This window comes from Scyliorhinus torazame, chromosome 1 (assembly GCF_047496885.1).
Source record: "Scyliorhinus torazame isolate Kashiwa2021f chromosome 1, sScyTor2.1, whole genome shotgun sequence".
Classification (NCBI taxonomy): domain Eukaryota; kingdom Metazoa; phylum Chordata; class Chondrichthyes; order Carcharhiniformes; family Scyliorhinidae; genus Scyliorhinus; species Scyliorhinus torazame.
The window spans coordinates 350815705-350959883 of record NC_092707.1 but is presented as its reverse complement, the minus strand read 5'-3'; positions in this window follow the sequence as shown (position 1 = coordinate 350959883).

Genomic DNA, 144179 nt, shown 5'->3' with positions numbered 1-144179 from the left:
GGTAAGGTCCTGTATAAATAGAAATACTATTAACTCCTGAATGGGTAATGTGATGTTGGTTCCTGTGAATGCTCAAGCACATGTTGACGCGGCAAATTGAATGCTAGCAATACTGAAAATTACACAATCTTTCCAGAATGGTCCATCTGCCCCTAGGCATCTGGAAGACTGGAGCAAGGCATCCGGCATACGGCTATGATATTGTCCAGCTATGCCAAGGAAAGAACCATCATGCACAGCAAATTGCCCATCACTGCTCCTGTCGGAAACCATTGTTACTACTGCGCATGTGGGCAATATATTCAATGTACCACATCGTAAACCCAAACATTGAGCCAGATCTTTGCTGAGTTGGGCTAAATCAGGAGGCCTTTACAAATGGCGGACAGCATCCGGATGCTGATGGCATTTCTCATTTCTGCTAGAAATGGATGGGCAGGAATCACACAGGAAGAAAATCAGAATTCAGCAGGACTATTTGAAATTAGAGTTGAGGCCAAACAGATCCCATTTTCACTGTTCCAAAGGCATTAACCCACATTGTGGGAGCCACAAATTTATGGAGGAGACTTTAATGGGCAGCACGGTAGCACAGTGGTTAACACTGTGGCTTCACAGCTCCAGGGTCCCAGGTTCAATTCCCGGCTGGGTCACTGTTTGTGCGGAGTCTGCACGTTCCCCCTGTGTCTGCGTGGGTTTCCTCCGGGTTCTCCGGTTTCCTCCCACAAGTCCTGAAAGACGTGCTGTTAGGTAATTTGGACATTCTGAATTCCTGCTCTGTGTACCCAAACAGGCGCCGGAGTGTGGCGACTAGGGGCTTTTCACAGTAACTTCATTGCAATGTAAGCCTACTTGGGACAATAAAGATTATTCTTATTATTAAATGCTCTTGAAAGGTGATAAGGTGCAATAAGTGTCGTGATCTGAAGCTATTTAAATGAACCGCTCTTTAAACATGAAAAAAAAGAAGCTGCGCCTTTCAGTTAAAGTGAAAACATACAAAGTTGGACTGCATATTATGGTGTAGCTCAGAAAAAATAATTGCCAAGTGTTCCTGCAGTTTTAGTGGAGATCATTATTGACATTTTCCAGGAGCTTTTATTACAACTGAGCACATTATGAAAGTTTGGTGAAGTTTAAAATGTTCAAAAAACTCCAAGGAATGCTGAGTTTATATTTTCATTGACGGTTTTAAGAGGCTATTACTAGATTGGATGTTTTTAATGTTGTCATTGACGAGAAGTATGCTGAGTTTGCTTAGTTTGTTAGTTTGAAGAGAAGTATGCTTAGTTTGACAACAGATTGGCCAATTGATGGGATTTAAATCTCTGAATTTCTTTCTTTAAATATAAATCTAGAGTACCCAATTTTGATTTTCAATTAAGGACAATTTTTAACGTGGCCAATCCACCTATGCTGCACACATTTGGGTTGTGAAGGTGAGACTCACACAGACACAGGGAGAATGTGCAAACTCCACATGGACAGTGACCCAGGTCCGGGTTCGAACCCGGATCCTCGGCACCGTGAGTCAGCAGTGCTAACCGCTACGCCACCGTGCTGCCCCTCTGATTTTCTTTATTCTTTCATGGCTAGGTCAGCATTTATTCCCCAACACTAATTACACTTGAGAAGATGGTGGTGAGACACCTTCTTGAACTGCTGCAGCCGCTCTCATGTAGGTACAGCCACAGTGCTGTGAGGAAGGAGTTTCAGGTTTTTGACCAAGTGAGAGTGATAAAATGATGATACAGTTCCAAGTCAGGATGGCGGGTGGCTTGGAGAGGAATTTCCAGGTGGGGGTATTCCCATGCACCCTCTGCTTTGTCCTTCTAGGTGGTAGGTGTCACAGATTTGGAAGGAGCGGCCGAAGGAGCCTTGGTGAGTGCTGCAGTGCATCTTGTAGATGGTGCTCTTTGCTGCCACTGTGCCTCAGTGGTGGAGGAAATGAATGTTTATGATGGTGGATGGGGTGCCAATCAAGTGGGCTGCTTTATTTTTGATGGTGTCAAGCTTCTTGTGTGTTTGGAGCTACACTCATCCAGGCAAGTGGAGAGTGTTCCATTACACTCTTGACTTGTGCCTTATAGATGGTGTCCAGACTTTGGGGTGTCAGGAGGTGAGCTACTCGCTGCAGAATTCCCATCCTCTGACTTGCTCCTGTAGCCACAGTATTAATATGGCTAGTCCAGTTTAGTTTCTGATCAATGGTAACCCCCAGGATGTTGTTAGTGGGGGATTCAATGATGGTAATTCTCTCATATTGGAGATTATCATTGCCTGGCTCTTGTGCAGTGCAAATGTCACTTGCCACTTATCAGCCCAAGCTTGTATATTACCTATGATACAGATCTTACTGCCTATAGACAGGGACTGTTTCATTATCTGGGGAGTCACAAATTGTGCTGAACTTTAGCAGTCATCAGCGAACATCCCCACTTCTGACCTTATGATGGAAGGAAGGTCATTGATGAAGCAGCTAAGATGGTTGGGCCTAGGACACTATGTTGAGGAACTGCTGCACTGATGTCCTGGGACTGAGATAATTGACCTGCAACAACCACAATTATCTTCCTTTGTGCTAAGTATGACTCCAAACAGTGGAAGGTATTCCCCTTATTCGCATTGACTCCAGTTTTGCTAGGGCGACTTGATGCCACACTTGGTCAAAAGCTGTCAAAGGCAGTCACTCTCACAATTAGAATTCAGCTCTTTTGTCCACAGTTGGACCAAGGTTGTAACGAGATCAGGAGCTGAGTGACCAGACAGAACCCAAACTGAGAAGCGAGTAGACCACTGCTAAATAAGTGTCACTTGATAGCACTGTCAATGACACTTACCATCACTTTGCTGATGGTCAAAAGTAGACTGACGGGGTGGTAATTAGCCACAGGAAACAAATGTGTACGAGTGAATGAGAATGTTTTTCTGTATCAATGTGTATGAATGAGAGCCATCGTAGATAGTCAGAAGATTCTCTTTCATCGTCATATGGCTCCTGAGCTTTGCCCATGATAAATTCTGCGTTAGTGGATTTCGAGGTACCATGGGGGATAGGAAGTAACATTGTAGACATGGGGGTATGAGGTGGCATGGGAATTATGAGCGACCATGGAGGTGGAATGGGGGTATGAGGTGGCACAGAGGTAGCTCGAGGATGTGAGGGGGCAATGGGGATCGGTAAGGGGTGAGGTTGGAGGCCTTAATAGTGTCATGGAATGGCACCTGGGAGGTTCTCCCAGGCCATTAGAGACGACGGGGTGGTTGGGGACAGGGCAGGGCGGTGCTCTGGCTCTCCCTCTGGCACCAGAGGACCTTGGTACTTTCAGACTGGCAGAGGCACTGCCAGGGTGCCAGGCTGGCAGTGCCAGGGTTCCCAGGTGCCAGGTTGACAATGCCAGGAATCGGGCCCAGGGGCCTCAGTTAAGGCCCCATCAATTTCCTCCCTGGCTTCCCTCAGTATTCTGGGGTAAATCCCAAATAGCCCAGGAGACTTACCTAGTTCAAAAGACCCAAAACCTCCTCCTTTTCGATGTCAACATGACCCAGACTGTCCACACACCCTACCCAAGGATCATCTTCCACAAAGTCCTTTTCTTTGGTGAACACTGATGTAAAGTACTCATTTAGTACCTCGCCCATTTCCTCTGGCTCAACAATAGATTCCCCCCACTGTCCTTAAGTGGTCCAATCCTTTCCCTGGCCACCCTCCTGCTTGCTACATACAAATAAAAAGCTTTGGGATTCACCTTAATCCTACTTGCCAAGGACTTTTCATGACCCCTCCTAGCCCTCCTAATTTCCCGCTTAAGTACCTTCCTACTTTCTTTATACTCCTCAAGGGTTTCTACCCTTCTAGACCGTACAAAAGCCTCCTTTTTCTTTTTGAGGAGGTTCACAATATCCCTCGTTATCCAAGGCTCCCTAAACTTAAGAACATAAGAACTAGGAACAGGAGTAGGCCATCTGGCCCCTCGAGCCTGCTCCGCCATTTAATGAGATCATGGCTGATCTTTGTGGACTCAGCTCCACTCTCCGGCCTGTACACCATATCCACGAATCCCTTTATTCTTTAGAAAGGTATCTATCTTTTTCTTAAAAACGTTTAAAGAAGGAGCCTCAACTGCTTCACTGGGCAAGGAATTCCAGAGATTCACAACCCTTTGGGTGAAGAAGTTCCTCCTACACTCCATCCTAAATCTACTTCCCCTTATTTTGAGGCTATGCCCCCTAGTTCTGCTTTCCCCGACCAGTGGAAACAACCTGCCCGCATCTATCCTATCTATTCCCTTCATAATTTTATATGTTTCAATAAGATCCCCCCGCATCCTTCTAAACTCCAATGAGTACAGTCCCAGTCTACTCAACCTCTCATCATAATCTAATCCCCTCAACTCTGGGATCAACCTAGTGAATCTCCTCTGCACTCCCTCCAGTGCCAATATGTCCTTTCTCAGGTAAGGAGACCAAAACTAAACACAATACTCCAGGTACAGCCTCACCAACACCCTATACAATTGCAGCATAAGCTCCCTAGTCTTGAACTCCATCCCTCTAGCAATGAAAGACAAAACTCGATTAGCCTTCTTAATCACCTGTTGCACCTGCACACCAACTTTTTGCGACTCATGCACCAGCACACCCAGGTCCCTCTGCACAGCAGCGTGTTTTAACATCTTACCGTTTAAATAATAATCCATTCTGCTGTTATTCCTCCCAAAATGGATAGCCACACACTTGGCAACATTGAATTCCATCTGCCAGACCCTAGCCCATTCACCTAACCTATCCAAATCCTTCTGCAGACTTCCGGTATCCTCTGCACTTTTTGCTTTACCACTCATCTTAGTGTCGTCTGCAAACTTTGACACATTGCACTTGGTCCCCAACTCCAAATCGTCTATGTAAATTGTGAACAACTGCGGGCCCAACACTGATCCTTGAGGGACCCCACTAGTTACAGGTTGCCAACCAGAGAAACACCCATTTATCCCCACTCTCTGCTTTCTGTTAGTTAACCAATCCTCTACCCATGCTACCACTTTACCCTCAATGCCATGCATCTTTAGTTTATGCAGCAACCTTTTGTGTGGCACCTTGTCAAAAGCTTTCTGGAAATCCAGATATACCACATCCATTGGCTCCCCATTATCTATTGCACTGGTAACGTCCTCAAAGAATTCTACCAAATTAGTCAGACACGACCTACCCTTTGTGAACCCATGCTGCGTCTGCCCAATGGGACAATTTCCCTCCAGGTGCCCCGCTATTTCCTCCTTAATGATAGATTCCAGCATTTTCCCTACAACCGAAGTTAAGCCTACCGGCCTATGATTACCCGCTTTCTGACGACCTCCTTTTTTAAACAGTGGTGTCACGTTTGCTACTTTCCAATCCTCTGGGACCACCCAAGAGTCTAGTGAATTTTGATAAATTATCACTAGTGCGTTTACAATTTCCCTAGCCATCTCTTTTAACACTCTGGGATGCATCCCATCAGGGCCAGGAGACTTGTCTACGTTTAGCCCCATTAGCTTGCCCAATACTGCCTCCTTAGTGATTACAATCATCTCAAGGTCCTCACCTATCATATCTTTATTTCCATCAGTCACTGGCATGTTATTTGTGTCCTCCACTGTGAAGACTGACCCAAAAAACTTGTTCAGCTCCTCAGCCATTTCCCCGTCTCCTATTATTAAATCTCCCTTCTCATCTTCCAAAGGACCAATATTTACCGTAGCCATTCTTTTTTGTCTCATATATTTGTAGAAGCTTTTACTATCTGCTTTTATGTTCTGAGCCAGTTTACTTTCATAGTCTACCTTACTCTTCTTTATAGCTTTTTTAGTAGCTTTTTGTTGTCCCCTAAAGACTTCCCAGTCCTCTAGTCTCCCACTAATTTTTGCCACTTTGTATGTTTTTTCCTTCAATTTGATACTCTCCCTCACCTCCTTAGATATCCACGGTCGATTTACCCCCTTTCTACCGTCTTTCTTTTTTGTCGGTATGAACCTTTTCTGAACACTGTGAAAGATCGCTCGGAAGGTTCTCCACTGTTCCTCAACTGCTTCACCATGAAGTCTTTGCCCCCAGTCTACCTTAGCTAGTTCTTCTCTCATCCCATTGTAATCGCCTTTGTTTAAGCTCAAAACACTAGTGTTTGATTTTACCTTGTCATCCTCCAACTGTATTTTAAATTCCACCATATTGTGGTCGCTCCTTCCAAGAGGATCCCGAACTATGAGATCATTAATCAATCCTGCCTCATTACACAGGACCAGATCTAGGACCGCTTGTTCCCTTGTAGGTTCCATTACATACTGTTCCAGGAAATTATCCCAGGCACATTCTAAAAACTCCTCCTCAAGGCTGCCTTTACTAACCTGGTTCAACCAATCGATATGCAGATTAAAATCTCCCATGATAACCGCTGTACCATTTCAACATGCATTTGTTATTTCTTTGCTTATTGCCTGCCCTACCATCCTGTAACTATTTGGTGGCCTATAGACTACTCCTATCAGTGACCTTTTCACCTTACTATTCTTGATTTCCACCCAAATTGATTCAACCTTGTCCTCCATAGCACCAATATCATCCCTTACTATTGCCCGGATGCCATCCTTAAACAACAAAGCTACACCACCGCCCTTACCGTCCATTCTATCCTTTCGTATAGTCTGATACCCTTGGATATTTAACTCCCAGTCGTGACCATCTTTTAACCATGTTTCAGTAATGGCCACTAAATCATAGTCATTCACGATGATCTGCGCCATCAACTCATTTACCTTATTTCGTATACTACGAGCATTCAGGTAAAGTACACTTATGCTGTTTTTTATGTCTTTGTTATGAATCCTAACACCTTGATCAGTAACTTTTCGCAAATTATTTTTCCTCTTACCCTTTCTCCTAATTTTCCTTGTCTTTGAACCCATATCTCTACATAATAACCTATCACGTAACCTGCTGCCTTTATCTCCATTAACCATTATACTGTCCATAGCTTTACACTTCTCTTCCCCCCAACTTGCTAGTTTAAAGTCCTTGTGACCAACCTATTTATCCTATTCGCTAGAACACTGGTCCCAGAATGGTTCAGGTGAAGACCATCCCAACGGTACAGGTCCCTCCTGCCCCAGTACTGATGCCAATGCCCCATGAAATGGAATCCCTCTTTCCCGCACCACTCCTTTAGCCACATGTTAATTTCCCTAATTTTCTCAACCCTATGCCAATTGGCACGTGGCTCGGGTAGTAATCCAGAGATTATAACCCTGGAGAACCTGTTCTTTAATTTAGTCCCTAGTGTTTGATAATCCCCAAACAGGTCCTCTTTCCTAGTCTTACCTATGTTGTTAGTCCCAACATGGACCACAACAACTGGATCCTCCCCCTCCCTCTCCAAAATCCTTTCAAGCCGATCAGAGATGTCCCTCACCCTAGCACCGGGCAGGCAACATACCATGCGGGACTCTCGATCTGGCTTACAAAGGATGCCATCAATCCCCCTAATTATAGAATCCCCTACAACTACCACTTGTCTTTTTGCTCCCCCCTCTTGAATGGCTTCCTGTACCACGGTGCAGTGGTCAGTCAACGCATCCTCCCTACAGCCCTCTTCCTCATCCACACAGGGAGCAAGTACCTCATACCTGTTGGACAAGGTCAAGGGCGGAGGCTCCTCAACTCCTAAACTCAGGATCCCCCTACCTGCCTCCCTTGCAGTCACACCACTCTGTTCCTGACCACTGTCCGAATTAACAGTACTTATTCTACCGGGTGTGACTGCCTCCTGAAACAAAGGGTAATTTTCCCCCTCCCTGATGTGCCGCAGTGTGTGTAGCTCGGTCTCCAGCTCATCAATTCTGAGCCGAAGTTCCTCGAGCAGCCAACACTTGCTGCAGATGTGGTCACTGGCGGTCTCAAAGGGATCCACCAGTTCCATCATCATACAGCAACAGCACATCATCTGTCCAGCCATATTCAATTAGTTAATTAATTTAAATAATAATTTTTATTTTTAATTTTTTTATATAACCTCAAGGATAAACCCGAACACCAACAAAAACACAGCCCTCTCTCGCCACTCACCCGAACTCAGTCACTAACCTAAACTCAGATGCACTCTGTTCCAATCAGCACAGTCACTCACCTAAACTCAGATGCACTCTGTTCCAATCAGCACAGTCACTCACCTAAACTCAGATGCACTCTGTTCCAATCAGCACTCCGTGTCTAAAGGCACTCCTGCCACACCTTTTGTGCACTCACCTCTCCCAGCACTGTCCCGGCTCTCTCCTCCCGCGCTTTTTAAATCTCCCGTCTCTCTCCTCCCGCGCTGTTTTCGCCGTCCCGGCTCTCTCCCCTCTTGCGCTGTTTTTCGCTGTCCCGGCTCTCTCTCCTCCCGTGCTTTTTAAACCTCCCGGCTCTCTCCTCCCGCGCTGTTTTCGCTGTCCCGGCTCTCTCTCCTCTCGCGCTGTTTTCGCTGTCCCGGCTCTCTCTCCTCCCGCGCTTTTAAAATCTCCCGACTCTCTCCTCCCGCGCTGTTTTCGCTGTCCCGGCTTTCTCTCCTCTCGCTCTGTTTTCGCAGCACGAATCCCACACTTATCCTTTGTTCTCTCAGGAACATAACTTTCCTGAATCCTAATCAACTGTCGCTTGAAAGACTCCACATGTCCGATGTTGATTTACCCTCCAACAGCCGCACCCAATCAAAATTCTTCAATTCCTGTCTAATGTTATCGTAGTTTGCCTTTCCCCAGTTTAGCACCTTCATGTAATCAGAGCCCTGAACCAATGTTAATGGTGTCCCTGTCAGGAGTATTTCTAACCAAGGCTCCACTGTGTTGGCTCCAGCATAAACTGGCCAGAGATGATTCGCAAATGCCTCCATGGACTCATCCAGCTACTGTTTGAAATCATCACCTGTTCATAAGGTTGCCAGTCCCGTCTCCAACAACCTTGAGGATTTGATCTTTTGTGCCTGCCAGAGTACTCTCATCCTTCCTGCTGCCCTGGGTGGATCATTATAAACCTTAGGTTCCCAATCCAACAGGCCAAGGGATGGAGAAGGGTGTCCAAGGGGGTACTATCTGGCAGGTCGAGTCCGCGCATGGCCGGCGCCATGTTGTACAGCGCAACCGCTGCAGGTTGTCGCCGTGCGCATGCGCAGCGACAGACCCGGCAATTCTCTGGCTGTGTTTGTCGTGGAGGCCGGGCGTTTTACGTGGTGCGGCTGCTAGCCCCTCACTAGTTGGAGGATTGGTGCTGGGGCGTCGCTGATTTTTTTGACGCCACGGATCCTCCGGACATAGCCTGGAAATTGGAGAATCCAGCCCCTTATTACGGTGTTGAAGAGCCAAACCATAAAAAGTTGATTTCAACATAGAACATAGAAAAATACGGCACAGAACAGGCCCGTCGGCCCACGGTGTTGTGCCAAACCTTTGTCCTAGATTAATCATAGATTATCATAGAATTTACAGAGCAGAAACAGGCCATTCGGCCCATCAAGTCTGCACCGGCTCTTGGAAAGAGCATCCTACCCAAGGTCAACACCTCCACCCTATTCCCATAACCCAGTAACCCCACCAAACACTAAGGGCAATTTTGGACACGAAGGGCAATTTATCATGGCCAATCCACCTAACCTGCACATCTTTGGACTGTGGGAGGAAACCGGAGAACCCGGAGGAAACCCACGCACACGCGGGGAGGATGTGCAGACTCCGCACAAACAGTGACCCAAGCCGGAATCGAACCTGGGACCCTGGAGTTGTGAAGCAATTATGCTATCCACAATGCTACCGTGCTGCCCATTGTTTTCCTGCAATAGGTACAAACATACAAAAACATAATTTATGGAAGTCCATCCTATTTCTTATATGTATACGTTTGCTACAATTAAAAATTCTCTCATTAAAAAATGCACTTGGGTCCTACCTTTTTGTCATTTTTAATGGGAGGAATGTTGTTGTTCCTTTGGTTCAAATACAAAAGGTGCTGCTGGAATTCTGGACTCACACACACACCCACACTCATCTCCCTCATACACTCAACCCTCACACTCACACATTTGCCCCCTCACATTCATCCCTCACACTCACCTCTGTTCGAGATCCAACCCCCGTTCCTTTGTTCCTTTCCAAGGCCCGAACCCACACTCTCCCCTCACAGGCCCCAAACCCCTCACAGACCCTGGTCTCACCTCCTTGCAGGCCCCGCTCTTCCCTCCTCACAGGCCCTGCTCTCTCCCCTCCTCGCAGGCCCCGCTCTGCCCTCTCCGCAGGACCCGCTCTCCCCCCTCACAGGCCCTGCTCTCCCCTCCTTACAGGCCCAGCTCTCCCTTCTTCACAGGCCGCACCCTCCCCTCCTCACAGGTGATGCACAATCAATAACCTCAGAAACGAGATTGGAGACAATTGAAGGCTTTAATACGCTAGATGTTTCCCCCAGCAGCGCAGGTACAGAAGAAAGCTGCTGGGGCAGCACGGGCTCTTATACCCCGCCTTGCAAGGCGGAGCTAACATGCAAGCTTATCCAATGGGAACAAGTACATTCTCCACCAATAGTATTCCGGCATTACTAGGTAACATAATTCTCCTAACACAGACTACCACATTCACCCACTGTTAAAAAAAGAGTCTGGCGGGGGTGGTGGCTTCGTATTACAACGTGGTAAAAGTGGTAGAAGTTATAGTTGTGAAGGTACTGTAATGCCTCCGTACAGCGTTTTGCCTCATTACAACTTTTAACTATTTACAACAGTAGTGTACATTTCAAAAGGAAGCAATTAGTCGATCAGGGGCCCTGGTCGTCCTCTGCGATCGTCGTAGCTTTGGTGGTGATGTCGGTGGAGGTTCGGGAATCTGTGAGCTTGGTTTCGGCTTCCGTGGCGGCTTCATCACCCCTAGACATGGCTGGTGGAATGGCCGACTGGCCTGGGAAGGGGGCAGCTGTGGGGTGCGCCGGTGGGCAGGGCCTAGACCGGGCCGGTGGAAGAATCGATCCACCTGGGAAGGGGGCGGCTGTGGGGTGCGCCGGTGGGAGGGAGGGTGGGGCTGGTGGCGGGGATGTGTGGGGATCCAGGGGGCACCAGGTCCCGTAGGGAGGCCGTATCCTGTCAGCCGTCAGGGTATGCCACGTAGGCGTACTGAGGGTTAGGGTGGAGGAGATGGACCTTCTCGACCAATGGGTCCGATTTGTGCGCCCGCACGTGTTTGCGGAGCAGGACGGTTCCGGGAGCTGCCAGCCAGGTCGGGAGCGAGGCCCCAGAGGAGGACTTCCTGGGGAGGACAAGGAGACGTTCGTGAGGTGTCTGGTTGGTCGTGGTACACAGCAGTGACCGGATGGAGTGGAGGGCATCCAGGAGGACTTCCTGCCAGCGGGAGACTGGGAGATTCCAGGACCGCAGGGCCAGTAGGACAGTCTTCCAGACCATTCCGTTCTCCCTCTCTACCTGTCCATTTCCCCAGGGGTTGTAACTGGACGTCCTGTTCGAGGCAATGCCCTTGCTGAGCAGGAATTGACGCAGTTCGTCAGGAGGACCCTTTATCACTGTGTATGTAGGCGGGTAAACCAAACAGCGTAAAGATACCATGGAGGGCTTTTATGACGGTGGTTGCAGTCATGTCGGGGCAGGGGATGGCGAAAGGGAACCGGGAGTACTCGTCAATCACGTTCCGGAAGTACGTGTTGCAGTCGGAGGAGGGGAGGGGGCCTTTGAAATCCATACCGAGGTGTTCAAAGGGACGGGAAGCCTTTATCAGGTGCGCTTTCTCTGGCCTGTAGTAGCGCGGCTTGCACTCCGCGCAGATTTGGCAATTCCTGGTGGCTGTCCTGACCTTCTCGATGGAGTAGGGCAGGTTGCGGGTCTTGATGAAGTGGAAAAATCGAGTGACCCCCGGGTGGCAGAGGTCCTCGTGGAGGGCTCGGAGGCAGTCCACTTGTGCGTTGGCACATGTGCGCAGGATAGGGCATCAGGAGGCTCGTTTAGCTTCCCGGGATGATACAAGATCTCATAGTTGTAGGTGGAGTGTTCGATCCTGCACCTTAAGATCTTGTCGTTTTATTTCTTGCCCCGCTGTGCATTATCGAACATGAAAGCATCCGACCGTTGGTCAGTGAGGAGAGTGAATCTCCTGCCGGCCAGGTAATGCCTCCAATGTCGCACAGCTTCTACTATGGCTTGGGCCTCCTTTTCGACTGAGGAATGGCGGATTTCGGAGGCATGGAGGGTGCGTGAGAAGAAGGCCACGGGCCTACCCGTTTGGTTGAGGATGGCCACCAGAGCTACGTCGGACGCGTCGCTCTCGATCTGGAAGAGGAGGGACTCGTCGATGGCGTGCATCGTGGCCTTTGCAATGTCTGCTTTGATGCAGCTGAATGCCTGGCGGGCCTCAATCGACAGGGGAAAAGCTGTGGATTGGATCAGCGGGCGGGCCTTGTCCGCATAGTTGGGGACCCACTTGGCATAGTAAGAGAAAAAGCCTAGGCAGCGCTTCAGGGCCTTGGAGCAGTGAGGGAGGGGGGACTCCATAAGGAGGTACATGCATTCAGGGTCGGGGCCTATAACTCCATTACGCACTACGTAGCCAAGAATGGCTAGACGATCGGTGCTAAACACGCATTTATCCTTGTTATACGTTAGGTTAAGGATTTTTGCGGTTTGGGGGAATTTTCGGAGGTTGGTGTCGTGGTCCTGCAGGTCGTGGTCGCAGATGGTGACGTTATTGAGGTACAGGAATGTGGCCCAGAAACCGTACCGGTCAACCATTCAGTCCATCTCTTGCTGGAAGACCGAGACCCCGTTAGTGACACAAAAGGGAACCCTTAAGAAGTGGTAGAGCCGCCCATCTGCCTCGAAGGCAGTGTATTTGCGGTCACTAGTGCGGATGGGGAGCTGGTGGTAGGCGGACTTAAGATCCACCGTGGAGAAGACCTTGTAATGCGCGATCCTGTTGACCAGGTCGGATATGCTGGGGAGAGGGTACGCGTCGAGCTACGTAAACCTGTTGATGGTCTGACTGTAGTCGATGACCATCCTATGCTTCTCCCCGGTCTTTACCACCACCACTTGAGCTTTCCAGGGGCTGTTGCTAGCCTCAATGACACCTTCCTTCAGTAACCGTTGGACCTCTGACCGAATAAAGATCTGGTCCTGGGCACTGTACCGTCTGCTCCTGGTGGCGACGGGTTTGCAATCCGGGGTGAGGTTCGCAAACAGGGAAGGCGGATCGACCTTGAGGGTCGCAAGGCTGCAGACAGTGAGGGGGGTATAGGGCCACCGAATTTGAACGTTAGACTTTGGAGGTTACACTGAAAATCCAATCCTAGGAGTGTGGCCGCGCAGAGGTGGGGAAGGATGCAGAGTCGGTAGTTTTTGAACTCCCTTCCTTGAACTGTGAAGTTTGCCATACAAAACTCCTTGATCTCTACTGAGTGAGATCCAGAGGCCAGGGATATTTTTTGATTAACGGGGTGGACGGGGAGAGAACAGCGTCTTACCGTGTCGGGGTGTATGACGCTCTCCGTGCTCCCAGAGTCGATTAGGCAGGACGTTTCATGCCCGTTGATAAGCACCGTCGTTGTAGCAGTAGATAGTGTTCGGGGTCGGGACTGATCCAGAGTCACCGAGGCTAATCGCAGCAGTTGAATGTTCTCTTCGGGCAGTGTGTGGTCAGCCGAGCTGGGGTCGTGGGAGTCCATCCAAGATGGCGGCGCCCATTGGTCGCACATGGCTGGGGTACACAAAATGGCGGCGCCCATCCATCGCACGAGGCGTCCGCGGGACAAGATGGCGGCGCCCGGAGACCGCACGTGGCCCTGGAGGAGGAAGATGGCAGTGCCCACTGGCTGCACGGGGACCATGGAGAGGACTGTGGTGGCGGCCCGCATTCATCACCAGAGACCGCAGCAACCGCCAGGGCCTGGCATACCACCACAAAGTGGCCCTTTTTACCGCATCCCTTGCAGGTGGATGCACGGGCCAGACAGCGCTGTCGGGGGTGCTTAGCCTGCCCGCAAAAATAGCAGCGGGGTGCCCCGGGGTTGCCAGGCCGTCTTGCAGCACAGCCTTGTGGGGGGATGGGAGATGTCTCGGGGTGGCCGCGGGGGGGGTTCCATGCTGCCCAGGGGGCTGTCGCGTGGTCGGGGAAGTAAGCGCGGGCATTTCGGGAGGCCACATTCAGGGAGCCGGCGAGTGCCCGTGCCTCCTTGAGGCCTAGGGTGTCTTTCTCCAGCAATCGCTGGTGGATTTGGGAGGACAGCATACCTGCAACGAAAGCGTCCCGGATCAAAAGTTCTGTGTGGTCGCTCGCCGAAACTTGCGGCCAGTTGCAGTTTCTCCCCAATACCAGGAGCGCACGGTAGAATTCTTCCAGCAATTCCCCAGGGATTTGTAGCCTCGTCGCTAGCAGATGCCGGGTGTAGACCTGGTTTACCGGGTGAATATAATGTCCTTTCAGCAGCTCCATTGCTGTATCGAAGTCGTCCGCGTCCTCGATGAGGGTGTAAATTTCTGGGCTCACCCTCGAGTGCAGGACTTGCAGTTTCTGTTCTCCTGTGGGTGTGTTTTCGGCCGTTCCGAGATATCCGTTGAAACATGCCAGCCAGTGTTGGTTGCCGCTGAGTTTGCTGCGTGGGAGCTGAGTTGCAGACACTCCGGCTTGATTCGGAGCTCCATTCTTTTAAATCTAGCTTATTAAATTGATGCACAATCAATAACTTTAATATGCTAGATGTTTCCCCCAGCAGCGCAGGTACAGATGAAAGCTGCTGGGGCAGCACGGGCTCTTATACCCTGCCTTGCAAGGCGGAGCTAACATCCAAGCTTATCCAATGGGAACAGGTACATTCTCCACCAATGGTATTCCGGCATTACTAGGTACCATAATCCTCCTAACACAGACCACAACAGGCCCAGCTCTCCCTTCCTCACAGGCCCAGCTCTCCCTTCCTCACAGGTCGCCCCCTCCCCTCCTCACAGGCCCTGCTCTCCCCTTTTCGCAGGCCCCACTCTCCCCACTTCACAAGCCCCACTCTCCCCTCTTCACAGGCCCCACTCTCCCCTCTTTGCAGGCCCCGCTCTCTCCCCCCCCCCCCCCCACAGGCCAATCAGAGGTTTGATTCTCCAGAATCCAACCACTGATTAGACAAGCTGGAAACAGCATGAAACTCAAATTGTATCAATCTGCCTGGATCAGTGAGGAGCCCCTGGAAGGCTCCCATGGAACCCAGTTTGGGAATACTTGGGAGGCACCCGTGGAACTCTCACTTACTTTACTGTATGATTCATTTCACAACATCCTAAAGGCAACTTTTAGATCTTTCATTCTGCTCCGTCCGCCCTCTCTATTTAAGCTTATTCTCCGCCTCTCATTCATTACATTTACACTTACATTCTGCCAACTATTATTGATACAATTCCACCCAGTCCCATTTATCCTTTCCTCATTCTGACTTGTCACGTTCTTCTGTGAGATTACTCATCAACTTGTTCACTACTGTTTCTCTGTCACCAACATTCCTCTGGACTCTCGCTGTCTATAATTTCAGTGATCTGATTTTCCGCTCTTGTCTCTAACTTGCCTTATAGCCCCCAGAGCCACATGGTTTTCATTATTTATGGCTTGCTGAGAGTCCATTCCCCAGCATTTTCCACTGGATTGTCACCTCCAGTTATCTCCTTAATGCAAGGTTCTAACACTTTAATTTTGGTGGGGGGTGGGGGCTGTATATCTAGTCACTAACGCTTCAATATTCTTTTAGATTTAGCCATTGTGTCAGTGACTCAGTCTCCTCCGCAACTCACCGAAACTGTCGGTGATTTTACCTCTTTCTTAGATTTGGAGACAGAGAATTTTGATTGGCACAATCACGCACTAAATCCAACATCTATATTGAGAATTTTAAACAGAACAGTTTCGATCAAATCATACAGTGATCCTTCAGGTAGTCAATCTGAGAGGTCTCGAGGTCACTAAGGATTGATCTTTCACCAAGATCTTCATGCTTCATTTTCCCAAACTCTTTCCATTGATGTATATCTTCCGTGTTCTATCTTGAGCGCTGCTGAGTGGAACTATTCAAGGGTTTAAATACAGAATACAGTTTTTGAAAGAGCTCATGCACAATTATCTTCTGGATGCGGATTGGTTAATTGGGACATGGTTGGCTCTTGGTTGGTTGGCATATTCCCAAGTTGTCATCCATTGTTTTAGCCATATAAGGGCATCTTCCCACCCTGCTGTGATTAAATCTGTTGATTTCAACCAGTTTGCTGTGATTCACAATTTTATTCAATTCAAAGTCGCCTATCAATTCAATCACATCACTGCAATTAATAACTATCGATGTAATTAGCGAGTGCCACACTCATCAAGTTTTGACATAACAAGTACTGCTCTGAAACAAAGACAGAAAATGCTGGACAATCTCAGCAAGTCTGACATCATCGGTGGAGAGAGAACGAGCTAACATTTCGACTCTAGATGACTCTGTCAAAGCTGTCTCGGAGGAGTTCCCCTATCCAGGGGGTCTCTGTGGGAGGGCCCCTAGCCAAGTAGTCTGGGGGGGGGGGGGGCATTGTGGCACAGTGGTTGGCACTGCTGCCTCACGGCGCCAAGGACCCGGTTTTGATCCCAGTCCTGGGTCACTGTCCGTATGGAGTTTGCACATTCTCCCCATCTCTGCGTGGGTCTCACCCCCACAACCCAAACATGTGCAGAGTAGGTAGATTGGCCATGCTAAATTGCCCCTTAATTGGAAAAAAAAAGAATTGGGCGCTCTCAATTTATTTTTTAAAATGGTAGTCTTGGGATGTCATTTTATCCAGGGGTTCTCTGGGGGTAGGCCGCCGGACCTTGCTATCAGGCCACCCACTCAAAATGGCAGCCCGATAGAGGAATTCCCTCGCAATTTTCGGCATGCATAAATTTTTATGGCTGAGGATTAGGAACCGCTTCCTGATTTGAGACCACAAATCAGTTCCAATTCACCTCCAGCGGGAGAACATAAACGGAGAATCCCGGTCAAAGTCACACATGGGTCGGATGTACATTTCGGAAGGCACAAGCGTGCGCAAGTTAGGTTTTCCCAGCACCATCCGAAAATCTGGACCAAGGTTTAAAAATCTACTCTGACACCTACACATGTCAATTTACCCAGGTTAAACAATAAAAGAAATCATTACTTTTAGTCACACTTAACCACTTTTTCCATTCCTTTCAGGAATTTGGGCAAACATTACCTGTGCAAAAATCCTATCTTTCAAAGGGTTTTTGCCAAGTTGCGAAACTCAAGCGAAGGACAAGATTCACAGGACAGGAGACGACCAAGAGTAGAAGGAAAGGTGAGGTAAATCAGGGTGCCACTTGATCCCTGGTAGTATCACATTACTTCGAGATCTGCAGGATTTCCAGGAGGCAAGAATGTATTTGTACTCAAAATGTTTACGGGCAAAGCTGACTTAGAGTCAGAGAGGTTCACAGATGAAAACAGGCCCTTCGGCCCAACTTGTCCATGCCACCCAGTTTTTCCCCACTAAGCTAGTCCCAATTACCCAGATTTGGCCCGTATCCCTTTATACCCATCTTTCCCACATAACTGGCTAAAAGTTTTTAAAAGACAAAATTGTACCCGCCTCTCCTACTGCCTTTGGCAGCTCGTTCCAGACACTCACCACCCTCCGTGTGAAAAGATTGCCCCTCTGGACCGTTTTGTATCTCTCCTCCCTCACCGTAAACCTATGCCCTCCAGTTTTATACTCTCCTACCTTTGGGAAAAGATCTTGATTATCTACCTTACCTACGCCGGTCATTATTTTATAGACCTCCAGAAGATCACCCCTAAGCCTCCTACGCTCCAAGGAAAAAATTCCCAGTCCATCCAACCTCTCCTTATAACTCAAAATATCAAGTTCTGGTAGCATCATGGTAAATCATTACTGCACTCTTTCCAGTTTAATAACATTCTTTCTATAATAGGGTGACCAGAACTGTACACAGTATTCCAGGTGTGGCCTTACTAACGTCTTGTAAAACTTCAGCAAGGCGTCCCAACTCCTGTATTCAAGAAACCAAACTTGTGATCTGATAATATGTTTGAGATTATTTGCAACTATGGAGCCAGGGACAGATGCTCAAACCTAGAAGAGAGTAAGTGCACAGACAGTTTAACTGTACCCGTTTTATGTGGAAAGCAGGGAATGCTTCACATGGATTGTGCAAGAGGCAGTGTTGCCAGTACTTATAGAATCATAGAATCATAGAATTTACAATGCAGAAGGAGGCCATTCGGCCCATCGAGCCTGCACCGGCCCTTAGAAAGAGCACCCTTCTTAAGCCCACAACTCTGCCCCATATTCGTAACCCAGTAACCCCACCCAACCCCTTTTGGACACTAAGGGCAATTTAGCATAGCCAATCCACCTAACCTGCACATCTTTGGACTGTGGGAGGAAACCGGAGCTCCCGGAGAAAACCCAAGCAGACACGAGGAGAACGTGCAGACTCCGCACAGACAGTGACCCAAGCCAGGAATCGAACCTGGGACTCTGGAACTGTGAAGCGACAATGCTAACCACTGTGCTACCGTGCCGCCCAATTAAAGACGAATTGGATGGATACTTGAAGAAGTAGATAATTGAGGGGTATATGTCTTTGGGCTCCGGCGTATGGGGGTGCCGAGTTTTTAGGGTCCTGATGGTGCATCATTCAGCCATACCACTCAGATTAGAATTCAATGTAGGTTGGAGATATCTCGGTCAGATCAGTCTCACTGACTGGGAAACAAGATTGAGAAAAACCCAACAACATTGCTGCTGCATGCTTCTGTATTGATATCTGCTGAAAAGGCAAGTGTGTGGACCTTGGGTGAAGACAGGGCCAGGTTCATCTGTGATGCAGCGCATGGTGGAATAAGAACAATAACTTACAATCAGCACCTTCAACATAATAAAACGTTTCAAGGCACATCAGAGAAGCAGTTGTTAAATGTTTCCAAATAAGGGGCAATGTAGTGTGGCCAAGCCACCTACCCTACACATCTTTGGGTTGTGGGGTGAGGCCCACACAGACACGGAGAGAATGTGCAAACTCAACATGAATAGTGACCCGGGGCCAGGATCAAACACGTGTCCTCGGCATCGTGAGGCAGCAGAGCTAACCACTGCACCACCCTGCCACCCCCAGTGAAGCATTATAATAGAAAATATGACACTGAGCCACATCATGAGACATTAGGTCAGATGACTACAAGCTTGAACAACGAGGTGGCTGTAAAGAATGTCTTAAAGGAAGAAAATGAGGTAGAGAGGTGGGAGGCTTGGCACGGCAATTCTAGAGCTTGAGGCCTAGGCAAATGAGGAGGTGGCTCCAATGGTGGAGCAATTCAAATCAGGGATGCTTAAGGGAGTGGTTTAATAAACAAGATGTATACATGAAGAATGTACATGTGTGCAAACTGCCAGATGGTTTCTGCTCGTACATAATGGAACTGGAACCAGAGCCAATACATTTGGGAATGGAGAGCGAGAAAACCAGAAAAAGACAAAAAATAATGTGGAATAAATTACTAAAATAAAGCAAAACAAAAGGCAAATAATAAAACTAATTGAGGGATTTTAAGTAAGTTAAAAAAGGTTAAAATAATTAGCCAGATCTAATACATTTACAATGACTAGAGCTTTTTATGAGTCACATATTCTTTGCATCCTTTCTGACTTGACTCTGTCGCTCGCTGTCCATCAAAACGTAACCGCAAAGTGTTCTTAATCACCATCTGCTCCGCAACTATTGAAGCAAGGAACCATGGCATTGCATACTCAAGAGTAATTAGCCCCATAAAGTTCCCTCGGAAAGAGGAATAATCCCACGGGCAGGCATTAAACTGCTGGAGAATAAAACCAGTCATAAACTCCCAGACGTATATCCAGAGGGTATAGATCAAGCACCTTATTAGAATGTTATACTTTGTCCGAAGGTGAAGGTACATTTTTTCCACAATGAGGATTGAAGTGCCGTAGATAAAGAGGGACCACACACTGGTAAATCCGGGAAATTTCCAGTTTGCACTTTCCACGAATTCCCATCCGGCGGTGAACATTACCTCACAAAAGTAACCGTGTATAGCATATAGGTACCATCTGGAAAATGTTGTGAGAGCTTCCATCATGCTCAGCAGCCTCTGATTGCAAGTTCCACTGTTCCTGGCACTATGGTATCTTTCAAACTGTAAAAGAACATTGACAATGTTAATGGCACATGGGGTGGAGAATGGTCACTCTGCAAGGACCAATAAAGCAAAATTACAGAAATACTGTTAAACACTGAATGGCAACATCTTAGCAGAAGACAAAGTGCCTTGGAAGTGAAATGTACAAGCACAACCGGAAACTTTATGAGCCCCACACCAATCAGTCTACAGTTGCAAGTGATTTAATTTACCCCATTAAACTTCAAATGTTATCTCCTGCACAAATAATAATCAGCCCAAGGACTGGATTTCAGCATAGAGTGGTGCAGGCAAAAAACCTGGAGGGAGTTAAGAAACATTGCATTATTTGGAGGTGAAGAGAGGTGGTAGTCAGGAATGATAAGATAAGAGGAGTTGAATAGCCTCCCTCACCTGCACCCATCTCATTATAGTGACGGCGCAGGCCATGAGAGTAATGTCAATTGTTTTCTGAAAACCCACGTTGAATAACGTCCTTAATCTTATGGCTTTGAAATAACATCTTCACTTACCTTGCCTCCTCATTTGTCTGACAACCATAAGGTATCTTAGTTTCTTTCCTGTTCAAATCAGAGTTATGATTTATGAAATCTGTTCATGTTTAATATATTTGAAATAACAACTAACCTGTTAGAAGTGCAGTCCAATGAAACAAGTTGCTATTTTTTATGAAATAGTTTATTTCAATCCTGTAGAATGTAAGCCCACTTTTATTGTAATATATTTACAATCCACGTATTTGCTTTATACAGTGATAGTCTTTATTTGTGATCTATAAATTATATATATTTTTTTCCCCATGAGAATTCAAGCTCAGATATTTTCTACAGGATGTTCCTGATCAATCACAAGCCTACAATTATAGCAGATTTGTGACAATTCCCTTGATTTGATTTATTATTGTCACATGTATTAGTATACAGTGAAAAGTGTTGTTTCTTGCATGCTATATAGACAACGCATACCGTACATCGGGAAGGAAGGAGAGACTACAGAATGTAATGTCACAATCATAACTGGGATGTAGATAAAAGATCAACTTAATACGAGGTAGAGTTTAAAACTGTTAGAATGAAGTTTCAGAAGCCTAGAACGAGAGTAAAAGATAGAATTAGAGGGTTTGCTGGACACAGTTTGCAAGAAGTCGCCTCGCTCTGGCGCCATCTTGGAAAATCAGTTCCAAACAGTTCCCTGTGTTTTTGTGATAAGCAAGTCAGGTCCTGGGCTGGATTATTTGGTCTGCCAGCCACGTGTTTCTCGACCGCGCGCCTTTCGCCAGCGGCGGGATTCTATCGTCCTGCCAATTGTCAATGGGAATTCCCGTTGTAACTACCTGTGCCACTTTGAAACCCACTGGCAGGGCTGCACTGCCGATGCAAAAATTGAGCCGCAATGACTGGAGAATTCTGGCCCCTATGAATGTCACAATCACCGAATCTTACAGCGCAGAAGGAAGCTATTCACATCTGTCCATTTGCGATGGTTCACTGAAAGACGTTTCCAGTAGCTGTATTTTCTGTCTATATATTTCTTGGACTCTGCTTCCACCAATTGTTCCTGCTAAAGTTTCCACGTCCCTACAAAACCTTGTGATTAAATTAAAAGTTATTTTGGTGAACTTGAATTTATATCCTGATCAGTGAAAATAACATTTTCTTCCCAACTTTCTCAAAACTCACTGCTGCCTCACGGCGCTGTGGACCCGGGTTCAATCCCAGCCCTGGGTCACTCTCCGTATGGAGTTTGCACATTCTCCCCGTGTCTGCATGGACCTCATCCCCACAACCCAAGACGATGTGCAGGGTCAGTGAATTGCCCCTTAATTGAAAAGATAAGAATTGGGCACTCTAATTTATATTTAAAAAATTTAAAAGTGAGCCCAAATTATAAGCACACTTTTAATGTCACCTTTGTCTAAAATCACTGCTCATAGCAAGACATGTTTTAGGATTGAATGATAATTGTCTCATCTGTGTTCGATACAAATAAATAATTTTAACCATTCTAACTAATATGTTTTAATAAAATATATTACCGGTCAAAAAGAAAAAAATATCCTGAAAGGTCAGTTTATTCTCTTGTAAAATAAATATAAAGTTGCCATTATCCCAGATGACCATAGGCTGCTTTCCCCTTTGAGGGAGAGAGCTGACTGGTGGTGGTTTAACCTGAGGATCACCACACCTCAGGCAAGGGTTGAGAAGGCGGGCCTTCATGAATAACCTCAGCCGGCACAGGGATTGAACCATTGGCCTTGCTCTGCATCCCGAACTGGCTGTCCAGCCAGCAGAGCTAAACAGGCTAAACTGAACTAAACTTGACCAGTAATAAAATATATTACTGGGCAAAAAGAAAAAAAAATATCCTGAAAGGCCAGTTTCTTTTCTTATCATTGGAATGTATCGCATGCATTTAATTAGGTTTGCACACTTACAACACTGCTGCTCATTCAGAAGCCACACCAGTGATTGTAGGTGTCAGTGGACATCCCCACTTGTGCCTGCAGTGATTCTTAAGTTAATCCTTTTCTCATGTGATGGGCTGCACGGGACGGACTAAGGTTGTCTTTTCCTGTCCGCCATTTTCATATGTTCAATAAACATTCAATCTGACACTACCCAAGCCTTTGATTCCCTTGTGAGCCATCTATGAGCTAACCCAATGGTTCCATCCCTACCACGTACCCTTCACATTTCCACTTTGCAGCTCTGCCTTCAGACCTCAGCCACAGACCGCATAGTTCAACACCTTTCTTTGATGCAGCTTCTCGAATTTGGTTCCCCGTATAATTATCAGCTCCACCATCCACATGCTCTTCTCAGCACACCTTGTTCACCACTTTAACTGTAATATAGTAGTAACCTTTTCCTTTTGTAAAGACCAGTGTCTCTGTAAATTATTAACATGGAGTTTATTAGCACTGCCTCTCTTCAGTAAATACCAGGTCCCATCACAAGATTACACCAGACTTCGTGTACAGGAATATCAAACAAGTCAGATGGTAGTTGCTTGTTGGATTTTCACTTGTTAAAATTTTTTATTGATTGTACAAAATAAAATTAAAATGCTATCGACACTGAGGAGCTGCAAATAGGAATGAAATGAAATTTGTGTGTCCCTCCATTTTTCTTCTCTCCTCTCTTGACTGTTGATAGATTCTGGGATATGGTTCTATGGGTGCCAGCTCCAATATTGGCTTCAGTTTTCTACAGGTGGGAGCCCACCCAGACAGTGCGTGGCATCGAGCCATTCAACTATAGAAGGCATCACAGTCAAGTCCAGTCTTTTCCTAAAACAAAGCATCCATATATATGCTTTCCAGAAGAAAGTGATCAGGGCACAGAGGCCATTCGTCATGCCCTGGTTACCACCACTACTGAAAGGGGCTAACTCAACACAGGTCAACAACAAAACCTGAAGATTTACTGCCCTGAATGGTTCAGTAACTAATGTACTAACTGAGTTACGTAGGAATCTGGAACAAAACTCACACTCAACAAACTCTCACACTGGGAGAATTTCATCCAATACTAAAGAAAAACAGAACTGTTCCATCATCAGGTAATAAATCCCCAAATTAAAATAACTTTTTAACAATGAGTAGTAAATATTAAGAATTACAGAGGCATTTCTGTTCACATTTCTGCATGTAAAATGATTCTTTTAACTTGGTACATTTTATTTTTAAATGTTGTTTTAGTTTTTGTTGCCTTGGACCAGTGGTCTGCTTGACCATTCAGGCAGTAAATTCCAGCCCATGGGCAGAAGGCATTAATTTCACAAGGAAATGGAGGGAATAGGACAACACCCAGTGCCAATCATCAAAATAACCCAGCTGGCAATAACAACAACTTATATTTATATAGTACCTTCAATGTGGTAAAATGCCCCCTGGGGCACTTCACAGGAATGTTAACAAACAACATTTAACACCAAGCCAGAGCTTCGGGCCTTCACAACCGAAAACATGGCCACCAATGGTGGGGCAATTAAAATCAGAGACGCTCTAGAGGCAGGAATTGGAGGAGCGCAATCTTGGATGGTTACATGGTTGCAGAGCGAGGGCCAAGCGAGGCCACAAAGAGTTTTGAGGAAAAGGGAAAGAATTTTGAAATTGAGGCTCAACTATGAACCCATACAGGTCAGCGAACACAGGGGTGATGGATGAAAGTTACTATTAAGCTATTTTGCAGGTAGGGTCAGCTGGTTTTCAAACAATTATGCCAGTTTGGCTTCAGCAGTCACATGATGTGGAATTTTACGCTTGTTGAAGAGACATGTTAGAACCCGAGCAGTAGATTTCTGGATGACTGGAGGTTAGAAATTGGGAGGTCAGCCAAAAATGTGTTGGAATAGCCAAGTCTGGAGGTAGCAAAAGCATGGCTGAGGGTTTCAGCAGCAGGTGAGCTGAGGCAGGGAGAAGGATTTATTGATCCCGTGAATAAGTGGATCGGAAACTCATCTTGAGGGTCAAATATGACACCAAAGTTATGAACAGCCTGGTTGAGCCTCAGAAAGTTGCCAGCTTGAGAAGTGGACAGAGTCAGTGGCTAGGGAATGGAATTTGTTCCTCATCTCATCTGAGGATTAATTACACAAAAAGTGAAGAATCTGGGGCGAAATTCTCCCGAAACGGCGCAATGTCCGCCGACTGGCGCCCAAAACGGCGCCAATCAGACGGGCATCGCGACGCCCCAAAGGTGCGGAATGCTCCGCATCTTTGGGGGCCGAGCCCCAACATTGAGGGGCTAGGCCGACGCCGGAGGAATTTCCGCCCCGCCAGCTGGCGGAAACGGCCTTTGTTGCCCCGCCAGCTGGCGCGGAAATGACATCCCCGGGCGGCGCATGCGCGGGAGCGTCAGCGGCCGCTGGCAGTTTCCCACGCATGCGCAGTGGAGGGAGTCTCTTCCGCCTCTGCCATGGTGGAGACCGTGGCGGAGGCGGAAGGGAAAGAGTGCCCCCACGGCACAGGCCCGCCCGCGGATCGGTGGGCCCCGATCGCGGGCCAGGCCACTGTGGGGACACCCCCCGGGGCCAGATCGCCCCGCGCCCCCCCCCAGGAACCCGGATCCCGCCCACGCCGTCTTGTCCCGCCGTTCAAAAGGTGGTTTAATCCACGCCGGCGGAACAGGCAATTTATCGGCGGGACTTCGCCCATCCGGGCCGGAGAACCGAGCGGGGGGGCCCGCCAACCAGCAGGGTTGGTGAATTGGCCCAACTAAATTGCCCCTTAACTGGAAAAAATTAATTGGGTACTCTAAATTTATAAAGAAAGAAAAAGGATTGAAAAACGGGCACTTGAGCAAGATATCGGACTGCGACTGGCATCCATAAAACCAAAGCATAGCGTCAGGATCTTCAAGAAAGGGCAACAGAAAAGTACCACGTAATAGGTGGTTAAAATTTTGGAAGTAGCCTAATTTTTTGCTGATACCAGCCCACTCCAGAAGCATTATTGTGCACTTTGGTGTCAAAGCTGTGTATCTTTAATTAAAACTGCTTTGCAGCTCATCAGTGCTGATAATTTTAGGTAATTTCTCTCGCAATAAAACAATGCACACAATTCTAGCCCTCATTAAAAATAGGTATAAAATCTCTGAGGTATATGGGCGGGGAAGGAACCAAGGTTAAAGAGGGCCCTGCTATAGAGGCAGAGGCAGAAAGGGGGGTTGGCGCTAGCGAATCTGCTGCACTATTATCGGGCGGCGAATGTGGAGAAAGTGAGGCGATGGTGGGAAGGAGAGAGGTTAGAATGGGTGAGGATGGAGGAGGAGTCCTATAGGGGGTCCAGCCTGCAGGCCCTGGTGACACCAGCGCTACCGCAGCACCGATGAGGTATACTGAGAGCCCGGTCTTACAGTCCATGATTAGGGTGTGGAACCAGCTGAAGAGACATTTTAGGATGATGGGGATGTTAACACCGTTGTGTGAGAACCGTGGGTTTAAACCGTGGGAGACGATGGCATATATAGGAGGTGGGACTGGTGAGGGCGAGGGATCTATATCCGGAGGAGAGGTTTGCAAGTCTGGAAGAGCTGCGGGAGAGGGTGGGACTGCCGAAGGGAAGTGAGTTTAGGTACATGTAAGTGAGGGACTTTGCACGGAGGTATGGGGAGGGTTTCCCAAGCTGCCGAAATATGCCCTCTTGGAACAGTTGCTTCTTCTGGACGTGGAAGGGGAGGGTAGGATCGAGGACCTATACAGGTGGCAGGGGGAGCACAAGTGGTGAGTATCAAGGAGAAATGGGAGGAGGAGTTGGGGGGTGTAGATAGGTTGGGGAGTGTGGACTGAGGCGCTGCGCAGGCTGAATTCGACCATCCCGTGTGCAAGGGTGCGTTTGATACAGTTTAAGGTAATAATAATAATAGCTTATTGTCACAATGAAGTTACTGTGAAAAGCCCCTGGCCGCCACATTCTGGCGCCTGTTCGGGGAGGCGGTAAGGGAAATGAACCCGCGCTGCTGGCATTGTTCTGCATTACAAGCCAGCTGTTTAGCCAACTGTGCTAAACCAGCCCCTGGTTGGCTAAACAGGTGATACACAGGGTGCACATGACTTGGGCGAAGATGAATGAGTTCTTCCAGGGGGTGGCAGATGTGTGTGAGAAGTGTGGGCGAGGGCCAGCGCACCACGTACATATGTTCTGGGGTTGTGAGAAGTTGGCGAGATACTGGGATGGAGTGTTCAGGACGCTACCAAAGACTGTGGGGGTAGCGGCTGGGCTGGATCTATGGTGGAGAATTTGGGGGTATCAGAAATTATGGAGCTGATGGAGGGGAGGAAGGCTGATGTTGTGGCCTTCGCCTCTCTGGTTGTCTGGCGAAGGATCTTGCTGGAATGGCAGTCGACAATGCCACCGGGGGTGGCGGCCTGGCTGGGGGACTTGTACCACTTTTTTCCCATTGGAGAACATTAAGTTTGAATGGAGGGGATCAGCGGAGGGCTTTGAGACATGGTGGGGACTGTTCGCGACCATGTTTGAGGAGTTGTTCGTCGCAGGAATGGAGGGGGGGCGGGTGGGGAGTGGGGGTGGGGGTGAAAAGGGGAAAAACCTGTACAAACTGTAAATCGTGAGATGTGGAGAATGTTCTCCGGTTTATTTATGTTTTTGTACTTTTGAATGTGTTTGGAATAAAATACATTTTTCAAATAAAAGGTATAAAATCCACTTTGTTTATTCTTTCTCATCCTATTCCATGTTTCTGGTCAGTAAAAATGGCTGCTAATCAAATCCCATCATTACCAGAAGAAATCAGTGTTTTGCTTCCATGTTTCATTATAAATAAAGATTAAACTGCTAATCTTAGACTATAATGTAACTAATATATTCCTAATCACTAACAGGCAATGCATGTCTCATTACCTTCCTGCACTATTAAGTCTTGTTGGCTTTGTATCCTGGGAACAATGAGATAGATCGATTCTTTCTACATTTTCCACCAAAACTAGGATACATATGAACAATGTGAGGAATGTAGTACCTCAGTGAGAGTAAATATTATGCTAGGGAACAACATTATTGGAAGTGCAGCAGCATATCGTGTCCCATGGTACTACGAAGCAAGCACATTGACCATGCTTCCTGGAGGTATAAAGGGAGGCATTTGTCATAAATAGCAAGGGAATATCAGTAGATTAGAAAATTCTGAGCCATTACAGCCCATCTTCTAGTGCAGTGTTTTTCAAGCTTTTTTTCCCAGGACCCACTTTTACCAACCGGCCGACCTTCATGACCCACACCGGCCAACCTTCACGGCACACCATTTGCGCTTAAATTTAATGTGACAAGTGAGCTTGCTTGGGCCTCACAATCTCATTTGCTTTGTCATTCAATGTTACATTTCTGCTAAGGACTTCAGCTGATGATTTAAGTTCTCGTTGCATTTTTCGGAAAAAATCAAGAGGTTTGTCCGCAAACTCGCTATGCTTAGTCTTCAACTGCCTTTGAAGGTTTGAGGGTTTAAAACTTTTATTTGCCAGTACTTCCCTGCACATAAAGTACTTGGGCTTTGCCTCATGATTTATATTGGCACAATTAACAAAGCCATACCTCAAGAAATCATCTTTAGACTGCTTTGTTCCGGATTTCAGCTTTTCTTTGTTTCAAACAATCCATCTTTATTCTTCCTGTTGCCTTCCTTGCTCACAGCGAGAAAATGGAAGAATCTCTCCTCTTGATTTCACGCCAAAAGCACGGAGTTACAGGGCTCGTGATGCCAGTGTACATGCCGGACATGTGACCTGCTCTCTGCCACTGCTTCTAGCCGGGAGACTGCATCATTCCATTTAAAAGCCAGTCGCGGGCGGCATTGCCAATTTAAAAGCGATCGGGAATGCCGTGACCAATCGCTCTGCGACCCTCCCAATCCGCAGTTTGAAAAACCCGGTTCTAGTGCACAGTTACAGGACAACATTAGCAATACCTCTGATGAGGTTGGTTTTTCACCCTCCATGCTAGGTATTTATCAACCCCTCCTCAGTCAATTAAATTTTTTTGGTAAATTTTCCTCCTCCCACCTTCACCTCCACTTTCCATCTTTTTTTAAGTTGTAGAGATGCCGGCGTTGGACTGGGGTGGGCACGGTAAGAAGTCTTACAACACCGTCTTTTTTTATGACTGGTTGGTCTGCACAAAAGTTTTCAAATGATCTCATCTTACTAGTTTGAACTGGTTCCTGACAGTTGTATTTGTATTACTTTATTAACTCAATTATACTGCTCCTTCTGTAAATAACTTTCAATGATTAAATATGTCCAATAATTATGTCTTTGAAAGTAACTTACGACATAATGAAACTCCTATGATTCAGTGAGTACGAAAGGGTTATTTGTCCAATGCATGCTATCACAGATTACCCTGGGTTAGAATTGAACTTCTTACAAGGTGATGTCAACATGATGATAATACAATTAAAATGGCTGCACAATTCCTGTTCTCAACCTCATTACAGCTGCTACCATTTTGAGAGGGGCCTTCACCTTTGGTTTTCAAAAGTGCCTGCCTGTTTCCGAAGATAGACCCATTTAAAATGAATAATTGGGATTGTACAAGACACATAGAACCCTGATTACCATTCCAGGGGGGGAATTATTGGAGTATACACACTGCACTCACTGTGTGAAAGACAGGGCGTGAAATTTTCCAGCCCTGCCTGCCAGTGGGATCTTCCAGTCACGTTGAAGTCAACTGACTTTTTGGCGGGCTTGCCGCATCCGCCGCAGCAGGAACCATCAGAGCCAGACAATCCCAGCCAGTGTAAGTGGAACCATCAACCAAGGGTGAGAGGGATAAAGGGCACAGAAGTGGAGGCCTGACAGAGCGAAAGTGAGACCAGAGACAGAGAGCTGTGAGGAACAAAGGGACTGGGGCAGAGGTGTAAGAGCATAGTGAGAGTGGGACCAGAGGACAAGGGAAGTTGGGATTAAAGAGACAAGAGCAGAGAGAAGGAGAGTAAAGAATAATCAGGGAATGGATTCACTGCTCAGCAGGCAGCAACCTTCTGTTGTACATAAAGCTGGGCAGTGGTTTTAACTAAGAACTGGAACTATTACTTTATTCAATCAAAAACTGATTAATAAGTGAAACTAAAGATGACAAGGATATAAAAACCTTTGGAAATTGAATATATAAAACACTTTATGATGATAAAGGTGGTGGTGTGACATAACTACAGCAGTTGATGAAGACCAGTAAGATTCCAAGCAACCATGAGCTCTGGGTCGTTGTATCCCAAAGGTGGGGAACCTCGGGAACCCAGCACACTTTCTCACTAGGCCCGAATGGGAAGTTCGGATGAGGAAGATGTGGCTGAGTTTCAGGATAAGTAACTCAGAGTGGAGTATCAATCCGGCTGCGAACGTCACTCCATGGAATTTACGGCAAATCTTCAGTAACTATCTGCAGTTTGAGGAACTGTGGCTCAAAATTGGTGAGCATGAAGTCATCGTGGGGCATCATGGAGGGGGAAGAGTTAACTTGGCACTTTGATCCAGGAGGCAGTCAGGCCCTTAGGTCAGGTAGTGGTGCAGGCCTGGTCAAGGACTTGAAGGTGTGACTGTGTCTCAGACAGGTAAGGGGATCCCCAGGTGCAGTGCTGGAGGAACCTTCACCTTCACCCTTATCCAACAGGGGGAGTTCATACTGTTTGACTGGATAACAACAACATTTGTGTGGGGAAATTAAAAGAGATGTGATAGGGAATATTTTAATCAGTGGGTTGTGGGCTGAAGAAGATTACAGGGATAAGGAGGGGTATTGCCATGAGGGAATTGATCAGAATCTTAAAATTAAGACATTGCGTGACCAGGACTCAAGACAATCTATTACCCCAAAGGAGTTTAGAAGAGTGAGGCGGAATCTCATGGAAACCTATAGGGCGGGATGGCCCGATGCCGGCTCCAAGAGCAGCGCGGACCACTCCGGCGTCGGGCCGCCCGGAAGTAGCGGAATCCTCCGCACTTCCGGGGGCTAGGCCGGCGCTGGAGAGGTTGGCGCAGCGCCAACTGGCGCCGGAGGGATGCCGCGGGCCAGCGCCAGTTGGCCCATGTGCAGGACTGCCGGCGTGTTCTGGCACATGCGCAGAACTGGCGGTGTGTTTCCTGCGCATGCGCATGGGGTTTCTTCTCCGCGCCGGCCATAGCGGAGCCTCACAGAGGCCGACGCAGAGGGAAAGAGTGCCCCCATGGCAAAGGCCCACCCGCAGATTGGTGGGGGCCCCCCTTGGGGCCGGATCCCCCCGCGACCACCCCAAGGACCCCGCTAGCCGCCCTCCAAGCCAGGTCCCGCCGAGATGGATCATGTCTATTTCACGCCAGCAGAACTGGCCGAAAACGGGTGGCCGCTCGGCCCATCGGGGCCCGGAGAATTGCCGGGGGGGCCGCTGCCAACGGCCCCCAACCGACGCGGCGCGATCCCTGCCCCCATCTGAAAACCGGCGCTGAAGAATTCGGCAGCCGGCGTCGGAGCGGCAGGGCGGGATTCACGCCGCCCCCCCCGCCGATTCTCCGACCCGTCGGGGGATCGGAGAATCCAGCCCATAATATTCTAACAGGATTAGACAGGGTAGATTCAGAAAGAATGTTGCCAATAGTGGGGGCGTCCAGAACTAGAGGTCATAGTTTTAGGAAAAGGGATAAACCATTTAGGACTGAGCTGAGGAGAAATTTCTTCACTCAGAGAGTGATGAATCTGTGGAATTCGCTACCACAGAAAATAGTTGAGGTGAAAACGTTGTGTAATTTCAAGAAGGAATTAGATAAAGCTCTTGGGACTAAAAGGATCAAGAGATATGGAGGAAAGGCAGGATCAAGGTATTGAACTCGCAGATCAGCCATGATCATAATGAATGGTGGAACAGGCTCGATGGGCTGAATGGCCTCCTCCTGCTTCTATTTTCTATGCATGTTTCTATGAAATGGGACTTGCTGCAAGTTAGGGTGTGAACAGCAGAATTTTGAATGCCCTCACATTTAAGTCGCATTGGGGTCTGGCATAGAAAGGGTTAATATGGATTAGGTAGAGTACCACCAACAGTGATGTAAAGGAACACATGACCCGAATCGAAAGAGGCAGTCTTGGACTGGACAGAGGTGTGTGCAGAGGCAAGCATAGAGACGGCTCCTAGTTTAGACCTTATACTGTATAAATGTATATAGCTATCGGCAGTCAGTAAACACTGTTAATCTAGACAGGACTAAGGACCTCTGCATGAGACCTATTAAACTACACACAACATCTTACAACATGGTGGCAGCTATCTGAATAATCCAAAACCTCAAAGATGCTGGAGCAAAAATTTAAAGGCTGGAGGATGAAAAGAACAGGATTCCGATCTAACGAAAAACACCAGAAGCAAAGGGGCAGAAGGAGATAGCAAGAGAAAAACTCCAAAGCAGGATTGAAAGCGGAGGGTAGAAAGAAAACCCCATACTGCAGCTGAAAACTCCATTGAATCCTGTGGAAGTCCATCATCAACAAATAAAGAGTGCAGATTCAGGAGACCTAGCAGGAATTAGTTTAAAAAAAACAAAATTCTTAGCCAGAGCTAGTTTAACAAATAAGGTTTTAAGTCAACAGCAGTCAGAATTGCCATTTTAAAACACACTGTGAACAGCTCGAGTCCCAAGACGGTGCCTGAATGAAAAAATAAAATCCATTAAAAATAATCACCATTTTAAGCACCAGCAAAAGCTGGGAACTGACAGTTTCAAGATGTGAAAACCCTCAAATAGTGCAGGTAAGACCCAGAATTGTCAATCTAGGGAACTGCTGCTAAAAATTTTAAACAAAGAAATTGTGAACAGCATTACTGCAGGAGCCTGTCAAAACTGACAAGTGTGGGAAATTTTATTTTGAGGGAAGAAGCATACTGCAGCAACATCTTGGATTTCCTTACAGCATTTAAAGCTGCATGGACATTTAAAATTAAATGCCCATGGACCAATAATCTACCTTACCAGACTACTTTGGGCTCATGCAACAGTCAAATCCAATGCAGAATTGAGTGTCCCTGAGAAGAAAATGTTAAAATTACTGGAGTACATCAGGACTAAGTAAAAAATCAGAAGAAGTCCAGATTAATAAGTTTTTATAATCATTTGGTGAGCTTGCTGATGGAGTATCCCTAATGCAGCGCATTGATGAATCCTTAACCAGCTTACATTAACCATCAAGTGGTGGAGACAACAGAGCTTAAAAAGAGGGTTAGAAAATCCCTAGTGAAGCTGCAAAAGAGAAATGGCTATTCCTCAGCAAACCATACAATTGCGCCAGAGAAGCAGCGAACATTCTGGAAGTCAGAAAAAATATATATCTTTGAAAACACCGACACATTACTGGAACTGCAACACGAGGAGTTCTATTTCTGCCTTCTGCTTTCAATCCTATTTTGGAGCTTTTCTCTCACTATCTCTTTCCTGCCCCTTTGCTTCTGGTGCTTTTCATCAGGTTAGAATGATGCTCTTCCCACCTTTAAATCTTTGCTCCAGCTTCTGTGAGGTTTGGGGTTTTTCCGATAGCTGCAACAATGCTATGAGATGCTGTGTGTAGTTCGGGAGGTCTCATGCAGAGATCCTGAGTCTTGTATAGATTAATAGTAAGTGTTTATTGACTACTGCTGTGCCACTGCTGAGTTACCTGATGATGACTGAAGGCAAAGTAATAGTGGTTCAAATTTCTCCGGGTGCTCCGGTTTCCTCCCACAAGTCCCGAAAGAAGTGCTTGTTAGGTGAATTGGACATTCTGAATTCTCCCGAACTGGCGGCGCCCGAGTGTGGCTACTAGGGTATTTGCACTGTAACTTCATTGCAGTGTTAATGCAAGCCTACATGTAACACTAATAAAGATTATTATTATAACGGAGAGAAGGAAGCGATTGTAAAATGTAGATTTGGTGTTAAAAACCACGGAACCAGGAAGAAAAACACCCGATCCCCCAAACGTACTGAAAGACATCAAGTTGTTGAAAAATAAAATGGCTGAAATGAAAATCACGAACCTAGAATGATAAGAGGAAGTAGAAGTTCTCACAAAAGAGCATGAAGAGTCTCAGGAACAATTGACAGAAGTGCAATTACAGAATGTGAGCTTGAAGGAGTGTGCAAAGGAAAAAAAAAAATGAAGATAGCACTGGAATGTCACGCACAGGCAGTATAACACTTGAAAGAGGCATTGAAACACCTTGCGCGGGATTCTCCGACCCCCCGCCGGGTCGGAGAATCGCTGGGGGGGTGGTGTGAATCCCGCTCCCGCCGAATTCTCCGGCGCTGGAGATTTGGCGGGGGCGGGAATCGCGCCACGCCGGTCGGCGGGCTCCCCCCGCCGATTCTCCGGCCCATGATGGGCCGAAGTCCCGCCCGTTCTGTGCAGGTCCCGCCGGCGTAAATTGGAGTTGGTCCCTTACCGGCGGGACCTGGCGGCGCGGGCGGGCGCAGGGCGATCTGACCCCGGGGGTTGCCCCCACGGTGGCCTGGCCCGCGATCAGGGCCCACCAATCCGCGGGTGGGCCTGTGCCGTGGGGGCACTCTATTCCTACGCGCCAGCCATGTAAGCCTCCGTGATGGCCGGCACGAAGGTGAACCCACCCTGCGCATGCGCGGAGATGACGTCAGCAGCCGCTGACGGTCCCGCGCATGCGCGGACTCGCGCCGGCTGGCGGAGTCCCTTCGGCCCCGGCTGGCGTGGCGCCAAAGGCCTTCCACGCCAGCCGGCGGGGCACAAACCACTCCGGCGCCGGCCTAGCCCCTGAAGGTGCGGAAGATTCCGCGCCTTTGGGGCAGCCTGACGCCGGAGTGGTTCCCGCCACTCCACTGCACCGTTTCTGCCCGCCCCGCCAATTCCCAGAGAATCCCGCCCCTGATAACCTTGTTGAAACAGATTCAACAAAGATGGATCTCCAATTACAACTTGATCAATTTCAAACATTATCGTCTGGATTCTCCGTTTCTGAGACTAAGTGTTAACGCCGGGGCAGGATTTGTGGACTTTCATGACAGCAAAACTGCCGCTGAATCTGGATCGATTCAATGACTGTGGAGGGGTTAGCACCGGTGCCACGTGGAACAGAATCAATTCCAATGAAAAACGGTGCAGGATTCGCCAGGTCTGCGATTGAAACTCGGGAGGCTGACAAGCTGCAGCCACATATACATATTAGACTCCCCACACACACTCATCCCAGCCAGCAAGATGGCACTGGTTGCACTGGAGCATGTCTATCCCATTCATGGGTCAGCTGGGGCCAGAGGGCACCTAGGGGAGAGTCCTGGGAGGTGGGGGGGGACACCCATGCAACCCGTGGCGGTAAATTCACGATGGGCAGTCTGCGGCATGCACAACTGCATGGTTGCCTTGCCGGCTGCAGCAGTGGTGCTCCATGCCCATCCAGCCCGACCCCACAGCCCACCTCCTGGCCACTCCGGCTACTCCCCCCACGGCCCTGGTAGAAGCCCCCGGGCCAGCGGCACAACTGTCAGAACACTATGACGATGTTGGACACTTTCCATACTCCCTCTCTCTCCCTCAGCAGCCAGGTTGCCGGTTTCAAGACTTTTAAAAGCAGAAGTGAAACACGCCTTTGGGACTTCGGCCCATCAGAGGTTGAGAATCGCACAGGCCCGGAGAATACCGGGTCAGGCCCGGAGTATACCGGGTCAGGCCCGGGGAATACCGGGTCAGGCCCGGGGAATACCGGGTCAGGCCCGGAGAATACCGGGTCAGGCCCGGGGAATACCGGGTCAGGCCCGGGGAATACCGGGTCAGGCCCGGAGAATACCGGGTCAGGCCCGGAGAATACCGGGTCAGGACCACTAATGATATGCTAACGACGTTTACTGTACGTGATTTCCAAAATGCATTGGCATCGCTGTCAAGGCGATGGGGAATTGCGATTTGCCGTGAAAACAGCAGTCGCCGCGATTTCGGCATCGGAACTGATTCTCAGCCCAATTGAGTTTCCCGATTTCCACGTCAACCGATGGAGAATCTCGCCCCTTAAGTCTCTGGTAAGCATCGTGGAAAATGCTCTGGGCAGGAGAAAGAATTGCTGATGCATCTGAACAGTTGCTTAAATGTAGATTTAAGACCCAAATCACTAATTACTAGTTTATTATTACCACATCTAAACAGGTTACAGAATAAGCATGTTGTTTCTTGGAATTATCCCAACTTCGAGAGAGAGAGAGAGCGGGAGAGAGAGAGGCGGACAGACAGACAGATAGACAGGGTCTAACACACGACTGACCAATGTCAGTGGTACATCATCATGTATATCAGGGTTTCCACGGGCAGTACGGTGGCGCAGTGGGTTAGCCCTGCAGCCTCACAGCGCCGAGGTCCCAGGTTCGATCCCAACTCTGGGTCACTGTCCATGTGGAGTTTGCACATTCTCCCCGTGTTTACGTGGGTTTCACCCCCACAACCCAAAGATGTGCAGGCTAGGTGGATTGGCCACACGAAATTGCCCCTTAATTGGAAAAAAATGAATTGGGTACTCTAAATGTAAAAAAAAACGTATATCAGGGTTTCCCAAATGGTTTTGAACCGTGGAACCCCCATTGACTACCCATGAGCATCGAGGAATCCCAAGCATTCTCATAATTTCGGTGCCCATTTTTGCCGTGGATTAGGTGCAAACACAGAAATCTCATGTAAACAAGTCTTTTCTAGCTATATCTATGTAGCACAGGGCTAAATCGGTGGCTTTTAAAACAGACCAAGACAGGCCAGCAGCACGGTTCAATTCCCGTACCAGCCTCCCCGAACAGGTACTGGAATGTGGCTTTTCACAGTAACTTCATTTGAAGCCTACTTGTGACAATAAGCGATTTTCATTTCATTTCATATATTAGGACTGAGGGAGAGGTACACAGTCACAAATACATTCACCAGCTACATGGACCCCTCACAAGACCAAGCTACCCACCCATGTGGTCTCTGAACATTAATCCCTGGAAGAAGTACCCAGTTTCAGAGTAGATAATCTAAAAGGTTATCTTATGAAAAAAATATTTAAGTCTTACTTTTGTCATTTTTAATGGAAGGAGTGATGCTTGACACCTGATACTCAAAATGGACACACACGCCTCCCTCTCCCTCATACACACACCTCTCCCTCACACGCCTCCCCCTTTCTCTCACACACATATGTTTCCCGCTTAGTCACACACTCACACATCTCCCTCTCCCGCACTCACTCATGCCCCCCTCTCCCTGACAGACACGCACCTCCCTCTCCCTCACACACACATGCCTCCCTCTCCCTCACACACAGATGTCTCCCTCTCCCTCACACGTCTCCCTCACACTTGTCGTGTTAATCACCCTGGGGAAACACAGACTGCAACTGGATGCAGTTGTACTTGAAAGTAGACTCCAAACTTTGGTGTTGGCTCAATATGCTTTATTGAACTTGTTAAGCAGTGCACACAGTTCGCTGTGGGTTTGACATTCTACTAATCTAAGCGTGCTTATTATAACTAACTAGACCAGACTAGCTATGAGCCACGTGTGGAAGGTGCTAACTGATATATACACCCTGACTGTCACTCCAGTTGTCACCAGTGGAAAGAGGCAGAGTGTTGATGCCTCGTGTGTTTTATAGTGGGAGACCACCTTCTAGTGTTCTGCCTGGTGATTGGTTGTGTTCTGTCCTGTGTGTTGATTGGCTGTACTGGGTGTCTCTCACTGCCTGTCTGTCTCTCATTATGTGCATGAGTGCATATTATGACAACACTCACATGCCTCCCTCGCACTCACGCACACATGTCTCCCTCTCCCTCACACACACATGTCTCCCTCTCCCTCACACTCACATACCTCCATCTCCCTCACACATATGTCTCCCTCTCCCTCACATACACATGTCTCCCTCTCCCTCACACACACGTCTCCCTCTCCCTCACACACAAGTCTACCCCACACTCACATGTCTCCCTCTCCCTCACACACACGTTTCCCTCTCACTCACCCACACGTCTCCTTCAGACTCACACACACATCTCCCTCAGTCACACACACGTCTCCCTCAGACTCACACACACATGTCTCCCTCTCACTCACCCACACGTCTCCCTCAGACTCACACACACATCTCCTTCAGACTCACACACACATCTCCCTCAGTCACACACACGTCTCCCTCAGACTCACACACACATGTCTACCGTTCACTCACACACACACACATTTCCCTCTCCCTCACACACACATTTCCCTCTCCCTCACACACACACATATCCCTCTCCCTCACACACACACATTTCCCTCTCCCTCACACACACACATATCCCTCTCCCTCACACACACACACATTTCCCTCTCCCTCACACACACACATATCCCTCTCGCTCACACACACGTCTCCCTCAGACTCACACACACGTCTACCGTTCACACACACTCACGCATCTCCCTCTCCCTCACACACACATATCCCTCTCCCTCACACACACATTTCCCTCTCCCTCACACACACACACATTTCCCTCTCCCTCACACACACACATATCCCTCTCCCTCACACACACACACATTTCCCTCTCCCTCACACACACACATATCCCTCTCGCTCACACACACGTCTCCCTCAGACTCACACACACGTCTACCGTTCACACACACTCACGCATCTCCCTCTCCCTCACACACACATATCCCTCTCACTCACACACACGTCGCCCTCTAATTCATACACACACGTCTCCCTTGCGCACACACGTCTCCCTCTCTCTCTCACACATGTCTGCCTCTCACTCACACTCACACATCTCCTTCTCCCTCACACACATGTCCCCCTCTCCCTCACACACACATGTCTCCCTCTCACTCACAGACTCACACATCCCCTCTCCCTAACACATATATGTCTTCCTCTCCCTCACACACGTGCTTCCCTCTCCCTCACACACACGTCTCCCTCTCACACAAGTCTACCCCACACTCACATGTCTCCCTCGCCCTCACACACAGATGCCCCCTCTCCCTCACACACACACATCTTCCTCTTCCTCACACACACGTCTCCCTCTCACTCACACACACGTTTCCCTCACGCACATACATGTCTACCTCTCCCTCACACACATATGCCTCCCTCTCCCTCACACACGTCTCCCTCTCTCGCACACACACACACACACGTCTTCCTCTTACTCATATATGTTATATTACAGAAATGTAATATAAATATTGCTCATGTGTCTTGCCGAGTTGTATTTAACTTGATGATAAACAGTCAAAGTCTTCCAGTTGATAACAAATTATTTATTGAGTAACAAAATAATATACTTATGAGTTCTTTCACGTTAATACTTTGACTAGTAATATAATTAACTAAGATTATATTAAACTAACAATTATGATAATACACTACACTCTGATCTGTCACATCTTTACTCTAGCTGCACTATACACACACTAACCTAAGAAAGAGCAGGAAACTCCTTATATCGGTCCTGTTAGTGCTGCCATCCAGTGATCATCTGTCTGTACTGACTGCGCATTAACTAATCATGTATTGACATATGCAGAGATCACTACAATACACTCTGTTATTGAAAATATGGAAAGATGTGTCATTTGAAAAATGGAAGTCTGGCAATATCTGGTCTGAGGGAAACATGAGAGAATACAGGGCAAGATCCCACAAAGGGTTAACAGCAGCTGCCAGGGAAGGATTGTAAAATGCAGATATCCTTGGTCAAGCACTATCTGCTCTTATGACCTTCACTAGCTAACTCCTGCATACATACCTGCTCAAAGGTCTAGCATCACTGCCTTACATAGTTGTAACTGTAGCTCCCTCTAGTAGCTACTCTCGACACTACATTAACCCTTGCAATGCTGATAGTTGTGATAATACCGCAGTACACACACACGCCTCCCTCTCTCTCGCATACACCTACATCTCCCTCTCTCTCGCACACACCTACATCTCTGTCTTTCTCACATATGCCCCCTCTCTTCTCACAAACACATCTCCCTCTCTCACACACACATCGCTCTCTCTCTCACTCACATAACCCTTCTTTCACACGCACACAAACACACGCTTCTCTCTGTCTCTCTCACTCACGTAACTCCCTCTCTCTGACACAAATATGTCTCCCTCTCACTCACACATACACTCGTCCCTGAATTCTACCGCTCCATCTCACAGACATTCACCCTTTTCTCTATCCTGAGGCATGCTCGTCTGTTCTGAGGTCGCGCTGGATGGTCCTCTATTCTGAGGTCACGCTGGATGGCCCTCTGCTCCGAGGTCACGCTGGATGGTGCTCTATTCTGAGGTCACGCTGGATGGTCCTCTGTTCTGAGGTCACGCTGGATAGTCCTCTACTCCGAGGCCAAGCTGTATGCCCCGCTGCATCAAGGCCTGCTCTGGATAGCTCTTCGTTCCGGGGCCTGTGCTGGATGGCCATCTGCTCCGAGGCCACGCTGGATGGCCACCCTCCAGGATCTGCGTGGACTGCTCCCTGCTCCGAGGCTTACTCTGAACAACAACCCCCTCGCCTGCTGCAAGGCTCGATCTGGACTCCCTCACACCTCGACCCCCACGCTCTGACACCCGCTCCAAATTCCATTTCAAGGTCTATCACACTGCTGTCCACTCTCATCCAATCAGAGGTCAGATTGTCCAGAAGCCAGCCTTTGATGGGAAAAGCATTTTTCAAATTATCAAATGTGCCTGTCTTGCCGTGACCACCTGGGAGGCTTCCATGGATCCTTTGGGTTCTGCGGACGCCAGTTTGGGAACCCCTGATGTACATAATACATTAGCACATCCCATCTGTTAACTCTTTATACTACACTCAACATTTTCCAGTCTTTCCTCCAACAAATTTGGGAGGTGGAATATTTGACTGACCAGGTCTGGGTAGATAAGAGTATTGTTTTGGAAACATTTAAGGACAGGCCAAGTCCCCTGGATACAGAATTGAAGAGATAGAATGTGCCTTACAAATCTGGTGCAGATTGAGCAACAAGATTGCAATCATTCACAAACTGTAGATCATGTTTGTCTCAAGGCTATTTGATTTTACAAGCGATCAAGTCTGTCCCAATTCTCTCTGCATCTAGCTGTGAAGCAACCAGGAGTGGTAACCTTTATAGATTTTTCCCTTCCTTTTTGCTGAGGGATGGTTTGGCCATTTGAAATGTCCTCAGCTGAGATCAGTGAGCTCAGCACGGAGGAGGAATCAAAGCTGAGACCTCATTCCTGCTCTCTACCAACTCAGTACAACAAGAGGTGCATCTACCCACTGTACTGGGGAATTGTAGCAAAGAATTACATAGATGTCCAATAACTTAAAGATCCTTTTGCTGACTTCTGTTTTTCTGTTTCTTCTCCTTTAGAAAGGGAATACTGGTGGTGTGATTGAGAGACTGAGCTTGGAACAGGTGATTTAAGAAAAATCAATGACCAAAGGCTATAATTGTTATTTTGAGCTTGGCAATGGTGTGAGAGCAAGGTTAATACTTGTAGTGTAAATGGTCGCAGGCAGCTTAATAATTGTCACTTGGATCAACTTAATTTGTCTTTCACACTCAATGCTGGCCCTTTATTTCAGGCTTTCCTGAGGCCTGCAAATGATGAATAATAGTCCAACCTCGAATTATATCACAGATGCCCAACGGCATCTTTGATAGGACTCGGCTGTCCACTTTATCGGCAGAAACACCATTACCTGCTTTCTATTATCTGGATCACAATGAATCCTCTGGCTACTGACAACTTTGGCTTCTCTAACATCAAAGTCGCCCATTTCTTCCTCTATTAAAGCTGCCCCCAGGAAGCCAAAGACTTTGGGCGGGATTCTCCGAAATGGCAGAGTGTCCGCGTCGTCGTGAACGCCGTCGCGTTTGACAATGGCGCGAAACGGGCGCGGGTACTACTGATTCTGGACCCCACGCCGCTCCAGCCTCCCTTCCTGGCACCAACTGGGCACCGTGCCAACCCGCGCATGCGCAGTGGCGCCGCGCCAACCCGTACTTCCTCAACGCGCCAGCCCCAACGCAACATGGCGTGGGGGTTCAGGGGCCGGCCGCATAACAAAATAGGGCCGGGGCTGGAGAGGCTGGCCCGCCGATCGGTGGGCCCCGATCGCGGGCCAGACCCCATCGGAGGCCCCCCCCCCCCGGTGAAGGAGTCCCCCTCCCGCCCCCACAGGCCGCCCCCTGACTCTGCGTGCAGAGTTCCCGCCGGCTGTGAGGAGGTGTGGACGGCGCCGGCGAGACTCTGCCGTTTCCGTGCAGCCGCTCGGCCTATCAAGGCCGGAGAATGGGCGGCCCGGCCACGGACAGTGGCCCGTGACCGCGCCGCGCCAAACGTGCCGGCGCAAATGGCGCCGATTCTCCACTCCTCACGGAGTGGCGCGGTTGCGCCGATTCTCCGGCCCGGCGCAGGGCTCGGAGAATCCTGCCCTTCATTTTCTATCTATAACTTGTAATTCTGGATAAATCTCAAATCTGTTCAAGACTTGAATGTTGTTCCCATATCTGGGGAAAGTCTACCAAAACTCATCGTGTACTTCTGTACATGATACAACAGGCTTGCCGCCTAATAACATCTGAAACATTAAATCTGTTTTCACAGATGCTGCCTGACCTTCTGAGGATTTTCTAGCATTCCCTGTTCTGTGCCATTCGATAGACTCCTTCTCTACGCTATCTCCTCAGAGTGTTGAAATCTGAGCTGGATAAAACAACAAACTATGAGGAAATAAAGGCTGTTACAGCACAGAGCAAATCCCACAAAGCCCCTGGAATATCCAGGGCGACATGGTGGTGCAATGGTTATCATTTTGGCCTCACAGCGCCAGGGACCCGGAGTGACTGTCTGTGTGGAGTTTGCATGTTCTCTCCGTGTCCGTGCAGGTTTCCTCCGGATGCTCCGGTTTCTTTCCACAGTCCAAAGATGCACGGGTTAGGTGAACTGGACATGGTAAATTACCCCTTAGTGTCCAAAGGTTAGGTGGGGTTATGGGGTTACGGGGGTAGGGTGGGGGATTGGGCCGAAAGAGGGTGATCTTTCAGTGGGTCGGTGCAGATTCGATGGGCTGAATGGTCTCCTTCTGCATTGCATGGATTCTACGATTTTATGATATCAGGAATTCCAGCTGAGATCTGCTACGCTTACAGATCTCTTTATAGCATGTTTGGAAAAAAGGACCAGTGCCTCTGGACCTTAGAGACACAGTGATTGTCTTCCTCTACAAATACAAGGGAGCAAAGTCAGACAGTTCAAACTACACAGGCAAGTGGGAAAAAGTCTTGAAGAGAGTCAATTCATCCTCGTCCTGTGCCAGACTTAGTCTGATCCAGTTCAAAGTGGTCCACAGGGCCCACAAGATGGTAGCCTGGATGAGCAGGTTCTTTGACGAGGTGGAGGACAGATGTGGGCGGTGTGGGGGTAGCCCAGCAACCACGTACATATGTTCTGGGCATGTCCGAAGTTGAGGGGATTCTGGCAGGGATTTGCAGACATTAGGTCAGAAGTCCTGAAAGGGAGGGTAACTCTGAGTCCAAAACTGGCGATATTTGGGGTATCGGATGATCTGGGTGCTAAGGGGGAGAGGGAGGCCGATGTCCTGGCCTTCACCTCCCTGGTGGCCCGGAGACAGATTTTGCTGGGATGGAGGGACTCAGAGCCTCCAAAGTCAGGTGTGTGGGTCAGCGATATGGCAGGGTTTTCACAGCCTGGAAAAATCAAGTTCGCTTTGAGAGGATCACCTCGGGGGTTCGCCCAGAGGTGGCAACCATTCACGACTTCTTCAAAGAAAACTGAACGTCAGCAGTAAGGGGGAGGGGGAAAGTGGGGGGGGTGGGGGAAAAAATAGGAGGAATGGCAGTGTTAGATAAAGACAGGGACCTCAGTATACGGGTAATTAGGGAATAGGGCGTGGACAGTAGGGGACATTGTTTTTTAGGTTTTGTGTGTGTGTCGGCCCACGCAGTTGTTTAAGAAATGTTAATGTGTTAAACTGTGAAAATTACAAATGCTTCAATAAAATATTTTCAACAAAAAAAACATATTACACAGGCATCAATTTACTCCCCATTGCAGATAAAATCTTGGCCAGAGTGCTTAAAAAACAGACTTGTTCTGACAATAGCTGAAGAAAACTCCCCTGTAAATCAGTGTGGATTTGGTCTCAATAAGGGAACCACAGACATTTTATCCCAACACAGATCTAGAAGAAGTGTAACCTGTGTGCTACCTTTGTCAATATCATCAAGACATTTGATTCAGTCAGCTGAGACAGACTTTAGAGGGTAGTGTCTAGACATGAAGCCCATTTACCTGCGTTAGAAACAGGCAAGTCATTTGCCAGTTTCATGGGTGAAGGTGGAGGTTAGATATGCTAAGGTGAGCTGAGTTTGTGTATTGTTGAGTGTGCAAACTACATTTTACTGGGTAGAAATTGATTGGAAGAAATTTGACTAAAGTGGGACTCTCTAGGCAGGCCAGTAGATCAGAGGCTCTGATAAGGGGAGACGTACAAAGGCTGAATGAATATGTGTTCGAGAAGCGGTCAAGGTTGTTTGACAGGACGTTAGGTAAGATTTTGCATGTCAAGTCAAAGGTGACTGTGAAATTGGTGCTATTCCAGGAACAAAGCACAAAATTCCCTCAACAATGAGATGGCAAGTGGAGGAAGAGTTGGATCATTTCCAAAAATTTGGTGCCTTGACGCCATTCGTACAGTGAGTGGAATTCAGGCATTGCTGTGGTCCAAAAAATAGGTGATATGGTTCAACAATGAAACAATTACAAGAATAGCATTAACCCTATATTGACTCCAGTGGCTGCTCTGAGTATGAATGTTGAAGGCAGACTATCAAGTTTCAGTGGAGGATTAGCATTTTTCTAAGTTAGACCTAACGAATGCCTAAAATCAGCTGGATGAAGAGACAAAGAAGTATTTGGTCCTTTCCACCTCTAAAGGTGTGTTCCAACAGAATAGATTGGTATATGGCATTACTACTTGAGATACCCTCAATTACAACTCGAGAATGATGATTGATAATACATCTCCTGGGGGGGGGGGGGGGGGGGGGGGGGGGCGGGGGGCGGAGCCATAGGCGGAGTCCCCCAGGGTTCCAAACCCGGTCTTAAAGGGATCATGACATTAAAGGTACAGTTATCATTCATCACACTACTGCACCAACTATTTGACAGAATGCAATAGATTAGGTTCTTCCAGGACCGCCAAGGGTGCAGGTATATCTATCTAGATGATATTCTGGCCACAGGTAGGTCACAAGGGGAGCACAGACCAAACCTAGACGGGGTGCGGACACACTTAGAGAAGAGCAAAGCCTGAAGCACAAGAAAAAGGAGTGTGACTCGCCGGGTTCTTAGGTCACAGTCAGAATGGGCCATGCAGTGAATTGAAACAATGCCTGGACCTCCAGCTGTGTCACAGTTGGGGTCATATCTGGGGATGCTTAATTATTATCAGAAATATACACTGAATCTATCCCACAAAGTTGAATCATTGACCGCACTGTTAGAAAAGACTCAGGAATATGAATAGTCATGAAAAGGAGAGGGTGCAGTTAATTAGATGTCAGGGGTTTTGAGAAATTATGACCCAGAACGTCGATAACAATTGCTGTTGATGAAAGCCGTATTGGAGTAGGAGTGGTTCTTTTCCAGTGGAGGTGAAAGGCTGATACAGTTTGTGTCAAAAACTGAGAGGAAATATCCTCAGATAGAACACAAAGCTTCGGCCATCATGCTTGTGCTGAAAACATCTCACATGTATGTATAAGGGCGCAAGTTTACACTCATTACAGTTACGAGATGAGAGAATACAAAGATGGGATTTGAGTATGATATTAAATACAGCAGTTCAAAGAAAAAGAAATGTGGATTGCTTGCCAGGGCTGTCTGATACGAACACAGATCCGATAATGCGCAAATCAAATGTGTGTGTATGCCAGCTTGATGTTTTGCCATGCGCTCAGGCAGAAAGGAACAATTAAACGTACAAGAACATCATCCTTTTTGAAGTCATGAGATATACCATGGATGGATGGCCAAACAAGCTCCTGGAAGAAGAAGGGAATTTGAAACCTTTCCACAATTGTCAGTGCGAGATCACAATTGAGCACGGATTCTCATGTGGGGAATGAGAATTATCATTCCAATCGTGCCGTGCAGCATTGTTCTTACTGAGCTACATGGAGGTCATCTGGGAGTCATGAAGATGAAATCCATCGCAAGAAGTTATGTCCAGGGGCCCCAGATTGATTCTGAAATGTGTGGATTATGTCAAGTCCTACAGAACAATCCTACACAGGAAACCTTACACACTTGGATACCTGCTTCCAAACTTGGGAACAAGTCCACGTTGATTTTGCGGGTCCATTAAAAAGTGTTACATACATGGTTCTGGTGGAGGCGTTTTTGACCTAGATGGAAGTGGTTATTATGAAGGGTGTGACATGCCCCATTGCAATCTGTAGTCTGTTCAATAGATACGGATTACCTCAGATTTTAGTTTCTGACAATTCACGTTGGAAGCATTTCAACAGTTCATGTACATGAACGGTATAAAGCACAAGTTCAGACCATCATATTGTCCAAACACAAATGGACAAGCAGAGTGCTTTGCTCAAACATAGAAGCTGGCAATGAAAGCAGCGAGTCAGAACAGAGATTCAATCCAGACTAAGCTAGGCAAGTTCTTGTGAGCATACAGAAATGCTACCAGGGAATCTCCATCCACCTTGTACATGGGCAGATCCCTATGCATACACCTAGACAACATGCACCCAAATGTTACTGTTTGATAGAAAGAGCAGTTGTACAAACAGGCAATCAATCGAGATGAGCATAGCAGGGTTAGCCAATTGAGAGAGTTCTCAGGAGGAGAGTTGGGGCAGGTTAGAAATTACAAAGGCAAATAGAAGTGGATCACAAGGACCAAGGACCATTGTGGGCAGGGAGGGGTGGGGTGGGGGATGGGGGGGATCACTCAGTTATAAAGTTCAAGTACAAACAGGAATCTGAAAAGCATCATGTAAAGCATTCTGACCGAGGACACCTGGAATGTCAGAAGAGTCAGAAATGTCAGAGGATTCAGAGCTTCTACCAACAGGTGGACCTGAACTTTCACTTTCTCAGGCTGTGGGTATATAGTGAAAGGCTTGATAGTCGAAGAGATAATCTGATTACCCCTACACACTCTTACCTCATAAAAGCCCAGGTAGAAAATCGAGAGGGAGAAGATAGGTTAGGGATCAGACAGGATTCACATATCACTGATTGTACACGTAGGGTGAGATAACAAAACCTTCTGCTGGACTTTCTTTGTAAACAAGATTTGAGACACAGAAACAATTTTGTTATGTAATTACATGCATCATTTCACATTATTTCTATCTAGTTTTTGTAAAGTAGTGCATGTATTATTGTTTAATCGTGGAATACAAGTGATGCGTTATATCCTTCAGGACCCCCCAAACAGAACAGTGTCCACCACCTTCATACACTTACAATACAGGATCACTTAGCCACATGACATAGGCTCTTAAAGTGATATCCTCATTTGCAATTGTGGCCCTCTGGGGCACCTCACCATTCTCTGCCACTTGCACAAAGGTCAGAAAGATCAGGTCAAGCTGAATGGAGCCATGCAAGACAACTACCACAACTGCCCTAACCCAATGGTGTGTAAGGCTGTGACCCAGTACTGACTCTTTCCTTTATTTTCTTCAGTGTGATACTTCAAGAGGCAAAACGGAAGACAGATTCACCTACTTCTGAACACAGGGCAGTCTCTTCAAGCTGTGATCACTTCTGGCACACGTTAAAACCTCAGCGGAGCACATCATGAGCTTCTGCGTGTTGATGATTGACGAGAACACAAGTGTTAGGAGCAGGAGCAAGCCATACTGCCCATCAAGGGTCTCTCACAAATTCTTCAAAGACAGCGGAAAAGAAAGCTGTCTCTGGCTGACATTGATCAACAGGCATGGGAGCAGGGGATTACCAACAGAGACAACTGGCGCATAACAACCAGGAAAGCAGCATACAGTTTTGAAACAAACAGATGTGAGGCTGCTGAAGAAAGGTGCAGAGAATTGAAGGAAACTATTTGTACCAGAGCTTCTCCCAACCAGAAGTTTGCGTGTCCAAAATGCTCAAGAGTCTGCAGATCAAAATCAGTTCAGTCACCAACGATCATGGCAACTACCAGAGACAAGACTTCCTATGATCTTCACCTCTGGAGAGTCTACCATCATCGTCAAATCTCCTTTCAACTTTCTCTTCTCGAAGGAGGAAAACACCAGTTTCTCCAATCTACCCATATAACTGGAGTCTTCTATCTCTGGTTGAGATCAGTTAACAGAGCATGATTCTAATTTTCCTGGTTTTAAGGTTCAGATTGACATCAGATATTTTGACAAGGTGCCACACAAAAGATTGCTGCAAAAGATAAATATGCATGGCATTAAGGGTAAAGTAGTAGCATGGATAGAGGATTGGTTAATTAATAGAAAGCAAAGAGTGGGGATTAATGGGTGTTTCTCTGGTTGGCAATCAGTACCTAGTGGTTCCCTCTGGGATCAGTGTTGGGCCCACAATTGTTCACAATTTACATAGATGATTTGGAGTTGGGGACCAAGTGCAATGTGTCCAAGTTTGCAGACGACACTAAGACGAGTGGTAAAGCAAAAAGTGCAGAGGATACTGGAGGTCTGCAGAGGGATTTGGATAGGCTAAGTGAATGGGCTAGGGTCTGGCAGATGGAATACAATGTTGACAAATGTGAGGTTATCCATTTTGGTAGGAATAATAACAAAAGCGATTATTATTTAAATGATAAAATATTAAAACATATCGCTGTGCAGAGAGCCCTGGGTGTGCTAGTGCATGAATCGCAAAAAGTTGGTTTACAGGTGCAACAGGTGATTAAGAAGGCAAATGGAGTTTTGTCCTTCATTGCTAGAGGAATGGAGTTTAAGACTAGGGAGGTTATGCTGCATTTGTATAAGGTGTTAGTGAGGCCACACCTGGAGTATTCTGTTCATTATTGGTCTCCTTACCTGAAAAAGGACGTACTGGCACTGGAGGGTGTGCAGAGGAGATTCACTAGGTTAATCCCAGATCTGAAGGGGTTGGATTACGAGGAGAGGTTGGGTAGACTGGGACTGTAATCATTGGAATTTAGAAGGATGTGGGGGGATCCTACAGAAACATATAAAATTATGAAGGGAATAGATAGGATAGATGCGGGCAGGTTGTTTCCACTGGCGGGTGAAAGCAGAGCTAGGGGGCAGAGCCTCAAAATAAGGGGAAGTAGATTTAGGACTGAGCTTAGGAGGAACTTCTTCACCCAAAGGGTTGTGAATCTATGGAATTCCTTGCCCAGTGAAGCAGTTGAGGTTCTTTCATTAAATATTTTTAAGATAAAGATAGATAGTTTTTTGAAGAATAAAGGGATTAAGAGTTATGGTGTTCAGGCCGGAGAGTGGAGCTGAGTCCAAAAAAGATCAGCCATGATCTCATTGAATGGTGGAGCAGGCTCGAGGGGCCAGATGGCCTACTCCTGCTCCTAGTTCTTATGTTCTTATGTTCTTATGACATCATTCTACATCGAGAAGTTTGGGGGCAGTTAACTTCAAAGGCTTTTATTCAAAATTAAGTTTCCCATACAACATATGAGTCACAAAGTGTTGGTTTACAGGTGCAACAGGTGATTAAGAAGGTGAATGGAATTTTGTCCTTCATTGCTAGAGGGATGGTGTTTAAGAATAGGGAGGTTATGCTGCAACTGTACAAGGTGTTACTGAGGTCACACCTGGAGTATTGTGTTCAGTTTTGGTCTCCTTACCTGAGAAAGGACGTACTGGCGCTGGAGCATGTGCAGAGAAGATTCACTAGGTTAATCCCAGAGCTGAGAGGGTTGGATTACGAGGAGAGGTTGAGTAGACTGGGACTGTACTTGTTGGAATTTAGAAAGATGCGGGAGGATCTTATAGAAACATATAAAATTATGAAGGGAATAGATAGGATAGATGCGGGCAGGTTGTTTCCACTGGCAGGTGAAAGCAGAACCAGGGGCATAGCCTCAAAATAAGGGGAAGTAGATTTAGGACTGAGTTTAGGGGGGTTGTGAATCTATGGAATTCCTTGCCCAGTGAAGCAGTAGAGGCTCCTTCATTAAATGCTTTCAAGATAAAGATAGATAGTTTTTTGGAGAATAAAGGAATAAAGATATTATGGTGTTCGGGCGGGAAAGTGGAGCTGAGTCCACAAAAGATCAGCCATGATCTCATTGAATGGCGGAGCAGGCTCGAGGGGCCAGATGGCCTACTCCTGCTCCTAGTTCTTATGTTCTTATGACATCATTCTACATCGAGAAGTTTGGGGGCAGTTAACTTCAAAGGCTTTTATTCAAAATTAAGTTTCCCATACAACATATGAGTCGCAAAGTGTTGGTTTACAGGTGCAACAGGTGATTAAGAAGGTGAATGGAGTTTTGTCCTTCATTGCTAGAGGGATGGTGTTTAAGAATAGGGAGGTTATGCTGCAACTGTATAAGGTGTTACTGAGGTCACACCTGGAGTATTGTGTTCAGTTTTGGTCTCCTTACCTGAGAAAGGACGTACTGGCGCTGGAGGGTGTGCAGAGGAGATTCACTAGGTTAATCCCAGAGCTGAGAGGGTTGGATTACGAGGAGAGGTTGAGTAGACTGGGACTGTACTTGTTGGAATTTAGAAAGATGCGGGAGGATCTTATAGAAACATATAAAATTATGAAGGGAATAGATAGGATAGATGCGGGCAGGTTGTTTCCACTGGCAGGTGAAAGTAGAACCAGGGGCATAGCCTCAAAATAAGGGGAAGTAGATTTAGGACTGAGTTTAGGGGGGTTGTGAATCTATGGAATTCCTTGCCCAGTGAAGCAGTAGAGGCTCCTTCATTAAATGCTTTCAAGATAAAGATAGATAGTTTTTTGGAGAATAAAGGAATAAAGATATTATGGTGTTCAGGCGGGAAAGTGGAGCTGAGTCCACAAAAGATCAGCCATGATCTCATTGAATGGTGGAGCAGGCTCGAGGGGCCAGATGGCCTACTCCTGCTCCTAGTTCTGATGTTATGTTCTAATGGGAAACAATATTTTCTACCTTGCAAGCTTTAAGTTCCACTCAGAATATGACCTTTTCGACGAAGATTTAAATTATGGCAGTTTTTCCTAGGCAAAAATTAGGCAAAAATTTAACATGGAAAACAGTCGAGATTACAAATAATTTTAAAAAATTGAATTATAGAATCACAGAATGATACAATATAGAAGGGGGCATTCCGCCTCTTACACTTCTGGAACGTAAGGCAAATATTGAGTCTACCTGTGTCAGTGAGGACTAATATTTAAACAGGCGATTGATTCAAAGATGACACAATCAGTTCGTAGGTACCTGTCACCAATGGCAGTGGTTTTCCTGTACCTGGTGCAGTGCAATATAATCATTAAAGGAGGTCATAAAAGACAGTATCCAGGAAATCCCGAGAAAGTTATTTAACTCATTCAAAGCCAAACGCTCAGAACACAAAACACGAAAACTCTGCTGGTGATTTTTTTCACTTTGTAAAACGATCCTTGAGAAAGAATAACATGAAATGCCAAAGAAATATAGAGCCATTGAAACTGTGTTAATTTGGAGAAAGTCCCGTGATAAATAAACTCTTCATGCTTTTAACTTTCAGTGCAGTTTTAGACTGTAGCACTCTAACATAAAGAGACATTTTCATGTGAGGTTTCTAACACATTTTACAGTAAGCTTAGCAGATTCCACGGTTTAAGAAAATGGAATCCTCTATTAGCTCTAGACACAACGATACTGTCTAAAAATTTGACACCAGATTGCAGGCACAGCACCAAGATGCAAGTCCGTTTCGTGCACTGATGTGACAATAATGTGTGAATGAACAGGTGCAGGGGGCTGAACAAAGCACAGGGAACTCCTTCATTACGTCCACTTTCCCGCTTAGTCACATGCTACAGCCCCGAGATAGCTCAGGAGGATTCCTGTTCATACCTTGGTTCTATCTGTTAATCTGTTGGTAATTTATGAATGAATGAATCCTCTTTTGCTCTTTCTTTCTCCACTATTTGTGAAATTTGCCCATAATATAACCAAAATAGACACTGCTGGCTTAACAATCAAAACTTAAGGAAATTCTATTCAGATCTACATGAAGTGGAATCAGAAATCATATTAAAAATATCGTAGCATCATAAACGGCGAAGTATAAGTGATGTCATTCATACCTCTGAAGGAGCAATGTAGCAATGAGCAGCTTCCAGTTAAGTTTAGTCCAACACTGATAAACCCTACTCTTTGATCAACTACCAGCATTGCAGGACAAAGGTCATTACTCATTCATTCATCCAGGTAACCGATAATCACCAACAGAGCATGCTCACCAACTGCCTATCGCTTCAAGGTAAGACAGAATTGAGCTTGTCTACGGCGCCTTCCATGATATTTATATTTGTGGCAAATCTAAAACTAGGAGCCATAAACATATGGTAGTCACTGGTAAATCCAATTTTTTTTTTAAGTTAGAAGAAACTTCTGTAATCAGAGATCAGTGAGTGTGTGGAAGCTGCTACCTCATGGGGGCATTGAGCTGATTAGTGTTGAAAAAGAAGTGAGACAATCGAATGAGGGACAAAGGAGTAGAAAGATATGTTGATTTACTTGATGTGCAATCAATTGCACAAGGACGCAGATTGGGTACAACTGTGGCTTTATTGCAGTCAGATGCGTGGCCTCCTGCTGCAGCTGGTGAAATGGCAGGGCAATGGAGGTCACGCATATTTATACAGATCTTAGTGGGCGGAGCCAGCCGGCAGGGGCTACTGGCAAACCTGTAGTGCAGGTCCTACCTTACATCTCATAATACAGTGGTTCACCACATTCACCCCCTGTTAAAAATGAGTCCGCGGGGGTGATGTGAAACTATATACAAATAGTGCAATTATGTACAATGTTAAGAATGGGGAAAACAAGGAAGAAAAAAAAAAAGAAAAGTCCACGTTGACAGTCCGGAGTCCGTCAAAGGTTCAGCCGGTCCGGTGCTTTGGTGCTTCGTTGGGAGCGGCGTAATGGTGGCGGCGAAGTCGGTGCTGGCGGTGGTGGAGGTGGCACCGATGGCGGTGGTGGCAGTGCTGATGCTGGCCAGTCACCGGGGAACTCCGGGAGCGTGCCAAAATCATCTTCATCCTCTTGTGCGGGAAGGGGGGGTGGGTTGGTCTGGTGGGATCAATGTTGGCGGCGCGGTGGGAGGGAGGGGGCGCATGGGTGGGGGAGTGTGTTGGAGTGGAACCTGACGATGCCAGGTCCCCGAGTGAGACCGTATCTTGGCGGCCGTCGGGGAACTCCACATAGGCATATTGAGGGTTGGCGTGGAGCAGGTGAACCCTGTCCACCAAGGGGTCCGCCTTGTGGAGTCGGACGTGCCTACGGAGAAGGACCGGTCCAGGAGCTGCGAGCCAAGTCAGGAGCGACACCCCAGATGTGGACTTCCTGGGGGTAAAAACACGTTCATGGGGTGTGTTATTAGTGGCGGTGCACAATCGTGACCGGATGGAGTGTAAAGCGTCAGGGAGGACTTCCTGCCAGCGAGAGGCTGGGAGGTTCCTGGACCGTAGGGCCAGCTGGACGGCCCTCCAAACTTTTCCATTCTCCCATTCTACTTGCCCATTTCCCCGGGGGTTGGAGCTGGTCGTCCTGCTGGAGGCGATACCCCTGCTGAGCAGCAATTGACGCAGCTCATCACTCATGAATGAGGATCCCCTGTCACTGTGGATGTAGGCAGGGAAACCGAACAGAGCGAAGATGGTGTTGAGGGCCTTGATGACGGTGGCAGACGTCATATCGGGCATGGGATGGCGAAGGGGAATCTGGAGTAATCATCGACAACACTGAGAATGTACGTGTTACGGTCGGTGGAGGGGAGGGGCCCTTTGAAATCCACGCTGAGGCGTTCAAAGGGGCAGGAGGCCTTCACGAGGTGCGCACGGTCCGGCCGGTAGAAGTGCGGCTTGCACTCCGCACAGACCTGGCAGTCCTTGGTGACTGTCCTTACTTCCTCAACGGAGTAGGGCAGATTGCGAGCCTTGACAAAATGGTACAATCGAGTGACCCCCGGGTGACAAAGGCTGCCGTGTAGTGCCCGGAGTTGGTCCACTTGTGCGCTGGCACATATACCTCGGGAGTGGGCGTCTGGGGGCTCGTTGAGTTTACTGGGGTGATACAACATCTCGTAATTATAGGTGGAGAGCTCGATTCTCCACCGCAAGATTTTATAATTTTTGATCTTGCCCCGCTGTGTGTTATTGAACATGAAAGCTACCGACCATTGGTCAGTGAGGAGAGTGAATCTCTTACCGGCCTGGCAATGCCTCCAATGCCGCACAGCTTCAACGATAGCTTGGGCCTCCTTTTTGACGGATGAGTGTCGAATTTCAGAGGCATGAAGGGTGCGGGAAAAGAATGCCACGAGTCTGCCTGCCTGGTTTAGGGTGGCGGCAAGGGTGACATCTGAAGCGTCTCTTTCTATTTGAAAAGGCAGTGACTCGTCCACTGTTACATCCCAGCCTTGGCGATGTCTGCTCCGATACGGGCAAAAGCATGTTATGCCTCGGCCGCGAGAGGGAATTGGGTGGACTGAATGAGTGGGCGGGCCTTGTCCGCATAGTTTGGGACCCACTGAGCGTAGTAAGAGAACAACCCCAGGCAGCGTTTGAGGGCCTTGGGGCAGTGGGGGAGGGGGAGCTCCATGAGGGGGTGATGCGGTCGGGGTCGGGTCCGAGAAGTCCGTTCTGGACTACATAGCCGAGAATGGCTAGCCGGGTTGTGCTGAACACACACTTCTCTTTGTTATAGGTCAGGTTGAGAAGGGTGGCATTTATCGAAGTTGGCATCGTGGTACTGCTGGTCATGGCCGCAGATGGTGACATTATCTAAGTACGGAAAGGTGGCCCGCAAACCGTACTGGTCGACCATTCAGTCCATTTCCCTTTGGAAGACCGAGACCCCGTTTGTGACACCGAAAGGGACCCTAAGGAAATTATAGAGCTGACCGTCCGCCTCGAAGGCAGTGTATGGCCGGTCCGACTTCCGGATGGGGAGCTGGTGGTAGGCGGATTTCAGGTCAATTGTTGAGATGACCCGGTACTGTGCAATCTGATTGACCATATCAGATATGCGTGGGAGGGGGTACACGTCGAGCTGCATGTACCGATTGATGGTCTGGCTGTAGTCCACGACCATCTTGTGTTTCTCCCCAGTTTTAACCACTACCACGTGGGCTCTCCAGGGGCTGTTGCTGGCCTCAATAATACCCTCCTTAAGCAGCTGCTGGACTTCGGACCTGATGAAGGTCTTGTCCTGTGTGCTGTACCGTCTGCTCCTGGTGGCGACGGAGGCGACGGGCTTGCAATCCGCAGTTAGATTGGCAAAGAGGGAGGGGGGTCGGCTTTGAGGGTCGCGAGGCTACAAACGGAAAGGGGGGGTAGGGGCCCGCCGAATTTGAGGGTGAGGCTCTGGAGATTGCATTGGAAGTCCAGGCCCAACAAGAGTGCAGCACAGAAATTAGGAAGGACATAGAGGCGGAAGTTACTGCATTCTACGCCCTGGACAGTGAGGATGACTGGACAGAAAACTCGGATCGGGACGGAGTGGGATCCGGAGGCTAGGGAGATCCTTTGATTGGCAGGGTGGACCGCGAGGGAGCAGCACCTTACTGTATCTGGGTGTACGAAGCTTTCGGTGGTCCCGGAGTCCAACAGGCACGAGGTCACGTGGCCGTTGATTTTCATCATCGTCGACTGGGTGGCCAGGTTGTGCGCGCGAGATTCGTCCAGCGTCATCGAAGCGAGCTGCGGGTAGTCGTCGGATGCTTCGGATGGCGAGCCTGTTCGGGTCCGATCTCGGGATGTGCGGAGACCCTGTGGTGAACAAAATGGGGGCTCCCATGGTGCGCACATTGCGCAGTCGGGACAAGATGGCGACGCCCATTGGTCGCACATGGCCCCAGGAGGAGAAGATGGCGGCTCCCATTGTGCGTTTGGCGTGGGGGAGGGGGCAATAGTGGGCGCGATCGCAGCGACTGCGCAGGCCTGGCACACAGCCACAAAGTGGCCCTTCTTACTGCAGAGATTAATAAACGGCAGTGCAGGCCGGGCAGTGATGGCAGGGGTGCTTCTGCTGACCGCACAAGTAGCAGCGGGGACCCCCGGTGTGCGCGGATCGGCGTGCGGCACAGGCGTATTGGGAAGGCAGGGCCCCAGCTGAGGAGGTCGTCGGCTGGATCGTAGAAGGAGTAGAAGGGTGTTCAGCGCAGCAGGAGGGGTAAGACTGTACATTACGGGATGCTACCGTCCTGGAGAGCGGCAAGGTTGTCGTTTCTGTTAGTTCAAGCGTGGCCCCTTCCAGTAATCGTTCTCGGATGCGGTCCGACGCAATCCCCGTCACGAAAGCATCGCGCATGAGGAGATTAGCGTGTTCAGCGGCCGTAACGGCCTGACAGTCACAGTCCTGGACGAGTGGAATTAGGGCCCGCCAGAAGTCTTCGATGGACTCACCAGGTAGTTGCGAGCGGGTGGCGAGTACGTGCCTGGCGAAGAGCGTGTTCGCCTTCTGCGCGTAGTGTTCTTTAAGGAGTGCCATTGCTTTCGCATAATTTGAGGCGCCTTGGATCAACGGGAACACGCTGGAGCTCAGTCTGGAGTACAGGACGTTTATCTTCTGAGCCTCCGTTGGCATGGGGTTCGCAGCGTTGTTGTAGGCCTCAAAACATGCTAGCCAGTGAGTAAAGTCTTTCCTGGCATCGGGCGAGTGAGGATCCAGCTGCAGGTGATCGGGCTTAATTCTGATATCCATTCTGTGGAAAAAACCTGACTGCAATAAATTGATGTGCAATCAATTGCACAAAGACGCAGATTGGGTACAACTGTGGCTTTATTACAGTCAGATGCGTGGCCTCCTGCTGCAGCCGGCGAAATGGCAGAGCACTGGAGGTCACACATATTTATACAGATCTTAGTGGGCGGAGCCAGCCGTCAGGAGCTGCCGGCGAACCTGTATTGCAGGTCCTACCTTACATCCCATAATTCAGTGGTTCACCACAAGGCTGAAATGAAGTAAAGTGAGATGTAAGAGCTTGTGCCGAGCACAAACACCAGTAAAGACCCGTTGGACCGAATGGACTCTTTCTGCTCTGTTTGATCATGTTAATTTTATGAATGAAAGGATTGGCGTTTTGTCCTTCCCGCTCACAGGTTTCTCAGTGGATTGTAGTAGTGGCGGGAAAACACTTGTTGCAACTCTGCTTCTGTGTGTCTCCAGTCCTTAGGTTGTCTGGAGGCTGGTCTAATTGGGGTAGAATATAGCTGTCGATAAGTGAATGCAAGGCCCATCTAATTAATCCATGTCTCCAATATTCAGTGGTCAGCAGTACAGGTAGGAAATAATTCTTCTTGCGGTTAGGGCCTAAAATAAATCTGGATTGCTTCCTTGCACAAGCCCAAGAAGAGAGGTTTAGAAAAGTATCTTGAAACAAAAAAAATGCGATTTTGCGGGTGAAACAAAGGTTTTCGATACTGTAATTCTGTGATAGATCCTGAGTGTCTGTCCTGACAGAACTCTGTGTTCGTTCCTGTAGAACTCCTTGGTGGAGGCCAGGGAGCCTGTCCCCAAATTGAAAATTGCCAAAACATAAAATTAGCCATGAGGAATGTGGTGAAGTGTTTGTGTGGGGGTGTAGGTGGAAAGAGGTTTCATCCACAAAGGAAGCAACTTTCCATTGGCTCTCCTTTGGATTAACTACCATTGCCAGATAAAGGAAAAATCCCTCAACAGGGGTTGTCCGCCATGGGAGGGCAGCCGCTGGGAGGCAACCGCACGCGGCTCCACCATGCTCATCCATGGATCGTGTGTACCTGTTCCGTGGTCAACCCTTTGATGTGTTATGTACTCTGGGATAACACAGGCTGCAACTCGATGCAGCTTTGACCAAAAGATACTCCAGACTTTGAAGTAAGTTCAATGTGATTTATTGAACCATTAGCATAGTTCTCGATGAGTTCGACTCTCCTGCTAATCTTGCTATAGTAACTCAGTCTAACTAACCAGTCTGCTCTAATCCACGTGGTGGGTGTGATGCTTCTGATCTGCCCCCGTCCTTCTCTCTAAGTGTCGCCTGAGGAAAGAGATAGAGCATGTGTGCCCTGTCCTTATATATGGATTGCCCCCTTGTGGTAGTGTCACCTCTGGGTGTCTTGACTGCCCATTGGTCGTGTCCTATTCTATGTGTTCATTAGCTGTATATCTGCATTTCATGACATCTGTGGTGCTCCCTCTAGTGTTTACTTAGTTGTAGTCAGTTAACCCCTTGTGTATATACAGTGATGCATATCACCACACCCTTGCCCCTGCCCATCTAACCCACTGACCACCCATAGCCTCCACCGACTGCTGAGGCCTCTGGCTGTGCAGCTGACGGCTATTGCTGATTTGGCAATCGTAGTTAAGTCAGCACTCCACACATCCCAAGTGGATTCCCGTGGGTGGGTGGGCCTTGTTGCATGTGGAAGTCATTGCCTAGCATCCCATTCAGGCCGCAATGACTGGACACTGAGCCTGAACACTGCGGGAGTTGGCACCACAGATGAGATCCAAACACCCAGGGGATGGGCTCCAACACTGGGGACATGTCCACGGCCGGAGGGTGGGTGAGCGCTGTGGGGAGTGGACCAGAGCCTGGTCCAGGTGAAGTTGTGTGCGGGTGTCTGGGGTACAGGATCTGGGGTGCATTGAGGGGGGCTCACTGCGGCCAGAGTGTGTGCCAGGGTGTTCCCGGGTGTGTTGAGGGGAGGGAGGGGGAAGGGAGCGGAGATCAATGGCGGAATTGAGAGTCCCGGGGTGGGAGCCACCGCTGTTTGTCAGTCTAACACCCTCTCCCAATTCCTTACAGATATTAAATGGTACAGACGGTATTTTGGACCCTGCAGAACTGGCCCCAGTGGTGCTGCTGGTAGGCTGGGCGGCCAGACACTGGAGACAGCGGCAGTGGCAGTGGCAGAGGCTCGAGGCGGCGGCTCATGTGCTGGACCCCGCCCCACACCCTGAGGACCCGGTCGTCCATCTGGCCAGAGTGAGACCCAAAGGGGGAGGCCCGCAACAGGCCAGGGTGCACAGGTGTCGCTTGTCCTTTGAATAAATGATAGACAGCGCCTGCCGCAGGAGTCTCCACCTCAATAAGGAGATGGTGCGGCATGGTGCCATGTCCTTGTGGACTTGGCACCACGTGGAGGAGGAGGACACCTGCTCCCGATGGCCTACAAGGTCACCACAGCCTTGAACTTTTACGCCTCAGGATATTCCAGGGCGCGAGTAGGGACCTGTGTGGCATCTCGTAGGCCACAGCTAACAGGTGCATCCGACTGGTCATGGATGCCCTGTTTGCCGGGCGGAAAACAACATCATCTTTGACATGGACCAAGCCCAGCAAGGTGCCCAAGCAACAGGTTTCTCCGCCATCGCCGGGATGGCCCTGTCCAAGGGCTGATAGACTGCAGGCATGTTGCCTTGCACTAACCGGGCTATCTGGGAGTTCCCTACGTTAACAGGAATAATAATAGGGCAACACGGTGGCGCAGTGGTTAGCACTGCTGCATCTCGGCGCCGTGGTCCCAGGTTCGATCCCGGCTCTGGGTCACTGCCCATGAGGAGTTTGCACATTCTCCCCGTGTTTGCGTGGGTTTCGCCCCCACAACCAAAAGATGTGCAGGGTAGGAGGATTGGCCATGCTAAAAGTACCCCTTAATTGGAAAAAACAAATTGGGTACTCGAAAAAAATATTTTATAATGAATAATAATATTTATTGTCACAAGTGGGCTTACATTAACACTGCAATGAAGTTACTGTGAAAAGCCCCTAGTCGCCACATTCCAGTGTCTGTTCAGGTACACGGAGGGAGAGTTCAGAATGCCCATATTACTTAATAGCACGTCTTTTGGGACTTGTGGGAGGAAACCGGAGCACCCGGAGGAAACCCACGCAGACACGGAGAGAAGGTGCAGACTCCGCACAGACAGTGACCCAAGCCGGGAATCGAACCTGGGACCCTGGAGCTGTGAAGCAACTATCTTACCCACTGTGCTACCGTGCTGAACAGGGGTTCCACTCACAGAATATCCAACTTCTGTGTGACCACCACATGTATGCTTCCCAGGGAGTGTGCACGAGATCTACATCCAGGGGCAGTCAGACATCCACGGCCTCTGGAGGACCACCACAGGATGGCTGGCTGGCTCTTGCGGTACCCGCTGAGGACTTGGCAAATGAAGCCAGCACGGAGGCTGGAGACCGGAGACCGAAGCGGAAACCCGGTACAACGAGACCCATGTAGCCATCCAGGCTGTCGTGGAACGGTGCATCGGACTGCTCAAAATGCTGTTCCGATGCCTCGATGGCTCCGGTGGTGCCCTGCAGTCCACTCCCTGGAGGGTCGCCCGCTTTGTGGTGGTCTGCTGCGCCCTCCACAACCTGGCACAGCTGCTGGGCGACGTACTTGACATTGGTGATGAGGAACATACTGGGCCGGATTCTCCATCAGCTGACACCAAAATCGCAGAGCGCGATAAGGCAGAGAATAGCTTCCGACGCCGAAATCGAGCCAGACGCCGGTTTCATGACAAATCGGGAATCTCCAGCCCCCAAAAATGATGAAATCGCGGCGGCGCCACGCGGCCTGAAAGTACAGCAGGCATCTCATTAGAGGTCCTGACGACCGATTCTCCGGGACCTCCGCGATTCAGCGCCTCGGATGGGCCGAATTCCCGATGGCGTGTTGCTAATGTGCTATACCAAATCATGAACCTGGTGTGCTGGCTGCGGCGGCAGAGGGAGGAGGTAGGAAGTGGCATGGGGTGACTTGCGGGTGGGGTGCCTGCCTGGGCCGAGGGAGGGGAGGAGAAGGGGGGGGGGGGAGCAGGCCAAGCAGCCGGGGAGCTCCCAAACAGGATAGGAACAGACCACCATTACGGCGGCAATCTCGCTTGCCACACACCCTGGCCCCTGAGTGCTCGCAGTTACAACGGCCATATGGATGCCTCCCCCCGCCAACCCCACCCAACCGGCAGCCACGCACCGGGGGACCACCCGGAGCCACACCGGCGGCAACCCCCAGTGAGAGCAGTGCCAGCCAACGGTGTCCCTGGCAGCATGGACGGGCACCAGGACCGGGGGCACCAACGGGGCCGGGGTGCATGGGTGGGGCCGCCGTGTAGCCCATGGCACCTGGTTGGGCACAGGCATATGCGCCATGATAACATTTGCCTTTCACCCCTGCAGAAAATAATGGCTTTTGGACATTAATCTGTGATGCTGGCTGCCGTGGCGATGGCCGTTGCCCTGAATGCAGCCCTGTGGCAGCATGAGTGGGGACCGCTCAGAGCGGAGGAGGAGGCTGTCGCAGAGGAGCAGGCTACAGAGAGGCAGTGGCACCCGCTTAGGCTGGAGGGCCGCACGCCCAACAGGCCAAGGAGGAGGGGGGGAAGGTGGGGGTGGGGGGGGGAGGAGGTGCCTTGGAGGCGTTTGCCACAACCTTTGAGGACCTTCCTGACCGGGCATGGAGAAGGAGACTGCTTTTCAGCAGGGAGACAGTGCAACACATCTGCCAGATGATGGCACACCTGGCACCGCAGGGGTATGGGGGAGGACACCCTCTACCGGTGGCCGTTTACGTGACGGGGTCCTTCCAGTCGCCGAGTAGGGGGAGGGTCCGGGTAACATGTCTGTGGGGGGGTATAGGGGTTGGTGCCAGGGGCACAGACCTGCCTTCTCACCCTGGCCGCCCGGAGGAGTTCATGCAGTTTTATTCTGCACCGGATGGCAGTCCGGACGACTTCGCTGACAGCGCTGATGGTCTCTGCCACCTCTGCCCAGGCACGGTGAAAGGCGCCGGCTGAGGACCTTCCCCCAAGCCGGGGTACAGCACCATCCGCCTCTCCTCCATGGCATCCAGGACGGTCTCCGATTCAGCATGACAGAAGCACGACGCCGCTCCTCTTTCCAGCCATGTTTGCTGCGGCGATGTGTGTGGTTGGGGGGGGGATGAATCCCTTAAGTGTGGCTGCAGCTGTGCGGCAGTCACGGAACCGGCGAATCCGCCGCCATTCCGCGTGCAAAGTGTGCCATTTCCCGTGACGCCCATGCTAGCGCCTTTGGGGCTGAAGACATGCACCTGTCGCGTCATTTTTGCCATCGTGAAAATCCACGATTTTCACGACAGCGTCAGCACTTACTCTGAAAATCGGAGAATCCACCTTGTGGCCACCTCAGAGGAGGAGGAGGAGGGTGAGGATGATGAGGAGGCGCCGGACCAGCAGGGACTGAAGGACAATCCCAGGGAGGAACCTGAGGACCAGCCAGAGGCTGCAGTACACGCGCCAGCAGTGAGGGTCCGACAAGCCCGGAGAGCCATTCAGGCCCTCATACTCGCCCGATTCATTTAGGACGTGGCCTGGCACATAATCGCTACCTTCTCCACCCCCCTCCCCCCCATTTCCCATCCTCCCACGGTCTGTGTCACATCAGTCCAGAGTGCTGGCACTGTGTCGGCACGGTTAGCAGGTCACTGTCGAAGGCAGGGGGTGATGATAACCCGCAGAGAGCGGAGCACCATTGTGGCTCGATCATTGCCATAGTCAGACCCCTGCCTGCTGTGTGCTCGCTCACACCCATCACCGGCACGCTGTGTGCCTGGGGTGGGGAGGAATGAATGCCTGGAGAGATAGGCCAGGGATTGGGAGGTCAGCCCACATTGCAGAAGAAAGTGACAGAGGCATCATGCTGGTTGTGGTGAAGGGTTTTTAATGTTTCACAGGTGTCCAACAATGCCCCACTCTCCCACCACCCCCTCAACCCCCCCTCGCCAACTCTGGTGCCCTCAGTGATCCTCAACGTGTTTGGCCTTCCTTGCTGTACCACTACGTTTACGTGTGTCCCCAGAATGCACATCTGAGGTGGAGGCTGCCAGCTGCTTGCCATGACCCGTGACCTTTGATGCCCCTGGCGGGTGTCCTCTGGGGGCTCTGGGGCTGGAGGACCCCGGCACATTTGTTGGCGGCACATGCACAGCCGATGTCACGGAGAATCCAGCCCCATAGCTACGCTCGCCACCCAAAAATAATTCTTGCAATTCGGGGGAGCTAACCCACCCCTCTCGACCCCACTCCAGCAACAATCCAGCCCCGTTTCCACAGCGACCAGTCCTGTGTCGTCGGCCACTCGCCTTTTATTGGAGCCCCATCAGTTCCGGCAGCGTCAGGATGGCATTAGTGACCACTGCCAGGGCTGCAGCTGAAGAGAGGGGACCAGCCAAGGATCCCTCGAGCAGTTAAGTCCGAGGTTTTGTGCCGGGATGGTTTAGGAGTGTTAGGGGGAGGGACAGTGGGAGGAATTAGGTGGATTTAATCGGTGGGTGCAATCGGCAAAGAGCCCCAAAGAGCAAAGCCCCCTTTCTTCCCGCCCTTTAACCATTTGAGGTTAAACAATTGGGCTTCCTGTTCCTGCACTGCTGTCCATGCCAATGTTATTATGGAGTGAGCAGCATATTATTAGGGTCAACAAGCCCAAATTGACCTTTAATTTGTCATTTTAATATGGCGGCCTGGGTAATGATTTTGGTGCCTGCCCGCCCCTCATATTATGGGGGTGAGCTCGGGGGTGGGTGGAAAGCTGGTGGGATGGATGTCCACCCCATTTCATGTGCCCCACTGCGAGTAACACGCCCGCTCGGGGGCACGTAAATTTCAGCCTGTGGTTTCACTTAAAACTTGTCTTCAATCAAATCAGTCCAATGGAAAGTGCATTTACGAGCCAGGTTCCAATAAAACCACATGTATTCTATTGAAAAACCATCAAGTAAATCAGCTGGAAACAAATCAATTCCTTTCCAGTTTGTTCCAGAAACAAAATGCTGCTGACCAAATTGATTTTCATGCAACGTTCTCGGCAGTCATCTGACTTGTACATATGCGCTGGTTCAGGGAACAGCTTTTATAATACATTCCAGAAATGTAGTGCAATGTGTGAGCAACTAACCACTTACCTCTGCAAACTGGTTTTACAACCAGTCCAGATTGTCAGATTGAATATCTTTCTCAGATTTCTGTCAGCACCTTTTATGAAAAGAGTTGGGTAGTCCTAATGGGCGAGGATCTCAACACAAAATGCCCGTAATTCAGCATAAATTGGTATTAGATTTAAAAGCCAGGGCAGGATTCTCCATTTTGGGAGTCTAAGTGTTGCCGCCACTGACTGAATTGTGTACGATTCGCGTTCTCTTTGGGAGTGGCATTCGGTAAGAGAGTCAGGACGTGCAAATAGGACTCTGCCATCGCAAATTCAGAGCAATTCCCAGCCCAGCAGGCATTCTAACGCCTGGGGCCGGAATGGCGCTAAATAGCCTGGCAGCCGGAGCTGTTTTTAATCACTCGACTGCGCACACATTTACTGCAGGCACGAAGATGGTTCAGAGGGCGGCATGGTGGCACAGTGGTTGGCACTGTTGTCTCACAGCACCAGGGATCTGAGTTTGGTTCCGATCTCGGGTAACTAACTGTGTGGAGTTTACCCATTATCCCCTTGTCTGCGTGTGTTTCCTCCGGGTGGTCCGGTTTCCTCCCAAAGATGTGCAGGTTAGGTGGATTGGCAATGCTAAATTGCCCCTTAGGGTGAAGTTTCAGGAATTGAGTGGGGGATTGGGCCTAGGTAGGGTGGTCTTTCAAAGGGTCGGTGCAGACTTGATGGGCCGAATGGACTCCTTCTGCACTGTAGGGATTCTGTAAGAAGACCTGCCCCCGATCGGGAGATCAAGGTGGACCCATGGTTTCATGCCAGTGCGGAGAGGAAGGGCACCCTCTTCCCCAGGGTGGGTCGCAGACTCAGACCTGCCCTCCTGAACAGCGCCTGGGAGATGGTGGCCGAGGCAGTCAGCGCTGCCAGTCTCACCAGGAAGAGACAGCTGGTAATCAGGAGTGTCGGTGAGGACTCGGGTGAGGCCTCTGCCCTGAGAGGGGCAGAGAACTAGGGACGGCTCCAAAGGCCACAGTGCAGGTGCCCTCTGCTTGTGGTGAGCACTGTTGATCTCCTGCTTCCTCTGCAGTGGGACAGCACCTCTGAGGAGTGCCAAAACCTTGTGGACCCCTGGTTGACCTTGGTCCTTGATGATGCAGCTGGGGTATGAGGGTGTCCAGAGGGGTGGCCTTGATGGGCTCCCAGATGACCAGAGGCCTTCTGAACATTTAAAGAATACAGGCAGCACTCAGCACTGTGAACAACCAACGCGGTGCGTTTAAAAGACAGACTGCAACCAATGACGGTGGTCTGAGCCAGGCTACCCTGATCCCGAGGGGGACACCCCGAGTCCACGGACTCGGCAAAAAGTCATTGTCCGCTACTGGCCCCGGCCTGGGCAGGCACCCCCCAGCAAGCCCAACAGTTTTCAACGGATTTTCAGTGTTTCTTTAACCTCCTCCGCAGCCATGGCACCCCATTGCCAGTTGTAAACACTTGTAGTAATTCATGCCCGCAAGACTTCAGTCAGAGAAGACCAGAGCATTTTGGAAGGGCAGAGAATGAGGTGTCCAACTCACTAATCACATTTAAATGAATGGAAATCCCAGTTTTGCATGCCCCCGCCGCTGTGGGGCGTAAACCTTGTTTTCACCGCCAGGGAGGGAATAGAGCATGGCTCCGGAATCAACGCCGGGCGCAATCCTCGATTTGCACATAACACCCGATGCTCCGTCCGATTACAATTAGTGTTTCCGGCTTCGTGAGACGGAGAATCCAGCCCCTAATTTAAAGAAGTCTTATAGATGAAAATATAAAAATTCACACACCGGCATGTTGGGATATTATTCTTCGATTGGGGTTAAGGCACATTACAGAACATAACATAACAAGGGGCTGGATTCCGGTCCCCCATCCGCGTATTTCTCGCCATCACTCCGTTCGCTGGTGGTGGGATTCTCTGTCCCCGCCCCTTGTCAATGGGATTTCCCATTTAAACCACCCCATGCCGCCGGGAAACCCCGGCAATGGGATGCACGGCCACCGGCCCCTGGCGGCCATGATCCTTACACCAGGTCATGCTATATCTGACCTGAAAATGTTTGGCACTGGCAGGAAGTATCAAAATGAAAAAAAAAGCTTTCCAGTTATGAATGGTGATGTATTCACACTTAAGGAATACAAAAATGATTGAAATAAAGTCAAAAGAAAATAATTATCCTATTTGTTTTAGTTGCCTTATCTGTTTGGTTGCACTCGATATAGGGGCGTTACCATAATCTTAAATGGGTGTTATCTTTATTTTATGTCTATTGACAAGAATGTCTGACTCCTCTGTCATGTCCTCCCAGTATTTGTCACAGTTAATAAGGCACTACATTAATCAGAGTCATCCCGGGGCACAAATCTGATAGTAACTAGGGATTGACAATAAATGCCTCCTTGCCTGCTTTGCCTACATGCTATGAACAAATTGTAAAAAGAAAAGTACTTTAAAAAAAATAAATTTAGAGTACCCAATTAAGGGGCAATTTTAGCACGGCCAATCCACCTACTCTGCACATCTTTGGGTTTGTAGGGGTGAAACTCACGCAGATACAGGGAGAATGTGCAAACTCCACACGGACAGTGACCCAGGGCCAGGATCGAACCCAGGTCCTCGGCTCCGTGAGGCAGCAGTGCTAACCACTGCGCCACCGTGCAGGCCCTTGTAAAAAGAAAAAAGCCAGATCAAACACCCACGATGGGAGGAATCTAATTCCATGGAAATAATTGATTATCTCCATCGGCATTTAACTTTATAACTTTCAGTTTAATCTTCAACAGGAAATTCAATCCGATTTTGACTTCGGTTAAAGTAATCGACAAGGATTAAGCCTCACTACAAAATAATAACATAACAGTCAGTCATAATAACTCATGTAGTTGCTGAGTCTACCAGATCCGGAATTTGGAGTGTGTGACGACAGCCAAAACAAATAATAATCATGAGTTTGGTCTGATACAGCCAAAGATCTGACCGGGTTTATTTTCAACGTTCCCTACTGATGCTGACATGTGCTGGGTATGGTTCTATGGAGACCCACCCATATTGCCATTCTTTATGTACAGTGAACTTATACAGCGACTGTTAGCTGGGTTTTTGGCCAAGGGTGCATCTCCACCAAGCCCAAATCTGTTCCAAACCCCATTGCTGTATATTTCTTCAACCAGAAATTAATAACTCTGGCTGATGACTACCTCCCTATGAGCCAGATAGCATGAGAGTAATGGTAACACCTCAACTGAGATCAGCTAATTCAACAGGTCGAGAACCATTTGGTCCATAAATCTACCTGATCCTTGCAAACATAAGACCATGTGGATCAAATCAGGGTCTCGCCAACTTAAAAAGTACGGTGCAATTTAACGGGACAAGTTTGAAGTGCGGTAGCGAACGAGGTTTCCCGCGAGCTCCTCGACGGCCATGTTGGTGAGCTCCTGACCGCTATTGAACGGCACTTAGTCATTTTTTGGGGAGTTGCGAGTTCCTCTCCAGGCGAGCCCACACTTAGAATTATTTTCAACACTGGGCAGCTGAGCTCGCTGGCCAGACTACCTCCTCATAGATCAGGCCGCCATTTCATAGAATCTACAGTGCAGAAGGAGGCCTTTCAGCCCATCGAGTCTGCCCCGGCTCTTGGAAAGAGCACCCTACCCAAGCCCACACCTCCATCCTATCCCCATAACCCAGTAACCCCACCCAACACTAAGGGCAATTTTGGACACTAAGGGCAATTTAGCATGGCCAATCCACCTAACCTGCACATCTTTGGACTGTGGGAGGAAACCGGAGCACCCGGAGGAAACCCACGTACACACGGGGAGGATGTGCAGACTCCGTACAGACAGTGACCCAGGACGGAATCGAACCTGGGACCCTGGCGCTGTGAAGCAATTGTGCTAACCACTTTGCTACCGTGCTGCCCTAAGGTGGGTGCTTTGGAGGGTGTCCCCAATCTTTGAATGAGCTTGAGGGTCCCCCATACCCACACACATGGGTAGTGTCACCCCCACGAACATGGGAGTTACCCTAACCCTCCCTTCCCCAAATGATGACACCCCGCCGTGGGGTCGTTGAGAGACCCGCTTTTCAGACCTTCCCGCAACCTCTTTCAGCTTCCTACTTTTCAGGACCCCACCCTGCACCCCTCTCCCAACAGTCCAGAGTCCACCCATGACTGCTCTCCCTACTCCCCCTTATCCCTCCTCTCAGGGGCATCGATCTCCTCAGGCCCGGACGCTTTGCAGTGCCACCTTGGCCCCTGGGCACCTTGGCACTGACACCCTGTCGGTGCTCCTGCCAGCCTGGCAATGCCATCCTGGCATCTTGGCAATGCCAGGGTGGCAGAGTCAATGTGCCAGTCGGGAAGTGCCAAGTGCCAGGGCGGGAGCCAGAGTACCACCCTGCCCTGTCCCTGACCACCTCGCAGGACCTTTCGCTGGCGAGCCCGTTCGATCCCAGGAGGCCATTGGATTAGACGACCATCTCGTTAATGAGATAGAGACTGGCCTTAATTGGTGATTATTATTTTCTCACTGGATCCAAGCGAAGTCCGGAATCCATCAACGGGTACAAATTGACTGCCTCTGCTGAGCAAAGTTAAGACAGAGCTAGAGAGTGGAGATAATTAAAATTAATTAATTCCAAAAGTTAATTATTTGTTAATGGATGTCATTTTCAAAAAGGTGTATTTCAGGCATTTAATTAATTAGGCAGCAGCTGGGGAAAACTTCTAGAATAGAGTTGACAAACCTGGATCAAAGGAATAATGAAAGATCAGTATTATCAATCCATATTTGTGTGGTGAACATATTATGGTAACTATTCACCACTGCACCACATTGTACTATGCTGTTGCCCATGTGGGCTCCACCTATGGACCATTGTACTGTATTACACCGATTGTATCATGTTGGTGCCCTTGTGGGCTCCGCCCCTGGCTCCGCCCTCTTGAGGAGAGGTATATAGAGCAGCTGCCCTGTAGGCGGCTCTAAGTGCAGAGCAGTCGCAGGCAGGCACTGTTCTAGTTGATTAAAGCCACTGTTCACTTCAACTCTCTGTCTCGTGTGAATTGATGGTCGCAGCAATTTAATCAACTACAACATCGCGATGGAAGTAGCCCTCAAACCTGACTGAATGGAACTCGACCCACAGGCCGCGGAAGCCAAAGGGATTTTTTCACACTGGGTCTGATGTTTCGAGGCCTACCTCGCCACCTCCTCCTCGCCCTCCATCACCAACGAACAGAAGCTGAGCCTCCTCCACGCCCGGGTGAGCCATCGAATCTCCATGTAACTCGAGGAAGCGACTACATATGCAGACGCGCTCGCGATGCTGAAGCGCCTATATGTGAGGCCGGTGAATGAAGTGTTCGCGCGGCATTTCCTCACCACTCACCGCCAACGCCCCGGGGAAATCGCTGGAGGAGTACCTAGGCGACCTCAAAGTCCTTGCGCGAAGCTGCAACTACAAGGCCATCACGGCCTCTCAAAACATGGAACTCGCCGTCCAGGACGCCTACGTGGCTGGAGTCAGGTCCAACTATGTCAGACAGCGCCTGCTCGAGAAGGGCGCCCTCGACCTAGAAGAGACGGTAAAACTAGCCACCTCCCTAGAAGTAGCGTTCCAGAGCCTCAACACTTTCCCCTCCAATCACATGACCCCCTCGTGGACTCCCGACCAGAGAGTACCCGAGGCCTGTGCCGCGCGGCTGCCTGCCCATCCCGGGAGGCTGCCCTGCTACTTTTGCGGCCGGAGCCAGCACCCCAGGCAGTGTTGCCCGGCTCGGAACGCGAACTGTAGCGACTGCAGCAAGAAAGGACACTTTGCCAAAGTTTGCCTGGCCAGGTCCAAGTCCTCCAAACCACAGGCCCGACTCTCAGACTCACAGGCCCGCAGACCCCGCAGCTTGGCTGCGTGCCTGCTGGCTCCGCCCCCTTCGGAAGCGTCACCCGCCTCGTGTTGTCCGTGGGGGCAGCCATCTTTAACTCTACACAACACGTGCGACTCACGGGGGCCGACATCTTGGCTGCCATCTTCACCGCCGCCCGACACGGGCAACCGAAGGGGGCCGCCATCTTGGCAGCCATCTTCAACGCCGCCCAACACATGCGACCGACGGGGGCAGTCATCTTGGGACAACCCCACCACCTCTGACCACGCTGGCTACCCGCAACTTGGCGCGGTCACCCTTGACCAGTCACCCAGTCACGCCCAAAGCACCTCAGGAACTCCATGATGACCGTCCAGGTCAATGGGCACGAAACACCCTGCCTGTTTGACTCCGGGAGCACGGAGAGCATAGTTCACCCAGACACAGTAAGGCACTGTTCTCTCCAAATCTCCCCCGCATTTCAAACAGTCTCCCTTGCTCCCGGATCGCACTCATTGCAGATCCGGGGGTACACTGTCGTGAACCTCGCGATACAGGGCGTCGAATATGCTAACTTTAAACTATATGTACTCCCCGATCTCTGCGCTCCTCTTCTGTTGGGACTGGACTTCCAGTGCAACCTCAGGAGCCTGACCCTAAAGTTCAGCGGGCCCCAACACCCCCTCATCGTTTGTAACCTCGTGACCCTGAAGGTTGCCCCTGCCCCCGCTCTTCGCCAATCCCACCGCCGACTGTAAACCCGTCGCCACCAGGAGCAGGCGGTACAGTATCCAGGACAGGACTTTTATCAAGTCCGAGGTCCAGCGGCACTTGCGGGAAGGGATCATCGAGGCCAGTAATAGCCCCTGGAGAGCCCAGGTGGCGGTCGTCAGGACCGGGGAAAAGAACCGGATGGTTGTAGATTACAGCCAAACCATAAACCGTTTTACGCACCTCGATGCGGACCCCCTTCCCCGGATAGCGGACATGGTGAATCAGATTGCACACTACCGGGTGTTCTCCACGGTAGATCTAAAGTCCGCATACCACCAGCTCCCAATCCGCCCAGAGGACCGCCACTACACGGCCTTTGAGGCAGATGGCCGCCTCTTCCACTTCCTCCGGGTCCAGCTTCGGCGTCACCAACGGGGTCTCGGTCTTCCAAAGAACAATGGACCGAATGGTGGACCAGTACGGGCTGCGGGCCACATTTCCGTACTTGGACAACGTCACCATCTGCAACCATGACCAGCAGACCAGCCACCACCAGCAACCTCCAGAAGTTTCTCCAAACCGCCCAAGACCTCAACCTCACTTACAACAAGGAGAAATGCATTTTCCGCACAACCAGACTAGCCATCCTCGGCTATGTCGTGGAAAACGGAGTTCTAGGGCCCGACCCTGACCGTATGCGCCCCCTTCCCCACTGCCCCAAGGCCCTGAAAAGGTGCCTCAGGTTCTTTTCCTATTATGCTCTGTGGGTCCCCAACTATGCAGACAAAGCCCGCCCACTGATCAAAGCTACCATCTTCCCACTGGCGGCTGAGGCCCGCCAGGCCTTCAGCCGCATCTAGGCAGATATTGCCAAAGCTGCGATGCGTGCGGTGGACGAGTCCGTCCCCTTCCAGGTGGAGAGTGACACGTCAGAGGTCGCCCTCACTGCCACCCTTAACCAAGCAGGCAGGCCAGTAGCATTTTTCTCCCGTCCCCTCAACGCCTCCGAAATTCGACACTCCTCAGTTGAAAAAGAAGCTCAAGCCATCGTGGAAGCTGTACGGCACTGGTGGCACTACCTCGCTGGTAGAAGGTTTACCCTCGTCACTGACTAACGGTCGGTAGCCTTCATGTTCGACAGTACACAGCGGGGCAAGATCATGAACGATAAAATCTTAATGTGGAGGACCAACCGCTTAGCCATCCTTGGCTATGTTGTGGAAAATGGAGTTCTATGGCCCGACCCCGACCGCATGCGCCCCCTCATGGAACTCCCCCTCCCCCACTGCCCCAAGGCCCTGAAACGATGCCTGGGGTTTTTCTCCTATTATGCCCAGTGGGTCCCTATCTATGCGAACAAGGCCCGCCCACTCATCCACGCCACAGTTTTTCCCCTGAATGATTATTAGAGATAATACGGTAAGGCTCCTGTACTACAGGTATGGGGGTAAATCCCTGCCTGCTGGCTCTGCCCAGTAGGCGGAGTATAAATCTATGTGCACGCCCGAGCTGCTTCCATTCTGGTAGCAGCTGCAGGAGGCCACACATCTCAGCTTAATAAAGCCTTGGTTACTCTCTACTCTCGTCTCATTGTAATTGATAGTGCTTCACCCTCCCCTCTACCAACTGCAACACGTATTTCCTCAACGTCATTAATGAGTTCTCCCGCTTCCCCTTTGCAATCCCTTGCCCCGACATGACCGGAGCCACCGTCATTAAGGCCCTGCATAGTATCTTCACTTTGTTCGGTTTCCCCACTTACGTCCACAGTGACCGGGGCTCCTCATTTATGAGCGAAGAACTGCGTCAGTACCTGCTCGGTAAGGGCATCGCCTCGAGCAGGACTACCAGCTACAACCCCCGGGGAAACGGACAGGTGGGGAGGAAGAATGCGACAGTATGGAAGGACGTCCTCCTGGCCCTACGGTCTAGGAATCTCCCAGCTTCCCACTGGCAGGACATCCTCCCCGCCGCGCTCCACTCCATTAGGTCACTTCTTTGCACATCCACGAACGAAACCCCTCATGACAGCCTGTTTGTTTTCCCCAGGAAATCCACCTCCGGGGTCTCGCTTCCGTCCTGGCTGAAGACACCGGGGCCCGACCTCCTCCGCAAACACGTGAGGAGCCATAAGTCCGACCCCCTGGTCGAGGGGGCCCAGCTCCTTCACACCAACCCCCAGTACGCATACGTAGCGCACCCCGACGACCGACAGGATACGGTCTCCCTCCGGGACCTGGCAGCCGCAGGATCCCCTACCATCACCTATTCCCCCCAACCTACACCGAACAGCGCCCTCGCCCCTACATGGCCTCCACACCCCCTCCTATACCCCCTCCCCCCATCGCCGACCTACAGGGATGAAGCTCCAGAAGACACGCTCCCAGAGTCCACACCCATGCCCACACCGACGAGTTCACCACCCATGCCCTCATCGACGAGTTCAAAACCCATGCCCTCATCGACGAGTTCAAAACCCATGCCCACACCGACGAGTTCGACACCCGTGCCCACGGCGAAACCAGAGCTCAGGCGATCGCAGCCCTCCACCCCCGCCGGACCTCACTTTTTTAACAGGGGGTGTATGTGGTGTATGCTGTTGCCCATGTGGGCTCCACCTATGGCCCATTGTACTGTATTACACCGATTGTATCATGTTGGTGCCCTTGTGGGCTCTGCCCCTGGCTCCACCCCCTTGAGGGGAGGTATATAGAGCAGCTGCCCTGTAGGTGACTCTCATTGCAGAGCAGTCGCAGGCAGATACTGTTCTAGTTGATTAAAGCCACTGTTCACTTCAACTCTCTGTCTTGTGTGTATTGATGGTCGCATCAATTTGTTTCATAGCTTTTCACTGCTGTGGTTTTAATTAGCTTAGCTTAAAAGTATAAGAGCTGTCCCATAGACGCCATAACCATCTGGAGAGGAAAGAGTTGGAATTATCACTTGGAGGTTTTGAATGTACTTTAATAATCTAACATTTGAGAACAGATGAAAAATCCTTTATCTCACTGGGGGTAGAAATTAGCAAATCATCTCATTGTGGGGTCTCAAGGATTCTGCCCAATCGACGCGCCCTGATGATTTATCATTTTCAGTCCACTCAGTTTAAATCTGTTTTTGTAGGTTAAAATGGGCAGTAAGAATTAAAGGAGTTCTATCAGAGGTGAAGCAGGGAATTCAAATTGTGTCTCAACTAGGCCCAGCTATGATAGCCTGAAAATTCTGGCGAAGGGTTGATGGCTACAGTTAATAAAGTGTGAATTTGATGATGTGGAAAATTATTTAAGTTGACGGTCTCGATATTCATCTTAATGTCAAGATTGAATTTATTGTAAATTCTAAACAAATTTCCTGAGTCTTACCAGACGGAAACGTACGGGCAATGCTAATTTTAGGATGTACGACAGGACAACGAGATTTGTGAGATGGTGTGGTGAAGGTATTATGGTAACCATTCACCACTGTACTACATTGTACCACGCTGTTGCCCATGAGGGCTCCACCTATGGACCATTGTACTGTACTACACTGATTACATCATGTTGGTGCCCTTGTGGGCTCCACCCCTGGCTCCGCCCTCTTGAGGAGAGGTATATAGAGCAGCTGCCCTGTAGGCGGCTCTAAGCACAGAGCAGTCACAGGCAGGCACTGTTCTAGTTGATTAAAGCCACTGTTCACTTCAACTCTCTGTCTCGTGTGAATTGATGGTCACATCAATTTAATCAATTACAACATCGCGATGGAAGCAGCCCTCAAACCTGACCGGCTGGAACTTGACCCATAGGCCGCAGAAGCCAAAGGGATTTTTTCACACTGGCTCCGATGTTTCGAGGCCTACCTCGCCGCCTCCTCCTCGCCCTCCGTCACCGACGGACAGAAGCTAAACCTCCTCCACGCCCGGGTGAACCATCGAATCAACTCGAGGAAGTGACCACATACGCGGACGCACTCTTGACGCTGAAGCACCTATACGTGAGGCTGGTGAACGAAGTGTACGCGCGGCATCTCCTCACCACTCACCGCCAATGCCCCGGGAATCGCTGGAGAAGTACCTACGCGACTTCAAAGTCCTCACGTGGAGCTGCAACTACAAGGCCGTCACGGCCTCCCAACACAAGGAACTCACTGTCTGCGATGCCTACGTGGCTGGGGTCCGGTCCAACTACAGCAAACAGCGCCTGCTCAAGAAGGGTGCCCTCGATCGAGAAGAGACGGTAAAACTAGCCACCTCCCTAGAAGTAGCGTTTCAAAGCCTCACCGCTTTCCCTTCCGATCACGCGACCCCCTCGTGGACTCCTGACCAGAGTGTACCCCAGACCTGTGCCGCGCGGCTGCCCGCCCAACCTGGGGGGCTACCCTGCTATTTCTGCGGCCATCACCAGCACCCCAGGCAGCGCTGCCTCACTCGGAACGTGAACTGCAGCGACTGCGGCATGAAAGCACACTCTGCCAAAGTTTGCCAGGCCAGGTCCAAGTCCTTCAAATTACAGGCCCGACTCTCAGACTCACAGGCCCGCAGATCCCGCAGCATGACTGCATGCCTGCCGGCTCCACCCCCTCCGGACCCGTCACCTGCCTCGTGTTGTCTGTGGGGGCAGCCATCTTCGACTCCACACAACACGTGCGAGTCACGGGGGCCCCCATCATGGCCACCATCTCCCACGCGGCCCGCCATGTGCGACTCATGGGGGCCGCCATCTTGGACGCTATCTCACTCGCCGCCCGATACGTGCAACCGACGGGGGCCGCCATCTTGGGACCACACAACCACCTCTGACCACGCTGGCTACCCGCAACTCGGCGCGGTCACCCTCCACCAGTCACGCCCAAAGCACCTCCGGAACTCCATGATGACCGTCCGGGTCAATGGACACGAAACACCTTGCCTGTTTGACTCTGGGAGCACGGAGAGCTTCATTCACCCAGACACGGTAAGGTGCTGTTCTCTCCAAATCTCCCCCGCACTTCAAACAATCTCCCTCGCTTCCGGATCGCGCTCAGTGCAGATCCGGGGGTACACTGTCGCGATCCTCGCGATACAAGGCGTTGAATATGCAAACATTAAGCTATATGTACTCCCCGAACTCTGCGCTCCCGTTCTGTTGGCACTGGAATTCCAGTGCAACCTTAGGAGCCTGACCCTGAAGTTCGGCGGGCCCCTATCCCCTCTCACCGTATGTAACCTCGCGACCCTGAAGGTCGACCCTCCCCCGCTCTTCGGCAGTACAGTATCCAGGACAGGTCTTTTATCAGGTCCATGGTCCAACGACTCTTGCGGGAAGGGATCATCGAGGCCAGTAATAGCCCCTGGAGAGCTCAGGTGGCGGTCGTCAGGACCGGGGAAAAGAACCAGACGACTGCCAAACCATAAACCGGTACACACACCTCGATGCGTACCCCCTCCCCCGGATAGCGGACATGGTTAATCAGATCGCACACTACCGGGTGTTCTCCACGGTGGATCTGAAGTCCACATACCACCAGCACCCAATCCATCCGGCGGTCGCCACTACACAGCCTTTGAGGCAGACAGCCGCCTCTTCCACTTCCTCCGGGTCCCCTTCGGCGTCACCAACGGGGTCTCGGTCTTCCAAAGAACAATGGACCGAATGGTGGACAGTACGGGCTGCAGGCCACTTTTCCGTACCTGGACAATGTCACCATCTGCGGCCACGACCAGCAGGACCACGACGCCAACCTCCAGAAGTTTCTCCAAGCCGCCCAAGCCCTCAACCTCACTTATAACAAGGAGAAATGCATTTTCCGAACAACCAGACTAGCCATCCTCGGCTATGAGGCGGAAAATGGAGTTCTAGGGCCCGACCCCGGCCGTATGCGTTCCCTCCTGCAACTCCCCCTTCCCCACTGCCCCAACGCCCTGAAAAGGTGCCTCAGATTCTTTTCCTATTACGCCTAGTGGGTCACCAACTATGCGGACAAAGCCCGCCCACTGATCAAAGCTACCATCTTCCCACTGCCGGCTGAGGCCCGCCAGGCCTTCAGCCGCATCAAGGCAGATATTGCCAAGGCCGCGATGCGCGCGGACGACCAATCCGTCCCCTTCCAGGTGGAGAGCAACGCGTCAGATGTCGCCCTCACCGCCACCCTTAACCAGGCGGGCAGGCCAGTAGCATTTTTCTCCCGTCCCCTCAATGCCTCCGAAATTCGGCACTCCTCAGTCGAAAAAGAAGCCCAAGCCATTGTGGAAGCTGTACGGCACTGGAGGCACTACCTCACTGGTAGAGGTTTACCCTCATCACCGACCAATGGTCGGTAGCCTTCATGTTCGACAATACGCAGCGGGGCAAGATCAAGAACGGTAAGATCTTGAGGCGGAGGATCGAACTCTCCACCTATAATTATGATTTAGTGTATCGTCCTGGGAAGCTCAACGAGCCACAGATGCCCTGTCCCGCGCACGATGACCGGCTCCGGGCCATCCACGATGACCTCTGCCACCCGGGGGTCACCCGGCATCTCCACTACATCAAGGCCCGCAACCTGCCCTACTCCACCAAGGAGGCTGGGGCCATGACCACGGACTGCCAAATCTGCACGGAGTGTAAGCCGCACTTCTATTGACCGGATAAGGCCCACCTGGTGAAGGCAACCCGGCCCTTTGAGTGCCTCAGTATCGACTTCAAAGGGTCCCTCCCCTCTACCAACCGCAACACGTATTTCCTCAACGTCGTTGACGAGTTCTCCCGCTTACCCTTTGCAATCCCCTGCCCGACATGACCGCGGCCACTGTCATTAAGGCCCTACATAGTATCTTCACCTTGTTCGGTTTCCCCACTTACGTCCACAGTGACCGGGGCTCCACGTTTATGAGCGACGAACTGCGTCAGTACTTGCTCGCTAAGGGCATCGTCTCGAGCAGGACTACCAGTTACAACCCCCGGGGAAACGGACAGATGGAGAGGGAGAAGGCGACGGTATGGAAGGCCGTCCTCCTGGCCCTACGGTCTAGGAATCTCCCAGTTTCCCGCTGGCAGGAGGTCCTCCCTGACACGCTCCACTCCATTAGGTCACTCCTTTGCACAGCCACGAACGAGACCCCTCATGACCGCCTGTTTGTTTTCCTTAGGAAATGCACCTCCGGCGTCTCGCTTCCGTCCTGGCTGATGACACCGGGGCCCATCCTACTCCGCAAACACGTAAGGAGCCATAAGTCCGACCCCCTGGTCGAGAGGGTCCAGCTCCTTCACACCAACCTCCAGTACGCATATGTAGAGCACGCCGACGGCCGACAGGATAAGGTCTCCATCCGGGATCTGGTACCCACAGGATCCCCTACCATCACCCCAACCTGCCCCCCCCCCCCCAACCTACACCGAACAGCGCCCCCGCCCCTACATGGCCTCCACACCCCCTCCTATACCCCCTCCCCCCTTCACCGACCTACAGGAATGAAGCTCCTGAAGAGACGCTCCCGGAGTCCACACCTGTGCCCGCGTCGACGAGTTCACCACCCATGCCCGCACCGACGAGTTCAACACCCGTGCCCGCGGCGAAACCAGAGCTCCGGCGATCGCAGCGCACGATCAGGGCACCGGCCAGACTGAACCTGTGAGCCCTTCACCCCCGCCGGACTTCAATTTTTTAACAGGGGGTGAATGTAGTGAACGTATTATGGTAACCATTCACCACTGTACTACATTGTACCATGCTGTTGCCCATGTGGGCTCCACCTATGGACCATTGTACTGTACTACACTGATTGTATCATGTTGGTGCCCTTGTGGGCTCCGCCCCTGGCTCCGCCCCCTTGAGGGGAGGTATAAAGAGCAGCTGTCTTGTAGGCGGCGCTCATTGCAGAGCAGTCGCAGGCAGGCACTGTTCTAGTTGATTAAAGCCACTGTTTACTTCTATTCTTTGTCTCGTGTGAATTGATGGTCGCATCAGATGGCACAATAAATGTCTTGAATGGGTCACAATAGACATGACATATGGACACCTTGCACTAATTCTTCCAGGATACTTACATAAAATCCTACTGGAAAAGGTGATCCTGCTCCACAACTGGCAATATTAAAGGAGTCCAGTAAAATCTTTATTATCTGGAATGTATGGGGATCAAATGGTAGTGGTTAATCAAAATGCTGACCAACGGAGAGTTCCGTTTACTGATGGAATACAATGCTACACTTGGACCATGAACTTTCAAAGAATAAAGTAGAAATTAATGTGTCAGTACTCAGAAAGTAAAGGACAGTACTCTTTTTACTTCTAATCTTCAGCTGTACATTAAAATGTGAGGCATAAAATAATGCAGCATTCAAGAGAACTAATCCACAGCATCTCTGACAGCTGTCCCTGAAGATGTCGAAGGTGCAAGAGATTAAGTTCTAGTACAAGTCCTGGAGGCTTTCGGGAACAAATCCCTTAAGTCAACTTGCCTATTTGCCTCCTGCCTTTTCTGCAGCAAAGTAGACAGTGGAATGTGCGACTGCATAACCTCTTGTGCCTGTCAGCAAATTTAATCAATGTGTCAGAAGTTGAAGCAGCATTAGCACAAGTTATTTTCTCCTTTTCATTGAAACCTTCTTCTTCAGAGCCTTTTTCAGTCTCCTTTGGCTTTTGAGGATTCACAACACTTTTATGCATCACCAGCAGGAGGCGTCACCTCAGCTCCTTTGTCAGCTTCAACCCACACTTCCATCTCACTTTCAAAAAATGTGCCGATTGTGTATGTCGAAGTACTGATTGTGTATGTCAAAGTACTATCATTCACTATTTCCATAATGCATTTGTTCTTGGCCTAACACTAAATATTTTGAAATCTTCTTCATTAGAAGAGTCTTCCATTTACCCAAGTACCCAATTATGCAGGTAGGGAATATACAGTGAATGGTAGAACCCTCAAGAGTATTGAAAGTCAGAGAGATCTAGGAGTACAGGTCCACAGGTCACTGAAAGGGGCAACACAGGTGGAGAAGGTAGTCAAGAAGGCATACGGCATGCTTGCCTTCATTGGCCGGGGCACTGAGTATAAGAATTGGCAAGTCATGTTGCAGCTTTATAGAACCTTAGTTAGGCCACACTTGGAGTACAGTGTTCAATTCTGGTCACCACACTACCAGAAGGACGTGGAGGCTTTAGAGAGGGTGCAGAAGAGATTTACCAGAATGTTGCCTGGTATGGAGGGCATTAGCTATGAGGAGCGGTTGAATAAACTCGGTTTGTTCTCACTGGAACGACGGAGGTTGAGGGGCGACCTGATAGAGGTCTACAAAATTATGAGGGGCATAGACAGAGTGGATAGTCAGAGGCTTTTCTCCAGGGTAGAGGGGCCAATTACTCGGGGGCATAGGTTTAAGGTGAGAGGGGCAAGGTTTAGAGTAGATGTACGAGGCAAGTTTTTTTACACAGAGGGTAGTGGGTGCCTGGAACTCGCTACCGGAGGAGGTGGTGGAAGCAGGGACGATAGTGACATTTAAGGGGCATCTTGACAAATACATGAATAGGATGGGAATAGAGGGATACGGACCCCGGAAGTGCAGAAGATTGTAGTTTAGTTGGGCAGCATGGTCGGCACGGGCTTGGAGGGCCGAAGGGCCTGTTCCTGTGCTGTACATTTCTTTGTTCTTTTGTTCTTTGTTCTTTGTATATTTTTTCCCAAGTAAGGGGCAATTTAACGTGACAAATCCGCTTACCCATCACATCTTTGGGTTCTGCGCGTGAGATCCACACAGACACGGGGAGAATGTGCAAACTCCACATGGACAGTGACCCGGGGCTGGGATTGAACCCCGATCCTCGGTGCCGTGAGGCAGCAGTGATTAACCACTGCACCACTGTGCCGCCCTTGAAGAGTCTTCCATTAACACGGGGCAACAATTTTCCCCACGCCCTCCTCAATGTTGCACTTTTCACTCAGTTTCTAAACAGACCATATTAAAAATCACAGGCACGATTCAGCGGACTGAAGTTGAAGTCTGTTTTTGGGCACGTTTGGTGGAGTGTTTCACGTCGGCCGCATTGAGGACAACGTAACTGGTCTGATTAGTAAGTTTGCAGACAACGCAAAAGTTGGTGGAATTGCGGATAGCGATGCGGACTGTCAGAGGGTACAGCAGGATACAGATTGGTTGTAGACTTGGGCTGAGAGATGGCAGATGGAGTTTAATCTGGATAAATGTGAGGTAATGCATTTTGGAAGGACTAATACAAGTGGAAAATATACAGTAAATGGAAGAACCCTTAAGAGTATGGACAGGCAGAGGGACCTGTGAGCACAGATCCATAGGTCACTGAAAGTGGCAACACAGGTGGAGAAGGTAGTCAAGAAGGCATGCGGCATGCTTGCCTTCATCGGCCAAGGCATTGAGTATAAAATTGGTGAGTCATGCCACAGCTGTATAGAACTTTGGTTAAGCCACACTTGGAATATAGTGTCCAATTCTGGTTGACACACTACCAGAGGATGGGGAGGCATTGGAGAGGGTAGAGAAGAAGTATGGAGAGCATTGGCTGGTATGGAGGGAATTAGATATGAAGAGAGGTTTGTTCTCAGTGGAACAATGGAGGTTGTGTGGCGACCTGATTGAAGTCTACAAAATTAGAGTGGCACTGGACAGAGTGGAGTCAGAAAGGTTTTCCCAGGGTGGAAGAGCCAATTACTAGGGGACATAGGTTTAAGGTGCGAGTGGCTAAGTTTAGAGGAGTTGTGTGAGGAAAGTTTTTACACAGCGGGTAGTGGGTGGCTGTTGGAGGTGGTGGTGGAAGCAGGTAGGTTAGTGACGTTTCGGGGGTGTCTTCACAAATACGTGAATAGGATGGGAAGAGAGGGACACAGACCCCAGTAGAGTAAAAGGTTTTAGGTTAGACAGGCTGCATGGTCGGGGCAGGCTTGGAGGGCCTAAGAGTCTGTTCCTATGCTGTACGTTTCTTTGTTCTTTTGATGCGTCACAGCTATCACCCGCACCTTCATTCAGTGCCAAGACACACACCTCGGTGGGCAACATTAGTGGACACGGTTCAGGCGCACAATCTGGTGAATACCACACAGTTGCTGATGCACACCAGGTGGAGGCAGGAACATCCAAGGGAGTCAGCAGTCAGAGGTTTGCTGGATCCTAGGACAGAGCCTCTGGACAAAGTTCTCCCTGAGTTGATGCAGATGATAGGCCACTTCTGTAGGATTCTCAAAGGGGTATCAGTGACATTCCAGCAATTGCAAGGACGATTTGTGGAGTCCCAAAGACTTCAGGCACAAGGGATGGTGCAGACAATGCGTGGCACCGAGGCCAACGCTGTTAAGGTGACAATCGCACTGGAAAACCTGGAGAACACCGTCCGCACCTTGAGTGATGATGTCACGAGGTTCATGCCTATGAAGGGCGATAAACTAATTTTAATGGATTTGAATAAATATCATTAACTAGCCCCCGCCCCCCCCCCCCCCCCGCCATATGATCCCCACTCACTGAATATTCAAATTGTCATGCCACATCGGCGAGGTTTACAACTGGTTTTGGAAAATTAGGTTTAGTTGATCTCTCGGAGGGTCAAAGATAAGTCGAGAGGGACATGCTCTTGTCAGTGCCAACCTGTGCCAAGGGGAAGTGCAAGGTCAAGCCCTCGTGGGAGCCCCATGGGGGGGGGGGGTCCATTTGTGTGTGGTTGGGGAGAGTGAAGTGGGAACTTGCAGGCACGGGATGTGGGCAGGCATTTAGGGGGGAACTTCATTCGCGGTGGTGGAGGGAGCCCCCGATGAATGACTGGGTGGGGGATGCCAACCTCCATGGTGGCGGGTAGGTGGAGTTTCACTTCAGTGCTGATTGGGGCACCCTTTAAAGATGGCCCGATCTCTATGGAACCGGCATGGTAAGATTCCGCCTGTTATGCTCATATGGAATAAAAGGGTAAAGACTGGGAAAGGCTTGAAGAATGATAAATAAGAATAAACACAAGGGATAGTTTCCAACAGCATGATACTGAAGGGGAGCATCTCCCACTGGTGAAGGTTTATCAAAATTTGTGTGCACACTCATCTGAATTTCTGATATGTGATTTCATAAGACGAAGGAGCAGAAATAGGCCATTCAGCTCATGATGTCGTCTCTGCCAGTCAATGAGGTCATGACTGAGCTGACGTGATAATTCCCAACTCCACTTTCCCGCCTTATTCCCATAGCCCTTGATTCTCTTACTGATTAAAAATCTGTCCATCTCAGCCTTGAACGTATTTAATGACCCAGCCTCTACAACTCTGCGGTAAAGAATTCCACAGATTAACTACCCTCCGAGAGAAAAGAATTCCTCCTCCTCTCTGTCTTAAGCGACCCCTTACTCTGAGGTTATGGACTCTGGCCCTCGGCTCTCCAACAAGGGGCAGCCCAGTGGCACAATGGTTAGCACTGCTGCCTCACAGTGCCAGGGACCCGGGTTCAATTCTGACCTTGGGTGACTGTGAGGGGTCTGCACGTTCTCCCCATGTCTGTGTGGGATTCCTCCAGGTGCTCCAGTCTCCTCGCACAGTCCAAAGATGTGCAGGTTAGGTGGATTGGCCATGCTAAATTGCCCCATAGTGTCCAAAGATATGTAGGTTAGGTTATGGGGTTGTTGGGATGGGGTGGGGTTAGTGGGCATGGATGGAGTGCTCTTTCGGAGGGTTGGTGCTATTATGGGCCAGGGATTAGAGAACACCAAAGTATATTATGATGTTCACCTGACCCACAACTTTTAATAGATTTTGGTTATGGGGAGCACAACGGCCCACTTTACAGGTGTGAGGCAACAGAGAACTAAAAGTATTTTAAAACAAAAACAATGTTTATTCTATGAATTCAGTTAACATTTTATAAACACACAGTAAACAGTTTATCAACTACCAACCCTAATAACCCCCAAAAGATACAGTACTCTATAGATAACCCTTAATAACTTTCCAAACAACATCCATAAGTCAAAAAGAACCCTTTTAACCAAGACAGTAGGTTTGCATTCCTTACAGAAACAGGTATTACTTTGAAATCATCAAGTGATCTGGAGACATTCTTTAGAAAGAGAGTCCACAAAAGATCAGCCATGATCTCATTGAATGGCGGAGCAGACTCGAGGGGCCAGATGGCCTACTCCTGCTCCTAGTTCTTATGTTCTTATGTTTTTATGATATACAGCTTCTTGTTTGAATGCAGCTCTCCAACTGAAAACAAAACTAAGACACACTACAGCTGCCAGCTCAAAACGAAAGTAAAAGCAGAGACAGAGCTCAGCTCCACCCACACAATGACATCACTGCAGCCATTTGATGAAACACACTTTTCTTAAAAGGACTTCCATATGACAGTGCAGACTCGATGGGCCGAATGTCCTCCTTTTGTGGTGTAGGGTTCTATGATTCTACGAAGGGAAAACAACTTCTCAGCATCTACGCTGTCAAGCCCCCGGAGAATCCTCTGTGTCTCAGTAATGTGGACAACCAAGTGTTACAACGCAAATATGCTGAGCACGTAGAATCCTTATGTGGGTACCAAATGTGTGATACAATTGATGTGTACACATGGCACTTGACAAAAATCAATAACAGCTTTAATTTGAAACAGCCCATACTGGAAGCCAACTGTTCTCCATTGTAAGGCAATGCCTGAGTTGGCAGCATCACACATACCCTCAATCAGTTTTCACTGATTAGCTGGCCTGGATCAAATGCATGGATGAAACAGATGGTGCAATGGTGAAACTGAAGCCGGCAGGAGTCTGGATTTACATTCACCGCAGTTGCAATACAATCACCTCGAAACACTGTTTGGTCTCCACAATTTGGCTTTGAAGATGGACATGTTTAAGGTGAATGGGAATTATATTCATCATTTCATAAACAAGGTATACATCAATCACGTTCTATGTTGAAATTGTTATGGGCCAGGGTTTAGAGAACCCCAAAGTGTATCATGGAGTTCACCTGACCCACAACTTTTAATAGATTGTGGTATGGAGAGCACACGGCCCACTCTACAGGTGTGGTACAGCAGAAATGGAAAAGTATTTTTTAAAGCAAAACAATGTTTATTCTATGAACTCAAGTTCACCTTTTTCAAACATACAGGGAACATCTTAGCAACCATTAATTCAAATACAACCCCCAAAGGCGACAACACTAAGTAAACCTTTAAGCTTTCCTTTTTAACACCCATACTACTTAAAAACAAAACCTTTATCAGAAGCATATCAGGTAAAAGTCCCTACTGAAAACATTTATAATTCTGAATTCACCAAATGATCAAGAGATAGTCTTTTGATGGCAGAGAGAACAGCAGTACACCTGCTTGGTCTGGCTTCAGCTCCAACACTGAAAACATAACTAAAACACACCCTGCAGCAAACAGCCTAAAACAAAAGTAAAAAGCTGACAGACAGCCCAGCTCCACCCACTCTCTGACATCACTGCAGTAGTAAACACCCATTTTTTAAAGATATTCTCACTACAGATATTTATATACACACCCATTTATAAACACCCATTTCTTAAAGGTACTCTCACATGACAAAATCAGGTCCCTGCAATTTGAACTTCTCTTATGCAGCGCAGTGTTTCCTACCTTTTTCACATGTCCCTCTGAAGGATTAGTCTCAGGTTTAATGCTCCAGTTTGGCAAACACTTCCCTGATGCATATGGACCAGAAGTGGTGATATGTTCAGCAGCAACAGAAATAAAGCCTGGAGTTTAATTTAATTCTTTCAGGGTTTCAACTCGCACACCAGAAAATACTGGCTGTGATCCAGTGGACTTGTGCTCAAGGAAGAGTGCGATGAGGCTGCTAAATAGCAGGAGAGGCCAAAAACAAGAACCGCGCCAAACCGTTTGCGATGCAACCGGCCCATTTCCGTAGTTGAAATCAGGATCCCACGTGAAACCAATAATCACCACTTAAGACTGATTTTCATACAATTAACCGGAGTGACCCCATATCCAACGGGCTCCTGTGATCCAGCCGCCTCTCCAGCAAGTGGTCAGACTGGCGGCAATTAGTACTCCTGTTTAAAAATGTGAACCTGGTGGAAGGGCTACTGCAGGGACCTGAGGACATGAGTAGCCATCTTTGCTCACTGGCAAAGAGCCCAGGGGCACTGGGCTTGCCACTCCTGTGCTCAGGGGGGGAGGGTCGGGGAGGACCGGGGGTACAGCCTCAGTTGGGGTGGGGCGCCATGGGGTGGAGGGTCTCTGCTGGGGGGGTTGTCTCTGGGGGGGGGGGGGGGGTAACCGCATGTGGGTCTACCATGCCTACCCCTGGATCGTGTGTACCCATTCCGGGGGCAACCTTGGTTCCTGCCTGTCTGCCTCACCAATCACCTACAACTCCCATTGACCACAGAGGCCTCTAGCAGACTTGGCACCATATGGAGGAGGAGGGCACCCGCTCCCAATGGCCGCCAAGGTCACTGCGGCATTGAACGTCTACTTCATAGAATCATTCCAGGGCTCAAGTGGTGACCTGAGTGGCATCTCACAAACTACAGCCCACAGGACGTTCCGCCAGGTTACAAGATGCCCTGTTTGCCCGGGCAGAAAACTGTATAAACTTCGATACAGACCAAGCCCAACAAGATGCCTGGGCAGCAGGATTCTCCGTCATCGCCGGGTGCCCCAGGTCCAGGGGTTCATAGATGGCACGCATGTTGCCTTGCGCTCACTGGGCCCCCTGGGAGTGCCCAATGATAACAGGAAGGGGTTCCACTCCCTGAACATCCAGCTCTTGTGCAACAACCACCTCAAGAACCTGCACGTGTGCACGCATCCCAGTGAGTGTGCACGAAAGCTACATCCTGGGTCAGTCAGACATCCCGGCCTCTTCGAGGAGCACCCCAGGGTGGCTAGTTGGCTCTTGGGGGATGCGTGGTACCTGCTGAGGACCTGACTAATGACGCCAATATGGATGCCAGTGACCAATGTGGAGACCCGTGACAACAAGGCCCATGCAGTCACTCGGTCGGTCATTGAATGGTGCATCGGACTGCTCAAAATGCAGTTCCGATGCTTCCAGCGCTCTGGTGGTGCCCTGCAGAATGCCCCCCGGAGGGTCGCCCGCTTTGTGATGGTCTGCTGTGTCGTCCACAACCTGGCACAAGAGCGGAGCCATGCGCTGGAGGTGGAAGAGGAGGAACATGTGGCCACCCCGTGGAGAAGGATGAGGTCGACGATGAGGCGCTGGACCTGGAGAGGCTGGAGGACGATCTTGGGGAGGAACTGGAGACCAGTCGGAGGCTGGAGGACAGGCGGCAGCAGCGAGGGTCTGGGAAATCCAGAGGGTCTGGGAGGTCCTCATCATCGTCTGCTTCATATAGGACGTGGCCTAGCCCATCATCGCAACCCCTCCTCCCTCCATCCTTCCCCCTCCCCTACCTTCCCCACCTCCCCCTCCAACTTTCCCCCTTCCCCAACCTCCCCCATCCCTCTGCAACTCCCACCTTCACCATCCTCTCCTCCTTGCCATAACCCCCCATTTCCTCTCCTCCCAGGGACTGTGTTACATCAATCCAGGGTGCTGAGACTGTGTCAGCACTGTCAGCAGGTCACTGTCGAGGCCAAGGGGGTGATGATAACCTGCAGGGGGCTCAGTGCGGGTGCTCCTCAATCTATGCAATAGTCTGGTCCCTGCCTGACTGCTGCGTGCTCGCTCACACCCATCAACTGCACGCGGTGTGCCCAGAGGTGGGCATGGTGGGGCCGGTGGGGCACGAGGGATCCAGGACCCCCATGTCTGGGGAAACGGGGGGCATGGGTTTGGTGGTCGACCCGCATTGCAGAAGAAAAGTGCCAGAGGCGTGTCACTGGTAGGGAAGGCAGTGCAATATTCCTCCTGCAGAATGTTTGAGGTGAGGGACGCTGTGTCGTCCACAACCTGGCACAAGAGCGGGGCCATGTGCTGGAGGTGGAAGAGGAGGAACATGTGGCCACCCAGTGGAGGAGGATGAGGACGACAATGCCACGTGTTGCCGGTGCCACGTGCTAGCGAGTTGAGGAACAGTGAGAGAGTGCAGATAAACACGTGGCTGCAGGGATGGTGTAGGAGGGAGGGCTGTTTAGCACAGGGCTAAATCGCTGGCTTTGAAAGTAGACCAAAGCAGGCCAGCAGCACGGTTCGATTCCCGTAACAGCCTCCCCGAACAGACGCCGGAATGTGGCGACTAGGGGCTTTTCACAGTAACTTCATTTGAAGCCTACTTGTGACAATAAGCGATTTTCATTCATTTCATGAGGCGCTGGACATGGAGAGGCTGGAGGATGATCTTTCGGAGGAACTGGAGACCAGTCGGAGGCTGGAGGACAGGCGGCAGCGGCGAGGGTCCCTGTTGAATTCACCTGTGGTAATGCACCCATCTCCAGCTACTCAGAAACCTTGCTAGGGAACTGGAGCTGGAGCTGGATGAACTTCAGATCATTCGGGAGGCAGAAGTGGTCATAGATAGTAGCTTCAGGGATGTAGTTACTCCGAAGAATAAAGATAGATGGGTGCCGGTGAGAGGGGCTGGGAGGAAGCAGTCAGTGCAGGGATCCTCTGTGGTCGTTCCCCTCAGTAACAAGTATACCATTTTGGATACTGTTGAGGGGAACAACCTACCAGGGGTAAGCCACGGTGACCGGATCTCCAGCACTGAGTCCGTCCCTGTGGCTCAGAAGGGAAGGAGGGAGAGCAGGAGAGCAATAGTTATTGGGGACTCGATAGTTAGAGGGACAGATAGACGGTTCTGTGGCAACAAAAGAGACTCACGGATGGTATGTTGCGTCCCAGGTGCCAGGGTCCGTGACGTTTCGGACCGTGTTTTCAGAATCCTTAGGGGGGAGGGGGAATAGTCACAGGTTGTGGTACATATCGGTAGCAACGACATAGGTAAGAGAAGGGATGGGGATTTAAACAAGAATTTAGGGAGCTAGGGTGGAAGCTGAGAGCCAAGACAAACCATGTTGTCATCTCTGGTTTGTTGCCGGTACCACGTGCTAGCGAGTTGAGGAACAGGGAGAGAGTGCAGATAAACACGTGGCTGCAGGGATGGTGTAGGAGGGAGGGTTTCAGTTACGTGGATAATTGGAGCACATTCTGGGGAAGGTGGGACCTGTCCAGACAGGACGGTTTGCACCTGAACCAGAGGGGCACCAATATCCTGGGAGGGAAGTTTGCTACGGCTCTTCGGGGGGTTTAAACTAATTTGTCAGGGGGATGGGAAAACGAGCTGTGTTCCAGAAGCCAGTGTCGAGAGTAGTGAGGTATTGAGGAGGGCATCAAGGTCGCAGGAGTGTACCGGCAGACAGAAAGGTGGGTTGAAGTGTGTCTACTTCAATGCAAGGAGCATGGGGAATAAGGTAGGTGAACTTGGAGCGTGGATTGGTACTTGGGACTACGATCTTGCGGCCATTACGGAGACATGGTTAGAACAGGGACAGGAATGGTTGTTGGAGGTTCCGGGGTATAGATGTTTCAATAAGAGTAGGGAAGGTGGTAAAAGAGGTGGAGGAGTAGCATTGTTAATCTAGGATAGTTTAACGGCTGCAGAAAGGCAGTTCGAAGGGGATCTGCCTACTGCGGTAATATAGGCCGAAGTTAGAAATAGGAAAGGAGCGGTCACGTTGTTAGGAGTTTTCTATCGGCCCCCAAATAGTAATAGAGATGTGGAGAAAGAAATTGCAAAACAGATTATGGATAGGTGTGGAGGTCTCAGGGTAGTTGTCACGGGTGACTTTAACTTTCCAAATATTGATTGGAACCTCTATAGGTCGAACAGTTCGGATGGGGCAGTTTTTGTACAGTGTGTGCAGGAGGGTTTCCTGACACAATATGTGGATAGGCCGACAAGAGGGGGGGCCACATTGGGTTTGGTACTGGGTAATGAACCGGACAAGTGTTAGATTTGTTTGTGGGAGAGCACTTTGGAGATAGTGACCACAATTCGGTGTCTTTCACTATTGCAATGGAAAGGGATAGGGCCATACGGCAGGACAAGGTTTATAATTGGGGAGGGGTAATTATGAGGCGATTAGGCAAGAATTAGGGAGCATAAGATGGGAACAGAAACTGTCAGGGTAAGGCACAAATGAAAAGTGGAGCTTGTTCAAGGAACAAATACTGCGTATCCTTGATAGGTATGTTCCTGTCAGGCAGGGAGGAAATGGCCGTGTGAGGGAACCATGGTTCACAAAAGAGGTTGAATGTCTTGTCAAGAGGAAAAAGGAAGCGTATGTAAGGATGAGAAAACAAGGTTCAGTTGGGTCGCTTGAGGGTTACAAGGTAGCAAGGAATGAGCTTAAAAAAATGGCTTAGGAGAGCTAGGAGGGGGCATGAGAAGTCTTTGGCGGGTCGGATCAAGGAAAATCCCAAGGCTTTTTACTCTTATGTGAGAAATAAAAGAATGATCAGGGTGAGGTTAGGGGACAGAAGTGGGAACTTGTGCATGGAGTCAGAAGAAATAAGAGAGGCGTTGAATGAATACTTTTCTTCAGTGTTCACCAGGGAGAGGGGCCATGTTCTTGAGGATGAGAGTGTGATTCAGGTGGGTAGGCTGGAGGAGGTAGATGTTCTGAGGAAGGATGTATTAGCAATTTTGAAAAACCTTTGGGTCGACAAGTCCCCTGGGCCAGATGGGATATATCCAAGGATTTTTTGGGAGGCAAGGGCCTTTGGCTTTGATCTTTGGGTCCTCACTGTCCACGGGGATAGTGACAGAGGACTGGAGAGTGGTGAATGTTGTTCCTCTGTTCAAGAAAGGGAGTAGGAATGACCCTGGGAATTATAGGCCGGTTAGTCTTACTTCAGTGGTCGGTAATTTAATGGAAAAGGTCCTGAAGGATAGGCTTTATGACCATTTGGAAAGATGCAGCTTAATCCAGGATAAACACGGATTTGTGAAGGGTCAGTCTTGCCTCACAAATTTGATTGAATTCTTTGAGGAGGTAACTAAGTGTGGAGATGAAGGTAGAGCAGTTGATGTCATATACATGGATTTTAGTAAGGCGTTTGACAAGGTTCCCCATTATGTGGTCGGCTTATGAAGAAAGTAAGGAGGTGTGGGATAGAGGGAAATTTGGCCAATTGGGTAAGTAACTGGCTATCACATAGAAGACAGAGGGTGGTGGTGGATGGAAAATTTTCAGACTGGAGACCAGTTACCAGCGGTGTACCACAGGGATCAGTGCTGGGTCCTCTGCTAGTTGTGATTTTTATCAATGACTTGGAGGAGGGGACTGAAGGGTGGGTCAGTAAATTTGCTGATGACACCAAGATTGGTGAAGTAGTGGATGAGGTGGAGGGCTGTTGTAGGCTGCAAAGAGACATTGATAGGATGCAGAGTTGGGCCAAAAAATGGCAGATGGAGTTTAACCCTGATAAGTGCAAGATGATTCATTTTGGTAGAAAAAATGTGAATGCGGATTACAGGGTCAACGGCAGGGTTCTGAGGAATGTGGAGGAACAGAGAGATCTTGGGGTTCATGTCCACAGATCTCTGAAGTTTTCCACCCAAGTGGATAGAACCGTGAAGAAGGCCTATAGTGTGTTAGCGTTTATTAACAGGGGGCTTGAGTTTAAGAGCCACGGGGTTATGCTGCAACTGTACATGACCCTGGTGAGACCACATTTGGAGTAGTGTGCGCAGTTCTGGTCACCTCACTATAGGAAGGATGTGGAAGCATTGGAAAGGGTGCAAAGGAGATTTACCAGGATGCTGCCTGGTTTGCAGGATAGGTCTTATGTGGAAAGGTTGAGGGAGCGAGGGCTTTTCTCTTTGGAGCGGAGGAGGATGAGAGGCGACTTAATAGAGGTTTATAAGATGATGAGGGGGACAGATAGAGTGGACGTTCAGAGACTATTTCCTCGGATGGATGTAGCTGTTACAAGGGGGCATAACTATAAGGTTCAGGGTGGGAGATAAAGGAGGGATGTCCGAGGTAGGTTCTTTACTCAGAGAGTGGTTAGGGTGTGAAATGGGCTGCCTGCTGTGATAGTGGAGTCAGACCCTTGAGTAACTTTCAAGCGGTTATTGGATAGGCACATGGAGCACACCAGAATGACAGGGAGTGGGATAGCTTGATCTTGGTTTCGGACAATGCTCGGCACAACATCGAGGGCCGAAGGGCCTGTTCTGTGCTGTACTGTTCTATGTTCTATGGCTGTGGTGAAGGTTTTTAATGTCTCTCACATAAGTGTCCACCATTGCCCCACTCATCCGATAGTGCCACCCCAGTCTCCCTCACCCTTCGCCACCCCTTCCCACTCAAGCACCCTCCCCCTCCTGGCCCTCTACCTGCACCCTTCACCCCCCTCCCCTCCCATCCCCAGTGTCCTCTCAGTGATCCTTGACATGCTTAGCCTTCCGTGCTCTACCGTGACATCTCGGTGTTTCACCAGGCTGCACATCAGAGGTGGAGGCAGCCAGCTACATACCATATCCCGTGGCCTTCGTTACCCCTTATGGGAATACTCTGGGGGGCTCTGGGGCCAGAGGGCCCTGGAACACTTGTCAGCGGCATATGCACAGATGTGCCACACTGTACCAAGTGCTGACTGTGAGACACGGAGTTGTCAGAGGGGTGGGACTCAGAGGAGCTGGTGGCCACTGTTGCCACTCCACAGGATTGGCATCCAGCGCCCCCTCCTTCTGGTCGGTGCCCATAAGGCCCTGGGGTTCACCTCAGAACAGACGGGCAGCTGGTTTGAGGCCCAGCTGCCCCTGCATCATCTGGCTCTGCCAGCCCTGGCGGCTCCCCAATGTCTGCAGCGTAGTGTCAACGCCCTCAGCGATGCTCCTCAGTGACTGGGACTTACTCTGTAGTGCCTCGGCAATGCGCACCTGGGACTGGGACAAGCTCCGCAGCGCCTTGGCAATACCCATCTGAGACTGATATGCCTCGCAGCACCTCATCAAGGTCCACCTGGTACTGGGCCCCGTCCCCCAGCGAGACGGGCATTCTACCGAGGCATCCAGCATGGCCGTCACCCACTGAGCCATGCCTTGGGCACCTCCACGAATGCTGCTGACTTCACGCACCAGGCTTTCCACTGTAGTCACCCTCCTAGCAGTGTTCGCCTCGGTGCCATGCATTGCCTACACCATCTCCTACGTCCATATCTGGACTCCTCCAATCGGCTATGGACCTGCTGGAGTGTTCCTGACATAACCCTCTAAAAATCACGGCTACACCCTATCGGCTGCATCAGCTTTGGGACAACCTGGTCCAGAGGTTCAGCATCTGACTGGGACCCAGCTGTGTCCTGGGATCCAGCAGACTGCTGTCTCACGTGGGCATTCCTGCCTCCACCTGATGTGAATCAGAACTATGCTCACCAGATTGTGCCCTAGAACCCGACGTGCATGTCCCTGTGCTGGTGGAGGGTGGGGATGATAGCTGTGATGCATCAATAGTGGCATCCTTGGAGCTCAACCATATTGCTGTGGATCTAGAGTCACATATAGACCAGACCAGGCAAGGATTCCAGATTTCCTTCCCTAAAGGACATTAGTGAACCAGATGGGTTGTTACAACAACCGACAATAGTTTCATTCACTAGATTTCTAATTCCAGATTTTTACTGAATTCAAATTCCAACTTCTGCCCTGGTGGGATTCAAATCCAGGTACCCAGAGCCTAACCCTGGGTCTCTGGATTAGTAGTCCAGTGACAATACGACTATGCTACTGCCTCCCCATGTACCTAAGTGCCTGTCATTTAATCCAACATTTGTTGCTTTTATTGATCATCAATTTATTTTACAAATGTTTCAACTGAAGCCTTTTATAGTCACACCATGGAGCACCTGAGAAGTAAATATTGGCCCTAATTATGCAGGTGTGTTGATGACAAGCTACGCTCTGAAAGCTAGTGACTCAAAATAAACCTGTTGGACTTTAACCTGGTGTTGTAAGACCTCTTACTGTGCTCACCCCAGTCCAACGCATCTCCACATCACAAAATTATCAGCATTCATCATAATTACCCCGTGAAACTGACAACAACCTCTCAGGTCTGCATGCTGTTATTGAAAATATAGAAAGATGTGTCATTTGAAACATGGAAGTCTGGCAATATCTGGTCTGAGAGAAACATGAGAGAACAAAAGAACAAAGAAATGTACAGCACAGGAACAGGCCCTTCGGCCCTCCAAGCCCGCGCCGACCATGCTGCCCGACTAAACTACAATCTTCTACACTTCCTGGGTCCGTATCCCTCTATTCCCATCCTATTCATGTATTTGTCAAGATGCCCCTTAAATGTCACTATCGTCCCTGCTTCCACCACATCCTCCGGTAGCGAGTTCCAGGCACCCACTACCCTCTGTGTAAAAAAACTTGCCTCGTACATCTACTCTAAACCTTGCCCCTCTCACCTTAAACCTATGCCCCCGAAGTAATTGACCCCTCTACCCCGGGGAAAAGCCTCTGACTATCCACCCTGTCTATGCCCCTCATAATTTTGTAGACCTGTATCAGGTTGCCCCTCAACCCCCTTCGTTCCAGTGAGAACAAACCGAGTTTATTCAACCGCTCCTCATAGCTAATGCCTTCCATACCAGGCATACCAGGAAATCACTTCTGCACCCTCTCTAAAGCCTCCACATCCTTCTGGTAGTGTGGCGACCAGAATTGAACACTGTACTCCAAGTGTGGCCTAACTAAGGTTCTATACAGCTGTAACATGACTTGCCAATTCTTATACTCAATGCCCCGGCCAATGAAGGCAAGCATGCCGTATGCCTTCTTGACTACCTTCTCCACCTGTGTTGCCCCTTTCAGTGACCTGTGGACCTGTACTCCTAGATCTCTTTGACTTTCAATACTCTTGAGGGTTCTACCATTCACTGTATATTCCCTACCTGCATTAGACCTTCCAAAATGCATTACCTCACATTTGTCCGGATTAAACTCCATCTGCCATCTCTCCGCCCAAGTCTCCAAACAATCTAAATCCTGCTGTATCCTCTGACTGTCCTCATCGCTATCCGCAATTCCACCAACCTTTGTGTCGTCTGCAAACTTACTAATCAGACCAGTTACATTTTCCTCCAAATCATTTATATATACTACAAACAACAAAGGTCCCAGCACTGATCCCTGTGGAACACCACTGGTCACAGCCCTCCAATTAGAAAAGCATCCTTTCATTGCTACTCTCTGCCTTCTATGACCTAGCCAGTTCTGTATCCACCTTGCCAGCTCACCCCTGATCCCGTGTGACTTCACCTTTTGTACTAGTCTACCATGAGGGACCTTGTCAAAGGCCTTACTGAAGTCCATATAGACAACATCCACTGCCCTATCTGCATCAATCATCTTTGTGACCTCCTCGAAAAACTCTATCAAGTTAGTGAGACACAAACTCCCCTTCACAAAACCATGCTGCCTCTCACTAATACGTCCATTTGCTTCCAAATGGGAGTAGATCCTGTCTCGAAGAATTCTCTCCAGTAATTTCCCTACCACTGAAGTAAGGCTCACCGGCCTGTAGTTCCCTGGATTATCCTTGCTACCCTTCTTAAACAGAGGAACAACATTGGCTATTCTCCAGTCCTCCGGGACATCACCTGAAGACAGTGAGGATCCAAAGATTTCTGTCAAGGCCTCAGCAATTTCCTCTCCAGCCTCCTTCAGTATTCTGGGGTAGATCCCATCAGGCCCTGGGGACTTATCTACCGTAATATTTTTAAGACACCCAACACCTCGTCTTTTTGGATCTCAATGTGACCCAGGCTATCTACGCACCCTTCTCCAGACTCAACATCTACCAATTCCTTCTCTTTGGTGAATACTGATGCAAAGTATTCATTTAGTACCTCGCCCATTTCCTCTGGCTCCACACATAGATTCCCTTGCCTATCCTTCAGTAGCCCAACCCTTTCCCTGGCTACCCTCTTGCTTTTTATGTACGTGTAAAAAGCCTTGGGATTTTCCTTAACCCTATTTTCCAATGACTTCTCGTGACCCCTTCTAGCCCTCCAGATTCTTTGCTTAAGTTCCTTCCTACTTTCCTTATATTCCACACAGGCTTCGTCTGTTCCCAGCCTTTTAGCCCTGACAAATGCCTCCATTTTCTTTTTGACGAGGCCTACAATATCTCTCGTTATCCAAGGTTCCCGAAAATTGCCGTATTTATCCTTCTTCCTCACAGGAACATGCCGGTCCTGAATTCCTTTCAACTGACACTTGAAAGCCTCCCACATGTCAGATGTTGATTTGCCCTCAAACATCCGCCCCCAATCTATGTTCTTCACTTTCCGCCTAATATTGTTATAATTAGCCATCCCCCAATTTAGCACATTCATCCTCGGACCACTCTTGCCCTTGTCCACCAGCACTTTAAAACTTGTGGTCACTGTTACCGAAATGCTCCCCTACTGAAACATCTACCACCTGGCCGGGCTCATTCCCCAATACCAGGTCCAGTACTGCCCCTTCCCTAGTTGGATTGTCTACATATTGTTTTAAGAAGCCCTCCTGGATGCTCCTTGTAAACTCCGCCCCATCTAAGCCCCTGGCACTAAGTGAGTCCCAGTCAATATTGGGGAAGTTGAAGTCTCCCATCACCACAACCCTGTTGTTTTTACTCTTTTCCAAAATCTGTCTACCTATCTGCTCCTCTATTTCCCGCTGGCTGTTGGGAGGCCTGTAGTAAACCCCCAACATTGTGACTGCACCCTTCTTATTCCTGATCTCTACCCATATAGCCTCACTGCCCTCTGAGGTGTCCTCCCGTAGTACAGCTGTGATATTCTCCCTAACCAGTAGTGCAACTCCGCCACCCCTTTTACATCCCCCTGTATCCCGCCTGAAACATCTAAATCCTGGAACGTTTAGCTGCCAATCCTGCCCTTCCCTCAACCAAGTCTCTGTAATGGCAACAACATCATAGTTCCAAGTACTAATCCAAGCTCTAAGTTCATCTGCCTTACCCGTAATACTTCTTGCATTAAAACATATGCACTTCAGGCCACCAGACCCGCTGTGTTCAGCAACTTCTCCCTGTCTGCTCTGCCTCAGAGCCCCACTGTCCCTATTCCCTAGTTCTCCCTCAATGCTCTCACCTTCTGACCTATTGCTCCCGTGCCCACCCCCCTGCCATACTAGTTTAAACCCTCCCGTGTGACACCAGCAAACCCCGCGGCCAGGATATTTATGCCTCTCCAGTTTAGATGCAACCCGTCCTTCTTATATAGGTCACACCTGCCCCGGAAGAGTTCCCAGTGGTCCAGATAACGGAAACCCTCCCTCCTACACCAGCTGTTTAGCCACTTGTTTAGCTGCTCTATCTTCCTATTTCTAGCCTCACTGGCACGTGGCACAGGGAGTAATCCCGAGATTACAACCCTAGACGTCCTGTCTTTTAACTTTCTGCCTAGCTCCCAGAACTCCTGCTGCAGGACCTCATGCCCCTTCCTGCCTATGTCGTTTGTACCAATATGTACAACGACCTCTGCTTGTTTGCCCTCCCCCTTCAGGATGCCCTCTACCCGTTCGGAGACATCCTGGACCCTGGCACCAGGGAGGCAACATACCATCCTGGAGTCTCTTTCATGTCCACAGAAGCGCCTATCTGTGCCCCTGACTATAGAGTCCCCTATTACTATTGCTCTTCTGCACTTTGACCCTCCCTTCTGAACATCAAAGCCAGCCGTGGTGCCACTGCTCTGGCTGCTGCTGTTTTCCCTTGATAGGCAATTCCCCCCGACAGTATCCAAAGGGGTATTCGAGAGGGGGACAACCACAGGGGATTCCTGCACTGACTGCCTGCCCTTTCTGGTGGTCACCCATTTCTCTGCCTGAACCTTGGGTGTGACCACATTTATATAACTGCGATCTATGACGCTTTCCGCCACCTGCATGCTCCTAAGTGCATCCAATTGCTGCTCCAACCGAACCATGCGGTCTGTGAGGAGCTCCAGTTGGGTGCATTTTCTGCAGATGAAGCCATCCGGGACACTGGAAGCCTCCCGGACCTGCCACATCTCACAGTCAGAGCACTGCACCCCTCTAACTGAAATTGTGTCAATTAATTAAAATTAAAAGTTTAAACTTTTTTTTTTTAAAGTTACTGTTAACTATCTGTTTCCTAGCACTAGATTTCTAATATATATGTGAAAGCTAAATATAGTACTCTCCGATCTCGGGCTTAGATACCCCTCTAAATTATAATTAAGTAATTATGTTTAATTAGTTACCAATGCTAATTTTTTTAATTTAGTGTAGATTCCCAACCAGCCACTCAGGTCACAGCTTTTCTGTGATGTCACTTCAGTTTCCCCCCTCCGACACACACAGTTTCAAAAAGGTATAAAAGTAAAAATGAGTAAAAATCACTTACCTACCTTCTTACCTTCTGAGTGTCTTAGATGTTGTCAGGTTCTCTCCCTGACAGAGACTGCTCCTCCTCCTCCGAATGGAGAGGATACAGGGAAAGATCCCACAAAAGGTTAACAGCAGCTGCAAAGAGCAGGATTGTAAAATGCAGATATCCTTGGTCAAGCAGGGTGAGAAAACACACAGGATTTTGAATGAAGCCAAAAACGATGGCTCACACCTTCATTGAAAGTAACTATCTTAGTGAGCAGCTGGAAAAGAAAGGCTGAGGTTCAGTTGAATTTGGTGACAATTCTAGGTGTGAAATTTTGCTAATACCAGGTAAATTAAAGAAAACTGGAGACTATCAGTCTACAAGAAACATAATTCAAAGCCAAAATCAAAGTCAAAATTATGAACTGAGGACACAATTGGAAAATAAAACTATAGAAATGACAGGAACCAAACCAAAATTCACACCCCTTGAAACCAAAGCATTTTTGAATATCACAAAGGAACCTTGAACATCACAAAGGAAACAATGTAATCAGAGACCTGAGAGGTGAGGTTATGTCAAAATGAATACTTAGTTGGATTAGAATGTTTAGATCAAAGATACTTTTTACAATCAAAGTGATTGTACAATAAAGTCATAAACTTTACAATAAAATCACAAAAACTAGATAACTGTTAGAAAAATATATAAACTCGAAGAAAGGGGACAGGCAGCAGAACCAGCTCTCACAGCTCGGTACATGAGAAAGATAGGACACAGCAACCAAGCTCATTAGCGAATACATCTAAAGAAGTCCAGACTTTAAAAAGAAGATTGATTGTCAAGTTGGGTCTGAAGGTTCCTTCAACCAACCAGAAGGATCCAGAAGCAAGATCTTTTTACTTTTCTGTAAAGACAGGGACTGCATTTTTTAAAAAGAGAAAAGTATATAATAATAAAATAACTTAAAAGTTTTAACCTGAAACAGTGGTTATTAGCCTACTTTACTTACTTAGCATCGCAGGACCCAGAATATCAATGCTACTGAGGGGTAAGTAGGTAAAATTCTTTGGTGAAGGTATGGGTGATATCGGGGGATAACCTGAAAATATAGTTTGACCTTAATAGCACCCACTGAAGCCTGCATCGGAGTCGGGGAGTGAAAATCCCTGTTCACCATTTAGAATATCGACCCTTTTTTGGTATAGGGGAATTCTAAGAATAGTGGTGAGTTTTTAACTTCAATGCACACAGATAGAATCCCTACAGTGCAAATTTGACATCCCCCTTTTTATAAAAGATTGTACATGTGTGGCAATAAATAGTGTTCCTAACTACGTGTGGGGTGCGAAGACATATTTACAGGACTGCGTACATGAGAACTAAGCTATTTACATGGGAAGGTGCCTGGTGCAGAGAAGCAGTATGGAACAAGAGTAACGAGATGAACACTATATACAAACCAGGTAAACGATCAAACAAAGCAACAAAACAATTCAGAAAGTCCATAACTCTGCAAAGTTCATAAATTAAAGTCTCTGAGGTGGGCGACGAATTCTGGTTGACCGCCTCAAGGGTGGGTCAAGAGCCGCCGGTTCAGGAGTGGGCTGGAATGCGTCAGAGTCAGGGGGAGGCAGAGTGACAGAGATTTCTGCATAGTCCGTGGCAGGGTCAGCAGGAGGGTGAGGCGACAGAGAAGGATCACGTAGCGAGCGTGGAATGAGACGAAGGGCACGTCGATTGCAGCGCAGAATGGAGCCATCCGGTAGACGAACCAGGAACGAGTGGGAGGCCACCTGCCGAAGGACAACAGCGGTCGCAGACCAGCCACCATCCGGAAGATGGATGCGGATGTTGTCATCTGGAGCCAGAGTTGGGAGATCAGCTGCACAGGAGTCATGAGCCGCCTTGTGCTGTGCACGAGACAGCTGCATCCGGCCAAGGACCGGAACGTGGTCGAGGACTGGGACATGAATGGACGGCACCGTCGTCCTCAGGGTACGACCCATGAGCAACTGGGCTGGCGACAGGCCAGTGGACAGTGGGGCGGAGCGATAGGCCAGCAAGGCGAGGGAGAAATCGGACCCAGCATCGGCAGCCTTGCAGAGGAGCCGTTTGACTATATGTACTCCCTTCCCCGCTTTGCCGTTGGATTGGGGGTACTGGGGACTGGATGTCACATGGGCAAAATTGTACCGCGATTCCGGCTTGGGTCACTGTCTGTGCGGAGTCTGCACATCCTCCCCGTGTGTGCGTGGGCTTCCTCCGGGTGCTCCGGTTTCCTCCCACAGTCCAAAGATGTGCAGGTTAGGTGGATTGGCCATGATAAATTGCCCTTAGTGTCCAAAATTGCCCTTAGTGTTGGGTGGGGTTACTGGGTTATGGGGATAGGGTGGAGGTGTTGACCTTGGGTAGGGTGCTCTTGCCAAGAGCCGGTGCAGACTCGATGGGCCGAATGGCCTCCTTCTGCACTGTAAATTCTATAACCGGGAGCGGGATGCCATGTCGAGCAAAGGTTTCCTTACAGGCACGAATGACTGCAGACCAGGTGATGTTGTGCAACCGTATCACCACCGGGTAATTCGAAAAGTAGTCCACAATCAGGACATAGTCCCTGCCCAGCGCGTAGAACAGGTCAATGCCCACCTTGGTCCATGGTGACGTGACCAACTCATGGGGCTGCAGGGTCTCACGTGGTTGGGCCGGCTGGAAGCGCTGACAAGTGGGGCAGTTGAGCACTGTGTTTGCTATGTCCTCATTGATGCCAGGCCAGTACACTGCCTCTCGGGCCCGTCGGCGGCACTTTTCAACTCCAAGGTGGCCCTCGTGTAGTTGTTCCAGGACGAGCTGGCGCATGCTATGCGGGACGACAATGTGGTCCAGTTTTAGAAGAACCCCGTCTACTACCGCCATATCATCTCTGACATTATAGAATTGAGGGCATTGTCCCTTGAGCCACCCATCTGTTAGATGGCGCATGACACGCTGTAGCAAAGGGTCACCCGCCGTCTTGCGGCAACTTTGGACGAGGCGTTCATCCGTGGCAGGTAGATTGGAGGCCGCGAATGCCACATGGGCATCAACCTGGCAGACAAATCCCACTGGGTCACATGGAGCGTTGACTGCCCTGGAGAGAGCGTCAGCAATGATGAGGTCTTTGCCTGGGGTGTATACAATCTGGAAGTCGTATCGCCGGAGTTTGAGAAGAATACGCTGGAGGCGAGGCGTCATGTCGTTCAAGTCTTTCTGTATTATATTAACCAGCGGACGATGGTCGGTCTCGACGGTGAATTGAGGAAGTCCGTAGACATAATCGTGAAACTTAACCACGCTGGTCAGAAGGCCCAGGCACTCTTTTTCTATCTGCGCGTAGCGCTGCTCCGTGGGGGTCATCGCACGTGACGCATATGCAACGGGGGCCCCCGATGAGGCCTCATCACGTTGAAGGAGCACTGCCCCAATGCCGGATTGGCTGGCATCGGTCAAAATCTTGGTCTCTTTTGCTGGATCAAAGAAAGCTAAGGCCGGGGCCGTGGTGAGTTTTGTTTTGAGTTCTCTCCATTCGCGCTCGTGGGCAGGAAGCCATTGGAAGTCTGTCGTCTTCCAGACCAGGTTCCTGAGAGCCATGGTTCGGGATGAACTTCCCTAAAAAATTGACCATGCCCAGAAATCGGAGGACCGCCTTCTTGTCCTCTGGTGTTTTCATAGCTGTGATAGCAGCTACCTTGTCCGCATCCGGCTGCACACCCAATTGGGAGATGTGGTCCCCGAGGAACTCGAGTTCCGTCTGACCAAAAGAGCATTTGGCCCTGTTGAGGTGGAGGCCATGCTCGTGTATACTAACATGCTCCTGCGGGGTGGTGGATCAAATGATTATGTCGTCGACATAGACGCGAACACCTTCAATGCCTTCCATCATTTGTTCCATAATCCTATGGAACACTTCTGAAGCAGATATGATCCCAAATGGCATCCTGTTGCAACAATATCTAGGGGCTGTTTAGCACAGCTAGGGGCTGTTTAGCACAGGGCTAAATCGCTGGCTTTGAAAGCAGAGCAAGGCAGGCCAGCAGCACGGTTCAATTCCCGTACCAGCCTCCCCGAACAGGCGCCGGAATGTGGCGACTAGGGGCTTTTCACAGTAACTTCATTTGAAGCCTACTTGTGACAATAAATGATTTTCTTTTTCATTTTCAAAGGGGGTATTAAATGTGCAAAGTTTCCTGCTGGATTTGTCGAGCTGGATTTGCCAGAATCCTTTTGAGGCATCGAGTTTGGTGAAGAGCTTGGCGCGAGTCATCTCACATGTGAGTTCTTCGCGCTTGGGAATTGGATAATGCTCCCTCATGATATTGCGATTTAGATCCTTGGGATCAATGCAAATTCTCAATTCGCCAGAAGGCTTTTTTTACATGTACCATGGAACTGACCCAGTCGGTCGGTTCCATGACTTTGGAAATCACTCCTTGGTTCTGGAGGTCCTGCAGCAGCTGCTTGAGGCGGTCCTGAAGGGTTGCTGGGACCCTGCGAGGTGCGTGCACCACAGACGTGGCATTCTGTTTCAATAAGATCTTGTAGGTGTATGGGAGCGGGCCCATGCCCTCGAAGACGTTGTGGTGCTGGTTGATGATGGCGTCGAGTTGCGCCCTGAAGTCGGCTCCTGAAAGGCAGAGAGAGAGAGAGAGTGAACTCTCTGAACTAGGTTCAACAGCTTGTCTGCCTGCGCGCCAAGCAGGGAGGCTTTCGAGGAGCCCACGATTTCAAAGGGAAGGATGGCTTTGCGTGACCTGTGCGTCACTTCAAGTTGACACGAGCCGCTGGTCTCAATGGCATTGCCATTGTAATCTAATAGCTGGCAGGCTGATGGAAGTATGGCTGGTTTGACACGAAGGCTTTGGAGGTCAGACCGCGCAATGAGATTGGCGGAGGCACCAGTGTCCAGGCGGAATCGTATTTGGGACCGGTTGACTGTAAGGGTGGCACACCACTCATCGTCTGGATCGATGCTGTATACCGATAGAGGCTGGATTCTTTGCTTCGGGGCCACCCTGTTTTTGTAACGATACCGACTCGAAAAGGCGCCTTCGGGTCCTTGGTGTCAATGTTGGATTATAGGTCCGCATCGGACTCGGTGACCGTGGGTTGAATGGCCCGGACATTCCTGCGAGGCTGGCTGGAGCGACGAGAGTTGGCAGGCTGAACTGCTCTGCATAAGGCAGCATAGTGTCCAAGTTTGCCACATCTCAGGCATTGTCGGGATTTGGCAGGGCATTGCCACTTTAAATGGGCGGAGCCTCAGTTGCCGCCGTCGGAGCGTCAGTACGTTCGCTGCACCACCGCGCGGTGCGGTCGTACGTGGTGAGCACCTGCGCATTACATTAGTTGACGTCGCCGCCCCCTTGTTTGGTGCGCACAAGCGCGGGAGTCCGCGAAAAGCGCGCAAAAGACCGCCCTCATCCAGGCTGAGGCCTGGAGTTGCTCGATTGCTTGGACCCATTCTGCCTCGTGGGGACCTTGCCGCGCCATTTCAGGCGCTTGGATGTGGGGATACCGACTCGTGGCATGTTCGTGTAGCACACAGGTCTCGATGGCGGTTGCAAGGGTGAGCTGCTTTATCTTGAGGAGCTGCCGGCGTAGGGGGTCCGACTGAACACCGAAAACGATCTGGTCACATATCATGGAGTCGGAGGTGGGCCCATAGCTACAGGACTGCGCAAGGATGCGGAGGTGGGTGAGGAAGGACTGGAAAGGTTCATCCTTGCCCTGCAAACGCTGTTTTAATACATAGCGCTCAAAACCTTCATTCACCTCTATGCTGCAGTGAGTGTCAAACTTGAGGAGGACCGTCTTGAACTTTGTTTTATCTTCATCATCTGCAAAGGTGAGAGAATTGAAAATGTGGATGGCATGGTCCCCGGCCGTGGATAGGAAGAGAGCAATCTTCCTGGTTTCCGAGGCATCCTCCCGGTCTGTGGCTTCAAGGTAGAGTTGGAAGCGTTGTTTGAATATCTTCCAGTTGGCCCCTAGGTTACCGGTGATGTGGAGTAGCGGCGGCGGGCAGGCGCTGTCCATTTTGCAGGATGACGGTATGCTGGTGGAAGGCCACCAACACTTAAAATACTGTAACACTATTTTATTAAGTCAGAAACTGTTGAACATACTTTCACTGTGGGTTAACACGATATTAGATTGAACTAAAGACCTATGCCTTGTCCTAACCAGTCCATGCAATCAGCAAATGGTGAAGATCTGTGCTGCAGGCTGTGAGCTCTGTCCTACTAGGAGGCTGCAGCTCGAATGAGCGGGAACTCTGATGCCCCCTGTCTTTATAGTGCGTGTGCTCTAACTGGTGATTGGCTGCGGTGTTGTGTGTATTGATTGGTCCCGCTGTGTGTCCATCAGTGTATGTGTATCTGCACCATGATATACTGGTGTATATTATGACAAAAAACAGGCACCATTAAGTAACAATATGGTTCATAAATGCATATGTTATTTTTTGAAAATTTAGAGTACCCAATTCATTTTTCCCAATTAAGGGGCAATTTAGCATGGCCAATCCGCCTACCCTGCACATCTTTGGATTGTGGGGGCGAAACCCACGCAAACACGGGGAGAATGTGCAAATGCCACACGGACAGTGACCTGGAGCCGGGATCGAACCTGGGACCTAGGCGCCGTGAGGCATAAATGCATATGTTATGTACTCAATTTTACTTCTTACTTCCTGAAAATTCTCTTAAACTTTATGCTTTCAGAGTTATTTATTTCTGATGAGACCACAGTCCTGTGGAACTTACTTTAATTCTCCTACATTCCAGCTATTCTCCAGGGTAAGACTCTTTGTTAAACATCTCTTGACTGTGGATATCTCAGTTAAGACCATAAGACATAGGAGCAGAATTAGGCCACTCGGCCCATCGCATCTGTTCTGTCATTCAATCATGGCTGATATTTTTCTCATCCCCATTCTCCTGCCTTCTCCCCATAACCCCTGATCCCCTTATTAATCAAGAATCTATCTATCACTATCTTAAAGATACTCAGTGATTTGGCCTCCACAGCCTTCTGCGGCAAAGAGTTCCACAGATTCACCACACTCTGGCTGAAGAAATTCCCCCTCATCTCGGTTTTAAAAGATCATCCCTTCAGTATGAGGCTGTGCCCTCTAGTTCTAGTTTTTCCTACTAGTGCAAACACTCTCTCCACGTCCACTCTATCCACGTCCACTCTATCCAGGCCTCACAGTATCTTGTAAGTTTCAATAAGATCCCTCCTTATCCTTCGAAACGCCAACGAATTCAGGCCTAGAGTCCTCAACCCCTCCTCATTCCAGGGATCATTCTTGTGAATCTCCTCTGGATCCTTTCCAGCACCAGCACATCCTTCCTGAGATACGGGGCCCAAAACTGCTCACAATACTCCAAATGGGGTCTGACCAGAGCCATATATGGCCTCAGAAGTACACCCCTGCTCTTGTATTCTAGCCCTCTTGACAAGGTTCGGCACAACATCGTGGGCTGAAGGGCCTGTTCTGTGCTGTATTTTTGTATGTTCTATGAATGCTAACACAGCATTAGTCTTCCTAACTGCCAACTGAACTTGCACGTTAACCTGAAGAGAATCTCGAACAAGGACGCCCAAGTCCCTTTGTGCTTTTGATTTCCTAAGCATTTCCCCATTTAGAATATGTCTATGCCTCCATTCCTCCTTTCAAAGTGCATAACCTCACACTTTTCCACATTGTATTCCATCTGCCACTTCTTTGCCCACTCTCCGAGCCTGTCCAAGTCCTTCTGAAGCCCCCTCCCCCACCCCGCAATTCCTCAATACTATCCGTCCATCTGCATATCTTTGTATCATCTGCAAACTTAGCAACAGTGCCTTCTTCCAGATCATTAATGTATGTTGTGAAAAGTTGTGGTCCCAGAACCGACCCCTGAGGCATACCACTAGAGGGGTGGCAATATTGGTTGGAAAGCGGGTGTCATTTGAGGCAAAGACTATTGTAGTGGACAATGGAGAGCGATATGTAATGGTGAGCAGTAGGCTGCAAGGGACGTGGGTGGTGTTGGTAAACGTATACGCCCCGAACTGGGATGATGCAAGATTCATGAAGCGTATGTTGGGGCGCATTCCGGACCTGGAGATAGGAGGCCTGATAATGGGAGGGGACTTCAATACAGTGTTGGATCCAGCACTGGACCGCTCCAAATCAAGGACTGGAAAGAGGCCGGCGGCGGCCAAGGTACTTAGGGGGTTTATGGATCAGATGGGGGGAGTGGACCCATGGCGGTTTGCAAGGCCGCAGGCCAGGGAATTTTCTTTCTTCTCCCATGTACACAAAGCCTACTCTCTGATAGATTACTTTGTTCTGGGTAGGGCGCTCATCCCGAGGGTGGAGGGGACGGAGTATTCGGCCATAGCCGTTTCGGACCATGCCCCGCACTGGGTGGAACTGGAGCTGGGAGAGGAGAGGGACCAACGCCCGTTGTGGCGGCTGGATGTGGGACTGCTGGCGGACGAGATGGTGTGTGGGAAGGTGAGGGGGTGTATCGAAAGGTACTTGGAGGCCAACAACAACGGGGAGGTGCGGGTGGGGGTGGTATGGGAGGCGTTGAAGGCGGTGATCAGGGGAGAGCTAATCTCCATTAGGGCTCATGGGGAGAAGACAGAGGGTGTGGAAAGGGAGACGTTAGTGGGGGAAATTTTGAGAGTGGACAGGAGATACGCAGAGGCCCCGGAGGAAAGATTACTTGGGGAAAGACGACGGCTCCAGATGGAGTTTGACCTGTTGACCACAGGGAAGGCGGAGGGACAGTGGAGGAAAGTGCAGGGGGCGACCTATGAGTATGGGGAAAAGGCTAGTCGGATGCTGGCACACCAGCTCCGTAAGAGGATGGTAGCGAGAGAAATAGGGGGAGTCAAAGACGGAAGGGGAGCCACGGTTCGGAGTGCGACGAAAATAAACAAGGTACTTAAGGCCTTTTATGAAGAGCTGTACAGATCCCAGCCCCCAGCGGGGGAAGAGGGGATGAGACGATTCCTAGATCAACTGAGATTCCCGAGGGTGGAGGAGCAAGAGGTGGCTGGTTTGGGGGCACCAATTGGGTTGGAGGAGCTGAGCAAGGGTTTGGGGAGTATGCAGGCGGGGAAGGCCCCGGGACCAGACCGATTCCCGGTGGAGTTCTACAGGAAGTACGTAGACCTGTTGGCCCCGCTACTGGTGAGGACCTTTAATGAGGCAAGAGAGGAGGGGACCCTGCCCCCGACAATGTCGGAAGCAACAATTTCTTTGATCCTAAAGCGGGACAAGGACCCACTGCAATGTGGATCGTACAGGCCGATCTCGCTCCTCAATGTGGATGCAAAGTTGCTGGCAAAAGTGCTGGCCACGAGGATCGAGGACTGTGTCCCGGGGGTGATCCATGAAGACCAAACGGGATTCGTAAAGGGCAGGCAATTAAACACTAACGTGCAGCGGCTCTTAAACGTGATGATGATGCCATCGGAGGAGGGAGAGGCGGAGATAGTGGCAGCTATGGACACGGAGAAGGCCTTTGACCGAGTAGAGTGGGAATACCTCTGGGAGGTGCTGCGTAGGTTTGGGTTTGGGGGAGGGTTTATCAGTTAGGTTAAGCTCCTTTACAGAGCCCCGGTGACGAGTGTAGTGACGAACCGGCGGAGGTCAGAGTACTTTCGACTGTACCGAGGGACGAGGCAGGGGTGCCCCCTGTCCCCCCTGTTGTTCGCATTGGCGATCGAACCATTGGCCATGTCATTGAGGGAGTCTAATAAATGGAGGGGGTGGTCCGAGGGGGAGAAGAGCATCGGGTGTCGCTATATGCGGATGACCTGTTGCTGTACATGGCGGATCCAATGGAGGGGATGTTGGAGGTCATGCAGACTCTAAGGGAGTTTGGGGAGTTTTCGGGCTATAAGCTCAATGTAGGGAAGAGTGAGCTCTTTGTATTACAGGTGGGGGACCAAGAAAGAGGGATAGGGGACCTACCGCTGAGGAGGGCGGAGGGGAGCTTTCGGTATCTGAGGATCCAGATAGCCAGGAGTTGGGGGACCCTACATAAACTGAATCTGATGAGGTTGGTGGAGCAAATGGAGGAGGATTTCAAAAGATGGGACATGTTACCGTGCTCGCTGGCGGGTAGAGTGCAGTCGGTCAAAATGGTGGTCCTTCCGAGGTTTCTGTTTGTGTTTCAATGCCTTCCCATCGTGATCACTAAGGCCTTTTTTAAGAGAGTAGGTAGGACTATTATGGGGTTTGTGTGGGCGAATAAGACCCCGAGAGTAAGGAGAGGGTTCCTGGAACGCTGCCAAACCTGGGGAGCTACTACTGGGCAGCAAATGTGGCGATGATCCGCAAGTGGGTTATGGAGGGAGAGGGGGCGGCATGGACGAGGATGGAGATGGCGTTCTGTAAAGGAACGAGCCTGGGGGCGTTGGTGACGGCACCGCTGCCGCTCTCGCCGACAAAGTATACCACGAGCCCGGTGGTGGCGGCAACGCTAAGGATCTGGGGCCAGTGGAGACGGCACCGGGGTGCAATGGGGGCATCGGTGTGGACCCCGATCAGGGGTAACCACCGGTTTGTCCCAGGGAAGATGGACGGGGGGTTCCAGAGCTGGCATCGGGCGGGGATTGGAAGAATGGGGGACCTGTTCATCGACGGGACGTTTGCGAGCCTAGGGGCACTGGAGGAGAAGTTCGAGTTACCCCCGGGAAATGCCTTTAGATATATGCAGGTGAGGGCTTTTGTGAGGCGACAGGTGAGGGAATTCCCGTTGCTCCCGGCACAAGAAGTTCAAGACAGGGTGATCTCGGGTGTATGGGTCGGGGAGGGCAAGGTGTCGGAAATACACCAAGAGATGAAAGAAGAGGGGGAAGTGCTAGTAGAAGAGTTGAAGGGTAAATGGGAGGAGGAGCTGGGGGAGGAGATCGAGGAAGGGATGTGGGCTGATGCCCTGGGTCGGGTAAATTCCTCCTCCTCATGTGCCAGGCTCAGCCTGATACAATTTAAGGTGGTCCACAGAGCGCACTTGACGGGGCGAGGTTGAGTAGGTTCTTTGGGGTAGAGGACAGATGTGGAAGGTGCTCAGGGAGCCCGGCGAACCATGTCCATATGTTTTGGTCATGCCCGGCACTGGAGGGGTTCTGGAGAGGAGTGGCGGGAGCAATATCTCAGGTGGTGAAAGTCCGGGTCAAGCTAGGCTGGGGGCTAGCAATATTCGGAGTAGTGGACGAACCGGGAGTGCAGGAGGCAAAAGAGGCCGGCATTCTGGCCTTAGCGTCCCTAGTAGCCCGGCGAAGGATCTTGGTAATGTGGAAGGAGGCGAAGCCCCCCAGCCTGGGGGCCTGGATAAATGATATGGCTGGGTTCATAAAGTTGGAGAGGATTAAGTTCGCCTTGAGAGGGTCTGCGCAGGGGTTCTGCAGGCGGTGGCAACCGTTCCTACACTATCTCACGGAGCGTTAGAGGAAGGTCGGTCAGCAGCAGCAACAACCTTGGGGGGGGGGGGGGGGTACGTCCTGGGAGGGGTACGTCCTGGGAGGGGGTGGTGGGGGGGAGGGGGGGGAAAGGGGGGACTGCCTGGGAGGGTGGATGAGCACGAGATAACATGAAGGGTTAGGGAAACTGGCACTTACGGGAGAGGGCCAGTGTACAAAGCTGTGTAAATATATCATTTTGCCATGTATATATCTTGCTCTGCGCGATTTTTCATTTTTTTGTTACGGGGGGGGGGGGGGGGGGGGGGTGGTGTTATTGTTTGTAAGGGAGAAAAATTGTGTTAAAAAACTTTAATAAATATATTTTAAAAAAATAAATAATGGACCCCAAAATCTTACCAATGACCGAAGTCAGGCTAACCGGCCTATAATTTCCCCTCATCTGCCTCCCTCCCTTCTTAAACAGTGGTGTTACATTACCCACTTTCCAGTCCTCTGGGACCCTTCCTGCCTCCAGTGTTTCCTGAAAGATCATCACCAATGCCTCCACAATCTCCTCAGCTATCTCTCTAAGAACCCTGGGGTGCAGCCCATCTGGTCTAGGTAATTTATCCACCTTCAGACCTTTCAGTTTCCCCAGAACCTTCTCCTTAGTAATGTCACTGCACTCACCTCCGCCCCCTGGTTCTCCTGGAGCTCTGGCATCCCACTGGTGTCTTCCACCGTGAAGACTGATGCAAAGTAACTATTCAGTTCATCTGCCATTTCTTTGATTCTTATGATTACTTCTCCAGCCACATTTTCCAATGGTCCAATGTCTATTTTTGTCTCTCTCTTACCTTTTATATGTTGAAAAAATTCTTCCTATCTTCTTTTATATTACTAGCTAGCTTACACTCATATTTCATCTTCTCCCCCCTTATTGTTTTTTTTTGTCCTCTGCTCGCTTTTAAAGGCTTCCCAATCCTCTGGCTTCCCACTAATACTTGCCACTTTGTATGTTTTTTCTTTTGCTTTTATGCTGCGCTTGACTTCCCTCCAATTTTTCTGATTGCTTTCTTTGTCACTAGGCTCTGCGAAGACAACTGTAGATTTCTTACGCTAGCTGTGAGCTTGATTAAATCTTCCAGTTGATTTTCCCCTCACAAAATTTAATGGCGATTGAGCCCCCACCTGTTTTCCACACAGAACAATGAAGCTGATATTTTCTTGGCTTAACTGCGAGCCTGACTAACATCCATAGGCTTTGGCTATCTGCAGGGATCCAGAGCCCAAACTGGAACAAGGTTATCTTTTATTGAGGATTACTGCAGATTTATTCCTTCAGCTAAACAAATCTTCCAGTCATTTTTCCCCTTTCCAACTTTGTCCCATACAGAATACCAGTTCACACTTACAGTCATAGATGATCGATCCAGCATTTACTCTGCTTCAGGTGTAGGTTCAGCTTTATCTCTCGACTTCCAAAGAGCTACAAGCTTCAAAAAGTCCAAAGCTGACAGTCTCCTACTTGGTTCTCCTAAAAAGTCTTGCCAACTGGCTATACCCTAACTGGTTTCATAGAGATAAACTCAAAACAAGGAATCTTACTAAACTTCACCCATCTTCATGGCAATGAACATACACAGCCTTAATTAGAAATGAAAACTAACTACCTTTTAATTGCAAAGCTTTCTTTAATTCTGGGAAATCCCATTAATAATTTATCCTTTACTGGAATAACTACAACCATCATGTCTCCAGTTCTTTAACTAAATAAGTCCACCTACTGTGTATGATCTTACCTTTCTAGCTATGAAGCTCTGTTAACCTCTTAAGTCAACACAGCCCCAATCATTTCAGTATAATAAACTCTAAGCTTGTTTGAATTGCATTTACTTCAGGGTTATTGGTTTTACCAGTTTCTAAAGCAGATACCCCCATTTTCTTTTGTATTTATTTTTAGAGTACCCAATTCTTTTTTCCCCCAATTAAGCTGCAATTTAGCGTGGCCAATCCACCTACCCTGCACATCGTTTTAGATTGTGGTAGTGAGACCCACGCAGACACGGGGAGAATGTGCAAACTCCACACGGACAGTGACCCAGGGCGGGGATCGAACCTGAGTCCTCTGTGCCGTGAGGCACCACTGCGCTGCCCAATACCCCAATTTTCTACAACTAAAACATTAATTCATGAAACTAAAAGTTATATTCTGAACCATATGAATTATGAATGGGATGTTCACAACAATATCCACAAAGCACCTGGGTTAAGCGGGCTGCATTCAAACATTCTAAAGGTATTGTGGAAGAAAATTGCTGTTGGTTACTAATTTAAGGTGATCTATCAAGACAGGTCATATACCTGTGGACAATGACAGAAATGTTAAACAGATTTAAACAAAATAGCTGAGCATTTTGAATAATTAAAATGACTGTGAACACTCAGTGCAAACTGCTTACAGTGCTGGTTTAAAGAATATTGAGGTGGTAAAAAAAAGTAATAGGCTTGAGTTTGGAAATAATAAAGGCACTTCAATCTGGAATATTGGTTAGTTTTATGAGCTTCCCCTAGGAGGGGAAAGCTCGACTTGCTGACAGCTCAGTTTGGAAAATTGGAACACTGACATCGCTTTATTTCTGCTGCTCTGCACACAGATAATGTAGGTGCAAGCAAGCTTGAAACAAATCTATAAGATAGAAGGATCTCTCAATGTATTCTTCACCCCCATCATTCCCACGCACAGTGCTGTCGAATCATGGACGAGACGAAAGCTGTGGCAATAAACTGGTGAAAAAAAAGATTTGGATGAAGGACTGAAGGCTATCAGGGTCAGCAGAGGTTGAGGTGGTCACGTATTGAACAGGATTTGTGCTGCTGAAGTCTGAAGGGCAAGTGGGAACCAAATGCTGCTGGGGGAAAGGAAGCCAGTTACAATTGAACAATAACAGTGTGTATGCAGATGGCTAAGTATGCTGCAATTTTGTTTGATTACCGTTGGAATCACGAGCCACAATTCACTTTAATGTAATAAAGTATTCAAGCATGCTTCACAGGAGAAAGACAGATGTAGAGCAATCGGAATTCAAAGAGGTGACACGGAGCACAGCCTATCAGATGCTTTAAAGAGCAAAGAGAGAAATAGCAACAAGCAGAGGTTTTAGGACGGGAGAAATTAATAATAAAAATATATAGTTGCTGTTCATTTCCTTCTCCAGGTCTTCCCTTGGCAATCAGCTGAGTTAAAATTGGAAAGTTTCATTTCATATATAGCAAAATGATTTAGGTGAGGGTGGGAGGACATATACTGCATACTTCGAACATTAGTACTATTTTTCACACTGGAGCTGTACCAGTTTGCAAATTATTTGCTTTCGAACATGGCGATTCACAGTTACAAACTGCAGTGCGTCATTTATCAACGTGAGATATTGGCTCAAGATGTACTGAAGAAACAACAGGATCTGAACTTCTCAGACTATTATTAATAAGCAATGATGTGGAGATGCCGGCGTTGAACTGGGGTGAGCACAGTACGAAGTCTTACAACACCAGGTTAAAGTCCAACTGGTTTGTTTCAAAACAAACCAGCTGGACTTTAACCTGGTGTTGTAAGACTTCGTACTATTAATAAGCAAATCAGCAAGAAACATGCGTTGAGGAAGAACTACGACATCATTTGGAAATCATCATAGTGGCTGGCTGATTTGCTCCATTCCACACTCAGCCTCAACCACTTGGTTCTCATGAAGTGGTGACGTAGTGGTATTGTCACTGAAATAGCAATCCAGAGACCCAGGCAAGTGTCCCGGGTTTGAATCGCACCATGGCAATGGTGAAATTTGAATTCAATAAAAATCTGGAATTAAAAGTCTAATTAAACCATTGTCGTAAAGAAAAACTCTTGTTCACTACTGTCCTTCAGAGAAGAAAATCTGCGATCTTTACCCAGTCTGGCCTACATGTAACTCCAGACACTCGCAGCAATGTGGTTCACTCTAACTGCCATTCTGTCTCCCCCCCCCCCCTTTCTTTTCCACACTTTGGGCGGGATTCTTCAGCCACGCCCACCCAGCAACCGGAAATTCCCGCCCGAGGTCAACGGGCCTTTACATGGTCCCTGTCCCGTCCTTGGTGATCTTGCGGCCGAGGAATCCAGCCCTTTATTCCTTTTCCTGTACCCGATTTCACATTGAATTCACCCATTTCAAACCTTTAATTTCATTGGTTAATGAGATACCCGGTTTGTCCGGTTACCCAACAAGGTCCCATTGGCCTTGCTCACACTTCTAGCAACCTTGGGGGCAAAAAATGCTAAAGTCGAAAATTGTACAAACAAGCTCAACTAACAGCAAAAAATCCACAATTAAGGAAAATCTGGGCCATTAAATCTCAGTCCTATACAAGAGAATGCTTAAATAATCAATAATATGCCAGTTATGTGCCATTTTTTTCTTATTGTCCATTGGAGACTGAATCAAAGAGAACTTGCTGGGTCAGTGTTGTACTTTGCTGAACTTATATTCCAATAAGCAACACATGGTGGGGCTATAAGTTCTAGCTATAAAGAGCTGTTGGAGATATATCCTCTAGCCACAGTACACAATATTGTAATAGCAAGTTACAATATGCTCCATTTGTTAAGAGTAAATTAATATTTAATTGAGGTTTGGCTTTTCTCTGAATTTAGACCATTACAGGATCCCAGAAATAAAGTTTCATATGTTTTCTGGTGCCATTAGGTTTTCATTATAATGCTGCGCAATTTATTTATTGACAACAGAAATTAACAGTAACTAACAATTTGCATTTGTCCTTTTTGATGGTAAACTACATGCCGAATTGCATCACAGGAGGAAAGACAGGTGACAAGGAGCAGTGGAAGATTTCGGGGCAGTAACCAATAGGTGAGCAGAGGTGGATTTTGAGCTTTCAAACATGAGGAGTAAAAGTAATAAAAGTACAAAAGTTACAGCACAGAAGATGCCATTCAGCCCATCATGTCTGCGCTGGCCGAAAAAAACTATTTTTAAAAATTACTTTATCAGAGTTACAAAGCCAGGGCTCAGAGTGTGGACAGGGGCAAACCCCTAATCCAGCTCCTTGCCTGCTCCAAAAACCACTTCAAAAGGCCGAGAAGCAATCAAAAAAAAACTATTCTAACCCCATATTCCAGCACCTGGTCCATAGCTTTGCAGGTTCCAGCTCTTCAGGTGCAGATCTAGGTACCTTTTAAATAAGTTCAGGGTTTCTGCCTCAACCACCAAACCAGGCAGCGAATTCCAGGCAGCCGCCAGCCACCCTTGGGGTGAAGAGGCTTTTCCTCATGTCCCCTCTAATCCTTCTACCGATTACCTGAAATCTGCGTCCCCTGGAAATTGACCTCCCTGCTCGGGGAAGCACTGTTTACTCTATTCAGGCACACCTCAATTAAGTCACCCCATAGCCTCCACTAGCAAAAGAAAACAGCCCCATTCTATTCAATCTCTCCTCTGAGCTGCAATTGTCAAACCCTAGTGACATTCCTGTAAATCTCCTCTGTACTCTCTCCCAGAGCAATTATGTCTTTCTTGTAATGTGATGACCAGGACTGTCCACCAAATTTCAACTATGGCCTAATCAGTGTTTTAAACAGTTCCAGAATTGCATCCTGCTTTTGTATTTAATATCTTATCCAAAGAAGGAAAATATGCCTTGTGCTTTCTTTATCGCCTTATCCATCTGTCCTGCCACCTTCAGGGACCTGTTAACATGCACTCCAAGGTCTCTCACATCCCCTCCCAATATTCTTCTTTTCATTGTGTACTGCATAGCTTTGCTTTCCCTCCCCAAATGCATTACCTCACACTTTCCCAGATTGAACTCCATTTGCCACTTATCCACCCACTTAGCCAAACCACAGATATCATTCTGGAGTCCACAGCTGTCCTCTTCACTATCAATTACATGGCCGATTTTTGTGTAATCTGCAAACTTTCCAGTCATGCTTCCCACATTTAAGTCCAAATGGTTAATATATGCCACAAACAGCAAGGGTTTGGCAGGGGGATGAGAACCAGGGCTATAGATCAGAGGATAGGGTAGCTGTTGAACAGGCAGAAATAGTATGCCGCGAGTCTGCGAGGAAGGATAGGCAGTTGACAGGGCAAAGTTGCACTCAGTGGAATAGGTTAAAGTTTATCTGTTTCAATGCCAGGAGTGTCAGTAATAAGGGAGATGAACTTAGAGCATGGATCAGCACTTAGAACTACGATGTTGTGGCCATTACGGAGACATGGATTTCACAGGGGCAGGAATGGTTGTTAGATATTCTGGGGTTTAGATGTTTTCAGGAGAATACTGAGGGAGGTAAAAGAGGAGGGGGAGTGGCACTGTTAATTAGGGAGTGCACCACAGCTGCAGAAAAGGAGGTAGTTGAGGAGGGTTTGTCTACTGAGTCAGTATGGGTGGAAGTCAGAAACAAGAAAGGAGCAGTCACGTTATTGGGAGTTTATCGAACCCCCAATAGCAGCAGAGAGATAGAGGAACAGAGTGGGTGGCAGATCTTGGAAAAGTGCAGAAGTAACAGAGTTGTTGTCATGGGTGAGTTCAACTTCCCTAATATTGACTGGAACCTCCTTAGTGCAAGTGGTTTGGATGGAGCAGATTTTGTCAGGTGTGTCCAGGAAGGATTCCTGACTCAATAAGTAGATAGGCCGACTAGGGGGGGAGGCCATATTGGACTTGGTGCTCGGCAACGAGCCAGGCCAGGTGTCAGATGGCTTGGTGGGAGAGCATTTCGGTGACAGTGACCACAACTCCTTGACCTTTACCTAGTCATGGAGAGGGAGAGGGATAGGAACAGACAGTATGGGAAGGTATTTAATTGGGGAAGGGGAAATTATACTGCCATTAGACAGGAGCTGAGGAGCATAAAATGGGAACAATTGTTCTAAGGGAAATGTACAACAGTAATGTGGGGGTTGTTTAAGGAGCACTTGCTGCGAGTGCTGTATAGTTTTGTCCCACTGAGACGAGGAAGGAATGGTAAGGTGAAGGAGCCTTGGATGACAAGAGAAGTGGAGCTTCTAGTCAAGAGGAAGAAGGAAGCTTACGTAAGGTTGAGGAAGCAATGATCTGGCACGGCTCTAGAGGGTTACAAGGTAGCCAGGAAGGAACTCAAAATGTACTGAGGAGAGCTAGAAGGGATGGCATGAAAAAGCCCTGGCGGGAAGGATTAGGGAAAACCCCAAGGCGTTCTACACTTATTTGAGAAATAAGAGGATGATCAGAGTGAGAGTAGGGCCGATCAGGGATAGTGGAGGGAACTTGGGGCTAGAGTCTGAGGAAGTAGGGGAGGCCCAAAATTAATATTTTGGTTCAGTATTCGCTAGCGAGAAGGACCTGGTTGCTCATGAGATCGGTGTGAACCATGTTAATAGACTCGAACAGGTTGATATTAAGAAGCAGGATGTGCTGGAAATTTTGAAAAGTATCAGGATAGATAAGTCCACTGGGCCTGACGGGATATACCCAAGGTTACTGCGCGAAGTGAGGGAGGAGATTGCTGCCCCGTTGGCGATGATCTTTGCGTCCTCATTCTCCACTGGAGTAGTACCGGGTGATTGGAAGGAGGTGAATGTTGTTCCACTGTTCAAGAAAGGGGGGAGGAATTCAAGGGAGGATTCCAGGCGGAATACTTTCCATCCACTACCACTCGCTGTCTTCTTTCGGCCAGCCAATTCTGTATCCAGACAGCCAAATTTCCCTGTATCCCATGCCCCCTAATTTTCTGAATGAGCCTACCATGGGGAACCTTATCAAATGCCTTACTGAAATCTATATACACCACATCCACTGCCCGACCTTCATCAATGTGTCTCATCAATGAGGCTTGTGAGGCATGACCTGCCCCTCACAAAGCCATGCTGACTATCTTTAATCAAACTATGTCTTTCTAAATAATCATAAATCCTATCTCTCAGAATCCTTTCCAATATTTTGCTCACCACAGACGTAAGACTGATGGGTCTGTAATTCCCAGGGATTTGGCTCCCCAGGAGAAGGTGGCACACAATCACACAATCGCTAAGAGAGATGGAAAACTGGAGGGGGGCCGCCGGACCTGCGGCCCCTCAACACAGCAGATGAGCGGGCAATGGACCCGATCGGTGGGCCCGGAGAAAGGGTGGTCACCGAGGCTGACGTCGGCATCGGCCGAGCAAGTGAGAGCCCACTGAGTTGCGGTTCCCCATGGCACACGGCATCACTCTCACCCCCACCCCTCCACCCCCCACACCACCCCTACCAACCCCCCCCCACACACTGCCCCTCCACCCCCGCTATCTCCCCGTCCCCCCCTCCACCACCACCCCACCCCAACCCGGGGTCCAATCATGCATCTTGTCTTGTGTCTTGCAGGATCACCTGTCGATGAAGCGGGCCCTTCTGGTGTCCCCCACCCCCAACCCCACCAAAACTGTAACCCCAGGAGGAGAGCAGTGAGGAGGAGGAGGTCGCTGACACGGACGGGGGCCCTCGGCCTAGAGCCAGAGACACCCCAGAGCACCAGTCCGGGGATGACACTGACTACCCATCACAGCTGTCTCCAATATCCTCCACCATCCCAGAGACACTCACCTCGGTTGGGCAATTTAGTGAAGAAGCTCCTGGGATACTGTCTGGTGCGCACCACATACTTGCAGTGATGCAGTAGATGGAGGAGGTATAAACCTCCGGGAGGGCAAATGGTCAGTGGGTGGCCTGACCCAAGGGACTAGCTCCGGACGGGTTTCTGGAATGGACAGTCCTATCTATAGTGGAGATGCAGTCTTAGAGCCAGAGACGACATGAGGGATTGTCAGCAAACATCCAGCACCTGCAGGTACAGGTGGAGGAGTCCAACCACAGCAGGAGCAGGAGGGGGTGCCGACCATGCTCGTCACCCAGGCCAACACCGCATGGGTGGTGTCCCCGGTGGAGGCCTTGGGGGCTAAGATTCCAGCTATGGATCAGGATGTCCGAGGGTTGGGGCACTCTGTGCAGGGCGGTTGCCTAGGCCAAGGACAGGGCTGCCCTCTCACTGGCAGCCATGTACCAGGGCCACCTGAACATTGCAGCGGCACACTTGAGCATGGCCCAGTCACAGCAGACCATGGCTGAGGACATTGGCGGCATTGCCTGGGCGCTGGGCAACATGGCACAGACCCAGAGGGAGGTGGTGCAGTCACTGGCTGATGTGGCAAAGACCCAAATGGTGGTGACACAATCAATGGGTGATGTGGTGCAGTCCTAGACGGAGGTGGTCCATTCCCTGTGCTCCTGGGAGCGAGCATGCAGACCCTGGTCGAGACCAGAGCGGGCCTCCAGGACTGGCAGCGCAGATGGCGGGGGAGCCTCAGGGGATAGTTCGACTCGCACCCCCATCCCATGGAGTAGCCGGGGGGACATCGGGCACGCCAAGGAAGGAGGTGGTGATGGGGCCTGCGCTGGTGACTCCCGCAGGGGAGGTGCTGGAACAGCACAGTGCCTCGGACTCCCCCCACCTGTCCTTGGCGCATCTGGTGGGCAGCGGGCAGAACAAGGTGGCACCATGTCACCCGAGCAATAGCTGGGCCCATTCAGGCCTGGTCGATCCAGATGATGGCCGCCAAAGTGGACCCAGTTCACAGGGCAGGAACGGCATTAAGGCCCGTAAGGCCAGAAAGGTAGACACCAGTTAAGTTGGCATGGGTGCAGGGCACAGTATAGTGATAGGGTCACGGGCACAAAGTTGTATATATTTGTTCACATTAAACACCTGTGTACCAGGTTACAATCTGTCTCAGTGCTCTGTCGGAAGGGTGTGAGAGATGGACTGGTCTGGGTTGGCCACAAAGTGGGTGCAGGGGGTGGCAGACGGGGATGGGCGGACGTTGGGGGTTGGCTTGGCCGAGGGACCCCAACAACAAACAAAGAAATGTACAGCACAGGAACAGGCCCTTCGGCCCTCCAAGCCCGTGCCGACCATGCTGCCCGACTAAACTACAATCTTCTACACTTCCTGGGTCCGTATCCCTCTATTCCCATCCTATTCATGTATTTGTCAAGATGCCCCTTAAATGTCACTATCGTCCCTGCTTCCACCACCAACTCCGGTAGTGAGTTACAGGCACCCACTACCCTCTGTGTAAAAAACTTGCCTCGTACATCTACTCTAAACCTTGCCCCTCTCACCTTAAACCTATGCCCCCTAGTAATTGGCCCCTCTACCCTGGAGAAAAGCCTCTGACTATCCACTCTGTCTATGCCCCTCATAATTTTGTAGACCTCTATCAGGTCGCCCCTCAACCTCCGTCATTCCAGTGAGAACAAACCGAGTTTATTCAACCGCTCCTCATAGCTAATGCCCTCCATACCAGGCAACATTCCGGTACATCTCTTCTGCACCCTCTCTCAAGCCTCCACATCCTTCTGGTAGTGTGGCGACCAGAATTGAACACTGTACTCCAAGTGTGGCCTAACTAAGATTCTATACAGCTGCAACATGACTTGCCAATTCTTATACTCAATGCCCCGGCCAATGAAGGCAAGCATGCCGTATGCCTTCTTGACTACCTTCTCCACCTGTGTTGCCCCTTTCAGTGACCTGTGGACCTGTACACCTAGATCTCTCTGACTTTCAATACTCTTGAGGGTTCTAGCATTCACTGTATATTCCCTACCTGCATTAGACCTCCCAAAATGCAATACCTCACATTTGTCCGGATTAAACTCCATCTGCCATCTCTCCGCTCAAGTCTCCAAACAATCTAAATCCTGCTGTATCCTCTGACAGTTCTCATTGCTATCCGCAATCCCACCAACCTTTGTGTCATCTGCAAACTTACTAATCAGACCAGTTACATTTTCCTCCAAATCATTTGTATATACTACGAACAGCAAAGGTCCCAGCACTGATCCCTGCAGAACACCTCTGGTCACAGCCCTCCAATTAGAAAAGCATCCTTCCATTGCTACTCTCTGCCTTCTATGACCTAGCCAGTTCTGTATCCACCTTGCCAGCTCACCCCTGATCCCGTGTGACTTCACCTTTTGTACTAGTCTACCATGAGGGACCTTGTCAAAGGTCTTACTGAAGTCCATATAGACAACATCCACTGCCCTACCTGCATCAATTAACTTTGTAACCTCCTCGAAAAACTCTATCAAGTTAGTGAGACACGATGTCCCCTTCACAAAACCATGCTGCCTCTCACTAATACGTCCATTTGCTTCCAAATGGGAGTAGATCCGGTCTCGAAGAATTCTCTCCAGTAATTTCCCTTCCACTGAAGTAAGGCTCACTGGCCTGTAGTTCCCTGGATTATCCTTGCTACCCTTCTTAAACAGAGGAACAACATTGGCTATTCTCCAGTCCTCCGAGACATCACCTGAAGACAGTGAGGATCCAAAAATTTCTGTCAGGGCCTCAGGAATTTCCTCTCCAGCCTCCTTCAGTATTCTGGGGTAGATCCCATCAGGCCCTGGGGACTTATCTACCTTAATATTTTTTAAGACGCCCAACACCTCGTCTTTTTGGATCTCAATGTGACCCAGGCTATCGACACACCCTTCTCCAGACTCAACATCTACCAATTCCTTCTCTTTGGTAAATACTGATGCAAAGTATTCATTTCGTACTTCGCCCACACATAGATTCCCACACTGTTCCCGAAATGCTCCCCTACTGAAACTTCTACCACCTGGCCGGGCTCATTCCCCAATACCAGGTCTAGTACCGCCCCTTCCCTAGTTGGACTGTCTACATATTGTTTTAAGAAGCCCTCCTGGATGCTCCTTACAAACTCCGCCCCATCTAAGCCCCTGGCACTAAGTGAGTCCCAGTCAATATTGGGGAAGTTGAAGTCTCCCATCACCACAACCCTGTTGTTTTTACTCTTTTCCAAAATCTGTCTACCTATCTGCTCCTCTATCTCCCGCTGGCTGTTGGGAGGCATTGCCCTCTGGCTCCACACATAGATTCCCTTGCCTATCCTTCAGTGGGCCAACCCTTTCCCTGGCTACCCTCTTGCTTTTTATGTACGTGTAAAAAGCCTTGGGATTTTCCTTAACCCTATTTGCCAATGACTTTTCGTGACCCCTTCTAGCCCTCCTGACTCCTTGCTTAAGTTCCTTCCTACTTTCCTTATATTCCACACAGGCTTCGTCTGTTCCCAGCCTTTTAACCCTGACAAATGCCTCCTTTTTCTTTTTGACGAGGCCTATAATATCTCTCGTTAGCCAAGGTTCCCGAAAATTGCCGTATTTATCCTTCTTCCTCACAGGAACATGCCGGTCCTGAATTCCTTTCAACTGACACTTGAAAGCCTCCCATATGTCAGATGTTGATTTGCCCTCAAACATCCGCCCCCAATCTAGGTTCTTCAGTTCCCACCTAATATTGTTATAATTAGCCTTCCCCCAATTTAGCACATTCATCCCTCGGACCACTCTTATCCTTGTCCACCAGCACTTTAAAACTTACTGAATTGTGGTCACTGTTCCCGAAATGCTCCCCTACTGAAACTTCTACCACCTGGCCGGGCTCATTCCCCAATACCAGGTCCAGTACCGCCCCTTCCCTAGTTGGACTGTTTACATATTGTTTTAAGAAGCCCTCCTGGATGCTCCTTACAAACTCCGCCCCGTCTAAGCCCTTGGCACTAAGTGAGTCCCAGTCAATATTGGGGAAGTTGAAGTCTCCCATCACCACAACCCTGTTGTTTTTACTCTTTTCCAAAATCTGTCTACCTATCTGCTCCTCCATCTCCCGCTGGCTGTTGGGAGGCCTGTAGTAAACCCCAACATTGTGATTGCACCCTTCTTATTCCTGATCTCTACCCTTATAGCCTCACTGCCCTCTGAGGTGTCCTCCCATAGTACAGCTGTGATATTCTCCCTAACCAGTAGTGCAACTCCGCCACCCCTTTTACATCCCCCTCTATCCCGCCTGAAACATCTAAATCCTGGAACGTTTAGCTGCCAATCCTGCCCTTCCCTCAACCAGGTCTCTGTAATGGCAACAACATCATAGTTCCAAGTACTAATCCAAGCTCTAAGTTCATCTGCCTTACCCGTAATACTTCTTGCATTAAAACATATGCACTTCAGGCCATCAGACCTGCTGTGTTCAGCAGCTTCTCCCTGTGTGCTCTGCCTCAGAGCCACACTGTCCCAATTCCCTAGTTCTCCCTCAATGCTCTCACCTTCTGACCTATTGCTCCCGTGCCCACCCCCCTGCCATACTAGTTTAAACCCTCCCGTGTGACACTAGCAAACCTCGCGACCAGAATATTTATGCCTCTCCAATTTAGATGCAGCCCGTCCTTCTTATATAGGTCACACCTGCCCCGGAGGAGCTCCCAGTGGTCCAGATAACGGAAACCCTCCCTCCTACACCAGCTGTTTAGCCACGTGTTTAGCTGCTCTATCTTCCTATTTCTAGCCTCACTGGCTAGTGGCACAGGGAGTAATCCCGAGATTACAACCCTAGCGGTCCTGTCTTTTAACTTTCTGCCTAGCTCCCTGAACTCCTGCTGCAGGACCTCCTGCCCCTTCCTGCCTATGTCGTTAGTACCAATATGTACAACGACCTCTGCCTGTTTGGCCTCCCCCTTCAGGATGCCCTCTACCCGTTCGGAGACATCCTGGACCCTGGCACCAGGGAGACAACATACCATCCTGGAGTCTCTTTCACGTCCACAGAAGCGCCTATCTGTGTCCCTGACTATAGACTCCCCTATTACTATTGCTCTTCTGCGCTTTGACCCTCCTTTTGAACATCAGAGCCAGCCGTGGTGCCACTGCTCTGGCTGCTGCTGTTTTCCCCTGATAGGCTATCCCCCCCGACAGTATCCAAAGTGTATACCTGTTCGAGAGGGGGACAACCACAGGGGATTCCTGCACTGACTGCCTGCCCTTTCTGGTGGTCACCCATTTCTCTGCCAGCACCTTGGGTGTGACCACATTTATATAACTGTGATCTATGACGCTTTCCGCCACCTGCATGCTCCTAAGTGCATCCAATTGCCGCTCCAACCGAACCATGCGGTCTGTGAGGAGCTCCAGTTGGGTGCACTTTCTGCAGATGAAGCCACCCGGGACGCTGGAAGCCTCCCGGACCTGCCACATCTCACAGTCAGAGCACTGCACCCCTCTAACTGACATTGCGTCAATTAATTAGCAAATTAAAATTAAAAGTTTTTTTTTTTAAAGTTACTGTTAACTATCTGTTTCCTAGCACTGGATTTCTACTATAAATGTGAAAGCTAAATATAGTACTCTCCGATCTCTGGCTTAGATACCCCTCTAAATTATAATTAAATAATTATGTTTAATTAGTTACCAATGCTTAATTTTTTTAAATTTAGTGTAGATTCCCAACCAGCCACTCGGGTCACAGCTTTTCTGTGATGTCACTTCAGTTTCTCCCCCCCCCCCCCCCACACACAATTTGAAAAGGTACTAAAAGTAAAAATGCGTAAAAATCACTTACTTACCTTCTTACCTTCCGAGGGTCTTAAATGTTCTCAGGTTCGCACCGACAGAGACTGCTCCTCCTCCTCCGAACGGCTCCCGAAACTAGGCCGCGATCTTTTTAAACCTCCGCTCCGACTCGCAGCTCCCGCGCTTTTTTAAATCTCCGCTCTGACTCGCAGCTCCGCGCTTTTTAAATCTCCGCTCCGACTTGCAGCTCCTGCTCTTTTTAAATCTCCGCTCCGACTCGCAGCTCCCGTGCTTTTTAAAATCTCCGCTCCGACTCGCAGCTCCTGCTCTTTTTAAATCTCCGCTCCGACTCGCAGCTCCCGCGCATTTTAAATCTCCGCTCCGACTCGCAGCTCCCGCTCTTTTTAAATCTCCGCTCCGACTCGCAGCTCCCGCGCTTTTTAAATCTCCGCTCCGACTCGCAGCTCCCGCGCTTTTTAAATCTCCGCTCCGACTCGCAGCTCCCGCTCTTTTTAAATCTCCTGCCTCTACTGCCCTCTGCTGGATCACCAGTTCAGCCAGCGCTCACCGCTCCGGTGTCTTACCCCCATCCCACTCTCCGCCCACCCCCTCACCGCCCCCACCTCCGCCACACCAGGGATTCGATGGGACCATGTGATGAAATGGCCATCTCGCATGCAGGGATCACCCAGCCGGACGGTGGAAAGTGCTACAGTGGGCATGAGTCAGACATTGTCAAATGATGCGGAGCACCAGAGCTTATCCCAGAGCAGGTTGTCATCATCCTCCATCCCATGGACCAGACCTGCTGTTACCGCCAACCCGAAGCCCGCACCCCAGAGTGGGGCAGGTAGGAATCACGGACGGGGTGCATGCTATGGAGGGGGAGTGGGAGGGTTTGCGCAGGCAAGGTGTTCATAGGAGGGGATAGATAGCCGGGGTGGCAGTCTAGGACGTCTGTGCCGCTGGCCGGTCCCCCTTGTCGGTGAACTGGAGACGATCAGAGGCACACGTTATACAGTCTCCTTTGCCTGTCCGGGCCCCAAGTCCTGTCCCTCACCCGCATCCACCTCGTCGGAGGAGGCCTGGCTTCAAACACCCCCCCTCTTCCAGCAACCCCCCACCTCTCACTCCCCTCCTGCACCCGCCCCACCCCCCTCCAGCACCCCCCATCCCCCCTCCAGTACCCTCCTCCACCCCCCTCCCACAACCCCCCCTCCCTCCACCCCCCCTTCCTGGTGTCCTGCTCCATTCCCCCACGGTGCCAGGTGCTCTATGAACTGGGCGATATGGGTACTGTCCCCCTGTTCAGCCAGAGTCTCTACGGCATGCCCGGTTTGGCAGCTCCTCAAATGACAGACGCTGCCGGTACACAAGGAGCCTCACGCGGTGCCTCCTTGGCACCTCCTCCTCCTCGGCCTGTTGGGAGGCTCTCCATCCTCAGCGGCTGCCGCCTGTCCCTCTGGGGCAGGCTCCACTGTTGCAACTGGCTCCTCGGGCAGTTCCAGCTCGTACAGCCTCAGGGCATCCCCCAGAGCTTCGACGACCTGGATGAAGGACACCATTCCCGATTGAATTCCAATATCCATTGTCTGCAGGGGGTGAAAGGCCGGCATGTTAGCATGGTGCGTACCCCCGTGTCCAATGGGCTACATGGTGGCCCTGGTCTACAGTGCAGCCCCTGCCCCCACATGTCCCCCCTCCTCCTTCTCATCCCCACACCCAGCCCCGGCATTTGCCCACTGCACCCCTGGCCCCATCGTTGCCCGGCACCGTGGGGGCTTCAGGCCCTGGCGCCCGCCCCTGCTGTCGGGGTAGTGGTGGCTAACACTACCCATGCCAGCAGTACACTCTGTGGCCCCCATTTGTGACCTCCTGCAGGGGCTATGGGCATTCCACTTGGGTGGGCCGCATGCTGACCCTCCGGGTGGCGGCCAGTTGGGAAGAGGGTTGGGGGGAGGGGGACACATAGGGCCGGTGTCACTCGGCACAACCATGGGCCACAATGGGCGGTCAGTGGGACGCGCAGCAAGATGGCTGCCTTGCTGGCCGCGGCAATGGCGGTCCATGCCTGGATATCCTGTTCCCAAGTGGGGTCACCCCCCGGCACCCCCTGCTGCCTCCCACTCCCCTCCCCCCCCCAACCCCCCCATGCCAGCGGCAGGACCTACAGCCTCTGCATGTCCTCCCTCCTCTCTCTCACTCGGCAGCCACGGCGCCTGTTTCCCGATTTTTAAAACCACAAGTGAAACTCACCGTCGGTAATTCTCCCCCCGCGGAGGCGGAGCATTGCGGAGGCTCCGGAGAATAGCGGGTCGGGCCCGCTAATAATATCCAACGGCGTTTACTGTACATGCGGAAGGCGGAATGGAAAGCATTGACGTCGCTGTCAAGGCGCCCGAGCATGCCATTCTGTCGGGTGCCCAGCGCCTGCCACAACTTTGGCTTCACGACTGATTCTCCACCCAATCGCCTTTCCCGATTCCGGCGCCAGCCCCCTGAAAATCCTGCCTGACGAGTGGATTCTCAGTCCCGCCAGCCCCAATTTCTGGCGCAGCGTTCCCCCGCCAGCAGCAGGATTCTCCGTCCCGCAGCCAGCCAATGGGCTTTCCCCACGCTGTTGACAAACCCACAGGTGTGCTGCCGGTAAAGCAGAGGATGCCGCTGACGGAGAATCCCAAAGCCAATATTTTGGCCTCAATTACTTCCTGTGATAACAAATTCCACAGGCTGACCACTCTCTGAAGAGATTTCTCCTCCTCTCTGTCCGAAATGGTCTACCCCATATCCTCAGACTGTGATCCCGGGTCTGAACACAACCACCATCGGGAACATCCTTCCTGCATCTACCCTGTCTAGTCCTGTTAGAATTTTATAGGTTTCTATGAGATACCCCCCTCATTCTTTTGAACTCCAGCGAACACAGTCTGAACTGATTCAATCTCTCCTCATTTGTCAGTCCCGCCACCACAGGAATCAGTCTGGTAAACCTTTGCCGCACTCCCTCTAGAGCAAGAACATCCTTCCTCAGATAAGGAGACCACATTTGTACACAATATTCCAGATGTGGCCTCACCAAGGCCCTTTATAAGTGTAGCAGGACATCCCTGCTCCTGTATTTGAATCCTCTCGCTATGAAGGCCAGCGTACCATTTGCCTTCTTTACCACCTGCTGTACCTGCATGCTTTCTTTCAGTGACTAATTTATGAGGACACCCTGGTCTCGTTGCACATTTCCCTCTCCTAATTTATGGCCATTCAGATAAATGTGCCTTCTCGTTTTTGCTACCAAAGTGGATAACCTCACTTTTCTCCAAATTATACTGTATCTGCCATTCATTTGCCCACTCTCTAAACGTGTCTGAATCACACTGAAGAATCTCTGTATCCTCCTCACACCTCACCCTCCCACCCAACTTGGTGTCATCTGTAAATGGGGCTGTTTAGCACAGGGCTAAATCGCTGGCTTTGAAAGCAGACCAAGGCAGGCCAGCAGCACGGTTCGATTCCCGTAACAGCCTCCCCAAACAGGCGCCGGAATGTGGCGACGAGGGGCTTTTCACAGTAACTTCATTTGAGGCCTACTTGTGACAATAAGCGATTTTCATTTCATTTTCATTTGGAGATATTTCATTTTGTTCGCGCATCGATATCATGAATATATATTGTCAATAGCTGGGGTCCTAGCAGTGATCCCTATGGTACCCCACAAGTCACTGCCTGCCGATTTGAAAAAGACCCGTTAATTCCTACCCTTTGTTTCCTTTCCGCCAACCAGTTTTCTATCCATCTCAATACACGACCCCTAATCCCACGTGCTTTAATTTTACATGGTAATCTCTCATGGTAATGACTTTGTCAAAAGCCTTCTGAAAGTCCAAATATACCACTTCCATTGGCTCCCCCTCATCAACTCAACTAGTTACATCCTCAAAGAATTCCAGTAGATTTGTTAAGCATGATTTCACCTTCATAAATCCATGTTGACTCTGTCCGATCCTGCCACTGTTTTCTCAGTGTTCAGCTATAAAATCTTTGATAATGAATTCTTGAATTTTATTCACTACCGACGTCAGACTTACTGGTCTATAATTCCCTGTTTTCTCTCTACCCCCTTTTTGCAGAGCTGGTTTAGCTCAGTGGGCTAGACAGCTGGTTTGTGATGCAGAACAAGGCCAGCAGCGCGGGTTCAATTCCCGTACCAGCTGAGAATTCCGAATTCTCCCTCTGTGTACCCGAACAGGCACCGGAATGTGGCGACTCGGGACTTTTCACAGTAACTTCATTGCAGTGTTAATGTGAGCCTACTTGTGACAATAAAAAGATTATTATTATTAAATAGCGGAGTCACATTAGCTACACTGCAATCTGCAGGAACTGTTCTAGAATCTATAGAATCCTGGAAAACGATCACCAAAGCATCCACTATTTCTAGAGTCACTTCTTTAAGTACTCTGGGATGTAGATTATCAGGCCCTGGCGATTTATCTGCCTTCAATCCCATCAATTTCCCCAACACCATTTCTCTACTAATATTGACCTCCTTCAGTGCCTCCCCCTCACTAAACCCTGCATTCCCCAACATTTCTGGTATCTGATTTCTAAAGACAGAACCAAAGTATGTGTTTAGTTGTTCAGCCATTCTTTTGTCTCTTATTATACATTCCCCTGTTTCTGACTGTACATTTGTCTTCACCAATCTTATTCTCTTCACATACCTATTGTTTACAGTCAGTTTTTATGTTCCCTGGAAGCTTATTCTCGTACTCTTATTTTCCCCTTCTTAATCAATCCCTTGGTCTTATTTTTGCTGAATTCTAAACTGCTCCTTGTTTTTCTTGACCAATGTGTATGCTTCTTCCTTGGATTGAATACGATCTCTACTTTCCCTTGTAAGCCATGAATTTGCGACCTTTCCCATATTTCTTTTGTGCCAGACAGGAATAAACGATTGATGCAGTTTTCCCATGTGCACCTTGAATATTTGCCATTGCCTATTCTTTTTTTAAAGAAATATTTTAATTCAAATTTTTACATATTTTCAACCAACCCCCCCTTACAGAAAAAAGAAAAACAAAGAACACATAAATTAACATCTTACAACTACATCACGAATTCCCCCAATATACAAACCCCCCATTAAGCAATAATAAACAGTAGAAAACACAAAGTACACCCTCCCCCTCCTCTGCACCCCCCCCCCCCCCCCCCCCCGCCCTGCGTTGCTGCTGCTGCTGACCACCTCCTAACGCTCTGCTAGAAAGTCTAGGAACGGTTGCCACCGCCTGAAGAACCCTTGTACCAACCCTCACAAGGCAAATTTTACCCTCTCCAATTTAATGAACCCTGCCATGTCGCTGATCCAGGATTCCACGCTTGGGGGCCTCGCATCCTTCCACTGTAGCAGAATCCTCCACCGGGCTACCAGGGATGCAAAGGCCAGAATACCGGCCTCTTTCGCCTCCTGCACTCACGGCTCATCCAAATAGTGCTAACACCCAGCTCGGCTTAACCCGGGTGTTCACCAGCTTAGACACCGTCCTCGCAATACCCCTCCAGAACCCATCCAGCGCCGGGCACGCCCAGAACATGTGGGTGTGATTTGCTGGGCTCCCCGAGCACCTCCCACACCTGTCTTCCACCCCAAAGAACCTGCTCAGCCTCGCCCCTATCATATGCGCTCTGTGAAGAACCTTAAATTGTATCAGGCTAAGCCTGCGCAAGAGGAGGAAGAATTAACCCTACCCAGGGCGTCCGACCACGTACCCTTGTCTATCTCCTCCAAAGCTCCTCCTCCCATTTACCCTTTAGCTCCTCCACCGAGGTCTCCTCCTCCTCCTGCATCTCCTGGTAGATCGCCGAGACCCTGCCCTCTCCAACCCACCCCCGAGAACACCCTATCCTGGATCCTGAGTGCTGGAAGCAGCGGGAATTCCCTCACCTGCCATCTTACAAACGCCCTTACCTGCATGTACCTGAAAGCATTTCCGGAGGGAAGCCCAAATTTTTCCTCCAGCACCCCAAGGCTCGTAAACGTCCCATCTAAAAACAGGTCCCCCATCCTTCTAATTCCTGCCCTATGCCAGCTCAGGAACCCTCCGCCCATTCTCCCCGGGACGAACCGATGGTTCTCCAGGATCGGGGACCAAACCAAAGCCTCACCCCTGTGGCGCCTCCACTGCCCCCAAATTTTCAAAGTCGCTGCCACCACCGGACTCGTGGTGTACCGAGTCGGCGGGAGCAGCAGCGGTGCTGTCACCAGTGCTCCCAGACTCGTACCCACACAGGACGCCATCTCCAGCCTCTTCCACGTCGCCCCCTCCCCCTCCATTGTCCACTTGCATATCATCGCCACATTGGCAGCCCAGTAATACCCACACAGATTAGGTAACGCTAACCCTCCTCTGTCCCTACTCTGCTCCAGAAACACCCTTCTCACCCTCAGAGTCTTTTTCGCCCACACGAATCCCATGATGCTCCTACTTACCGCTTAAAAAAGGCCTTAGGGTTCAGGATGGAGAGGCACTGGAATATAAAAAGGAACCTCGGGAGCACCGTCATCTTCACCGACTGTACCCTACCCGCCAAGGAGAGTGGCAGCATATCCACCTTTTAAACTCCTCCTCCATCTGCTCCACCAGCCTCGTCAAGTTGAGCTTGTGTAGGGCCCCCCAGCTCCTGGCCACCTGAATCCCCAGGTACCGAAAACTCCTTTCTGCCCTCTTCAGTGGAAGCTCGTCTATCCCCCTTCCCTGGTCCCCTGGGTGTATCACGAAGAGCTCACTCTTCCTCACGTTGAGCTTATACCTGGAAAAGTCCCCAAACTCCCTGCGGATCCGCATCACCTTCGGCATTCCCCCCACTGAGTCCGCCACATACAGTAACAGGTCATCGGCATACAACAAAACCAGGTGTTCCTCCCCCCCTCCGCCCCCCCCCCCCCCCCCCCCCCCCCCCCCCCCCCCCGGACCAGCCCCCTCCAGTTCCTGGACTCCTTTAGAGCCATAGCCAAAGGCTCAATTGCCAATGCAAATAGCAAGGGGGATAGGGGGCACCCCTGCCTCGTCCCCCGATACAGCTGAAAGTATTCCGACCCTCCTCCGATTCGTGGCCACCGGGGCTTCGTAAAGTAGCCTAACCCAACTAATGAACCCCTCCCCGAACCCAAACCTCCTCAACACTTCTCAGAGGTACCCCCACTCCACCCTATCGAAGGCCTTCTCCGCGTCCATCGCCGCCACTATCTCCGCCTCCCCCTCCACTGCAGGCATCATGATTACATTAAGGAGCCTCCGCACATTGGTAATCAGCTGCCTTCCCTTCACAAAACCCGTCTGGTCCTCGTGAATCACCCCCGGGACACAGTCCTCAATTCTGGTAGCCAACACCTTCGCTAACAGCTTTGTGTCCACGTTGAGGAGAGAGAGATTGGCCTATACGACCCACACTGTAATGGGTCCTTGTCCCGCTTAAAGATCAGCGTGATCAGCGCCTCATTGAAAGTTCTCACTAATAGAGGGCCCAGCAGGTCCATGTACTTCCAGTAAAATTCCACCGGGAACCCATCTGGCCCAGGTGCCTCCCCGCCTGCATACTCCCCAGCCCCTGAGTCAGCTCCTCCAGCCCTACCAGTGCCCCAAGCCCAGCCACTTGCTCCTCCTCCACCCTCGGGAACCTCAGCCGGTCCAAAAATCGACACATCCCCCCCCTCCTCTGTCTCTAAATACCCCATTTATTCCCACCACACTCTGCAGCGTGTTCCCCCCTTTGTCCCTAACTCCCCCAATCTCCCTCGTTGCCTCCCGCTTCCGAAGCTGGTGTGGCCAACATCCGGCTAGCCTTCTCCCCATACTCATACACCGCCCCTTGCGCTTTCCTCCACTGCATCTCCACCTTCTTGGTGGTCAACAGTTCGAACTCGGCCTAGAGGCTTCGTCGCTCCTAGAGTAGTCCCCTCCTTGGGGACCTCTGCATACCTCCTATCTACCCTTAAAATCTCCCCCATCAATCTCTCCCTCTCTCTCCTCTCCTTCACCTCCTTGTGGGCCCTAGTGGAGATTAGCTCTCCCCTAATCACCGCCTTCAGTGCCTCCCAGACCACCCCACCTGCACCTCCCCATTATCGTTAGCCTCTAGATAGCTTTCAATGCACCCCCGGATCCGCCCGCTCACCTCCTCATCCGCCAGCAAGCCCACATCCAGGCGCCACAGCGGGCACTGGTCCCTCTCCTCCCCTAGCTCCAGCTCCACCCAATGCGGGGCATGGTCTGAGATGGTTATGGCCGAATACTATGTGCCCTCCACCCTCGGGATTAGTGCCCTGCTCATAAGAAGTCGTCTATCCGGGAGTAGGCTTTATGGACGTGGGGAAGAAAAGAAAATTCCCTGGCCCCCGGCCTGACAAACCTCCATGGGTCCACTCCTCCCATCTGGTCCATAAACCCCCTCAGCACCTTGGCCGCCGCCGGCCTCTTACCAGTCCTGGACCTGGAGCGGTCCAATGCTGGATCCAGTACCATGCTGAAGTCCCTCCCCCATTATCAAGCTCCCTGCCTCCAGGTCCGGAATCCGGCCCAACATGTGCCACATAAATCCGGCATCGTTCCAATTCGGGGCATATACATTCACCAAGACCACCCTCACCCCCTGCAGCTTACCACTCGCCATCACGTACCTACCTCCATTGTCTGCCACGATGTTCAGCGCCTCAAACGACACCCGCTTCCCCACCAAAATCGCCACCCCTCGATTCTTTGCGTCCAACCCCGAGTGGAAAACCTGCCCTACCCACCCCTTTCTCAGCCTAACCTGATCTGCCACCCTCAAATGCGTCTCCTGGAGCATAACCACATCTGCCTTCAGTCCCTTCAGGTGCGCGAACACACGGGCCCTCTTGACCGGCCCGTTCAGGCCTCTCACATTCCAAGTTATCAGCCGGATCAGGGAGCTACCCGCACCCACCCCCTGCCGATTAGCCATCCCCTTTTCTAGGCCAGCCACGCGCCCGCACCTCCCACACTCTCCATTCCCCCCAGCGGCAGAACCCCGCCCCGACTCTCTCTCCGAGCTCCAGCTCACCTTTGGCCAATGCAGCAGCAACCCAGTTTCCCCCCCCCCCCCCGCCGCCCCCAGTTAAGTCCCCCCTAGATGCGTTGCTCCCCCCATAGCACTCCCGTAAGTCAGCTGACCCCGGCCACTCCCGCCACTCCATCGACCCCTCAGTGTGGTAGTCTCCCCCCCACCCCCCTGTCCATCAGCAGGCGTTCCTCTCCAACACCGCCCTTCTCCTCCCTCCCCCCCCCCCCCCCCGGGCCTTGCCCCCTTCCTTCCCTAGTGTGGGTAAATGCCCGCGCTTTCCATCAGACCGGCCCCGCCCTCTCTGGCGCAGCTCCCTTTTGCGGCCTAATCCGAGCTCCCCCACCTCGGGCCTCTCATCTCCCCTCCTCCCAACGGGGCCCCGTCCTTCCAAACACCGATGCCCACACTCTCACAAAACCCCCATTTCGAACCATTTCACCCTACCCCACCCAGTACCCAAGGAAACAATACAGAACAGAACAACCCCCAAAGCACAGTAACCACAGTAGCCCCCCGCGACCTGCCCTCACAACCGACCCTCCGTCCGTGTCCAACTTTTCGGCCTGAATAAAGGTCCACGCCTCCTCCGGCGTCTCAAAGTAATGGTGCCGGTCCTTAAACGTGACCCACAGTCGCGTCGGCTGCAGCATCCCGAATTTCACCCCCTTCCGATGCAGAACCGCTTCAGCCCGATTGTACCCGTCCCTCTTCTTGGCCACTTCCACGCTCCAGTCCTGGTATATACGGACCTCTGCATTCTCCCACCTGCTGCTCCGCTCCTTTTTTGCCCATCTTAGGACACACTCCCTGTCCACCAAGCAGTGGAACTGCACCAATACCGCCCGCGGTGGCTCGTTAGACTTGGGCCTCCTCACCAGGACATGGTGGGCCCCATCCAGCTCCAGGGGCCTCGGGAAGGCACCCGCGCACATCAACGTGTTCAGCATCATGACCACATATGCTCCAGCATCCGACCCCTCCACTCCCTCCGGGAGACCCAGAATCCGCAGATTCTTCCTCCTCGACCGATTCTCCATGTCCTCGAACTTCTCCTGCCATTTCTTATGCAGCATGTGCGCCTCCACCTTCACCTCCAGGCCTAATATCTCGTCCTCATTTTCCGAGGCCTTCTGCCACACCTCCCGGATCGCCGCTCCTTGGGCCTTCTGGGTCTCGACCAGCTTGTCAATCGAAGCCTTCATCGGCTCCAGCAGCTCTGCTTTCAATTCCGTGAAGCAGCGCTTAAGAAACTCCTGCTGCTTTTGCGCCCACTGCGCCTACGCTGCCTGGTCTCCACCCGCCGCCACCTTGGCTTTCCTCCCTCGCACTTTTCGCTGCACCAGAATTACTTTTTTCACCGCTCCACTCCTGGTCCAATCCAGACAGTGCCGGGGAAATCGTACTGTCACCTTCCCACACTGGGAACCGTCGAACAAATGCCGCTGGGGCCCCTCAAAAGAGCCCAAAAGTCCGTTTCTGGCGAGAGCTGCTGAACATGCGACTTAGCTCAGCATAGCCGCAACCGGAAATCTCTGCCATTGCCTATTCACTGACATCCCCTTAAGTAACATTTTTCAATTGATCAAAGCTAATTCACGCCTCATATCATCATGGTTTCCTTTATTAAGATTCAGGATCGTAGCCTCAGAATCAACTACTTCACTCTCCATCTTGACGAAAAATGTTGGGGGCGATTCTCCGATATGGAGCCCAAGTGTTCGCGCCGTCGTGAACGCCGTTGCGTTTCACGACAGCGCGAATATGGCCCAGGCACAACCTATGGGACCAGCACAGCACTGGAGCGGTTCACGCCACTCCAGCGTCCTTGGCGCCCCGCCATCCTGTGCATGCGCGGGGAACGTCTTACGCACACTGGCCCCTCACCAACATGGCGGCAGTGTTCTGGGGCCACGCGCGGAAGGAGGTAGACCGGGGGGGGGGGGGGGGGGGGGGGGGGGGCAGAGGTCGGCCCGCCGATTGTTGGGTCCCGATCGCGGGCCAGACCCCATCGGAGGCCACCCCGGTGAAGGAGCCTCCCTCCCTCCCCCCTCCAGGCCGCCCCCCTAGCATTCCCGCAGAATTGCCGCCGCCAGCGACCAGGGGTGGACGGCGGCATCCGGAACCTGTCGTGTCGTAGCGGTGGCTCGGCCCATCCGGGCCGGAGAATCGCCGCTTGCCGGTTCTCCCAGCGGCTCGGTGCGAATCGCGCACCGCTGGTTTCCGGGGGGTGGGAGAATCATGTGCGGGGGTCGGGGTGATGTGGCGCGATTCGTGCGGCGCCCCGGCGATTCTCCCACCCGGCGTGGGGGGGGGGGGGGGGTTGAATACTGCCCGTTATCTATGGTCATTCTTCCCCTGGGGGTCTCGCACAACTAATTTACCAATGATTCCATTCTCATTACACATTACCCACTCTAGGAAGGCCTGTTCTCTAGTTGGTTCCTCAACATATTGGTCCAGAAAACCATCCCTTCTATACTCCAGGAACTCCCCCTCTCCGATATTATGGTTAATTTGATTTGCCGAATCTCTTCCCCATAATTACAGATGTTTCTAGATAATCAGAGGGCTCTGGATTTGGCAATACTACCCTTTTTCTTTGTCTGCACTGTGCCTGTAGATCTCACTTTTGAATACCCCCCACTGATTCATCACTGATTTTCCTTCAAGTCTCTGTTACCAGTTCACTTTTGCCGGATCACGTCTCATCTTCATAAAGTTTGTCAGCTCCGAATTTAGAACTTCTACTCTTGTTGTATCTTTGTCCATTTCCATAACGATGCTAAATCTAACTATATTATGGTCACTATCTCAGAGATGGTTGCCGCACTGCTAAGGTGGCGAGATTTAGGAGGTAATCAATATTTTAAAACTGAAACTTTATAAAGCTTCTTATCCCAGTCAGATGTTCAGACTTAATGTCACCGTTGATCCATGTTATTGAGAGCTCTGCTGTAATATTTGGAGACCCCCAGAATTGAGTCCATATCATAACATTGAATATCAATCAACTCTGCAACATGCATCTAACCCTCCCAATCTCCACCATAGATTGGTAAACTCCTGCACATAATTAACCTATACTGACAGTTAAACTTTGGATGTACAAAGTAAAAGCCACCACGATACACATGTAAGTCAGCAGAGCCACAAAAGTCCACAAATTTTCTCTCAAAACTGCTTTGCCTTGTTGCTTTCAAAACCCAACCAAAATCTCCTCAGACCCGTTGATCTCTGCCACACCAAATTTTCAATCAAGTGTGCATCGTCCCAATTTGGTTTTTTTCTGATTCATTTCGTTTAACAGAAAGAATGCAGTGCAAATGCATGTTGCCAATATATGAAGCTATTGAGTATTTATCAATGCAGGTAAATAATATTAGAAGGAAATTAAATACGATCATCTTACTTGTTTCAGAAAGGGGAGATGGGAGGTACAATATAAAAAGTGCACAAACAAAGAGAGACAGTTAAAGGTGAGCCTTGTTATAGGTGGGGCCATTCCTAGATACTGTTCCATAAGTACACTTCAAGAATCATAACCTGTGCTTTTATACAATAAGTGTGTGGCAGTTCTGCTGCAGGATTAACAGTTAGATCTTAATCAAAGCAGGAAATATCTGCAATCCAGTAAATGCAATTTGCATTCTCACATCGACCCGGAAAGGCATATTATTAGATCAGTGTTTAAAGACTAAGCTAATTATAAAATTTATTGACAAGTAGGATGTACATCGGCATAAGTGCAAGAAACTATAATTTAATTGTTAAATATCAGCTCATAAATTGATTAAAACGTTTTGTTTAAAATGTATTTCTTATGCAGCCCGACATTCTACATGTCAGCAGAGTGAAATAATGCTTGTAGACTTGCATCTAGTGTTATTTATGAGAAATGTGATTCTGATGTTGACCAGGCAATAATCTATTTACTGAGTATATTGAACTAAAGACATGCGAGAAATCTGGAGAACTTAATCCAAGACAAATTGAGAAATACGTTAAATAAACGGTTGGTGCCCATGTGTCAATATTCCATAGTGACCAAGGAAAATTCCTGTGAATCCAAATCTGCTTTGGGAGAAATCACGTGAATGTGACCTACACACCAGAGGGAAACCTATATACAATTCATTTTCAGTTTGATTGCTGCATGTGAATGCACCCAGAGTCACTTTCTGGACATAAGTCAAATGTGTATTCAACAGAAAATGTTCTTTTGCGAATGTGCATGTTCAGTCCAAGTTTTGTGTCACAAATTTCCAGATGTTTAACCATTTAAAATGATTTTCAGATACATCTCAGCTTTTGGCAATTATTTTCCTCCAAAATATAAATGGAGACGGTAAAGGGATTTTGGGTACATGTGTCGTGCATCATTGTGTCATCACCAGTGTCATCCTGACAAATGGATGATGGGTTTTAGAGACACCATTGTGAATAGTGTCAACAAATCCAAAGCAAACTTAGGAATGGTTTTCTTTAATTACTGGTTCAGGGATACACCCCAAATCTGCAGATAACAGAAAATTGGTACAAGTTCAGAAAATAGGGAGGAGACAACCAAATATAAAGGGATCTGGATGGATTGGAAAAATAGGCTAATGCGTAGCAAATTCCATTTAATGCAACTAATGCACTAATAAATGCAAGTTAGAAAGATTAGGGAAGAAAGTTAATGGTGGGAATATAAACCGAACAGCTATAGGCACAATAGGAGAGAGAGCTGGTGGAATTGGTGGGTGCTCAATGAAATCAAAACTGCAGTGAAGAGCTATGAGGTTGTTTATGCTCCCAGGCTATGACCTTTTCAAAGTGTATTTGAAATGTAGGCTGTGCATCATGGTATTTTATTCATGCACAGTAATTACAGAAATAAAATGTAAACGGTATAGGTACAAACATCAGTCAACTTTATTTTTTGTCAGTTCTGTACAAAGCTTTTACCACCTGCTAAAAACAAGAACAGCAAAACATTGGTATTAATTTCTTCCTTATACAAGAAGCGACAATATTTTTAATAGAAAAATTAGGTCTGAGTTAACCATTGCCAAAGCTGGATCTGAAAGGAAAGACAACTTTGTTTCATTTCTAAGATCAAAGAAATGGACAATCTGATGGAAATCTGAAACATTACATCTGCAAGTCTTTTTTGTGTGCAAAATATTAATGCTCACATTGTTTCACATAGAGCAATTGAAAACATAAAATATTTTGCCAAAGAATAAATTGTGAACATTGTGATCTTCAATGCAGAACACATGTTCACAGGACAAAACTGTTAAATAATTACAAATAACAATGACATTCTAAAGCACATTTAAACAAATATATACAAAGACATTCTATTTCTTTAATATTATGGCATATTGTATAGCCTTTAATTGTGGGAAGGTGAGGGAAGAGAATGCAAGGATCATGATGGTTTTACTTTCTTTGGTTAGCTTCCTTCAATGTTTTTTCCCCACACTAGCAGTTAGTATTTATTGAAAATCCTTGCCGCACACCTTTTTACGTCCTACAGTTTCATAAGTGCCATAATTCAGAATGTTTCCGAGATAAATGTCACGTGGTTCCTCCTTGGGCATCATTGAGAAATTGTACCCGACGTTATGCTCACTTAGCCGCGATGAAATTATGTCCAGGTTTCAACTATTTATCATCAGTCCAATGTACAATTATTCATGAATCAGCAGAATCCAATAGTGTAATTGAAATCTAACTGGATCAAAGCAAATGGGGCTTCATGGTGCTTGAGTGGGGAGTAAAAAAAGGTGAGGAAGAAACATTTTCCTTCAGAGTGAGGCTGGAGACTGAAAGTTAAGCAGCACTTATCTCTCTGTCCTTGAAGGCTTTTACCTTAAATCATTTATTCTGTTTAGTGTGTGATGGGTTTCTAACATTTTATTCTTAGAGATGGACAAGTCCGCCTGCAAGAGGGACTCCAATTTTGGCCTCCTCATTAAATTCAAGACTATTTATCAATGTTGCAGTTCAGGACAATCCATAATCTCATCCTCATGGGCCATCTCACCACTGGTAAGGGCAATCATTTTAACCTTTTGATTTTCTCCCTTAGATGATTTAATGGAGGACAGCTCAGAAGAAGAAATGGAGGTGGAGGAAGGAACGAGTGCATCGGAATGTGAGGTGGGGCACCTTCAGAAGGAGAAAGGCAGAGGTACCTTTAACAAGCACCGCAAACCCAGGGCTCCAACCAACACTCCTTACCCCACTTCAAACAGCCATAGAGTCATAGGGTGCATTGTAACATTTCATTACCTCTGGCGCACCTCCCGCTATTCCCGGAGAATAGTGGAAGAGCGCCTAAACAGATTTTGTTCCGGGTGCCAAACAATGCACCATGCTCCCGGCCCACGCCCCCAATGCGATGTGGTGCACACCCTCGCTGGGCATCAACCAGATGCATATTTAAATGACTCTTTAAACTCATGTAAAATGCTCAGCCCATTCGAGGGCACAGGTTCCCGGCTTCCGGGATTCACCGCCCCCATCAGTACAGCGCGAGGCTGGTGGAGTCAGTACTGGTTTACATAAACAGAAACAAGATGAGTCGGCCATGCCGGGTGACTTGGAGGCCATTGGTGCCCTCGGGAGACAGGGAGGGGCAGAGCAACTGCCCTCAGCAGTGCCAGGTTGGCACTGCCAGGCATCAATGGGGCACAGCCAAGGGGCTGGGGGAATGAGGGGGGCAGCCTTAAATGGGGGGCCTTTTGGCGACCCCTTAGAAGGGTATTACTCACTTCAGGAGTGAATGCCCCGATGTTGGCAAGGATAGATGGAGGGAGGGGGGGGGGGGGCGTGGGTTACCCCGTGCCTGCGTGGTGTGGGGTAGGTGACACAAACATTTAGGGATGATTGGGGACGGAAGGCTGCTCCTCCAGGATTGAAGGCGTTGCCCTTATCTGCGGGGGGTTGCGATGTCCATGGGTGAGGGCTGTGGGGGACGTTCAACTTAACTTTGAGATCAGGGCACCCTTTAAAACAGTGCCCTGAAGTCTGAGGGCCAATTGTGCCGGGACCTTTAGATCCTCACTCCAAAATGGTGTGGGAGAATTCAGTGCGAATCTCCCCAAACTCCAAAAAAATGACAAAGTGTGGGTGAATTGCAATGGGAATTATGCCGGAACAGACGATGGAATTCTCACTGGTTTTCCCGTCCGAAGTGACATTTAGGTCAGAATTCTCTTGCCGATCGCTGACGGCAGGATTCTCTTGTCCCGCCGGCAGTGTACTCCGCCCGTAGGTTTCCCGGCGGCATGGGGTGACTTCAATGGGAATTCCCATTGACAGCTGCGATAGCAGAGATTCCCGCCACCAATGAACATTGTGCCGCCTTCCATCGCAAAGAAACATGCAGCTTCAAGGCCGGAGAATCCCACCCTTAAGTCATTTTTTGGAAGCATCGTCTCCCCCATCCCATAGAATTTTTACAGCATAGAAAGAGGCCTTTCGGCCCATCCTGTCCATGCTGGCTATTGCTACCTATCTATTCCAATTGCATTTTCCAGCACTTGGTCCATAGCCTTGTACGCTATGGCCAACTCCATGAAGCTGGGGCCACTGCAGACTCCAGGCATCTGTCTCCAGAAATGGGGATGAGTAAAACTCAGAGTTGGTGAAGTCTGTAAGTGCTTCCCTTCAGAGACTGACTAGAAGATGGCCATGGATGTGTTGAACCAGTGGCTGCAGCATGAGGAGGTGTCTCCTGATAGAGTATCAAAAATAGCCAAGGACCCTGATCAATGGGAACTTGAGTAACATTGCCAGCTTGGCCTCAGTGTCTGCTGTAATGATCAGCAGGATTGCACAGCTCCAGGAGCCCATCCAGCAGTTAAAGGCTGCTTTAAGATATACAACAGGACCCTGCCACGGAACGATAACGTAGGACCCAGTGGCCTTAATGTTCTGCAGGCTCAGGCTTTAGCCTTTCCCGCTTTGGGAGACAGCTTGGAAGGTATGAAGAGACTTGGCCTTCAGTGTCTCCAAGAGGCATGGCGTGACCTGACACCAGCCACAGTGTTAGCTTGCAGACACAGATCAATACTGTTACTGGAGGGTCAGCTTGTGTCGGCAAAATGCCTGATGCTTCCATATCCCGTGGATTCCCTGGATTCCAGTTCTACAGCAGTAGGCCATGCCAACAGCTAAGCATGGCAAGCTGCATGGGATCTCAATCCTGGCTGCAGAGTACAGCAGCCCTGTTCCAGAAGCAGGTGGCTATGTCAGTTGAAGAGGTTCTGGCCCCAAACTATAGATCATCATCCATCCAATGCACACCAAATAACTGTATTAAAGTTAAGGAGTTTTTGGTCAAAATCCTTTGTCAAACCTTAAGTTTAGATGAAGGGTCAAAAGGGTCCTCCACACCTTTTACATATTTCCAGCAAGTTCTGTGCTTCCTTCTGATCTTCAACATCTGGAAGCTTTTTCTTTATGCTAAATTATGGAAGCTATTGACCATAAGACATAGGAGTGGAAGTAAGGCCATTCGGCCCATCGAGTCCACTCCACCATTCAATCATGGCTGATTTCAACTCCATTTACCCGCTCTCTCTCCATAGCCCTTAATTCCTCGAGAAATCAAGAATTTATCAACTTCTGTCTTAAAGACACTCAACGTCCCGGCCTCCACCGCCCTCTGTGGCAATGAATTCCACAGGCCCACCACTCTCTGGCTGAAGAAATTTCTCTTCATCTCTGTTCTAAAGTGACTCCCTTTTATTCTAAGGCTGTGCCGCCGGGTCCTAGTCTCCCCTGCTAATGGAAACAACTTCACTATGTCCACCCTATCTAAGCCATTCATTATCTTGTAAGTTTCTATTAGATCTCCCCTCAACCTCCTAAACTCCAATGAGTATAATCCCAGGATCCTCAGACGTTCATCGTATGTTAGGCCTACCATTCCTGGGATCATCTGTGTGAATCTCCGCTGGACCCGCTCCAGTGCCAGTATGTCCTTCCTGAGATGTGGGGCCCAAAATTGCTCACAGTATTCTAAATGGGGCCTAACTAGTGCTTTATAAAGCTTCAGAAGTACATCCCTGCTTTTATATTCCACGCCTCCTGAGATAAATGACAACATTGCATTTGCTTTCTTAATTACGGACTCAACCTGCAAGTTTACCTTTAGAGAATCCTGGACTAGGACTCCCAAGTCCCTTTGCACGTCAGCATTATGAATTTTGTCACCGTTTAGAAAATAGTCCATGCCTCTGTTCTTTTTTCCAAAGTGCAAGACCTCGCACTTGCCCACGTTGAATTTCATCAGCCAATTCTTGAACCACTCTCCTAAACTGTCTAAATCTTTCTGCAGCCTCCCCAATACTACCTGCCCCTCCATCTATCTTTGTATCATCGGCAAACTTAGCCAGAATGCCCCCAGTCCCGTCATCTAGATCGTTAATATATAAAGAGAACAGCTGTGGCCCCCACACTGAACTCTGCGGGACACCACTCGTCACCGGTTGCCATTCCGAAAAAGAGCCTTTTATCCCAACTCTCTGCCTTCTGCCTGACAGCCAATCGTCAATCCATGTTAGTACCTTGCCTCGAATACCATGGGCCCTTATTTTACTCAGCAGTCTCCCGTGAGGCACCTAATCAAAGGCCTTTTGGAAGTCAAGATAGATAACATCCATTGGCTCTCCTTGGTCTAACCTGTTTGTTATCTCTTCAAAGAACTCTAACAGGTTTGTCAGGCACGACCTTCCCTTACTAAATTCATGCTGACTTGTCCTAATCCGACCCTGCACTTCCAAGAATTTAGAAATCTCACCCTTAACGATGGATTCTAGAATCTTGCCAACAACCGAGGTTAGGCTAATTGGCCTATAATTTTCCATCTTTTTTCTTGTTCCCTTCTTGAACAGGGGGGTTACAACAGCGATTTTCCAATCCTCTGGGACTTTCCCTGACTCCAGTGACTTTTGAAAGATCACAACTAACGCCTCCACTATTTCCTCAGCTATCTCCTTTAGAACTCTAGGATGTAGCCCATCTGGGCCCGGAGATTTATCAATTTTTAGACCTCTTAGTTTCTCTAGCACTTTCTCCTTTGTGATGGCTACCATATTCAACTCTGCCCCCTGACTCTCCTGAATTGTTGGGATATTACTCATGTCTTCGACTGTGAAGACTGACGCAAAGTACTTATTTAGTTCTTCAGCTATTTCCTTGTCTCCCATCACTAGATTACCAGCATCATTTTGGAGCGGCCCAATGTCTACTTTTGCCTCCCGTTTGTTTTTAATGTATTTAAAGAAACTTTTACTATCATTCCTAATGTTACTGGCTAGCCTACCTTCATATTTGATCCTCTCCTTCCTTATTTCTCTTTTTGTTATCCTCTGTTTTTGTAGCCTTCCCAATCTTCTGACTTCCCACTACTCTTTGCCACCTTATAGGCTTTCTCTTTTGCTTTGATGCATTCCCTGACTTCCTTTGTCAGCCATGGCTGTCTAATCCCCCCTCTGATAACCTTTCTTTTCTTTGGGATGAACCTCTGTACTGTGTCCTCAATTACTCCCAGAAACTCCTGCCATTGATGTTCTACTGTCTTTCCCACTAGGCTCTGCTCCCAGTCGATTTTCGTCAGTTCCTCCCTCATGCCCCTGTAGTTACCTTTATTTAACTGTAACACCTTTACATCTGATTCCACCTGCTTTCTTTCAAATTGCAGACTGAATTCTACCATATTATGATCACTGCCTCCTAAGTGTTCCCTTACTTTAAGATCTTTTATCAAATCTGGCTCATTACATAATACTAAGTCCAGAATGGCCTGTTCCCTCGTGGGCTCCATCACAAGCTGTTCCAAAAAGCCCGCTTGTAAACATTCAATGAATTCCCTTTCTTTGGGTCCACTGGCAGCATTATTTACCCAGTCCACCTGCATATTGAAGTCCCCCATGATCACTGTGACCTTGCCTTTCTGACATGCCTTTTCTATTTCGTGGTGCATTTTGTGCCCCTGGTCCTGACCACTGTTAGGAGGCCTGTACATAACTCCCATTATGGTTTTTTTGCCTTTGTGGTTCCTTAACTCTACCCACACAGACTCCACATCATCTGAGCCTATGTCGTTTATTGCTATTGATTTGATTTCATTCCTAATTAACAAGGCAACCCCGCCCCCCCTGCCCACCTCTCTGTCTTTTCGATAGGTTGTGAATCCCTGGATGTTTAAATGCCAGTCCTGAACCCCCTGCAACTACGTCTCTGTGATGCCTACCACATCATACCTGCCAGTCACAATCTGGGCCACGAGCTCATCTACCTTGTTCCGTACACTGCGCGCATTTAAACATAGCACCTTTAATTCTCTATTGACCGTCCCTTTTTGTTTTCTTAGTGTGGTGGACCTTGGTTTACTGAGCCTTTCCATACACTGTGTCATATTTTGTGGGATGGGGACAATCGTAACCTCTCCGGAGTTCTGTCTTTTCGTGCTTTTTT